General features: G+C 43.8%; 2 protein-coding genes across 5 annotated transcripts; both read left to right on the forward strand.

Annotated features, from left to right (window-relative positions):
- The first annotated feature begins 4,495 nt into the window (after positions 1-4,495).
- Positions 4,496-6,169, forward strand: LOC137544849 (piggyBac transposable element-derived protein 4-like). The gene has a single exon (XM_068265941.1). It carries the CDS (start codon positions 4,496-4,498, stop codon positions 6,167-6,169), a length of 1,674 nt encoding a protein of 557 aa, XP_068122042.1.
- Positions 6,170-6,735: 566 nt separating this feature from the next.
- Positions 6,736-119,727, forward strand: TMEM106C (transmembrane protein 106C). 4 transcript variants are annotated; one of them, XM_068267328.1, is made up of 8 exons: positions 6,736-6,894; positions 96,625-96,844; positions 98,714-98,777; positions 103,271-103,430; positions 107,487-107,627; positions 110,501-110,550; positions 114,985-115,038; positions 119,036-119,727. In XM_068267328.1, the coding sequence occupies exons 2-8, from the start codon at positions 96,646-96,648 to the stop codon at positions 119,145-119,147; spliced, it is 780 nt and encodes a 259-aa protein (XP_068123429.1). In that variant the 5' UTR covers positions 6,736-6,894; positions 96,625-96,645; the 3' UTR covers positions 119,148-119,727. The 4 variants fall into 4 exon arrangements, with proteins under 4 accessions (XP_068123429.1, XP_068123430.1, XP_068123427.1 ...); XM_068267329.1 differs by having other exon boundaries at positions 96,630-96,844; XM_068267326.1 differs by lacking the exon at positions 6,736-6,894 and adding an exon at positions 80,248-80,387.
- The last annotated feature ends 8,239 nt before the right edge of the window (positions 119,728-127,966 follow it).

A 127,966-nucleotide genomic window follows, 5' to 3' on the forward strand; every position in this document is an offset into this window, starting at 1 on the left:
GTATAGTGAGGGCTGCTGGTGAGTGGTGGCTGCTGGCACAGTGATTGCTGCTAGTATAGTGGCAGCTGCTGGCAATCTGAGAGCTGCTGGTCAGTGGCTGCTGCTGGCACAGGGGCTGCTGCTATTGGTAGTGGTATAGTGGTGGCTGCTGGTTAGTGGTTGCTGCTGGCACAGGGGCTGCTTCTCTCAATGCCAGGAATACCGGGACGCTCCCTTTCAGTGCAGCTTTAGTAGTAGTAGTAGTCCTCTTCTAACTACAATGGGATGGAACGAAGGGGGAGGTCGAGCGGGGCAGCAGAGCAGCGTGGAGGGAGACAGAGTGATGACACAGCGACACATACCCGTGTCATAGACATGCATGTGTAATGGCACATGAGTTGGGAACCACTGTCCTAGGTGATATTTTCAGACTTAGTTATCAATAAAATGCCTTTTAAAGGGACACTTAAGTAAAAAAAAAAAAAAAAAAGAGTTTTACTCACCTGGGGCTTCCAATAGCCCCCTGCAGCTGTCCGGTGCCCTTGCCATCTCCCTCCGATCCTCCTGGCCCCGCCGGCAGCCACTTCCTGTTTCGGTGACAGGAGCTGACAGGGTGGGGACGCGAGTGATTCTTCGCGTTCCTGGCCACAATAGCGCCATCTATGCTGATATAGCATATATCATATACCATATAGCAGCATAGAGGGTGCTAATGTGTCTGGGAACGCAAATAATCACTCGCGTCCCCAGCCTGTCAGCTCCTGTCACCGAAACAGGAAGTGGCTGCCTGCGGGGGCCAGGAGGATCGGAGGGAGACGGCGAGGGCACCGGACAGCTGCAGGGGGCTATTGGAAGCCCTAGGTGAGTAAAACTCATTTTTTTTGTTTGACTTAAGTGTCCCTTTAAGTCACCAGCAAGCAAGAAAATGCTCAAAATAGTTTTGATAGTACCCTTTTGTCTAATTTTTGGTACTTTTTCAATTGTAAAGTGAATTGAAACGTTATTTTAAATAGAAGATGAAAAATGATCTCCTAGGGGAAAATTCTGGAGAAGAAGTAAATTGCATAATGCCCATGGGCCCATATGCAGTTAACTTTTTCTTCTGAGTTTTCTTCTAAGTGATATTTTTAAACACCCCCCCCCCCCCCAGCGGTATTTGCTTTGCTGGCTCGTCCAGCGAAAAATTTCTGAAAGTGGTACGGACAAGCCAGGCTCGTCCATGTTGCCAAAGAGATTCCTAGCTGCTCTACCCCACCGGCTCCACTTTTTCCACTTCAGTGGGATTCCCTAGGAGGGCTGGATGCCTGTCGGCACATTGTGGGTAGCGATCTGTGCTACCGACAGTGTGCAAACCAAGCATCCCTGCAGCGATCCCTGTTCCTAGTGGCCGCACACTTCCTCCCTCCCTCCCTGTTCCTCCCAGTTGTGGGGCTTCCCTCCCTCCAAATTTACACTTCCCCCCTTTCCCTCCCGAACTCCGCTCTCCCAGTCCCCAGCGCTTGGAGTAAAGAAGATTTACTCACCCTAGCCTCTATCCTGCGGCAGCCGCACACCCTCCTCCATCGCGTACAGCTCCAGTCTGTGTACAGTACCGGGGCGTGGCTTGATGACACACCATGGCTACCCATGCTGCGGCTACTATACCTGGCTACTTAAACCTGACTACTTATACTGGCATCTAAACCTGACTACCTAGGCTGCGGCTACTATACCTGGCTACCTATGCTGCGGCTACTATACCTGGCTACCTATGCTGCGGCTACTATACCTGGCTACCTGTGCTGCGGCATCTAAACCTGACTATCTAACTACTAAATACTGCATCTCAAATAATGTTTTTGAGCTGCATTTGGGGAGTGCAATTTTACACTCTCCCCTGGGAACAGTTTAGCCTAGAAACTGCCCTGATTGGAAGCTTAGCTTCCAATGCGCACCCTGCATCACACACATGGGGGAGACTTGATGGGGTCTTATACTCAACATTGGCATGCTGATCCCTTGTCGCATACCTCTGATAGCTTCCCCAGTGCCTTCTTCCATGTCCCTTGACGAATTTGCTTCTCCCTCGGCAATGACATGTCCCCCGGCGATCAGTGTTGATGACACCAAGGTCACGCAGCATCATAAACATCTCACGGCAATCACTTTTTTTAAAGCAATACAATACAATAACTTGTATTTAATTCAACATTAAAAAAATGTATTACAAAAAATATGCTTAAAAATTATTTGAAATTAATTAAACCACTTTTTACACAGAAATCCTTGTCAATAAAATGCCTTTTAAAGCACTAGAAAGCAAGAACATACTCAAAATAATTTTGATAGATCCGTCTCGCCTACTGTTCATTACCTTATCAGTTGAAAAGTGCTGGAAAGTTATTTTTAAATAGAAGATCAAAAATTATCTCCAAGGAGAAAACTGGGGAGAAAATGGGGATTGCATATGGACCATGGTCTTGAAATCCCTGCCCCCAAAGTGAAATTGGACCAGGGTGATTTTTTTTTTCTTTCCAAACCATATGTGCAAAGGATGCTGGGAGATTGAAGTCATAATTTCACGCCCCATGTCCATGTGATCTAATCCAGGAAGGCAGTCATGATAAGTTCTGTCTCTCCTCACACACTGTGAAAAGACAAATAATTTGATCCAGGCAGGCAGAGAGCAGGGGAGGGAACCAGGCTGGAAAGGATGACACAATGCTGAGAGTGTACTTTAGAAAGAAGGAAGTGCTACTACAGATATAAATGTGAGTCTGTTCTATCCACTACAATATACCAGATGTAAATGTTATGTGCTCATCTAATCTGTACCCATTGCATAGACTTCATATATGTATTGCCATTCAAACCTTTTTTGGCCGGAGGTGCTAGAAAATACTCAAAATAATTGTGACAGTACTTTTTCACCTACTTTTTGGTACCTTTTCAATTGCAGAGTGATGAAAAGTTATTTTAGAAAATGAAAATTATTTTCCTAGGAGAAATCTTAGGAGAAAAAGTGAATTGGATCAGACCCATTATTGAGTAAAAATAAATAATATTGCTAATTCTACAAAGATATTCTAAAATGGCCTGCACATATTTATTGATACACATAGAAAAAAAAAAAAAAATTGGATTACAGTAATTTGTCAAACAGTTTTCTCTAAAGCACACTTGAATTGAACATTAAAAGTCAAAATAAACATATACATGTCATACTTACCTCCCGTGTAGTCTACTCTTCAATATCTTTCTTCTCTCCTGCGTCCTGTTTGTCCATTGTGATAAATGGAATTCTTAGTTTTCCATTTTAAAAATGGCCATTACAGAATAACAGTTTCCTGGTCAGCACGCCGTTAAACTGATATATTGCCCACTTGAGCCATAGGGAAACATGGACATTACCTTGCACATTAGTTGTCCTTTCTGTTATAACTGAAAGCGACTTATACAAAAATCTTTCCAGAACTGGAAGAAATTATTGTTAGAAGAAATTACTAAGCTTCTGTGAGGATCTGACTGCAAGGTAAGTATGTAATATTCATTTGCAGGTACATCATGTGTTTATTTTAAATAATTTTACTCAGTTCATTTCCCCTTTAATTAGCATCACACGTGTCTCAAATCACATAATCTGTTATGCAGCCTATTAGCTACGCTCGTCCATACAAAACATGCTGGGAACGGTATGGACGAGCCCCACTCGTCATGCTGCAAAATCACTCACCAGAGCGATCGCGGGTGCCTCCGGGAGCTCCTGCCGCTGCTGTAGCCTCTCTGTGTCCCCCTCTCCTTGCTGAGCATGCTGGCCGGAAATGAGTGATGTCCATCACTCTCCAGCGTGATCGCGGGTCCCTCCGTGTCCCCCTGTCTTTGCTGCACTTCTCGGGAGGCAAGATGGAGGATGTGCAGTCCTCCCCAGCGCAATCCCGGGTGCCTCCTTGAGTTCCTGCTGCTGCTCCCGGCGATCGTGGGTCCCTCCGTGTCCCCCTCTCATTCCTGCACGTGCTGGGAGGCAAGATGGATTATGTGCCTCCCCAGCGCAATCGCGGGCACCTCTGCTGCTACTGCCGGATCTCTATGTCCCCCTCTCCTCTGGAAGGCAAGATGGTGCTGTGCAGGCAAAGTGTAATGACATATATCATGTGCCCCCTACTGACCGACACATGAATTACATCATTACACACAGAGCAACTCACAACCAATCACTGCAGTATATTTCAAAGGTGTTTGTATTAGATTCAATACAAACACCTGTATACAATCCAATACATTATTAAAAGGCTTAGCAGTTATTTTTTCTTTCTCTTTTCAGAGTCCCAGAGTCCAGTGCTAGTTGTTTACAGCTCAGCTCCTGTGATTTCTGTGCTTTGATTGCTTATTTGCTACTTTCTGCCTTAGATTTATTCAGAGTTGCGGTATAGTCATTTTAACGACTGCTGTCATTTCTGATTATCTTTTCTGCAGTTTTGGTTTTTTTTGTCGCTGACCCTTGGTTGACCTTTGATTGACTAGTATCCTGCTTACCGTCATGGCCTCGAGCTCAAGGAGGCATCTCTCTAACAAAACGCTGCTGGAAGTCTTTGAAGACAGCGACAGTGACAGTGATGTGGAGTATCTGGCTGAGTCGACAGACAGCGATGTCCCAGGAGATCTCTCATCTGAATCCAAGACCAGCAGCGACCGCGAGAGTGATGACGAGAGGTGGGTAGGTGGTGCACATACTTGGTGTGAGCTGGAGAGTGTAACACAGGCCCCGCCCCCTGGGTTCCCTTTCACTGGGGTACCTGGGCAGAAGATCGACTGTGACCACAGCACGCTGGCCTACCTGGAACTGTTTCTGAGCGATGAGGTCATCTGGATGATCGTAGAGGATGCCAATCGCTATGCAGCACAGCAGCCGGGTGCTCCTCAAAGCAGGTTCTCCAGGAGCAGGAAGTGGGAACCTGTCACCAGCGACGATATCTGGGTATTCCTGGGCCTCATTATCCTCCAGGTAGTGGTGGGGAAGCCGCTGCAGAAGTGGTACTGGACCACTAACAAGATCCTCGCCACACCGTTCTTTGGTACTGTGATGCCAGAGTACTGCTACAGCCTCATCATGAAGTACCTGCACTTCGGGAACAATGAGGATTTTGATGAGGTCACCCATCCTGCTCCCAAGCTGAAGAAAATATGGGACATCTACCAGCTCATTGTTGGCAATTTCCGGAGTGCCTACATACCAGAAAGAGACATCTCCGTGGATGAGAGTCTCATGGCATACAAGGGTAGACTCAGCTGGGTGCAGTTCATTGCATCGAAAAGGATGCGCTTTGGAGTGAAGTCTTTCATGCTCTGTGAGTCCCAGTCCGGATACATCTGGAACTCTGTTGTGTACACAGGTAAAGGCACCAAATTTGCACCGCACTATAGTGAGTTTGGGTGTGCTACCTCCTCTGTGCTTACGCTTATCGAGCCATTACTGGATCAGGGGTACTGTCTTACTACGGACAGTTTTTATACCTCCCCAGAACTGTACAAGCACCTGATCCAGCACAAGACTGATGCATATGGCACGGTGAGGCCTAACCGATGCCATATGCCACCGGCCTTATCTGCCAGGAAGCTGAAGAAAGGAGAGGTTGTTGCCTGGCAGAAGGGGAAAAACAAGGCTCTGCGGTGGAAGGAAAAACGAGACGTGTGCATCCTCAGCACTGTGCACAATGCTGAAACTGTGCGCACCACTACCAGAGGTAAACAGGAGGTGGACAAGCCCAAAGCAGTCGTGAACTACAACCACACCATGGAAGGTGTGGACAGGGCTGATGCGGCCATGACTTTTTACCTGGCTGACCGCAAACAGCAGCGGAAATATTATAAAAAGATTTTCCGCCACCTACTGGAACAGTGCCTGTGGAACGCGTTTGTACTTTACAAAAAACACAGTGAAAGGCCTATACCACACCATGACTTTGTGTGGCAAATGTGTGAAGCCATTTGCGCAAAGCATCCCCCACCGGAGTCAGCTAGACCGGGGCGCAGAGCGTCCTATGTCGTGAACTTTCTGGACGCCACTTTGTGGAATATTTGCCAGCGACCGCACACAAGGAACAACCCACAAGAAGGTGTGTGGTCTGCTGCTCCAAAAAAGGCCCTGATGGGAAAAAAATCTAAAAGGAGACCTGTACTTATTGCCCGGACTGTGATGTGGCACTTTGTGTAATCCCTTCTTTCAAGGGGTATCACACAAAGCAGGTGTTTTGGGGTAAACCCCTATACTGTATTTTTTTTTCTGCCTCCATATATTTATTTCTGCATTTTCTGCATATTTCTGCATTTATTAAAAATGCAAGATATTTCTGTTTGTGATTAATAAATTTTATTTTATTTTTTGACAAGAATTTGTGTTTGACACTTTTATTATACTCATAATGTATACTGAACTGTTGCTTGGCTCATTTTGGTAAGTTACAGGAAAAAGGTTATGAAAATTAATTGAACCACTTTTTGCACAGAAATCCTGTGGAAATTTAACGCCAGGGAGGTTAATAGAAAATTGAGAAATATAGTGATTCTGCTTTATTTGTATGATTGTGTGTACCACACTGAATATAAAAACAGAAAAAAAGGAAAGAAGAGGGTTATCAAGGAAGATCAGAAAGAAAAATAAAGGTAAGCATGTTGCAAGCAAAGTCTGTTATACCATCTCCAAGCAGTTTCATGTTCCTATGACAACAGTTGCAAACCTTATCAAGGTGTCTATGCTCCATTGAACTATAGCCAAACTGTGGATGTAAACGCAAAAGGAAAGGTGTTGGGTCAGCTCATGTTCCAGTACAATGAAGGTATATACCGTATGTACAGGCAGAAAGAAGCACTAGGAATACTGAGGGGCACTTGTACTTCAATCTATTCTGGGATGTGAAGCCGCACTGACAATGATTTCAGGTAATGAGGAACACTACTAGATAAATGTGAGCAAGCGTAAAGAATCATGTTGTTATTCTCTAATGGAGTGGAAGTTATTTATACTGTCATCTACGTTGAATGTCCATTTCATTAATTTGCGGCATATATGTTATATGTAGTCATTAGGACATTAAAGCTACTTATGGATAGAAAATTGGTAAGTGTGGGATAATTACATGTTATCAGGAGTTACCAGGTTCATACTGCTACAGTGCACAGCTTTACTATCTGAATATATTCACCAACCCCCACATTTCATGCATCTTAGGAATAAATGAGGGAACGGTAGGCTAGAGGAAACATTGAGTAGTAAAGTAACTATGTAACAATAAAGAAAAATGTACAGTAACTTAAAGAGGACCTTTACCAAGGATTGAACTTCATTCCATTCAGTAGCTGATACCCTCTTTCCACGGGAAATCTTTACCTTTTCTCAAATAGATCATCAGGAGGAGTCTGTCACTCTGTACGGCTGATATTGTGGCGCAACCCATCTCACAGTGTGGTGTGATGTCATGACCATGGTCCTGACAGTTTGCTGTCTTTGAACCTTGTTGCATTGTGGGATAAAATGTTTTTTTCCAACTGCCACGCAAGCAATATCTGCCTCTTTGCATAGAACTCTCAGTAACGAATATTCCACACAGATCACCTGGCAGAACTAAAGATATCGCCACCTGTGATAATTTTCAGAATGTAAATCAGGGAAAGGAAAGATTTTACATTGGACAAACACTGACTAAATCATCTATAAATTAACCTCCTGAGCGTTACGCCGCTCAGGAGGTTTTGTTACTTTTTGGCCAATTTTTTTTCTAAATGTCCCAAATGTGTGTAAATCCTCTAGCTAGCACTAGGCTAGCTAGAAGAAGTCTCCGACACCCTTTGATCGCCGCCGCTCCCCCATTTATACGTTACTCAGTCTGGATCCAGCGATCGGCGCAGCCTCCCCGGACAATTCTGGTCTTCTCTATGGCAGTGCTGTCCAACTGGCGGCCCGCGGGCCGCGTCCGGCCCGCCAGGCCACCTGCTGCGGCCCGCTCGTCTTCCTGGGATGCAGGCATGGCTTGCGCTATGGGCGCCATGCCTGCTCCCTCGTATTGTGGCCTCCTGTGTCCCCGCTGGCCTCTCCTATGTCCCCGCTGCCGCCCCACAGCTCAGACCTCAGATCGCGGCGACTGAGGTAAACAGAGTGCGCATGGTACCCGCACGGAGTACGTCACATGCGGAAGTGAATCATTAGTCACTCCCGCATGTGACGTTCTGCCGCGCGGGTGTCATGCGCGCGCTCTGGTTGCTTCAGTCGCCGCGATCTGTGAGGTCTGAGCTGTGGGGCAGCAGCAGCGGCAGCGGGGACATAGGAGAGGCCAGCGGGGACACAGGAGAGAGAGGTAACGGGCTCGCTCACTGGTGGGGGCACCTGTCACTAGCTGGGGGGGCACCTGTCTATCTAGCTGGGGGGGCACCTGTCACTATCTAACTGGGGGGGCACCTGTCACTATCTAACTGGGGGGGCACCTGTCACTATCTAGCTGGGGGGGCACCTGTCACTATCTAACTGGGGGGCACCTGTCACTATCTAACTGGGGGGGCACCTGTCACTATCTAACTGGGGGGGCACCTGTCACTATCTAACTGGGGGGGCACCTGTCACTATCTAGCTGGGGGGGCACCTGTCACTATCTAGCTGGGGGGGCACCTGTCACTATCTAGCTGGGGGGGCACCTGTCACTACCTCATCCGGCCACAGCATCACCGCCAGCCCGGCCACAGCAGCACCGCAAGGCATTTCAGCCCACACATCATCCCCAATCCGGCCCAAAACACTATTGCCAGGCCAGCCAGGCACAGCAGCCAGTAGAGTAGAGGAGAATTTAGAAGCCAGGTGATAGGTGTCTACCATATTTAAGGGGCATTCTGCTTATTTATGTGAAATGCTGTCTATTTATGTGCCTCATGACTGCTGAATTTGTCTTGTTGGGGGCCTCATGATTTGTTGGGGGCATCACGATTGCTGAATTTGTCTTGTTGGGGGCCTCAAGATTGCTGAATGTGTCTTGTTGGGGGCCTCATGATTTTTTGGGAGCCTCATGATTGCTAAATTTGTCTTGTTGGGGGCATCATGATTGCTGAATGTGTCTTGTTGGGGGCCTCATGATTGCTGAATTTGTCTTGTTGGGGGCCTCATGATTTGTTGGGGGCCTCATGATTGCTGAATTTGTCTTGTTGGGGGTCACATGATTGCGAACTGCGAGACTATGGAAAAGCTGAATCGTCATCATGAAACAATAGCGTTAAACATACTTTTTTAGCTTTTTAAAACGGAAAATAAAACTGGGAGGTTCTAAAAAAAAACCAAATTTTTCAGGAGTAGATGGATGAAATTGTTTATCTTCACAGTTTATTTTCAACTTGGATTTTCCATAATGTTCATGTATGAGTTAAAACCACCTTTGTATGTAGTTTAAATTGCTGTTGCCACTTTGCGATAGATAAGTGACTTTTGGGTTGCAGTTTGGACACTCGGCCTCCAAAAGGTTCACCACCACTGTCCTAATCTAATGTCCCACATTGCTAAATTCATGTAAATTTGTCTCCACCCGTGGCCACACCCGCATTCTGGTCCATGGCCACACCCATTTTTCGGCGCGGCGCGTAGCTCTACGCACAACAGAACCCTCGTGGTTTTTGGCGCGCTACGCGCCACACAACTTCACCAACATCTTAAATTGCATTTTGTGGAAAGTGCTGCCAATCTAATTGTCCTTTAATTGCATTTTTCCGGGGGGGGGGGGGGGGGGGGGGTCTGCGACTCTAGCAAGAACCTTCGGCCCTCCACCATGGGGTCTGAAAAAAAACTGGCCCTCCATGCCCATGTAGTTGGACAGCACTGCTCTATGGGGAGGATTGTTCATGATGTCAAGCGCAAACCCGATCCTCCCCATAGAGAGACCGGAGCTGTGCAGGGAGGCTGCGCGATCGCTGGATCCAGGGTGTTAATGTATAAACGGGGTGATCGCGGAGGATCGGCAGGGATCCAGGGGTGCCCAACACTCTTACTAGCTAGCCTAGTGCTAGCTAGAGGATTTACACACATTTGGGACATTTATTTATTTAAGGGGGACTCCTGGGGCCACAGAGCGGTATACACAGTGTCGGGCATACCGCTAAGGACGTTAATTTTATAAAAAAAATAAGCAATTTTTTTTATTAATGTTATTTCCAATACAGTTCCTCTTGAAAGTGTACCTGAAGGCAAATTTTTAGTGAAAAGTAGATACTTACCTCAGTAAAGGGGAGCCTCTGGATAATCTAGGGGCTTCTCCTGTCCCTCTAAACCTCGCCGTTCCAGCACTAGGACCCTCTGAACCTATTCAACAAGGACTTGCTGAATAGGTTTGCGAGACGACCCGCACCTGCACAGTAGCTTGGAGCCACTTGTGCATGGCTTTTTCCTCCGTGCAACAGTGAGTTGTTCGGCCCTACTGCGCAGGCACGGGCTGTCAGTGCGACTGCCCAAAGTGGCCACACTCGTTCACAGATAGGAAAGAGACTGTGAAGAAGAAGAGGGTCCCAGTGACTAGCGGTGGGGTGAAGAAGGATTGGAGAAATCTCTGGAGGATCTAGAGGCTTCCCTCTACTGATGTAAGTATCCACATTTTTTGTTTTCTAAAATCACAGGCTGTAATTAATAGCAGAGATAATAAATCAATCAATCTACTGTAAACGTTTAAATATAAAACAAACCCATGGGATATCTAAAAATCCTAAATTATATAACACTATAAACAAAATATAACAAAATATATTTTGTTTATAGTGTCACGTTATGGGATGTAGTGACTCAGGTTTGTTCCATTGTGTTTTCTCTTTTTACCATTAGTTCAAATTGATCTGCCTTCCATTTGTTGGCCTCTGTGAGGAATTTAGGATTATATTCTCCCTGTGGAACCCATTTGAAGATCTGGGACTGAATATGCCTCTCCCATAATCTATTTGTAATAGTCTATTTTCCGTGTTGGTTCCTTCCATAAATTATTATTATTATTATTATTGATTTATAAAGCGCCAACATATGCCAATTTTCTTCCTTTTTTGAGGGGGACTATTGTCTAATTGTTCAGAAGAAGTTGTAAAATGTATAATATCTGATGATCTTGGAAATATGTTTGAATTCCAATACAGTACCTAATTTTAACCACAAGATGTCATTTTTACTATTTCTCATATCTTTTCTCAGATTAGTTACATCTTTGCCCACTAGAGGCCTCTATAGCACCCATTCCGTCTTCTTTTTGGCACATGCGTAAGTGTGTTTGCAATAGACACGTAGCTTTAGACGTAATAGATGCATAAGTGACAGCGATGTCGCCATGATGACGGCGAATCACGTGACGCGTATGATGCGGCCGCGTCAATACGTAGATATTGTATAAACTGCTCCAGCACACCACTATGGCGTCCCTGATGTAGCTTCGGCGCAACTAGTAGGATTAGCACGGTCTCCTCCTCCTGGGCTCCACCACACTTCATATTCCGGGTAAGCTCCGTCCATTTGGCCTCCTCCTTAGTATGGTTAGTTTATATCCAATTTTCTTCGCCATTTTTCCACTCTTTTGATCTCAGCTGACCTCCAGCTCCCATTCTTTGCTTCTACTTTTCTTTGTTTTCACATGCATTCTTCTTGAGACACCTTCAATTCACATTTCTCAATTTTCAGGGAATATATCCCTCATATCTCCTTCTTTATTTTCATTCACATTGGATTCAATGGAATATGCACTTTAACATACCGTATTTTTCGGACTATAAGACTCTCCGGACTATAAGACGCACCTAGGTTTAGAGAGCAGAAATGAAGGAAGAAAAAAAAACTAAACCTTGTGCGTCTATGGTGTAGAAGTGTCTTATGGACCTTTTTCCACAAAACTGTCTAAGCTACACTGCCCAGTTACACTAATCACTGTTGCACCCACCAGCTAAATTCACTTTGCACTCCCAACTACACTCACAGTTGCACCAGCTACACAAAGGGCACTCGCAGCTACACTAACTATGCTCACTACGCTCCAAGCTACACTCCAAGCTACACTCCCTAGACTCAGCTACATTACACTCCATAGACTCAGCAGCACTATACTCACTAGAATCAGCTACACTACACTCACTAGACTCAGATACACTACACTCAGAGTCACATACACTACACTCAATAGACTCACATACACTACACTCACTAGACTCAGATACACTACTACACTCACTAGACTCAGATACACTACACTCACTAGACTCAGATACACTACTACACTCACTAGACTCACATACACTACACTCACTAGACTCACATACACTACACTCACTAGACTCACATACACTACACTCACTAGACTCACATACACTACGCTCACTAGACTCACACTACACTCACTAGACTCACATACACTACACTCGACTCACATACACTACACTCACTAGACTCACATACACTACACTCACTAGACTCACATACACTACACTCACTAGACTCACATACACTACACTCACTAGACTTACATACACTACACTCACTAGATTCACATACACTACACTCACTAGACTTACATACACTACACTACACTCACTAGACTCACATACACTACACTCACTAGACTCACATACACTACACTCACTAGACTCACACTACACTACACTCACTAGACTCACATACACTACACTCACTAGACTTACATACACTACACTCACTAGACTTACATACACTACACTACACTCACTAGACTCACATACACTACACTCACTAGACTCACATACACTACACTCACTAGACTCACATACACTACACTCACTAGACTCACACTACACTACACTCACTAGACTCACATACACTACACTTATTTCAGAGGCTCTCACCCATCTAGCAGTGTGCTTCAGCCATCCAACACGTGCGCATTCAGAGTCCTGCCGAGTGTTTGAAGTGTTGCTTCCGGGTTAGGTGACGAGTCACGCGCTGTCCTCCCATTCTGTAGTGGGCCCGGTGTGACAAGCATACAACGCGAAAACATCGCGGAAGTCTGACCGCGACCACCGACAGTCCAGCCTTTGCAGCAGCAGCAGTGTGAAAACATCGCAGAAGTCCGACCGCGACCACCGACAGTCCAGTCATTGCAGCAGCAGCGTGAAAACATCGCGGAAGTCCAGTGTGTACTTGCGTCATCACATGACCCGGCGATGATCACAGCGGCTTTTCCTATGCCGCCTAGAGACATTGTGTATCTCGCTGCTGCGGGGCACGCTGGGGGGGGGGAGGGGATTATAGATCAAAGCGAGTGCATCTTTATAATAACAATGCCAGGTGTATTGCGCTGCTGCGGAGCACGCTGGGGGGGGGGGGGGTTATAGATCAGCACAGGGGGGATTATAGATCAAAGAAAGCACTGTGGATAATTACAGTGGCTTTTCCTATGCCACTTAGAAATGTAGATAAAGCTGCTGCTGCTTCCACCCAACTGCGGACCACATAAGGAAACAAGCATTTGGACTATAAGACGCAGTCACTTTTTCTACCCACTTTTGGGGGAGAAAAAGTGCGTCTTATAGTCCGAAAAATACGGTATGTTTAATAATTGTGTATGCACTGTCACTTTAACCTTTCTGGCGGTAAGCCCGAGCTCAGCTGCACAGGAGGATTTCTCAGGCTCTGCTGGGCCGATTTGCACTTGGAAACTTTTGGTCCCAGAGCCTTCTGTCATGCTGCCTCTACGTTTTGGAACTCCCTACCTCAACAGATCAGGACAGCTCCATCCCTGGCCGTGTTTAAATCTAGACTGAAAACCCACCTGTTCAGTTTGGCATTTGCAGAATTATAACTTTTGTTGTGTGAATACTTCATCCTACTACCAATTACTGAATCTGAGAGAGCCTAAGTGCTTTGAGTCCTATGGGAGAAAAGCGCTATAGAAATGTTATTGTATTGTATTGTATTGTATATTACACGCAGCTAGCACTTTGCTAGCTGCATGTACTGCTCAATCGCCGCCGCTCCGCGCCAATTCGCCGCTACCCGCTGCGCCGTGCCGCACCCCCCCTTCCCCCCCCAGACCCCATGCGCAGCCTGGCCAATCAGTGCCAGGCAGCGCTGAGGGGTGGATCGGGACTCCCTTTGACGTCACGACGTCGATGACGTCGGTGACGTCAATCCACCCGTCGCCATGGCGACGGGGGAAGCCCTAATGGAAATCCCATTCAGAACGGGATTTCCTGATGGGCCTAATCGCCGGAGGCGATCGGAGGGGGTGGGGGGATGCCGCAGCTCAGTGGCTGTCATGTAGCTAGCGCTAGGCTAGCTACATGATTTAAAATTTTAAAAAAAATAGTGCTGCGCTGCCCCCTGGTGGTTTTAATTGACCGCCAGGAGGGTTAATATAGATGTACCTTATATGGTTGCCCATACTATGTGGAACATTTTTATATTTGTAGCTTGATTGATTCAGTGCCGCACCGACTATTATTATATGCGTACATGCATATGCTTATGGATGTCTGCTGGATTTAGGTGCAGCACCAAACATTAATTGAATCAATGACAAGCAATCTTTAAAACTTTACACTGGTTTCATTGACTCAATGTTGCACCATTTGTCTATAGAGCGTACATACATATAGATATGTGTGTCTGCGAGATTTGCGGTGCAGCATCAGATTGACTTGAGTCATTGTGAGCCATCAATAGTTTGGGAGTAGGTCTATGTGTTTAACAGATATATATATTGTGTTGCACTATTGGACCAGTGTCACACCACTTGCTTATAAACTTGCACACATGCACATTGGTTTGCATGCCTGCAATGACAAATTTTACACTCGGTGCTTATTATAAATACTTTTGTATTTGGGATTGTTGGAGCCGGGGGGGGGGGGGGGCAAGTCTCATTGTTGTGGTTTTAATTGTTTTTAGTCAGTGGTTGTTGGTTAATAAAGAATTTTTTACGAACTTATTCAGTGTCACAAACTGCATTATTCGTATTATAGTCAAGGGGAGGTTGCTTTGCTTCTTGCTTAATAGTGTATGTTATTACATGTGATCGGCGATCAGAATATGGCGTCAGTGGTGCAGTGCCACCTGGTGGTGGGAGATGGGTGTTTCCATCCTAGCTCAGTTGAAATGTGCTGGTGACTTGAGGTTGGTTCAAAGGACACCACCTAGCAAAGATACTCTGGCGGATCTCTTTATCAGGAAAATGTATAAACATATATTTAGGTGTCGGCCATGGAGGGTATTATTTACGTTTTTATTTTTTTGAATTGTGCAGGTGGGGGGGGGGGGGGGGGGAGTTGTAATTGATATGACATTTGCAGAAGTGCAAGAGAATGATGCTGGATTCACAGTGCTCAGATGAGTGTTAACTGCAATACAAACCCTGCATGCAGGGCAGGATTTACCGTAAGGCACTGTAGGCACGTGCCTACAGGTGCCTGATCATGGAAAGGTGGCTCACTCCCCTCCCCTAGTGCCTCCCTCTTTCCCTATGCAGAGTCCCGAGCAGAGCATTAATGAGAGGGTGCAGGTCCAGCTCTCAGAATTCCACTGACGAGATCTCCCTTCAGTCTTAATACTTAATACTGAGGGTACCTCTGGCTACCTAATGCTAAGTGACACCTGTAACTACCTATGCTGGGCAAGGGAAGTAAGAAAGAAGTCACAGCTGGGGCAGCCAACACACTTGCAGTGAAGTTTTGCGGGGGTTTGTAAGTTCACGGAGGGCATCTGTGCCTATAGGCTCCTGTGATGTAAATCCCGGCCTGCCTGCATGCAGAGAATTTGAATAGCGTGATCAGTTACAATGCAGGTCTGTGAACAGCCCCATAGAATTGTATGGGCGGTGAGTTGCAAAACAGAATCCAAATATAGTGAGCTAATTGAAAGATTAATAAATTAGCAACTGTTTTGCAGTCTTGTTTATGTCTTTTTTTATGAATATTTTTTTTCTAAATACAACAATTAGTTGAGCACATGACCAAAAAAAAAAAAGATAAGTTTTACTATTAAAAGCAGTAAATGGGAATAACATAACAGAATTTAATGAAAATATACAGGTCACAGTAAAAGAAACAAAAAAGTGAAATTCTTTTATTTTTAGAGATTTACAAAATGCTGAGCTCAACTTAAAATACTCATAATCCAACAGTAGCATAAATGTATTATTATTATTTAGTATTTACATAGCGCCGACATCTTCTGCAGCGCTGTACAGAGTATATTGTCCTGTCACTTAACTGTCCCTCAGAGGGGCTCACAATCTAATCCCTACCGTAGTCATATGTCTATGTATATGCATTGTGTAGTGTATGTATCGTAGTCTAGGGCCAATTTAGGGGGAAACCAATTTACGTATTATAAAATATTTTTAATAATAATACTTATTTGTAAAATAGTAGATCAACAATATTCTTTTTTTCAAAAAAAAAAAATTGTATACAGCAGAAAAAAATAAAACTGTAACATTCAGTTGCAACTAGGGTTGCCGCGGTATACCAGTATGACGATATACCGCGGTTTGATTGTGCATGGCAATCATACCATGCACAATCTCGTTTTACCGGTTTTCGGAAGGCGGGGCTACCGGGGGCAGAGCATTGTAGCGGTGGGGATGTGACGTAGCGGCGAGCGAACGAACAGCGGTGAGGAAAAGCAAATACTCACTTGCCGGCAGCCGAGTCATCCTGCACGATGTACTAGCTTCATTGTACTTCCTGTTCTTGTCCTATTTCCCTGAAACAGCGCCCCCTGGGTGCTATTACAAGGAGATGATGCAAGAACAGGAAGTAGAATGAAGCTAGTACAGCATGCAAGATCACCCAGCTGCCGGCAAGTGAGTATTTGTTTTGTACCCCCTGCTGCTACACCCCCCCTGGCTCTCTATACTGCAGGCAGCTATCCTGGCTACACTTGTCCCTGGCTCTATATACTGTGGGCACCAATGCTGGCTAAACCTATCCCTGGCTCTCTATACTGCGGGCACCAATCCTGGCTAAACCTATCCCTGGCTCTCTCTACTGCGGGCACCAATCCTGCTACACCTATCCCTGGCTCTCTATACTGCAGACACCAATCCTGGCTAAACCTATCCCTGGCTCTCTATACTTCGGGCACCAATCCTGGCTACACCTATCCCTGGCTACCTATGCTGCAGACACCTATCCTGGCTAAACCTATCCCTGGCTCTCTCTACTGCGGGCACCAATCCTGGCTACACCTATCCCTGGCTCTCTATACTGCGGACACCAATCCTGGCTACACCTATCCCTGGCTCTCTATACTGTGGGCACCAACCCTGGCTAAACCTATCCCTGGCTCTCTATACTTCGGGCACCAATCCTGGCTACACCTATCCCTGGCTACCTATGCTGCAGGCACCTATCCTGGCTAAACCTATCCCTGGCTCTCTATACTGTAGGCAACAATCCTGGCTACACCTATCCCTGGCTCTCTACTGCGGGCACCAATCCTGGCTACAACTATCCCTGGCTACCTATGCTGCAGACACCTATCCTGGCTAAACCTATCGCTGGCTCTCTATACTGTAGGCACCAATCCTGGCTACAACTATCCCTGGCTCTCTACTGCGGGCACCAATCCTGGCTACACCTATCCCTGGCTCTCTATACTGTGGGCACCAACCCTGGCTAAACCTATCTCTGGCTCTCTATACTTCGGGCACCAATCCTAGCTACACCTATCCCTGGCTACCTATGCTGCAGGCACCTATCCTGGCTAAACCTATCCCTGGCTCTCTATACTGTAGGCAACAATCCTGGCTACACCTATCCCTGGCTCTCTACTGTGGGCACCAACCCTGGCTAAACCTATCCCTGGCTCTCTATACTTCGGGCACCAATCCTAGCTACACCTATCCCTGGCTACCTATGCTGCAGGCACCTATCCTGGCTAAACCTATTGCTGGCTCTCTAAACTGTAGGCACCAAACCTGGCTACAACTATCCCTGGCTCTCTACTGCGGGCACCAATCCTGGCTACACCTATCCCTGGCTCTCTACTGCGGGCACCAATCCTGGCTACACCTATCCCTGGCTACCTATGCTGCGGCCACCTAATTTTGGCTACACCTATCTCTGGCTCTCTAAACTGTGGGCGCCAATCCTGGCTACACCTATCCCTGGCTACCTATGCTTCGGTTACCTAATTCTGGCTACACCTATTCCTGGCTACCTATGCTGCGGCTACCTAATTCTGGCTACACCTATCCCTGGCTACCTATGCTGCAGGCACCTATCCTGGCTTCACCTATCCCTGGCTCTCTCTACTGCAGGCACCAATCCTGGCAACAGCTATCCCTGTCTCTCTCTACTGTGGGCACCTATCCTGTCTAAACCTATCCCTGGCTCTCTCTACTGCGGGCACCAATCCTGGCTACACCTATCCCTGGCTACCTATGCTCCGGCCATCTAATTCTGGCTACACCTATCCCTGGCTACCTATGCTGCGGCTACCTAATTCTGGCTACACCTATCCCTGGCTACCTATGGTGCGGGCAACTACTACTGGGGGGGGGGGGAGTGGGGAGGCCCGGGTCCAAATAATTGTTTAATACCGTACACCGTAATACCGTCATACCGCGGTATTTTTTTTTTATGGTTATCATACCGTGGAATTTCATGCCGTTGCAACCCTAGTTGCAACAGAGCTGGATGACAAATCATGCGAACGTCGTATAACAATGATCTGGATCAATAATATTCTTAATGAAAATTGCAAAAATGCACAAAGGTTTCCTAGTACATAACATAACTTACCACTGATCGGGAACCAATCCTGGCTACACCTATCCCTGGCTACCTATGCTGCAGGCAACTATCCTGGCTAAACCTATCCCTGGCTCTCTATACTGTAGGCAACAATCCTGGCTACACCTATCCCAGGCTCTCTACTGTGGGCACCAACCCTGGCTAAACCTATCCCTGGCTCTCTATACTTTGGGCACCAATCCTGGCTACACCTATCCCTGGCTACCTATGCTGCAGGCACCTATCCTGGCTAAACCTATCGCTGGCTCTCTAAACTGTAGGCACCAATCCTGGCTACAACTATCCCTGGCTCTCTACTGCGGGCACCAATCCTGGCTACACCTATCCCTGGCTACCTATGCTGTGGCCACCTAATTTTGGCTACACCTATCTCTGGCTCTCTAAACTGTGGGCGCCAATCCTGGCTACACCTATCCCTGGCTACCTATGCTTCGGTTACCTAATTCTGGCTACACCTATTCCTGGCTACCTATGCTGCGGCTACCTAATTCTGGCTACACCTATCCCTGGCTACCTATGCTGCAGGCACCTATCCTGGCTTCACCTATCCCTGGCTCTCTCTACTGCAGGCACCAATCCTGGCAACAGCTATCCCTGTCTCTCTCTACTGTGGGCACCTATCCTGGCTAAACCTATCCCTGGCTCTCTCTACTGCGGGCACCAATCCTGGCTACACCTATCCCTGGCTACCTATGCTCCGGCCATCTAATTCTGGCTACACTTATCCCTGGCTGCCTATGCTGCGGCTACCTAATTCTGGCTACACCTATCCCTGGCTACCTATGGTGCGGGCAACTACTACTGGGGGGGGGGGGTCCAAATAATTGTTTAATACCGTACACCGTAATACCGTCATACCGCGGTATTTTTTTTTTTTATGGTTATCATACCGTGGAATTTCATGCCGTTGCAACCCTAGTTGCAACAGAGCTGGATGACAAATCATGCGAACGTCATATAACAATGATCTGGATCAATAATATTCTTAATGAAAAGTGCAAAAATGCACAAAGGTTTCCTAGTACATTACATAACTTATCACTGATCCTAGACACTGATTACATCATTGGACTCCCACCAACTATCACTGATTGTACATTTATCATAGCCTTACAAAAGGTGGCCATACACCATACAATTCTTTCTATCTTTTTACTTTTTAGGACTTTTAAATGCAATCAGTTTTCTTTTTCGAATGTACTGAAAAATTAAACCAATATATCATAAACAATTCATTTTGGTTGCCCCAAGGCATTAAACAGGGTGGTTGTGGAGTTTGCCATTTAAGCACCGTCCATTCAAATTAATGGAAGTACTTTTTAAACAATGGTACTGGCTTTTCCCATCGTTCACATAAATGCCCCACTCGATCCCAAATATCTTGTGGCATCCAGGATGAGCTAAGTTTGGCGCTTCTGTGTCCCCCTATGGTGCTCAAAATGTGATGCAAAGACTAAACAATGGGAAACAATGCCAAACGCTTTCCTGCTCGCTCACAGAAAAGCGTTTAACATTGGCTAAACTAGATGCCAGCAGAAGCCTGTATGAACCGGCCCTAAAAATCAGAATTTTCCAACACAATAGATAAATATCGAAAGATTCTCTAAAATCCTAGTTTCTTCTCACTGATCTGACCATGGAGTACTGGTAACACAATGCAGCAAAGGAAGACCAGATTATATTGTCATTAAAATCTGGCAGTTGTCTACGATAATCAGTGGAATAGGCATTTTTTTTTTCACTTCCGGCTTCTTGTTTATGTTACAGCCAGAACCCGAAGTCTGGCCACTTCGGGTTCTGGCCGGTCAAAGCTAGAAATGGCCATGTCCCTGCAGCCAATGTGCGAAATGGATTAAAATTCAGTTGTTCATCTCCCCTGGCTCTGGCTCCTCCCCCTCGAGTTCTGGCAGCTGGGGAGACCAGCATCCTCCGCCTCCCCCCCCCCCCTCGAGTCGTTCGTCGCAGCAGGAAAGTTGGGTTTCCTGCTGTTCGGTGCTGGCAGATGCAATGTCTGCAGCGTTCCCGCTCTGCTTACCTGCTGCGATGAACGACTCTGGGGGGGGACACAAGTGTCCCTGGCTGCCAGAACTCGGGAGAGGAGCCAGCGCCGAGGGGAAGATGAACGACGCCGGCCTGAATTTTAAACCATTTCGCACATTGGCTGCAGGGACACGGCCACTTCTAGCTTTGACCGGCCAGAACCCGAAGTGGCCAGATTTTGGGTTCTGTCCGTAACATATACAGTACACCCATTCAAAATACTTTTTAATGTTTTTTAACTATTGTGTATGCATTTAACCTCCTTAGCTGTAATCACAAGTACAGCTTGGGGTGGAAAAAACATGCCAGGAGCAGGAAACCCCAAGCTGAACTCGTGGTAGCCACCAGGAGCTCTATGCAGAGCAATGCAAGCATTGGACATTTTTCACTCACCACCCGGGGCATCCCGACATCGGCCGCCATTCTTCCTCCTCTTCTCCGAGGCTCTGCTTCCCTCTGGTGAGATCGCCGTCTGTCATCATGACGACAGCCGGCAATCTTACTATAGGGTTCCAGCGCCACCCAGAGGACGGAGGGAAAACTGCAGTGCTAGATTCCAGAGAGGTGAGTGAGTGCTGAACTGCTACAGATCTTCCTAGCAGCATGAGTTTTTCCTGGTTCAATTCTAAAAACATAAAAAAGAATTGTACCACTTTTAGCCTAAAATCTGGAAAGAGTCATACTGCCAAGGGGGTTAATACGCATTTAACCACGTGAGGACTGCAGGGCTAAACCCCCCTAGTGACCAGGCCATTTTTAGCTAAATTGGCCACTGCAGCTTTAAGGCCAAGCTGCTGGGCCGCACAACTCAGCACACAAGTGATCCCCCCCCCCCTTTTCTCCCCACCAACAGAGCTCTCTGTTGGTGGGGTCTGATCGCTCCCCCCATGTTTATTTTTTTTTTAATAAATATTATTGTTATGAGATTTTAGGGAAAAAAAACTGTTTCTTTAAATGTATTCCCTCCCTCCCTCCCCACAGCCGGCCAATTATGGCGATCGGCTGTCATAGGCTTCTGCCTATGAGAGCCGATCGCTCTCTTGTCCCCCATGGGGACAGCCGTGTCACACGGCTGTCCCCAGTGCAGCGCTGCTGCTCATCGCAGCGCTGCACAGTGTAAATAGACAGCGTAATCGCCGTCTAACAGTCTCCCAAGCGGCAATAGCCGCTCGGAGACTGAAGGCGGGGCGGAGCTCCGCCCTCCGAGCATGAGATGCGCGCGCACCATGCGCGCGATCTCATGCTAAACAGAGCCCCAGGACTTTACGCCAATTGGCGTTAGGCGGTCCTGGGGCTGCCGCCGCGGCCACGCCTACTGGCGTGACACGGGCGGCAGGAGGTTAACAAGCTTTGAACAAACATTCGTTAGCAGTGTCAAACACCAACAAATTGTTATGGGCAAATGCTTTTAAAATAATGTATTTTTTATGGGTGGCTGATTACAGGAGGTTACGAAGCAGTAACCGCACGTCTCCCAAACCATCAATCTAATTGGGCCCTTAACTTAAGTTGTTGTCACTGGGAACAAACAGGATATTCAGTAGCCGATGTCTTCCTTTCATATATTAGCCTTTTTATTTAGTTGTAATAAATGGAAAAATTGTAATGAAAAACACAGAAACAGAGACAACATGAAAAAGTCTGTTGAAAAAAGAAGAAATAATAACAAACCTCTTGAAATATAAAAATAGGAGTAGATAAAGTAGTATGCATTATACTAAAAAGCACTGTACACAAATACATAAAAGATGAGCATATCAAAGTGGACCTTATTATTCTAAAGTCAAAGCTCATGAAGAGGAAATAAATGATCAAACAGAAATAGAATAGGCCAAAGATAAAAAGGTAATCTGTTGCCATAAATGAGTTTACCGTGCCAATTGATAATATTGTAACAATCAGTTGACTGTCACAGTCGGGACTCTACACAGAGGTTTGGTAGGCATTGTTTCTCCCAGACAGCAGTCCACCAAACACCCCAGGAGTGCCATAATTCCCTGTACTCCAGTGAACATTTTACTGTTGGCAGGTGATGTAGCTGCTGCATTGTTTTTTGCAGTTGGAACTTTTCTTGTGGGAGGTGTTACTTGTGGGAGGGGTTTCACCACAATATCAGCCATACAGTGCCCCCTGATGGTCTGTTTGTGAAAAGGAATAGATTTCTCATGTAAAAGGGGGTATCAGCTACTGATTGGGATAAAGTTCAATTTTTGGTTGGAGTTTCTCTTTAAGTCTGACTATTAGCTCCCCCATATGTTTTATATCTAAGAACGCTGGGTCACTGGTTCAAATGCCAGCCAGGGCACTATCTGCATAGATTTTGTATGTTCTCCTCGTGTCTGCATAAGTTTCTTCTGGGTACTCTTATTTCCTACCACATCCCAAAAACATACAAAAAATCAATCTGATGTTCCTTTAAAAGTTAGGTGTTGACTATGATGGGCATGTGATTACGGAAGGGATTAGATTGTGAGTCCCTCTAAGCAGGGCCAGATCTAGACTTTTTTGCTGCCTGAGGCAAGCTTGTGAGAATGCACCCCCCTCCCCAATTTTGAATGATCCCATAGCCCCTGACAATTTACTCTGCTTCATTTAATGTTCTCACATCACATGCTGCAGCTCAACATAATAGCACACTGGCTGGCTGTGAGTTTGTGACAAACTAACTGCTCACCCTAAGCAACTCCATTCTTCCTCAGTCAGGACAGCAGTGCCACCTCCTGCCTTCGGCTGTGCAAGTCAAATGAAACACTGCTGCTCTCCTGCCTCCCCACTCCTCACTCACTGTCAGACTCCTCACACAGCACAACAAGCTGCTTTTCCCCAATGATGACATCTTCACATTGCTCTCCTCTCACTTCTACTTCTACTCTGACTGTATGCTGTTAGTGTAAACACAGTACAAACATGCTGCCCCTGTAATCTCTGCGCCTGATGCAAATGTTTCACCTTGCTTCATGAGAGAACCGGCCCTGCCTCTAAGAGACAGTTAGTCACAACACTGCCGTATATACTCGAGTATAGGCCGAGTTTTTGGTAAAAAAAAGTGTCCTAAAAGTGGGGGTCTCGGCCTATACTCGAGTCACTTACCCCCCACCATGAACAAATGTAAAATTAATTGTCCCCCGTCTCCAACAGAGCAGTGCGGCCGCCGCAGATTTGCATACACAAGTGACAGCTTTGTGCTGTCTCCCGCTGTGTGCCGTGTCCCCCGCCAGAGCAACGTGGCTGCCGCGGATATACATACAGCACAAAGCTTGTGCTGTCTCCCGCTGTGTGCTTTCTCCCCCGTTCCAGCAGAGTGGTGCGCGTGGCATATTTACCAGTGACGATGCTCGGGTCAGCAACCTTCCGAGTGTCCCTGCCGGCATATGTCTTCTTACGCTCTCCACTAGAGGGCATCATTGAGATGAGACTCCGACTGACCAATTAAAGATGTTTCGTGGTGAGCAGCGTGGATTGGAGAGCGTAAGAAGACATATGCCGGCGGGGACACTCGGAAGGTGCCAGACTCGTGCATCGTCACTGGTAAATATGCCACGTGCACCACTCTGCCGGAACGGGGGACAGAGCACATAGCGGGAGACAGCACAAGCTTTGTGCTGTATGTAAATCCATGGGGGACAAGGCACACAGCGGGAGACAGCACAAGCTTTGTGCTGTATGTAAATCCGCGGGGGACAAGGCACACAGTGGGAGACAGCACAAAGCTGTCAGTTTTATATGCAAATCCACTGCATGGATCAGTAGATATTCCGCACTGCTCTGGTGAGGGACACAGGGAACAGCACACATAAGGAGACAGCACAAAGCTATAGCTTTGTATGCAAATCCACAACACACTGCTATCACTTTGAAAGCAGCCCACAGCCATCACTACAGGTCCTCCTCAAGTCAAACCACTGTATGCACAAGATACCTATGCTGCAGTGCAAACAGCAGGCCTGCAATTGTTGGGCCTTCAGGGTGTGTTGTTGCCTTCAGCCCTTATGATGTTGATGTTTGCTTATTGTAACAATCTGTTGGCTCTGATAGTTACTCTGCACAAAAGCTGTGTGTGTTTGGAAAGTGTTCTATTGTGAGGCAATAGAGGATAGTTAACTACCTGCTGATGCTGCTTTAAACCACACTGATCTGCAAAAGCATTAACCTCTTGCTGATTTGGGATAGGTTCATCTTTTGCCACCAATGCAACCCCTGACCTCGGCTTATACTTGAGTCAATCTTTTTTTTTTTTTTTTTTTATGTAAAAGTTGTGGGGTCGGTTTATACTCGAGTATATATGGTATATGTACTCTATAAGGCTCTGTGAAAGATGTCAGCACTATACAAATACTAAATAAAACAAACAATAAGATATTTTCCAAAATATATTTTATTGGAGACTTCTGGGATCTCCATAAGGCCTGGAACCCACTAGGAGCAATTTTCTGAGTGCTTTGTGATTTGAAAAGCTCTTGCTAATGTAATGCTATGGGTGTGATCCCACTAGAGCAATGTGATTTAATAAAAATCCCCCATAGCATTACATTAGCAAGAGCTTTTTCACTAGTGCTTAGAAAAGGCAGCTAGTGAGTTTTTGAGTCCTAACTGTGCTTTTGATCAATTAGTTGCTGTAAAGAGATAGTTCCAAGCTTATAGGTGAGAAATTAGGTGAAGGAAAACCTACCAATAATGTAAATTGTTTACATTCCACAGTAGTTTCTCAGAGATCCGGTATCAGGGTCACCAGCATTATCCATAACTGTCTGATGCATGGACATTCTCAAAAGGTATGGAATAGGGTTCCCCTAAATCCTAGACTTCTCCTGCAACTAGCTGGTACTCTATAGCTGAATTCCATTAACATAACTTTATAAAGATATTACTTATCAGTAGCAATTTAGCTGATATCTTCTGGCACCAGCATTACATTGATAACATTATAAAGAAAACAATGTTCTTATTTGTCACTCATCATTAAGCAATCCAGCGTGTCGGACCGCTAAAGAAAATCATGGGGCTGCTGTACACTTATTAAGGGGCCCATACACTCAGCCGATTTTCTGGCCGACCGATCGATCCCGATCGATCGATCGATTTATCGTTTGCAAATTGGTGGGCCAATCGACCGATCGATGGACCGATTTCGAACGATTTCGATGGATTTCCATTGAACTGACAGGGTGGAAAATTTAGGTCGATCTGATGAGATTGCTTATCAGTTTGCATTGGCCTTAATGGAAATCTGATGGCAAAAAAATGCCATCAGATCGAATTTCAATAGATTTTAAACTGAAATCTATTGGAATTCTATCCTGGTAAAAAATGTTCTAAAAACGCATCAGATAGATCATCAGATGCATTTCTTATCTATCTGCTGCCAATCTGACGAGTGTATGGGCACCTTTAGAGTCTCGACCAAGACCTTGCAGCATATGGGATTAGTACTGCCTCCATTCTCTTTAAAGGGGAGCTGTCAGCCATACTATCTCAGGAAAAAAAACACTTATAAGGAGATAAATACTTGCTCTACTTACATGACATGTGTATTGTACTGTCCACATTTTGATTTTAGTGATATTTCTACTGTAAAAAAAGAGAAAATCCTTCTTAGAATTTTCTATTTTGTCTGTGTCTATCTTGAAACCAATCCTGACATCATTCCCTCCCTTACTCTGTCTGTGTATCATTGCCTCACAGTCTTCAGACGCTCCGACCCAGGTCTGCAGTTAAAAGTGCATTGAGAAATATTGGCCAATCAGAGAGGAACAGAGGTGTGGGAGTGGAAACCAGGAGGGAAAGTGGCTTCAGCCAATCAGGCTGCATTAGTTAAGTCTGAGGGGAAAGTAAAGAAGAAAAAAGAAAACCCAGCATGCCCTGCAACTTCCCATGTGCGGTAGATGTACCAAATAAGAGCCAAGGAAACTGGGGAATTATGTTTTATGGAGAAGAAAAATAAGATTGATTTTTAACTTTTAGATTGCCTGGTTAGCATCCTTATTACTTGTTTACCAGATAAAAATAAAGAATTGATTTTTGATTTTATGCCCGACAGTTTTTCTTTAATGAAGTCCTTACTTTCCAGTGCCCACTGTTCCCTCTGTAGGCGAGCAGAAAATACACCCGATTGTCTAACCAGTGACTATGGCTATTCTATTCTTTTTTTTTTTTTTTTTTGTAACCAGTCACTTTAAATATTTATACGAAAGAGTTAAAAAATGTATGTTTATTTGAAATAAAACCTGTTAATAAAATATTTTAATTGTCTTATCAGGAATCTCATTCCTGCTGACGAGTACCAATAAATCCCTGAGGAATCCCATTCAAAAAATCAATAGGAAACCTCGGTGGTAAATTCAAAGTTGCATCTGGTGGGATTCCCTGAACTCTTAGCATTGTTGGAAATGCAGGAGAGAATGGGGAGCCCTGGCATAAAGCATCTTTAAATCTACCACCGGAGCTTACTATTGCTCCTTCAATCTGACCTTCTCAAGAAGAATTCACTTTAGGCCAACCAAGAGACCTATGGGCATTCCTAGTCAGGGATTTGAATATTTTTTTCCAGGGCTCCCTGCACCATTGTTTTAAACCTCACCCCATCTGAAAAAATTGCGATCAACAACCTCAGAAATAACACCAACCTAGTAATTAAACCAGCAGACAAGGGAGGGGGCATAGTCATACTCAATAAGGAGGACTATATCAAGGAATCGCTTCGTTTACTCAGGGACACCACTAGCTATACCACACTTGCACAAGACCCCACCATTATATATAATATGGCGCTTAAAGCATTTATCAATGAGGCCCTTATGGAAGGTCTCATCACCAAGAACGAAAGAAACTTTATACTCATTGAACACCCTACTGTCCCCTACTTTTATCATTTGCCCAAAATACACAAATGTTTACAACACCCTCCAGGAAGACCAATAATCTCGGGAATAAATTCCTTAACCAGCAACTTATCCAAATTTATAGATCATCACCTACAAAAACATGTTCACAAATTGGACTCCTACACCAGAGACTCGCAACATTTAATTGAAATACTTAAAGACCATGAATGGAAGTCCAATTACACCTGGCTGACGTGTGACGTCACAGCACTTTACACGAACATCTCACATGAATTCGGTATCGAAGCCATACAATTTTACCTACAAAAAGATCCAGATATGCCACAAAAACAAAAAAACTTTTTATTACAGTGTGTTGAGTTTATACTCACACACAATTATTTTACATTCATGGAAACTATATACCAACAAATAGGAGGCACAGCTATGGGTAGCAGCTTTGCACCCAGCTATGCTAACTTGGCCATGGGCCTGCTAGAAACCCTTTATATTCATCACAACAATCCATTCCGGGAACACATTATACTATATAAGCGATACATAGATGACTTAGTGTTTATATGGCAAGGGGACACATCTCTCATTCCACTCTTTGTCAACTACCTTAACTCTAACAGAGCCAAACTCTCTTTCACATCCCAACATAGTAATATATCATTAGAATTCCTTGATCTTGTTCTATTCCACAACAACTACCAAATTAAAACCAAAACGCATTTCAAACAGGTGGACTCTAACAGCTATATCCACTTTAGCAGTTTTCATTATAAGCCATGGACCACCAACACCCCGTATAACCAATTCAAACGTATACATAAGAACTGTACAGACATCAAAGATTACAAAACACAATCTAGCATCCTGGTCAACAAGTTTAGGGAAAAGAAATACCCTAAAAAACTGATACAAAATGCGAGACACAAGGCCATGGAACCCCCAAAACTGAAAACCACCCAAGACCCTACACATGAACGCAATTCAGACACTATATTACGATTCATTACCAAATACAATACTCAACACACAGCCATAAAAGACATTCTTACACACAGATGGGAAATCCTGCAGCAGGATCCGTATCTACGTGACCATATTCCCAATAAACCTATCATGACGTACAGGAGAGCGCCCAACCTCCGAAATTTGCTAGCCCCCAGTAAACTCAAATCTGAAAATAAGGGTGGAACATCACCGGCAGGATCCTTCACCTGCCTCAAAAAACGGTGCCTCGCCTGTAGTTTCATCACCGTCACAGATCACATCATATCTCATAGTGATGACACAGTATATCCCATACACAAACATATTGACTGCGATACTAGGTTCGTAATCTATGTGGCCACTTGCCCCTGCAAAGTCCAATACGTAGGACGCACCAGTCAGTTATTGAGGGATAGAATTGGCCAACATAAACGGAACATCCTAAAGGGACTTGCTACTCATAGCCTGTCCAGACACTTCGATCAGGCCCACAATAGAAACGTCACAGATGTGTCGTTTGTAGCATTGGAATCCATAAACCCCACGAAACCAAACGCAATACAAACACTTAAAAACAGAGAAATATTCTGGATTCAGACATTAAAAACACTTGTACCCAGGGGGTTGAACGAACAGCTAGAGAAAACTTTCTGAATACATAGGTCCAGTGCCCCATACCTCACTGTCCTTTTCCCCCCCTCCAGAAACCGAGATGGGGAGAATGTCAGGACATGTTACCGTGTCTAGCATCATAACTTTTTCCCCACCTTGTCACACACTGAACGAGCAAAATGTAACACATACAGCCCCAAGAATTGTTCGGATCAACATTGACCATAACTAAACTCACTTACAGTCGCTCTCTTTTAATTTAATTTTATTTGTTTTATTTTAATTTAATTTTATTTGAATTATAATAACTTTCTAAAAAAAATTTTTAATCTTTTAATTGATCCCTTTTATTTTATTTTATATATATATATATATATTTTTTTTTTTTTTTTATTTTTTATTTTTTTTTTTTCGTTTTATTCCAATTTCCCCTAACTGAATGTTCCCCACTTTTCACGAATATCAAAAGTGAAGACCCACTCAGGATGTGTTTAATGTATCACCGTGCCTTAGGGGCTCTGAGCCCTCCACGACGAACTACCCCATTTGGAAAGGGATCAATGACTCCCGTATATACGTGCTTAAGTGAACTAGGTGTACATATAATGTTTGCACATATAGTATGTATATCCCTGTATGTTTATACAAATGCACGATTTTCTGTATGTACATATCTTTGCATTCTGTATTCCGTTTGCTTATTTCATATGGCAATAGGAGAAATGTTATTCACCTTCCCCCCCAATCCTTCTCCCCCCTCCCACCACATAACACCGGCAGCCCCTCCCCCCCCTCCATCCACCTTTCCCCCCCCCTTTTTTCTTTCCCCCCCCCTCCCGCTTTTCCTTTCCCCCCCAAATTTCTCCACCCCAAAACCTCCTCTGCACCCCCCTCCCCTCCCCTCCCCCCCCCTCCCCCCCCCCCCTCCCAGCGCTGAGGCCATGTATTTTTGTGCGTGACCCTTGGAGTAATAAGGCACCTCCCCTTTGCTCCCCCCCCTCCACTATGGGCACACCATTCGTACTATTACCTTACCCACCAATTCACACACTAATGCACGATATGACCCATGTATTATGTCACCGTCACACAGTACTCAATATTAGGGGAGTGACCCACTTCAGATATCCCTTACCCTACCACACCCTTTCCATATTCCTAGAAACATAAATGAGTATAGGACTCGGAACCCCCTTTTTTCGGAATCCTTTTTTGAGTCATCTCATTTATACATTACACATGTCTGCCTATTTAGGACACTGTTGAATTCACCATAAGCCTTTTTACGTATGTGTTAAGTTACGTGTTCAGCTTGAATACTGATACGGATACTAGCCCTTAGTAAAGATGGCGGCTTAGCCTTCTTGCCCTTTTCCTACGCACTTCCGCTCTACACGGGACTACGAGCGGCGTGCGCGGCGTATAGTTGCATAGTTAGGTAGCCACGCCTCCCCCCACGTAGTGCACCCAATCCCCTTCATCCCTTACGTCACAATGCGGAGGTCCCGTACGTCACAATGCGGAAGTCCATTTAGATACGAGTGTGGCGCCAACACACAGCAAAGGCGCCACACTCGTCCACACTAGGATACTGGTGAGTTATGCATACATGCCCTCCTTTTTTTCGTCTTCACTCTGTCTGGTCCTTGACCCCCCCCCCCCCCTCCGTTCTTTCCTCTGATAACCTGACATAGTCCACCCGCTGTCCTCTTACCCTTCCGCACAATTTTGCTTGAGATAAAGATATCTGATGTTCAGAAACCTGATGTTCTTGCTTCAGCTTTATGTTCATGTAAGGATGCAGGATACTGATTATATTGTTTGGAAACTGCATTTTTGCCCTGTGGGGATATTGATTTGGGATGGCTAGTTTTTATTGCACATATATATGTTCAAGGTGTTTACAACAAAAAAGTATATACAAGGTCCAACCATACTAAAAGGTTGGGCAAGAAAAGTATACATTTGTAGTTAAGTGTACTATACACAAATCAAGGGATGAACATGAGGACTATTATTTATGAATGCAATTAGCTCACGTTACAGTATATGTGGGTTGCTATGTGCCTATACAACATGGGGGATATGTATAACCCACAGATATAGCTTGGTGGGTATATAGGACCCACAAGCATAGTTGGAAGTTTCTAATTGACAGCGCAGTTAGTTGCACACTTCCCAACTTCGACAATGTTTGACGATATTTTGGATTTGTGAATTTTTGGGTTGTTTTTACATATGGTCTTCTTTTTCTCTCCTCTTCCCTGTTGTTCTTGTTTTATATATTTCAGTTGCTCCTACTGTAGAAGTTTTTTGCCTGAGGAAGCGGGCTTGGGACCCGTGAAACGCGTTGCAAACTGTACATTTTATTGGGAGTATTATTAAATATGTTTTATTTATACACAAAATTGCACTAGTGTGTGTTGTTGTTGGACGAGGAGGTTCACCCCTACCGCCCACAATTTTATTGATTTTAATTGGCAATCTTTTTACTCTATTGGCGCCTCTGTATAACACATTACGATTGATCCACCTGGTGGATGGGCTTTTTGCCCTCTTTTTCCTGCCTACGGAGAGCGACTTTTTTTAACCTGAGCGAGGACAGGTCTAATCTCCTCGTCCGCTATTTAAGTGGTTGCCTGGATCCGGCAACCCAGACTTGTGAGTATAATTCTTATCATTTTTTATGCCAACTGTATCACAGTAATACACTATCGGGGGCTCTCGATTGTCTTTTCTTCTTCCCTTACTACATATTCACGTGGACGAGTCCGACGTGTAATCGATTGCAGACCCCACCCTATCATCTTAAAAGAAATTCACCACGTTTAGGAGAATGAATTTCATTGATCAACGGAACACGCATAGAACAGACCTTCTCGCGATTCTCAAGAAGCACCCAACATCGGGTCCACCAATTAATGCACAGGATAATTCTATGATGGACAATGAAACCCCTATTGACCTAAAACCCATTTTTCAAAAATTAGAAAATGCACTAAAGGACGAATTTTTCAACCAAGCTGACATTTCGATGCAGGAAACATATATAGAGGAGAAAATTTCTCCCGACGGTATTAGAGTTAAGACTTTGTCAGCATTCCCCAAAGACACAGCTTTCACAGAAGATTGGTATGAATACCTGGAAACCTGTTCTGAGGGCATGATGACCCGGATCATCAAAAAACGGACATCCCTCATAGAGGAACTACAGCCCATAATAGCGGACTGTAAAAACTTACTGGCCCCTCATACCAATAGTGTTAAATATCAAGCCCTCATGTCCTGCCTAATCACTAGGGTCAGAAAGTTTGAACACGACACTACGGACAACAAACTCAGCAAACTTAATAGGGACAGATTGGCTTATGCCGAACACAGGGAAAGAGAACGCAGACCGAAACCTCCTCCCCCACACCCATTACAGTCAGAACCATTGGGGAACCCTAAAGAGGGACACGGGCCAAGACCGGCCCTTGGAAATATACCAAAATTAATGAATCTACACATACCCCCACCACCTTTCCTATATCCCAATTATCCACCTCCACCATTCATACCCAATAAGGGGAACCTGAACATCAGTGGAAACACACCCAACCATCAGGTCCCCAGCAAAGATGACGCGCCTATACAGACCACCGGCACACCGGATAATCAGGACCCCATATTACCACAAACAACTCCGGCCATAACACCAAAGATCTATCAGAACATTACACCCACAACAAGTGGAGCAATTCCACCTCACTCACATAAATTCATTTTTTCCAAACTACCACCACCAAAGAAACCGATAGCTTCCTTCTTTAAAAACATGAATAATAAATCACGGAAAACAAAGAATGCTCCCCCTAAGGCCTCTAACCAAACCCTCAATGATTCAAAACAAATAACTGTCACACAGCCCATAATAGGTCCCCTAAATTCGCCCCGGTACAACTTCACTAAAGGCCCACCCCCACCCACCTTGTTCAGACATACATACAACCCACCAATGTATCGGCCTGTTTTCACCAATTCCAACCATACAGACACGACTCAGACTTCCATATCTGACGTTCCCACAACTATCTCCACCACGGATGGTGGATGCGGGAATGGGGAAATCAAACAAAGGAACTCACATACCGTCACAGTGGAGATACATGCTGCAAACAACCCTGAAGGCCCAATAACAGACTCTCGAGACCCTCTACCACATCACAACCAACTCATAGATAAGGATAACCTCACACAATACAGCACTTACAATACTCAAGAATATACGACCTCCCCACCTCACACAGATACCCTTAACAATATATCATCGGATGAGGATCCGTTATTATTGACCAACCCTGCACCAGACACCCCAAGTGAACATTCGGAGTCTTTTTTAGATCTCCCATCCACATTCACGAATCACCCACCAGATCCCTTACACAAACAACTTCCCAGCCCACAAGCATCACGCACCCTTTTACAACCGAAAAGCATCCGAAAATGTCCCCTCAAAGACATCGAAAGCGAGGTTCAAGGGGAAAAGGAAAAGGGAAAAAGAAACAAAATTTAACCATACCCAATGGTGGGGAGATAAAATCCATCTTTAATCTTTCTGATTACATACTCAAAGAAAATGAAATCAAACTACTGAGTAAAGGCCTATCCTTTTGTCCCACAAACACAGCCCAGTTAAGTGAACTATTCACAGACCTAAATACGTTCATACGTAAACTGACTCTAAAGAGACATTTTGCTCTGAAAAAAATAGAGAAGACAGCCAAAATGATTTACACTCAGGAGCCCGATACACCAATCATCACGATCAATGATCAGGAAATCATTTTAGAAAAATGCATTACTACTTCCCTTAAAGCACGGTCTCGCTTTTATCCCACTGCATCAAAAGGAAACTTCATAGAAACATTTTACGCACTTACTTTGGAAGACTTGCAAAAATTATGTCAGGAACACACATTTTATCCATCCAACCTCACCCCATCTGAAAAAATTGCGATCAACAACCTCAGAAATAACACCAACCTAGTAATTAAACCAGCAGACAAGGGAGGGGGCATAGTCATACTCAATAAGGAGGACTATATCAAGGAATCGCTTCGTTTACTCAGGGACACCACTAGCTATACCACACTTGCACAAGACCCCACCATTATATATAATATGGCGCTTAAAGCATTTATCAATGAGGCCCTTATGGAAGGTCTCATCACCAAGAACGAAAGAAACTTTATACTCATTGAACACCCTACTGTCCCCTACTTTTATCATTTGCCCAAAATACACAAATGTTTACAACACCCTCCAGGAAGACCAATAATCTCGGGAATAAATTCCTTAACCAGCAACTTATCCAAATTTATAGATCATCACCTACAAAAACATGTTCACAAATTGGACTCCTACACCAGAGACTCGCAACATTTAATTGAAATACTTAAAGACCATGAATGGAAGTCCAATTACACCTGGCTGACGTGTGACGTCACAGCACTTTACACGAACATCTCACATGAATTCGGTATCGAAGCCATACAATTTTACCTACAAAAAGATCCAGATATGCCACAAAAACAAAAAAACTTTTTATTACAGTGTGTTGAGTTTATACTCACACACAATTATTTTACATTCATGGAAACTATATACCAACAAATAGGAGGCACAGCTATGGGTAGCAGCTTTGCACCCAGCTATGCTAACTTGGCCATGGGCCTGCTAGAAACCCTTTATATTCATCACAACAATCCATTCCGGGAACACATTATACTATATAAGCGATACATAGATGACTTAGTGTTTATATGGCAAGGGGACACATCTCTCATTCCACTCTTTGTCAACTACCTTAACTCTAACAGAGCCAAACTCTCTTTCACATCCCAACATAGTAATATATCATTAGAATTCCTTGATCTTGTTCTATTCCACAACAACTACCAAATTAAAACCAAAACGCATTTCAAACAGGTGGACTCTAACAGCTATATCCACTTTAGCAGTTTTCATTATAAGCCATGGACCACCAACACCCCGTATAACCAATTCAAACGTATACATAAGAACTGTACAGACATCAAAGATTACAAAACACAATCTAGCATCCTGGTCAACAAGTTTAGGGAAAAGAAATACCCTAAAAAACTGATACAAAATGCGAGACACAAGGCCATGGAACCCCCAAAACTGAAAACCACCCAAGACCCTACACATGAACGCAATTCAGACACTATATTACGATTCATTACCAAATACAATACTCAACACACAGCCATAAAAGACATTCTTACACACAGATGGGAAATCCTGCAGCAGGATCCGTATCTACGTGACCATATTCCCAATAAACCTATCATGACGTACAGGAGAGCGCCCAACCTCCGAAATTTGCTAGCCCCCAGTAAACTCAAATCTGAAAATAAGGGTGGAACATCACCGGCAGGATCCTTCACCTGCCTCAAAAAACGGTGCCTCGCCTGTAGTTTCATCACCGTCACAGATCACATCATATCTCATAGTGATGACACAGTATATCCCATACACAAACATATTGACTGCGATACTAGGTTCGTAATCTATGTGGCCACTTGCCCCTGCAAAGTCCAATACGTAGGACGCACCAGTCAGTTATTGAGGGATAGAATTGGCCAACATAAACGGAACATCCTAAAGGGACTTGCTACTCATAGCCTGTCCAGACACTTCGATCAGGCCCACAATAGAAACGTCACAGATGTGTCGTTTGTAGCATTGGAATCCATAAACCCCACGAAACCAAACGCAATACAAACACTTAAAAACAGAGAAATATTCTGGATTCAGACATTAAAAACACTTGTACCCAGGGGGTTGAACGAACAGCTAGAGAAAACTTTCTGAATACATAGGTCCAGTGCCCCATACCTCACTGTCCTTTTTCCCCCCCTCCAGAAACCGAGATGGGGAGAATGTCAGGACATGTTACCGTGTCTAGCATCATAACTTTTTCCCCACCTTGTCACACACTGAACGAGCAAAATGTAACACATACAGCCCCAAGAATTGTTCGGATCAACATTGACCATAACTAAACTCACTTACAGTCGCTCTCTTTTAATTTAATTTTATTTGTTTTATTTTAATTTAATTTTATTTGAATTATAATAACTTTCTAAAAAAAATTTTTAATCTTTTAATTGATCCCTTTTATTTTATTTTATATATATATATATATATTTTTTTTTTTTTTTTTCGTTTTATTCCAATTTCCCCTAACTGAATGTTCCCCACTTTTCACGAATATCAAAAGTGAAGACCCACTCAGGATGTGTTTAATGTATCACCGTGCCTTAGGGGCTCTGAGCCCTCCACGACGAACTACCCCATTTGGAAAGGGATCAATGACTCCCGTATATACGTGCTTAAGTGAACTAGGTGTACATATAATGTTTGCACATATAGTATGTATATCCCTGTATGTTTATACAAATGCACGATTTTCTGTATGTACATATCTTTGCATTCTGTATTCCGTTTGCTTATTTCATATGGCAATAGGAGAAATGTTATTCACCTTCCCCCCCAATCCTTCTCCCCCCTCCCACCACATAACACCGGCAGCCCCTCCCCCCCCTCCATCCACCTTTTCCCCCCCCCTTTTTTCTTTCCCCCCCCCCCTCCCGCTTTTCCTTTCCCCCCCAAATTTCTCCACCCCAAAACCTCCTCTGCACCCCCCTCCCCTCCCCCCCCCCTTCCCCCCCCCCCTCCCAGCGCTGAGGCCATGTATTTTTGTGCGTGACCCTTGGAGTAATAAGGCACCTCCCCTTTGCTCCCCCCCCTCCACTATGGGCACACCATTCGTACTATTACCTTACCCACCAATTCACACACTAATGCACGATATGACCCATGTATTATGTCACCGTCACACAGTACTCAATATTAGGGGAGTGACCCACTTCAGATATCCCTTACCCTACCACACCCTTTCCATATTCCTAGAAACATAAATGAGTATAGGACTCGGAACCCCCTTTTTTCGGAATCCTTTTTTGAGTCATCTCATTTATACATTACACATGTCTGCCTATTTAGGACACTGTTGAATTCACCATAAGCCTTTTTACGTATGTGTTAAGTTACGTGTTCAGCTTGAATACTGATACGGATACTAGCCCTTAGTAAAGATGGCGGCTTAGCCTTCTTGCCCTTTTCCTACGCACTTCCGCTCTACACGGGACTACGAGCGGCGTGCGCGGCGTATAGTTGCATAGTTAGGTAGCCACGCCTCCCCCCACGTAGTGTACCCAATCCCCTTCATCCCTTACGTCACAATGCGGAGGTCCCGTACGTCACAATGCGGAAGTCCATTTAGATACGAGTGTGGCGCCAACACACAGCAAAGGCGCCACACTCGTCCACACTAGGATACTGGTGAGTTATGCATACATGCCCTCCTTTTTTTCGTCTTCACTCTGTCTGGTCCTTGACCCCCCCCCCCCCCCCCCTCCGTTCTTTCCTCTGATAACCTGACATAGTCCACCCGCTGTCCTCTTACCCTTCCGCACAATTTTGCTTGAGATAAAGATATCTGATGTTCAGAAACCTGATGTTCTTGCTTCAGCTTTATGTTCATGTAAGGATACAGGATACTGATTATATTGTTTGGAAACTGCATTTTTGCCCTGTGGGGATATTGATTTGGGATGGCTAGTTTTTATTGCACATATATATGTTCAAGGTGTTTACAACAAAAAAGTATATACAAGGTCCAACCATACTAAAAGGTTGGGCAAGAAAAGTATACATTTGTAGTTAAGTGTACTATACACAAATCAAGGGATGAACATGAGGACTATTATTTATGAATGCAATTAGCTCACGTTACAGTATATGTGGGTTGCTATGTGCCTATACAACATGGGGGATATGTATAACCCACAGATATAGCTTGGTGGGTATATAGGACCCACAAGCATAGTTGGAAGTTTCTAATTGACAGCGCAGTTAGTTGCACACTTCCCAACTTCGACAATGTTTGACGATATTTTGGATTTGTGAATTTTTGGGTTGTTTTTACATATGGTCTTCTTTTTCTCTCCTCTTCCCTGTTGTTCTTGTTTTATATATTTCAGTTGCTCCTACTGTAGAAGTTTTTTGCCTGAGGAAGCGGGCTTGGGACCCGTGAAACGCGTTGCAAACTGTACATTTTATTGGGAGTATTATTAAATATGTTTTATTTATACACAAAATTGCACTAGTGTGTGTTGTTGTTGGACGAGGAGGTTCACCCCTACCGCCCACAATTTTATTGATTTTAATTGGCAATCTTTTTACTCTATTGGCGCCTCTGTATAACACATTACGATTGATCCACCTGGTGGATGGGCTTTTTGCCCTCTTTTTCCTGCCTACGGAGAGCGACTTTTTTTAACCTGAGCGAGGACAGGTCTAATCTCCTCGTCCGCTATTTAAGTGGTTGCCTGGATCCGGCAACCCAGACTTGTGAGTATAATTCTTATCATTTTTTATGCCAACTGTATCACAGTAATACACTATCGGGGGCTCTCGATTGTCTTTTCTTCTTCCCTTACTTCTCAAGAAGAATTCACTTTAGGCCAACCAAGAGACCTATGGGCATTCCTAGTCAGGGATTTGAATATTTTTTTCCAGGGCTCCCTGCACCATTGTTTTAAAGTTCAGTGGTGCTGGGGTGGGGATGGCTCTGTTATCAAGATTTTGAGGGAAACAAGGAAGAATAACAGAAGAAAAAAATAGGAGAACAACAGACGACTACATGAAAAGAAGTTTTAAGTTTACAGATGAAAAGAAGGCAGCAGAAATACATGAAAAAAGAGGAAGCCACAAGATACAAATATACTTGAAATGCCTGGGCACTAGGTACTTAGCAGATATATGGAAATCGAGTAGTTGGGGAGAGCCAAAGGTCATACACGTATCAGAAACAGAGGTACTAGAGTCGTTAACAGGCCGAGGTCTAAACCGAGTATCAGATGACTGCAATACAGAAAGGATAAGGCAGAGACAGAGTCGTAAACAGGCCAAGGTCAAAACCGAGTATCCAGGGCCGGATTTACAGCTCAGGAGCCTATAGGCACATAAGCTCTGGCGCCTTAAACTCCGCCCCTTAACACAGACCACACCCTCTAATGCCACGCCCCTTTTTCTTATTTACTAAAACCACACAATGTAATGTAGATATCCAGATAGGTAGGTGGGAGAGCCCTGCACGTAGGTATAGAGGGCACAGAAAGAAGTCAGTGGGGGTAGGTAGGTGGGAAAATACAATAGGTAGGTATAGACAGCACAGAGAGAAGTCAGTGGGGATAGTTAGGTGCAGGGGTGTAACTAGAAATCACTGGGCCTCCCTGCGAAAATTTGGAAGGGCCCCCCCAATAGGTGCCAAATAATCATAATGGGGCAGCGTTTCACTATAAAATAATTGTAATGGGCAGCGTTTCACCATAAAATAATCATAATGCCACAATGTTTCACCATAAAATAATCGTAATGTGTGCAGCATTTCCCCAGAAAATAATTGCAATGTGTGCAGCATTTCAGCAGAAAATAATTGTACAGTAGGCAACATTTCACCTGCAAAAAGAAAAATTTACTCATCTGGCAGAAGTCTCCTCTCCTGGCCGGCCTCTGGTGCACCGCTCCCCAGACGATCCTTCTGCTCAAATCTCCCGCGCTGAAAGGAATAGCAGGGCTACAGGAAGATGGCGCCCGAAGCCCTGTACTAGAGACACAAATAGTCTCCAGTTCAGGGCTTCGGACGCCATCTTCCCGCAGCCCTGTTCTGCTTCCCGGAGGACTCCCGCAGGCTGAGGTGAGCTGCGGGTAGCTGGGAAAGAACTGGTGCGGCGTCTATTAGACGCCGCGGCCAGTTAAACACTTTAGGGGTCCCACAAACGGGTGGCAGCGCTCCCCCTGCACATGACGCTTCTGCTGCTGGTAAAGAGATCACATGCAGAGAGCAGTCAGTGGAAGGGTTAAAGCAGACCTGAACACAGAACTTCCGCTCTGCTCTAAAAGATACACAACAGCATCAGGGCAGTGATGTTGGAGTCGGAGTCAAGGAGTCGGAGCAATTTTGGGTTCCCGGAGTCAGATTTGGAGTCGGAGGTTTCCTAAACTGAAGAGTTGGGAGTCAGAGTCTGAATATTTTTGCACTAAATCCACAGCCCTGAACAGCATAATAACCTTTAAAGATTTGTTACAGCTGATACAAATCCTGCAATAAATCTGCATTGTGTCTACTTCCTTCTTTCATGGAAGCAGACTTTGGCTTTAACATCATGTGCTTTCAAATGAATCAAACAGATAATGCTACCCCCAGTACTACTTACCCAGGGCTTCCTCCAGCCCCTCACAGCCGCTATGTCCCTCGCTGCAGCTCCGCGCTTCGCCGCTGGCTGCCGGTCCCTGACAGTGCCTCGCCAGTGTCCTCTACTGCGCCACGGTCAATCACCTCTACATGGTCCGGAGCGTACTGCACAGGCGCAAAACTACTGAGCCTGTGCGGTACACCCTGGGCCATGTGGAGGTGAAAGACAGCGGCGCTCGCACAGATGCAGTAGAGGATGAGCTGGAGGTCTGGGACCGGGGGGCAGCGGCGGAGAGCGGAGCTGCGGCGAGGGACATATGGGCTGCCAGGGGCTGGAGGATACACTGGGTAGTAGTATTGGAGGTAGCGTTATCTGTTTTATAATGACTCCTTTAACTACTGTGGCAGTCAGGTGACACAGGGGAGAATTGTGATTGGACACATAGCAGAAATTAGACAGGCTAATACATAGCGTGCACATTCATGTTTACCTTCCTTCTGTCCTGTGCACAGTTCACGCAGGCAGCTCTTCCAGGAGTTGGAGGGGGCGGAGCCACAGAAACTTCAAGTCCCTCTTCACCCAAATATGCCGCGCGGCTCCAGGCAGCGGCTGCGGGGAACTGGAGAGGGCAGAAGGCGATGGCAGAGGAGACCAGAATGGGATACGGAGGAGCGGCGACCCGGCCGCTCAAGTGTCCCCCTCGGCGGTAACAGGGATGGTGCTATCTCCTCCATGCGTTCCAGGCAGCTAACGTCACTCCTGAGCAACGCCCCCTGCGTCCTCTCCATGGTTACACACAGCGTGACATGGAGAGGATGCAGGGGGCGCTGCTTAGGAGTGAGATCAGCGCTGGCCGCTGGGTCTGGAACGCAGGAAACATTAAACATGCACCGCTCACGGAAGGATGGAGCCGCTGCCTGCTGCGCTGCCACATTTTTTAAACAGATGCAGGGAGGGAGGGAGGAATCCAAAGTGGTACTTTGCGTGGTCAGTGATCCGCCCGCCCCTCACAAATGGCTCCGCCCCTAGGCACGTGCCTACATTGCCTAATGGTAAATCCGGCCCTGCGAGTATCTGATGTCTGTAGTGCAGGAAGGATGAGACTAATCAAAGTGAGGGGCACACTGGGTCATACACAAGATAACAATCAGGAGAATATACAATATACAATATACAAGACTGATCTAACTAGAGTATTATTATTATTATTATTTATTGTATTTATATAGCGCCAACATATTATGCAGCGCTGCACAATAGATAAAAGGGTTAACATACAAGGTAGGACATACAGGAAACTCACAACAAAACAAGATCATGCAAATGATTTGATAATACAGTGTCATAGGTAAAAATAGAGCCTGTTCTAGTCCACAAGAGGGGTGATTGTCAGTAAAATTGCATAATCAAGCTGGAAACACTAAGGGAGATGGCCCTGCCAGAGGCTTACAATCTAAAGGGTGGGGGTGGAGACAATAGGTGTATCTGTTGAGAGGGTGTCTAACAGAACATATTATGGTGCTGGTGTAGGGGGGTATGTGAGCATGAAAGGGTGAGTCTTTAGAGCTTGTGTGAAGGTATTAAAAGTGGGGGCGAGTCTGGTGGCTGGAGCGAGCGAGTTCCAGAGAGCAGCTTATTGCGGGTGGACCTGGCATTCCAGAGACCACAGGAAACACGGAGCGAATGCCTAGGGGTAGGATGGATCGGAATAAGGTTATGCCAAGGGGGTGTGTGGGTAGAGTTTGGGGGGGGGGGAGGGAGGTGCATGGGGGATGAGGGCCAAAAGGGAGTCTAAGGGCAGAAGGGGAGAGGGTGCGGGGAAACAGAAGGGGGACAAGGAGTAGAAGGAGGTGGAGGTAGAGCATGTGGTGATGGGGGAGAGCGAGATGGGGAGGGAGATGGCTAGGAAATGGTGGAGGGGTAAGGGAGTGAACAGGAGGGAACATTTTGTACTGATGGGATAAGGTAGGATGGGGTGTGGAGAGTGGAAGCATAGACAGGGGGACAGCAGTTAGACCAAAATGAGGTAAATGTCACCAATGATGTGGCTGAAGGGGTTCAGCAAAGTTGCATCAGTAATCAATCTGGTAGGGAGAAGTCCACAGGAGATCAGCAGTGAAGTTGGCAGAACATCAATGATGGCAAAAAGAAAAAAAAATACAGCTGTGTGTGATTGGTAGATGGGTAGATGGGGTGTACATATATATCGGCAGTGTCTGCATAAATATATATCGCAGTGAAAACTAGCTGACTTAGGCACAATAGCAAAGCAAGGTCCAGCGCTCAGCATACTGATAGCTATAACGGACACTGGACAACTGACACGTCAGGACTTAAAGAGGAACTCCAGTGAAAATAATGTAATAAAATAAGTGCTTCATTTTTACAATAATTATGTATAAATGATTTAGTCAGTGTTTGCTCATTGTAAAATCTTTCCTCTCCCCGATTTACATTCTGACATTTATTACATGGTGACATTTTTCCTGTGGGCAGGTTATGTAAGCTGCTCCTAGCTGTTTTGGCTGTTGGAGACAGCTGTAAACAGCTATTTCCTGTCTGTGAACCTTGTTACATTGTAACAAACTGCCAAAAGTACCGCGGTCCCAGAGCTTCTTGTGGGAGGGGTTTCAGCACAAAATCAGTCATACAGCGCCCCCTGATGGTCTGTTTGTGAAAAGCAATATATTTCTCATGTAAAAGGGGGTATCAGCTACTGATTGGGAAAAAGTTCAATTCTTGGTTGGAGTTTCTCTTTAAGTACTAAGGTGAAGTAGCAAACCACACCCCCTGGAACTTCCAGCCATTCAGCAACGCTCCTGCATCAGCCAGTGTCAGCTCACTCTACAACAGCTGAAACACCTCACACCCGCCTCCTCAGCCTATAAAGGCTGCCTAGGGACACGGCCGGAACCACTGCGCCAACTCACGCCCACAGGGGAGCCAGGGATGCTGCCAGAGTAGGATGCAGTAAGCGGCTTCCGCCGCTGCCCGGAACCGCTAGAGGAGCCCCTGGCAGCAGCGTCGGGCAAGTTTGTAACAATACCGTATAAGAATAATAGAGGGTATTAAAAAGAATATTGACAAATACAGATGTAAACAGGAATATACAGATGAGGCCAAAATTATTAGCCCCCTTATGAAATGTTTCTTACAGAATTTGTTTCCTTGTACTTGGCAATAATGCAACATACAGCACATCTTGACATTGTAACTCGCTTGGAAATGGCAGTGGAGCCTTTCCCCTTATCAAGAGCCTCTACTATACGCTTTCTGAGCTCCAGACTGGTTTTCTTCGCCTTTGGCTTGGTGAGTAACAGTAGTCCGTCTCATGTGTTCAAGTGCCCTGTAGCTTGGAGTCATTTTATGCTGATTAAATGTTGTTAGGAAGCCTATTGACTGAAGGTATTGTTAAAGCGGTATCGTCACCATAAAAATCAAATTTCAACAGCAACTGGTCTGAGTGTATTAAGTGATAAAGATGCTAATCTTGCATTCAAAACTTTCAAAACTTTTTCTGCTGTTATGATTTGGAGTTATCACATACTTAAGGAGCACTGGCCCTTTAGTAGTCCGTGCCAAAGAATTGCATGCTGGGGGTTCTTTTTATCTATAATGTATTCCTCCTCTTTCCTTTATTTCCCTGCCAGCTGCTTATCTGAAACCTAATCCCCTACTCACTTGTGTTTACAAGCAAGGCTGAGGCGACTCAGCGATTGGAGGAGACAAGAAAAAAAGTAAAGGGCAGAAATGACATCACGAGTTAGCCTTAACTGTGGGCAAAAGACATGGTTCCCGCCAGGAACAGAATTCTCGTCATTTACTATATAACATTCACTGAAATCAAAATGTGTACAGTATAATACATGTGTTATGTAAGTAGATCAAGTATTTATCTACTTATATATGTGTTTTTTCCCTGGCATAGTATGGCTGATCCGACTGCTTTAAGGAGCCAATTGACTGCACAGGTGTGGCTTCAAAGCTGATTGATTAATTACTGTAGGTGTGTTTTGAATGCAAACATTCACACGGGGATAATCATTTTGACCACCTTATTTTTTACTATAATTGATATAAAGCAAGCCTAAAAATGTATTTTATGTTACAAAATGTAGCAAAAGCTACTAAATAGCACTGGTGAATGTTTAATTATATTTCGTTTCATCAATGCTGCAAACATTAGGAAGAAGTTTAGGAAAATGTTCAATAACTCCTGAGCGCTAATAATTTTGGCCTCAACTGTACACATATTTTGAATTATTATTCAATTAAAAAAAATCTTATTGACATGCTTTACCTATTTTCTTTACTTATTATTATAAGGGGCTAAAAGATTCTGCCATAAGTCCCCCTCAAATTCTACCTCCATATGCTTGGCGTAGTTACCGCTATGCCTGATCTACTGGAGGTAGAGATAAGCCCCTTGTCTTTCACATGGATAAGGGGGCTTTGCAAGAGAAGATTTCTGCCATCATCTTGCCAAGCCCCCCAATGTCATATAATATGCAGGCTGGTATTGTTCAGACAACGAAGCCCGCACTGTCAGGCTCAGCTGTTGTAGCAATAAATACCAGTTTACATGGGGGACAATGGGTCAAAAATGCTTGGTGAGGGCTATGTTTATTTGTGAATTTTAATTAAAAATGTTTTTTAAAAAAAATATGAAAAAATATAAAAATGACATTGGCCTGACATTGGCATGCGGTAATGCCGAAAACAGCTGACTTTACCGAGCACTTAGCAAAATGTCAATTCATAAACCCTGTTACCGCATGAAAAGCTACAATTACCGAGGAGTGAAGTAAATTACCGCCTTGTGCAGTGAACACCTCCAGCACATGTCAGTAAATGCCAATTTATAAAGATTAGAGCAGGCCAGTAATGGCACGGAGATTACAGACTGCTATGAAGAGGTAATAAGCCAGCGATAAGTACAGGGATGAATGGAGACTCAGCAGAAGCAGTGAGACACAGGCAGCAGCAGAGCGATCGGAACAAAGAAGGCTTCCCTGAATACCCTAGGCTGTGTTTTAAACCTCTTGGGTACCTGTTTTTCAGATGTATATTTGCTGGAGATGAACATCAAGCCTGGCATGTGTAAAGTTTCTTGAAGTTCTTCTGCGCTGTGGCAATTAGAGTGTTTAGAAAGACTAGACAGATTCAGAGCAGATTCAGGGCAAGGAGAGGCAGTAAAACTAAACATGCACATCTAAACTGAAGTTGGGATGCCTCTTTTAGTGTAATGCTGTCTCTGCACAAAGAACAGCCAAATGTAACAAATCAGTCAGCTAATCATTAATGTAACAACTCGGCCAGCTACATTCCTCATGTTACCACAGCTGGGCTTCGGGAAAATACCGCATTTCTATCGCAGCTGTGAAAATGTTTATGAATTAGCAAACAGAAGTCTAAAATACCGAATGCGGTATTTTCCCTCCCAGATTTTTTTTTCACCGCAAAGCCTTTTATGAATCGAAGCAATATGGCAATGAGTTATGTGTGGTGGTGAAGACAGCCCAGCAAAAGCAAAGAAATCTCTCCAGAAGAATCAGAATAAGATTTATTCGCCAAGTATGACAGTCGGTGCACGCAGAATTATACAGTACACACGACATTAATAAAAGTACAATTAACAGAAATTATGGCCAGATAATTAGGCATAATTGTAGAGATGAAACCGGCACCATCAGTGTATATATAAGCTCTTTTATTGGTACAAAACAGCTATAATAACGACGTTTCAGGGCAGCCGCCCCTTTATCAAGCTAAGCTGTTTGCCATCAAATTTACAAATGACATACAAACTCTTTATATACCCAACATGGCAGACTTGTAACCAATCACAGCAAATTTCTACCATCCACCAATCCTGCAGTCCGTCCTCAGAGCGGACCTAATGGGAAACTACACTGGTCACATTTCATAGGAGCATTTGAATATGTATCCTCCCCCTCCTCCTACACTTACCTATTGCTGCGGGGCAGGGGCACACCTGGATGTCAAGATACGTATGGCCGCGTCACCCAGCCGGCCGCCTACCTGGCGGACAAGATGGGGAACTAACATGTTACGTGGGTTAGTTCCCCAGCAATAGGTAAGTGTAGGAGGAGGTGGAGGATACATATTCAAATGCTCCTATGAAATGTGACCAGTGTAGTTTCCCATTAGGTCTGCTCTGAGGACGGACTGCAGGATTGGTGGATGGTAGAAATTTGCTGTGATTGGTTACAAGTCTGCCATGTTGGGTATATAAAGAGTTTGTATGTCATTTGACAATTTGATGGCAAACAGCTTAGCATGATAAAGGGGCGGCTGCCCTGAAACGTCGTTATGATAGCTGTTTTGTGACAATAAAAGAGCTTATATATACATTGATGGTGCTGGTTTCATCTCTACAATTCTACAAGTGAGCCAGTGTGCAGCTGGCTTAACCGAGGTACGTTAGAGATGCTTTTTGAGGAGTGCTCCACTACTACTGCTACTTGGAATAATTAGGCATAATGAAATACAGAAAAGGTACAGACATGTCAAAATCATCAACACAAAGCATGCCTGAGAGGGGGGTATGAAGTGCTAGGGGATTTTGCCAGAGCGGGGAAGGACAGCTTGGGGGAAGAATGTATTCTTCTGGAGGATTTGGTGGAGATGGTTCTGTAGTGGCGTCCCGAGTAAGGATGATGAAAGATAGTTAAAGCAGTGGTGGGTGGGGTCATTCAATATCCTGTTGGCCTAAGTCCTCAGTCTGGAGGTGTGTAGAAAGCCCAGTGGCAGTAGGAGGATCTCAAAGATCATCTCTGCAGCGTTGATTACTCTTTGAAGCTGGTTAAAGCCACTGTTGTAATGCTGAAGTCGATAAGTTTAATGTGCCGGGCGAGTTAGAAACTGTACAGACTTTGGAAGTGTGCCATTTCTAACTAATTTGTGTTGCATGCAGGGCGACAGTAGACTAATATGCTGAAATTGAATCGGAACCCAAATCTCTGAAGTTTTTCAGTTAGCCAATCAAAATACATCAGTTTTCAATCATTTTTGATTTCCCACATATTTCTCTTGGTAATCACAAAATAGAAAACATTTATTTGCTGCTAAAAGTCATATACCATAACTCATAACTCTGTGCATCACAGATAAGAATAAAGTCCGCAGTCTGAACAGAAAGTGGAAAACAGTTTTAAAGCTGCTATATAGGTCTTAGTATACTTGTTGCTAAAACAGCGTAACATGTTTTCCAAACATTCCTGCTGTTTCTGTCAAAACAAATGTGAACTCAACAGTAGAATCTAATTTAGAAGAAAGTAGGCAACGCTCAAGGACCATGTAGAACGAGCACTTAGCCTTTCCATCTCAGGAGGTGAAAGTCTAGTTAAGAGTTTCATACAACTATCTTAGAGAATGGAAAAAAACAGAAGCCAGCCTAATGAAAAGAAATCCATAGAACACTTCTATTTCATGGAATTCAGCTAGTGCGTCTGTTCCCAAACCCACTGATGAGCTCTCAAGTCTTTAAATAATGGCCACAGAAACATCTAAATGGGAGCATGTGAATGGTAGCCTTGACGACAGACAATATTCTTCAGTGGATTGGACATAGTTTTCAGGACATTTCAAATGTTTTCAGCCTTGAACGATTTTGATACGTTTGTACAGACAAAGTAGGTTATTTAGTAATGAAAAAAATTAAACTTGTTTTTCTTCCCAGCCTGCATGTTTAGCGTACAAGAGGGCAAGAAAGCGTCAGCCGTAGGTTGTCTTAGTAACAAATGGATTTCTGTGCAGCCTTCTCCTCTTCTCATTTTTGTGATACATGCTTACACCTGGTCCATCTCTCGCTATCTATATAAAATATGCATGATGAAAATGGCAACACAAAAATTTGTTTTTTATTTTTACCTTTGGTTATGTTCATTTATTTATTTTTTGGTACAATGCTTAATTGCTAATGCATATTGGCTTGGTGGTCCTAAAGGTTTAAGCGTGGGGCCATTAAAAGTATAAATAAAGGATGTTCAGCTACAGTAAGTAGTTACGTTTTTCAAAATCTTTGGATCTTTACTTACCTAATGGCTAAACGAAGTGATAACCAATTTAAGGTGCATAAATACGTGCATGTCTTTAGTGACATGTGGCATGATAGAATAAACATATACACATATGGCAGTAGCCGTACTAATAAATTATCTGAAGTCATTTCTGTTTTCCAGCACAGCAGAATTAAAAAAAAAACAAAAAAACTTGAGTTGCTATCTATGCAAATGAGCTTCTCTGAGCTTGTTGACAACTTGTTGAATTCAATCTGTTTAAATAAAATCTAAAAGGCTGATATATGTCAGGCAGAGGGGAGACAATGAGGTTTTGCTGCAGGAAAGTTCAAAGGGTACTTCTGCTTCTTTTTTTAGCTTAAAAGTGTGGATTCTAAACTATACCTGTGACAGTCTGAGGCAATCTAACAAATTAAGCTATAAAACGAAAAATAAAAATATGAGACTCTATACTACTAATGTTCTAGTTATCAGCCATACTACACATACAGTCAGGGCCGGATTATCAACCAGGCAACAAAAGCAGTCGCTTGGGGCCCCATTCAGAGTCAAAGGGGCCCCATCAGCACATAAACCAGCCCTCGCCATCCTGTCAGCGGTGGCTGGATGGTATAATGGTTAAAGGGACTCTGGGCAGTGCAGTAACTATGGAAAGATGCATATCATTTTAAAGCTCTCTTTCTCCTCTTTCCAATGATATATAAACGGCCATCCTATGCCTTTTAGTTTTCGCTTTTTTCGCGATCGAAATCGCGGCCGCAGGACGACTGTTCTCCAAAGTCGGCAGCTTGATTCAGCACAATGCAATGAAATATAGGGAACCCAGGGGGATATAATTACAAACATCATGCTGGTAGGTGTGAGGATGTAATTAATTAGTTGTGGGTATGCTTAAAGGCATACCCACAGGCACTGCTCGGAGTCCCTTTAAGGTCTCTGCCTCTGACACAGGAGACCAGGGTTCGAATCTTGGCTCTGCCTGTTCAGTAAGCCAGCACCTATTCAGTAGGAGACCTTAGGCAAGTCTCTCTAACACTGCTACTGCCTATAGGGCAAGTCCTAGTGGCTGCAGCTCTGGCGCTTTGAGTCCGCCAGGAGAAAAGCGAGATATAAATGTTATTTGTCTTGTCTTGTCAAATGATGCCGTGCGCTGCTGAGTGTCTTCAGAGCCAGGCTCTCCTCCTAGGTCCCCCTCCTGCTACTGTGCGCTCTGCCGCTGCCCACTCTGCCCTCCCTTCCCACAGAGAACCACAGCTTCAGCAAGAATGATAGCAGCAAATGGCAAACGCTCACTCACCTATCCATGATCCAAGCGATAGAGATCCCGTCATCTGAAACCCATCTGTCTCTTCTACAGTGCAGCCGCTCGCTCTGAACTTCCTGATTCTCAGATCAGGTAGGAAGTAGTAATAGTAGTAGTAACAGAGCGGCATCACTCTAGAGGAGACAGATGGGCTCCGGATGACGGGACCTCTATTGCTTGGATCGCAATAGGTGAATGTGAGTCATCTAGTGCTATCATTCTCCCCCGCTGTGGCTGCCTTCTCTGCTGGACTATCGTACTCACTGGGATTGAGGCTGCATGGTGGCTGTGTAGTTTGGGAGGAAATCGGTTGTTCGGTGGTGGGGGTGGTTATGTAATTCTGTCTGGGGAACGGCTTCCGGGTTGGCGGTGTCCAGAGCTTTCTGCTATTGCCAGGCTGGAGATGCAGGGGGAAAGTGCTGCTGCTGTGATATCTGGTGCCCTCTTCACAGGGGTGCCCCAGCCCTTGAGTGCAAATGTCCCAGCCATTCATCCCTCACTCTGCATTTTGCCGCTGCTATTCCCTGCATTGAGCACCCAGAGAGGAAAGCGGGCTGTTGCCCATAGCAACCAGTAGCTCGGCTGCCCCGGTGTGTGTGGCATGTTGCTGTGCAGCTGCATCTTCTGATTCTATTACGACATGATGGGGGGCCCAAATCAGTTACTTTGCTTAGGGCCCCATTTAGCCTTAATCCGGCTCTGCATACAATAGCAAGAAGTATGTGAACCTTTTGGAGAACATGTGCATCTTATAAGCCGAAAAATATGGTAAATGTGTTTTTCTTTTCCTTAAATGGTGCAGTTACATGCTAAAAGGTGTCCTTACACACTGTCAATATGGCAAAACTGTATCTTAATATAAAAGCAGTGAGTAGAGAATAACTTCACAAACTTCATCCACTTGTATCCAACACGTTTCAGATCATGCGGTCCTTAAAGAGTCTTTACTCTAAAATTCTTACAATAAAAAGCATACCATTCTATTCATTATGCTCTCCTGGGCCCCTCTATGCTGTTTCTGCCACTCCCTGCTGCACTCCTGGCTTGTAATTGCCAGTTTTAGGCAGTGTTTACAAACAAAAGAAATGGCTGCTAACCAGAGTGTGATAGGCTGAGAGGAGCTCAGTCTGTGACTCACACAGAGCCTGCAGAGAGCGTGGAGAGGGTGTGTGTAGCTTCTATCCTATCACAAGTAGAGCAGCGCATTCCTGCCTGAGTGCCTGAGCCCGACAAAGCCGTCAGAGGAAAGAAGATTAGATTATATAACAGAGATAATACAGCCACTGTGCAACTAGGAAAGGCTGTAGTAAGACAGACCACATTAGAATAATTATAGATTGCTTATTTATACACTGCACCCAATAGAAGTATAGCTACTGTATTTATTATGGTGCCCATACACGATACAATAAAAACGTTAGATTTTCCTGTTTATTCGATCTAAATGATCGAATTGAATGAAAGTTGAAAATACTTTTTTTTTCGATCAAGAAATTCGAACGATTATCCCAATTTTTCGGGAAAAATGATCGGACATGCTGGAAAAATCTTTATATTCGATCTAACAGAATAATCGAACTAAATTATCTAATTGAAAAATTGTACCATGTATGGCCACCTTTACTCTTTTAAATAAGGTGTGCATCCCCATGTGTTTGCATTAACTCTGTATGTGCTCCTATTAAACCAGGAGGCAACTACACTGCAGCATGTCTGAGAAGCTCTGTAAGATGAAACAAAGAAAATGTTTTTCTTTGTAGGTTATTATGCTGTTGCTTATCCTTTAGAGCAGAGAGGAAGTTTTCGGTTTACGTCTACTCTAAGTAGGTGCAGTGGTGATTTCATCCAGCAGGGAATGTATCAGCCAACGTTTACACATGTAGAAAAAATAATTCAGTTGAAATATATTATTTGCTTACCTGAGCAGAGCCAGACTTGCTAGGATTAAGACTTGGTGTTAGAGCACGCATACATTTTCCTCAGGTAAGCATTTTTTGTGGTTGTATCCTTTGGAGGCAGGTGGAAGATGGCTTGCTCTGGTGGTATGAGCCCTGGAGTGAGTTGTTTGCACCTGTCCTCCCCCCCCCCCCCCCCCCCCTCTGGAGTGTTGTGTGTGAGCCAGCCCTGAGCTCTAAAGCTTGGGGTGACCCATGCTTCACTCCTTTTTTCATGTGGAGCCCCCAAGTTAATGCGCATGTAGCAGAACGCAATGGACGTTAAGGTAAGTGCCTGTTTTTAATTTTGGGAGGTTGGAGCGGACGGCTCCCCCCGGCGCTGGCTACGCTTGGGGGAGGGGTCGCCTGCGCCACCCAGCCTCCCCCTCCGGGGTACTGCTGTGGTTCCCAGGCGGTGAGAGTGCCTGGGACCCCGTGGTCCCCCGGTTGTATGGGGGCATTGGGAAGCCTCCCTGTGGCGCTCCTGGATAGTGCTTATGTGGCATGAACTAATTCCCGCAGGGCGACCGCTTCGCGGTATTCGTTTTTTGACCCTGCATAGTTTGGCGTGCGAAAGCAAATGCATATTTGCATGAGCATTGCCTCATGAATAGCCAATTGAGCCAGATTTGCAGAGCCAGACTTGCTAGGGTTAAGACTTGGTGTTAGAGCACGCATACATTTTCCTCAGGTAAGCATGTAATATATTATTTACCTTTTATATCCATATTGCTGAGTGTAAACAAGTGTAAAAAGTGTAACAAGTATAAAAATAATGATCTCCCTAGTCAATAAGGCTACTTTTCACAGTGGGGCATTGCAGTGCATTTTGTTGGACAATATAACCGCATTGCTAGTGTAATGCCATTGTTTTTTATGGTTAGTTCACAATGACATGTTAGAAGTGTAGGTATACAATATTTTTTATTGTACTTTTTAAGAAATCCAATAATTTTTCAGGAAACCCAAAGGCACCCAAAATTCTCCTCTCTTCATTTGTCTCATTGGTTCACAATTCATTGGTCTGCACAAAGCATGAAGTAAACATTTAAATTGAATACAGGGATTGCAATTTTAGAAGCTGGGAAAAAAAATCACTACTACCTCAATAATGGCTGGTTTACACTGTGAGCGATTGTGATGCACTTGCCGATTAAGAGTGTTAATGCAGAGCTCAAGAAAGAACCTATTACAATGGTCAACTGGAGGAGCAAAGAACTAGCGTTGAAGCATTTGAAGATAATCTGTGGAGCTGGGGACTTCTGGAATCCATCTTGGATATTAAACCTGCAGCCACAAACTTAAAGAGGAACTGTAACGACAAAACGTCCCCTGGGGGGTACTCACCTCGGGTGGGGGAAGCCTCCGGATCCTAATGAGGCTTCCCACGCCGTCCTCCATCCGTCAGGGGTCTCGCTGCAGCCCTCCGTGCAGCGGTGACGTAATATTTACCTTCCTGGCTCCTGCGCAGGCGCTCTGACGGCTGTCGGCTCCGAAGTAGGCGGAAATACCCGATCGCCGTCGGGTCTGCTCTACTGCGAAAGGCGCAAGTTTCCGGCGCCTGCGCAGTAGAGCGGACCCGACGGAGATCGGGTATTTCCGTCTATTTCCGTGCCGAAAGCCGCCACAGCGCCCCCGCTGGAGCCAGCAAAGGTAAATATTGAATCTACAGTCGGCTCTGTCGCCGGCTGTTCGGAGGGCTGCAGCGAGACCCCCGTGGGAAGCCTCATTAGGATCCGGAGGCTTCCCCCACCCGAGGTGAGTACCCCCCAGGGGAGGTTTTTGTTGTTACAGAGTCTCTTTAATTCTGTGCACTGCTCCTACAGATGGACCAGACTGCCCTCCGCATTGCCTTTACTAGCCCGCGCAATCAGGATCTATCAAGGGATGTCGTCCTTAAACTGCACTTTGAGGAATCAGGCCTGCAACCCACTACAAAACGCTATTGCTAATCGCAATCGCTAGCGTTTTGTATGAGCGTTTTCAGGAGCGATTTTCAAAAGTGTATTCTATTTGCCAGCAGTTGTTTAGCGATTAGCTTTTTAATTCTGATTGGTCCTTTCAATTATTTTTAATTTTGTTACAGTTTGCAGTAACTCCAAAACGCTAGCAAAATCGCTCTGTGCAGGTTTTGATGAGCGATTACACCAGCGTTTATATACTTTACATTGCAGAAACGCTAACACTTATCGCTAACGCTAAACACCAAAAATGGTGCATGTCCTGCATTTAGATGGTCTGTTTGTATTAAGGCATCTTAATGACGTATTTATGCTTGAAAAAAATATCTGTTTTCCCTTTTGATGTTGCATGTATATAAGCTGTCTGTACCACCAGCTTGCAAACTAACAGGATGTAAACCTGACGAAGGCTGCAAGGCCGAAAGCTTGTTTATTCTTATTCATTTGTAGTTAGCCAATAAATAGTATCATCCTGATTTAAAACGTCCTGCGTTTGGTAATCGCAATCACTCCAGAGGCATTTGGCCCATCCATTAACATTAGCTGAGCGTTTAGGAAAATCGCTCGCAGTTTGAATCACTCCCTAAACGCTCATAAAATCGTTCTAGTGGGTTCCAACCCTCGCTGGATCTTGTCTTAGCAGACACTTGCAGTCTTAACCCCCTGCCTGGTGCGGCGAGCACGGTCCAGATATTTGCTAATCATGCCCCTCTACGGTCTTGAAGAGGAGATCATCCAACAGGTATCACTGGGGCTTTCCATTTATGCTGTGATTCAGCACAACAGCAGGGCTTATTCCTGCAAGTCCCTGGATGAAGCTAAAAGAGCGCTGGTCAATGCCGGCATACCGCTCAAAGTCCATGCTGCACCTGCACTTCCTCAAAAAAAAACCTCAGGGCTAGTTCACAGTGCTCAGCTGCGTTGAAAAATAAATTTGTTTGTCAACTTCCTACCCATACAATTCTATGGGCCTGTTCACAGTCCTGCGTTACAACTGATGTTTAGTGAATTGGGCCCAGTGTGACTTTTCCCCTTTTTTTAAAGAAAGCGCAATGCAACATGCAGATTTTAATTTTTTCTCTTTTTTTGTCATTAGTCTATGTCTCAAGTGTCCTAACAGAGTAAATTAGTAAAAAAAGAAAAAAAGAAAAAAGAAAAACAAGCAATGATATAAAACTTAATTTTAAAATATTTAAACTTTAATTCAGCCGTTTAACATTTAAATAAGGATTGCAGTATTTTTACTCTTCTCAATGTTTTATGAAAAATACCTTCATTTAATTTCAATTTGTACAAAAAGAATATTGATAGACCTTGATCTTATTAATTTAGCTGTCCTATGTGTTCTGGGCATAGAGTGCCCTCTAGTGGCACAAAACAAAATGAAATGCATAAAAACCCATCATTATAAAAAATAAAATATTTTTCTTTAGTAGCCATATTTTTAGCCATTAAATTCTCTTTTATGGTGCCAAAAGTACCATATTTTTTTAACTTATAATGAAAAGTTACTAACTCGAATGATCTGACAAACAAGCAGTGTATTTTGCGTCTCATGAATTCTAAGTGGCATAATTCTCACCCTTAAAGGGCAACTGAAGTGAGAAGACTATGGAGGTTGCCATGTTTATTTCCTTTTAAACAATACCAGTTGCCTGGCAACCCTGCTGGTATATATATGGCTGCAGAAGTATCTAAATAACACAAGAAATAAGCATGCAGCTAATCTGTCAGATCTGACAATAATGTCAGAAACAATTGATCTGTTGCATGCTTGTTCAGGGTCTATGGCTAAAAGTATTAGAGGCAGAGGATCAGCAGGGTTGCCAGGCAACTGGTATTGCTTAAACGGAAATAAAACATGGCAGCCTTCATATACCTCTCTCTTCAGTTGTCCTTTAAAGAGAACCCGAGGTGGCTTCCTAAGAATGCAATCCGCACACAGAGGCTGGGTCTGCCTATACTGCCCAGCCTCTGTTGCTATCTCAATCCCCCCTAAGTTCCCCCTGCGCTCTGCCATGCCCCATAAATCACAGCCGCGCTGTCGACACGCAGCGTGTCACAGCGGGCTGTGTTTACCTCTGTAGTGTCACTCTGCGTGCTCCCCCGCCTCCTGCATAGCTCCGGTCCCCGCCGGCGTCCCTTCCCTCCCCGCTGATTGGAGGGAAGGGATGCGGGCGGGGACCGGAGCTATGCAGGAGGCGGGGAGCACCGAGAGTGACACTTACAGAGGTAAACACAGCCCGCTGTGTGTCGACAGCGCGGCTGTGATTTATGTGGCATAGCAGAGTGCAGGGGGAACTTAGGGGGGATTGAGATAGTAACAGAGGCTGGGCAGTATAGGCAGACCCAGCCTCTGTATGCGGATTTCATTCTTAGGAAGCCACCTCGGGTTCTCTTTAACAGTGATTAAAAAAAATTAAAAAAATATGCATAGGCCCACCCCCCGGACGAGTGATGTACTACAGGAAGTACATCACTGGGATTACCGTCTTTCCTCGCATGCATGCTATGTTGCACCGCAATGATGTCATGCACACTGCCTGCTTCGCCCACTAACTTGCACTGCTGCATATTTCGCGTGGAAGGCACAGATCACGCGGTAACGCACGGCAGCCTCTGTGTTGGCATTGCGGCAATTTGGAAACTTTTGGCATGCCGCATTGCATCACAAAAAGTGTGACGGTCTCTATAGAGTTGCATTTCCCTTGCAGCGGGGAAGCAGTGGGGAAAAGGGGCCTAACATGAATATTGTTTTGTAACTATTTAAAATATTAGGGGTGATCTAAAACTCTGTGGCCCAAAATAGAAAAAAAATGCTTTTATTAAAGGACAGCCGAGGTGAAAATAAACAAATTAAATAAACAATTGTATCTATCTTCCTTCTCCTAAAATGACTTTTTAAGATATTCCACAGTTTTATTTTATACTTAAATCTACTTTTTAAGTTTTTACTGTCTATTTGTTTTAGCTCAATGACACATTCATTGAAGTATGCCACAGCTAAAATCTATGAACTATTGACCCTTTTTAACTCTTTCCTGCTCTCAGAAGCCATTTTCTGCTAGGAAAGTGTTTTACAGTTGTAATTTCTTATCAGTGAGGGTCACACTGTAGTCTAACCAAGTCCTCACCCTGTCCAGGAACTGCCACTTACATACCTGATGTTTAACTCTTTCAGGCAGAGAAAGTAAAAAAGGAACACAGCATATTTATTTGTGTGCTAGGCACTGTACATACACTTGCCTATCTCATCATGTCACATGTCACCTTGGGTATCCTTTAATTGTGAATCTACCACATTTTTAATTGTCTAACATTTGTGATTTATTGTATACTGTATAATGATGCAGATGCTTTTATGTTCAATCATTGTTATTGAATTATAACGATACACAAAACATACAGCATCATGAAATCTTACTGGAAACAGATCACATTTTCTCAAACCTGTAAATACAGAGGTATAAACCGCTGGTACAGAATATGGATAAGAATGTAGCAACAGCAACTACACTGAAGACATTATGAATATTAGTAAGCCAATCCAGGGAAAAGGGGTATGGCATAGCTCAGTTTATTACATCTTTGAGAAGAGGCTGACTTCGCCCATTCATAGGACCCTGGAAGGCTGGGCGAAGCCAAACTCCTTAGATCAGGGGTCCCCAAACGTTTTGGGTCGAGGGCTGGTTCAACATACTTCAGACTGCTGGGGGGCCGGAGTATACATAAAATGATGTAGAAGTCTTTGCGGGCCAGACAGTGAAGCATAACCAGGTGACAACCTGCAGTCCAATTGGACAGCAGTGTCACCTGATGTGGAATTTGATAGGAAACCAGCGAATTACTGCTTTCTAGCTTCCATGTGGATGGGTGGTGCCAGCACTTGTATTCTATATGCGTACCACCAATATTTAAAGATGTAGCTGACCGCATCTATAAGTAATACATTTTGTGTGTGGGGGGCCGGTAAAAAAGCCTCAGGGGGCCACATTCAGCCCGCGGGCCTTAGTTTGAGGACCACTATCTTAGATAGTGTACAGTAGTGTAAGAGCCTAAGCAGTCCAACCACCAGCGTGGTCAGAGGTTACTAAAATTACACATCTGCGGGGGGAGGGGATATGTAGGGAAGGTAGATTGTATGATAGCGTTGTGGATTATGAGTAGAATCACTACATATATTCCATCCATAGGATTGTGTTGGAACATGTGACCTGTATAGTTTAAATAGAGATAGAAACAAAGGTAAGAAAAGATATAGAAACAGAGGAAAAATGAGAGAGGTAGAGACAATGGGGGGGACGAGGAGTGACCCATATTAAGGTCAATAGCGATGGATTTCTGATAATGTAAGATAGGAGGCCATCATGCATCCTTAACCCAGGTACTATAGTCTGGACCATACCGATATTCTATAAGAGGCGACCAAATTTTATTAAATCTGATCATTCTATTTTCCAATCTAGCTCTTAATTTTTTTGAACAACAAGATACGTCCAAGATTACTTTTAATTTGGTCGAATGACAGGGTTCTAGAGTTCCAGGCTGCCGCAATAGTGAGTTTTTGTTGCTATATATAGTTGACAAGGGAGTTTTGAGTATGGGATAGGCCTGAGTAGGAAGGACTTAGAGTATGGGCAGGGGTCCTAGGAACACTAACGTGTAGTAAAGATGATATCCAAGTACAGACCCTCATCCACAATTTGCGGACTATTTTGCAGGACCACCATATATGGCCGTTTGTGCCCGGAGAGGAGCAACCTCTAAGGCAATTTGGCGTCTTAGTTTTATTACATTTTGCCAGCCTAGATGGTACTAGATACCAACGGTATAGTACTTCAGACGCTTTTCTTTTTCCCTGAAGCTATGGATGTTTGGACTGTGCCTCCTGTTATGTATTACCTCCTATGTTTCTAATCTTCTGTTTCCACCAAAGCTTCCACAGTATATTCAGCTTATCACATTTCTCCAATGGAAATGAGCTTCCATTAACGAAAACATACCCCTTTTAGTCCTAAACATATAGAAAAATAAAAGTGCTCTAAGACCAATATGTCCAATAGTTAATTGCCCCGTGTAGGACAGGTCTCACCTGAATTCAAATAGCTGTCGGTGAGATATAGCCTGTATGTGCTTGTGTCCCTTTAAAAGCCAGGGACCAGGCTCTAGGGATGTCCACACGGTGAGTGCCTTTGGGAGGTGCAGCCAGTATCCATGTCCGGATGGCGTCCTCGCGTCCTAGATGGTGCATGGGTGAAAACAGCACTTGCTCCACAGCAGGACTGTCATCTCTCCCCAGCCAGGGCAGCAACGCGATAGAGGAGTCCGCGTGACAAGGTGCCGCTGCCTGCCGAGTGCAGGGAAACCGTGTTGGGCTGTTGCTAGGACAACGCTGCAGCGGCTGTTAAGAGGTGGCAAGATACGTAGGTGGTATAAGGGTATTTATTTGGCTTAAAGACAACGCCTTTCCCCGGAGATACGTCCTCCGTTTCTTCAGGTCCTCCGATCCATCCAGATATGACCTGAAGAAACAGAGGACGTACCTCCGGGAAACGCGTTGTCTAAAAAGGACCTCAGTCGCGAAAATCTTAAAATTTAAAATACACGTTAACATATACAAATAAGAAGTACGTTTCTTCCGGAATTAAATGAGCCATAAATTACTTTTCTCCTGTGTTGCTGTCACTTACAGTAAGTAGTAGAAATCTGACATTACTGACAGATTTTGGACTAGCCCATCTTCCCATAGGGGGTTCTTAGGGTATTCTTTATTTTTAAAAGCACTTAGAGAATGGCAGTTGCTCCATCCAACTGCTAAAAAAAAGTGCACGTTGAGCAGGGAGGCTGTCCAGCATCTTTGTATAAATCTTTTTCAGGGAATGTCTTTTTAAAGGACTTACGAGGCCTGTTTTGTAAAAAAAATAAATAAAAAAAGTTAGATACCTGTGCCTGTTTGTAAGGCACGGAGGACGCCGTCCGCTCCCTCCGTGCCGTTCCGCCGGGTCCCCGCTGTTCAATATCCCCCCGAACATCCCCCGACCGCACGGCCCGGGCTCTCCAGCCTTCACAAAGATGGCCGCCGGAGCTGGCCCCGGCTGCGCAGTCCGCATAGCCACGAGTGCGGCTGCGCAGCTCTAAGGCCAACCCTACTAAGCTACTGTTACGTGGATCGGGGGGTTGGCCTTAGAGCTGCGCAGCCGCACTCGCGGCTATGCGGACTGTGCAGCCGCGGTCAGCTCCGGCGGCCATCTTTGTGAAGGCTGGAGAGCCCGACCCAGGCCGTGCGGTCGGGGGATGTTCGGGGGAATATTGAACAGCGGGGTCCCGGCGGAACGGCACGGAGGGCACGGACGGCGTCCTCCGTGCCTTACAAACAGGCACAGGTATCTAACTTTTTTTTTTTTTTTACAAAACAGGCCTCGTAAGTCGTAAGTCCTTTAAAGAATAAAGGCCATGCTGAGAATGCCCTATGAAGAGATGGACTAACCCAAAACCTGTCGGTAATGTCAGATTTCTACTATCTACTGTAAGTGACAGCAACATAGGAGAGAAGTAATTTATGGCTCATTTTACTCTGGAAGAAATGTACTTCTTATTTGTATGTTTTAAACTTTAAGATTTTCGCGACAGTTCCTCTTTAAGCCCAATAAATACCCTTATTCCACCCACGTATCTTTCAACCTCTTTACAGCTGCCGCAGCGTTGCCTAGCAACCACCCAACGGTGTTTCCCTGCATTCAGCAGGCGGCGGGACCTTGTCACATCGAGACTGGCTGCATCTCCCAAAGGCACTCACCGTGTGGACATCCCTAGAGCCTGGTTCCTCGCTTTAAAAGGGACACAAGTGCATACAGACTATGGGCCATATTCTATTGCTGAACTCGCCAGCGCTAAGCACTGGCGAGTTCTTAACTTAGGCGATGGGGGCATCGCCTAATCTAATAAAACTTTAGACCCCCCCAGGCGGAAAAGAACTCGCTTGGGCGATATAATCGCCCAGCGAGTTCTTAACACCGAATCCAATTACCCTTATCATGTCTCCGGGAAGCGATGCTTCCCGGCAGACATGAGCGTTAGCTTAGACCTGCAAAAGGCAGGTCTAAACTAGCTAACGCACGTCGTCGCCGCTGCATCTGGGGGTCTCCTTTATTAAGGAGACCCCCAGAGCTCCCCGTCGGGTCGCCGCAAAGTTTAGAAGCCCCTGCGCAGCTCTGCACCGGCACCCCTGCATACATACCGCCGCAGATCACCCGCCGCCTCTCGCCGCAAAATCCGTCGCGTAATTACAGTGTATCTAACACTATAATTACTGTCGGCATAGAAGGAGCCCGGGCAAAGCATCTTGGAATCTGCAGCCTGGGCTCCCCATTGGTCCGCTGTCTAAACCAATAAAATGGCTCAGACAGCGGACCAATGGGGAGCCCAGGCTGCAGATTCAAAGATGCTTTGCCCGGGCTCCTTCTATGCCGACAGTAATTACAGTGTTAGATACACTGTAATTACGCGACGGATTTTGCGGCGAGAGGCGGCGGGTGATCTGCGGCGGTATGTATGCAGGGGTGCCGGTGCAGAGCTGCGCGGGGCTTCTAAACTGTGCGGCGACCCGACGGAGAGCTCTGGGGGTCTCCTTATTAAGGGAGACCCCCAGATGCAGCGGCGGAAGATGGCGGCGGGCGAGTGCGCATGTGTGGGGAGTGAGGCCGTGGTGCTGATGGACAGCACCACAGCATAAACCTCACTCCCCATCGCTCGGTAAAAGGGAGCATCGCTCAGGCTTTCGCCTGAGTAATGCTCCCTAACGATCGGCCATCGCGTGAAGGATATGGGCAATAGGATTTGCCGGTAATCCTCGCGCGATGGCAAGGTGATAAGTAGCTCGCATCTGCAAGCTACTTATCACCTTGAATAAGATATGGCCCTATATCTCACTGACAGCCGTATAAATTCAGGAGAGACCTGTCCTGGACAGGGCAATTATTTGTTGTATTTGTTGCAAATATTGGTCTTAGAGCGCTCTTCTTTTTCCATAATTTTATGTAGTGGATTCCAAGAGCCGCCTAATCAGGTTCCCTGATTGCACCACCAGGGGATCCATCCAGATTCCTATCCACAGACTCATTTTTTTTCCTAGGCATCACATTCAAGCCCATAAATTCACTTTTTTCTCCTGAGTTTTCGCCTGAGTTTTCTCCTAGGTGATATTTTCACACCTTGTCATAAAATGCCTTTCCAACCACAAGCAAGAAAAAAAATGCTCAAAATAATTTTGATAGTATTTTTTCACCAGCTTTTAGGTACATTCTCAATTGTAAAATGCTTAAAGGTTATTTTGAAAAGAATATGAAAGCTATCTCTGAGAAGACAACTCAGGAGAAAAAGTAGCATATGGTCCTTTGTCTTCTTCCCTCAGCAGGGATGGGCTTTCCAGTACAGAAGTACTCGAATTTGTTATGCTAATGTAGGTTAATTAATGCACCTGTGCCTGTGGGATGGGGGAGTTAACTTTTCCAGAAGTCCGGGGATCCTATGCGTCTTACCATTGTAATACGCGCCCTATGGAACGCGTTCCACCATTCACTACCGCACCTTCATGCCTACCCTTCCGGCGGAAGGAGGAAGTGCGAAGTGCGGTATTAAGTGATACAACGCGTCCCATTGGACGCATATTACAGCGGTGACATGCATAGGATCCCCGGACTTCTGGGTAAGTTAATCCGACCTATCCTGCAGACACAGGTGCATTAATTAACCTACATTAGCATTCCGAATTCGAGTATTTCTGTACTCGAAAGCCCATCGCAGTCCCTTAGTTTCCAACAAAGTGGATAGTCATTACCTCTGATATTGGATTGAGAAGCTGAAGCCACCCACTCAGTGGAAGATGGAGGTACTGGACATCAGAGAGCCTCACAAGGTATGTGTAAGACAGGCCCATATTTACCTCACAGGAGCCTATAGGCACAGATGTCCTGGCATCCTAGACTTCACCCTTTATGAAATTACAATCTTCTACCGAACCACACCATAAATGTGTTGGCTGTCCCAGCTGTCACCTCTCCCTTGCCCATTATAGATAGCTACATGTGCCCCTTAGCATAAGAAGCCAGGGGAACTCACAGTGTTAAGTAGCTAGAGGTGCCACTGACTGAAGGGAGATCTTGTCAGTGGAATGCCGAGAGCAGGGTGAGTAGAGTAACCTCTCATTTACACTCTACTTAGGAATCTGCATAGGGAAGGAGGGAGGGAGGTGCTCAGAGAGGGGCGTGAGCAGCCTTTCCATCATCAGGTGCCTGTAGTCATATACCTATAGTGCCTTATGGTAAATCCGGCCCAGGTGTAAGGGTAGTAAAATTTGCAATTACAGGCAGCACAGATAGTAGCTATGCAGCCTTACTGTTCTCTATGAAAACCAGTACTTCAAATCATGTTAAAGAAGAACTCCAGCCTAAACAAACATAATTGGCTCGATTCACAAAGCGGTGCTAACCCAGTTAGAGACTTTAGGCGTGATAACCATTGCACCACGCTAGTGAAAAGCCAGTTTAGGTGTGATAAGTTTAGGCATGATAAGTTTAGGTGTGATAAGTTTAGGCATGATAAGTTTAGATAACTTTAGATCGCACGCAAAGTCCCGCACGCAAAGCAGCGCCATTAAACTCTATGCGAAGTGCACCAGACTTTGCTAGCGCAAAACTTTTGTTCAGCTGTGCACTGCGGTGCTAACCCAGTAGGTGCTTAAACTTATCATGCCTAAACTTATCACACCTAAACTTATCATGCCTAAACTTATCACACCTAAACTTATCATGCCTAAACTGAGTTTAGGCATGATAAAGGGCTTTTCACCAGCGTGCTAACTGTTAGCACCGCTTTGTGAATCAGGCCCACTGTCATTAAGTTACATTAGTTATGTTAATTAAAATAGATAGGTAATATAATCTTACCCATACTGTTTTAAAAGAACAGGCAAATGTTTGATTTCATGATGGCAACCATCTTTTTGGTTAAAGGGGGTGTCAGTAAGCATGAGACACAGTTCCAACTGTCCTGTGTCCTGAGCACCTCTCCCAGTTGCTAGGCAACATGAATAACAACATAGGAAATCCCATCATGCTCTGCACTGCATCAGGGAAAAAAAGCCCAGGCTTTTTTTCTTTGATGGGTGGAGCTTAGCTAAAAATGCAGCTAAAAATGATGCTTTGGTAAGAAAAACAAAGTTCTGATGCTGTGAAACTGTTAAAGAAACACCAAGGGCCTGATTCACAAAGCGGTGCTAACAGTTAGCACGCTGGTAAAAAGCCCTTTATCACGCCTAAACTCAGTTTAGGCATGATAAGTTTAGGTGTGATAAGTTTAGGTGTGATACGTTTAGGCATGATAAGTTTAGGTGTGATAAGTTTAGGCGTGATAAGTTTAAGCACCAACTGCGTTAGCACCGCAGTACACAGCTGATCAAAAGTTTTGCGCTAGCAAAGTCTGCCGCACTTCGCATAGAGTTTAATGGCGCTGCTTTGCGTGCGGGACTTTGCACGCTATCTACACTTCTCTAAACTTAGCATGCCTAAACTTATCACACCTAAACTTATCACACCTAAACTTATCACGCCTAAACTGGCTTTTCACCAGCATGGTGCAATGGTTATCATGCCTAAAGTCTCTAACTGGGTTAGCACCGCTTTGTGAATCGAGCCCCAAGCCTTTTCAGTTCTACTGAGTAGATTTTTAGTCCGGAGGTTCACTTTAAGGTAAGCCTTGGAGTGCATAGAACATGTAAACTAAAGGTTGAAAGTTGCAACACACAGCTCTATTTTTACACTCTATCACACCTTTGTTTCCCCTGGAATGCCACAACTTCCCAAGCAAAAACTGACCATTTCTATGTCTGTATTAGTAGATTGGTAAAAACCTACTCCTGCACAAGCACTGAGCATAACATTGTGTGGTGAGGGGTGTTTAATGCCAGTCAAAGAAAATATGATATTTAGAAAGTTCTTGAAGTACTGAGAGGGTTTAAAGTAAACCTGTAATGACAAAAAAAGACCCTGGGGGTACTTACCTCGGGAGGGGGAAGCCTCTGGATCCTAATGAGGCTTCCCCCGTCCTCCTCAGTCCCTCCGCTTTAAGCCCCCAAACACCGGGGAGGTAAATACTTATCTACCACAATCCAGTGCAGGCGCAGTATCGGCTTTCCATTCAAGCTCAGGTGTAAATAGCCAAGCCTGATCTGGTATGCTCTACTGTGCAGGCGACTTGCGTCTGCTAAGTATAGTGGACCCGAAAGGGCTTCAACTATTTCTGCCGCAGCGTATTGAAAAGTCACGGTAAAAGCCTCATTAGGATTCTGAGGCTTCCTCCTCGGAGGTAAGTACCCCATAGGGGCTGTTTTTTGTTACAGGTGTACTTTAAAAGACCACTGTCGTGAAAAAAAATTATAACATTTGAAATACATGTGTAGAGAAGTACATTTCTCCTAGAGTAAAATACTGTTGCTTAAGTAAGAAATAAAAATCTGACTGACCTGACAGGTCCTGGACTAGTTCATCTTCTCCTGTGGGATTCTCAGTATCTCCTTTATTCGATACAAAAGCAGCCCCTAGAAAGGATCGACACAAAGATGCTGGCAGGCCTTCCTACTTGCTGCACCATATTTTGGCAATTAGACTGCGCACCTGCCATTCAATAAATGCTTTTTAAATAAAGAGAAGACCCCGAGAATCCTCCAAGAGTAGATGGACCAGTACAAAATATGTCAGATATTTACTACAATACCTACTATAAAGGTACTCATATATCTAGCAATGTATGGACAGATAGACCAAGAGACAGATCTCTCTCTGACAGAAATCTGTTTGCTGCCCATACACCACAGCCCCATTCCTGATCGATTTCAGCATGAAGTCTCTCAGGAATTGGTCTTGCTACTCCACCAATTCCATCCGCCTGGCCGCCTCCCAAATGTTAATGTCCACCCCCATTGTAAATCTCATCTGTACAGCTGTAGTCACTCTGGTCTCCTCCGCTGTCTCCTCGAGCGGCGCGTATACCGCATAGTGCATGTGAGGACACACACACACATACCTGCAGGCATGGGGGAGACACCAGAGGAGACCAGAAGTCGTAGCAGGTGGACAGGTGTGATTTACAATGCGAAGGGGGGGGGGCCACATTTACATTTGGGGACAGCAGCCGGGGTACTGTCATGTTCGTCACGATAGGGCACATGGTTATTACTGTGTACCCAATTGACTACGTCGAACCAAGATTTTCCAGCTTGCTCAATTGATACATTTGACCAATGTCAGCCAGAAATCAGTCGAAAAATCGATCAGGCATGCGTGTTGCGACTCCGATTTTCATCCAATTCCATAAAAATATCAAATCAGATCATCAATCAGGATCAATATCGGTAATGTATGACCAGCTTAAGTGACAGCAACATAGAAGAAAAAGTAATTTATAGTGTTTTTTATACAGTACAGACCAAAAGTTTAGACACACCTTCTCATTCAAAGAGTTTTCTTTATTTTCATGACTATGAACATTGTAGATTCACACTGAAGGCATCCAAACTATGAAGTAACAAATGTGGAAGTATAGTACATAACCAAAAAGTGTGAAACAACTGAAAATCTGTCATATTCTAGGTTCTTCAAAGTAGCCACCTTTTGCTTTGATTACTGCTTTGCACACTCTTGGCATTCTATTGATGAGCTTCAAGAGTTAGTCACCTGAAATGGTTTTCACTTCACAGGTGTGCCCTGTCAGGTTTAATAAGTGGGATTTCTTGCCTTATAAATGGGGTTGGGACCATCAGTTGCGTTGTGGAGAAGTCAGGTGGATACACAGGTGATAGTCCTACTGAATAAACTGTATTATGGCAAGAATAAAGCAGCTAAGTAAAGAAAATGAGTGGCCATCATTACTTTAAGAAATGAAGGTCAGTTAGTCCAAAAAATTGGGAAAACTTTGAAAGTGTCCCCAAGTGCAGTCTCAAAAACCATCAAACACTACAAAGAAACTGGCCCAGGAAAGGAAGACCAAGAGTCACTTCTGCTGCGGAGGATAAGTGCAGCCGAGTCATCATCCTCAGAAATCGCAGGTTAACAGCAGCTCAGATTAGAAACCAGGTCAATGCCACACAGAGTTCTAGCAGCAGGCACATCTCTAGAACAACTGTTAAGAGGAGATTGTGTGAATCATGCCTTCATGGTAGAATATATGCTAGGAAACCACTGCTAAGGACAGGCAACAAGCAGAAGAGACTTATTTGGGCTAAAGAACACAAGGAATGGACATTAGACCAGTGGAAATCTGTGCTTTGGTCTGATGAGTCCAAATTTGAGATCTTTGGTTCCAACCACCGTGTCTTTGTGCGTCGCAGTAAATGTGAACGGATGGTCTCTACATTCATGGTTCCCACCGTGAAGCATGGAGGAGGAGGTGAGTGGTGCTATGCTGGTGACACTGTTGGGGATTTATTCAAAATTGAAGGCATACTGAACAAGCATGGCTACCACAGCATCTTGCAGCGGCATGCTATTCCATCCGGTTTGCGTTTAGTTGGACCATCATTTATTTTTCAACAGGTTAATGACCCCAAACACACCTCAAGGCTGTGTAAGGGCTATTTGACCAGGAAGGAGAGTGATGGGGTGCTGCGCCAGATGACCTGGCCTCCAGTCACCAGACCTAAACCCAATCGAGATGGTTTGGGGCAAGCTGGACCACAGAGTGAAGGTAAAGGGGCCAACAAGTGATAAGCATCTCTGGGAACTCCTTCAAGACTGTTGGAAAACCATTTCAGGTGACTACCTCTTGAAGCTCATCAAGAAAATGCCAAGAGTGTGCAAAGCAGTAATCAAAGCAAAAGGTGGCTACTTTGAAGAACCTAGAATATGACATACAGGGAGTGCAGAATTATTAGGCAAGTGGTAATTTTGAGGAATAATTTTATTATTGAACAACAACCATGTTCTCAATGAACCCCAAAAACTCATGAATATCAAAGCTGAATATTTTTGAAAGTAGTTTTTAGTTTTAGCTATTTTAGGAGGATATCTGTGTGTGCAGGTGACTATTACTGTGCATAATTATTAGGCAACTTAACAAAAAACAAATATATACCCATTTCAATTATTTATTTTTACCAGTGAAACCACATCTCAACATTCACAAATATACATTTCTGACATTCAAAAACAAAACAAAAACAAATCAGTGACCAATATAGCCACCTTTCTTTGCAAGGACATTCAAAAGCCTGCCATCCATGGATTCTGTCAGTGTTTTGATCTGTTCACCATCAACATTGCGTGCAGCAGCAACCACAGCTTCCCAGACACTGTTCAGAGAGGTGTACTGTTTTCCCTCCTTGTAAATCTCACATTTTATGATGGACCACAGGTTCAGATCAGGTGAACAAGGAGGCCATGTCATTAGTTTTTCTTCTTTTATACCCTTTCTTGCCAGCCACGCTGTGGAGTACTTGGACGCGTGTGATGGAGCATTGTCCTGCATGAAAATCCTGTTTTTCTTGAAGGATGCAGACTTCTTCCTGTACCACTGCTTGAAGAAGGTGTCTTCCAGAAACTGGCAGTAGGACTGGGAGTTGAGCTTGACTCCATCCTCAACCCGAAAAGGCCCCACAAGCTCATCTTTGATGATACCAGCCCAAACCAGTACTCCACCTCCACTTTGCTGGCGTCTGAGTCGGACTGGAGCTCTCTGCCCTTTACCAATCCAGCCACGGGCCCATCCATCTGGCTCATCAAGACTCACGCTCATTTCATCAGTCCATAAAACCTTAGAAAAATCAGTCTTGAGATATTTCTTGGCCCAGTCTTGACGTTTCAGCTTGTGTGTCTTGTTCAGTGGTGGTCGTCTTTCAGCCTTTCTTACCTTGGCCATATCTCTGAGTATTGCACACCTTGTGCTTTTGGGCACTCCAGTGATGTTGCAGCTCTGAAATATGGCCAAACTGGTGGCAAGTGGCATCTTGGCAGCTGCACGCTTGACTTTTCTCAGTTCATGGGCAGTTATTTTGCGCCTTGGTTTTTCCACACGCTTCTTGCGACCCTGTTGACTATTTTGAATGAAACGTTTGATTATTCGATGATCACACTTCAGAAGCTTTGCAATTTTAAGAGTGCTGCATCCCTTTGCAAGATATCTCACTATTTTTGACTTTTCTGAGCCTGTCTAGTCCTTATTTTGACCCATCTTGCCAAAGGAAAGGAAGTTACCTAATAATTATGCACACCTGATATAGGGTGTTGATGTCATTAGACCACACCCCTTCTCATTACAGAGATGCACATCACCTAATATGCTTAATTGGTAGTAGGCTTTCGAGCCTATACAGCTTAGAGTAAGACAACATGCATAAAGAGGATGATGTGGTCAAAATACTCATTTGCCTAATAATTCTGCACTCCCTGTATTTTCAGTTGTTTCACACTTTTTGGTTATGTACTATACTTCCACATGTGTTAATTCATAGTTTGGATGCCTTCAGTGTGAATCTACAATGTTCACAGTCATGAAAATAAAGAAAACTCTTTAAATGAGAAGGTGTGTCCAAACTTTTGGTCTGTACTGTATGTATACATACATATGTACAGTATTTTACATTTTACAATTTTTTTGATATAGTGATGTAACATTTTAAAATGTGTTCGGATCCATTGGTGCTGGCTTTTATGGACACTATTAAAACTTGTGCTAAAAAATAAAGAAAATCCTAGCACACTATATAGACCTCCCTCCATTCAATGTGATATGGCAAATACTGTACTTTTTTTTCCTTTAATTTGTAATGTAAGACTGTGTTTTCAGAGAAATAGTTGTGATTGAAGTTGGGTGTATTCAAGTGTTTTGCTTCCTGTGTGTGTCAGGCAGGTCAGGGCTGTGGAACAGACTATAAAACAACAACCACCTATCTTTACTCTCTTATTCTCTTTTATCTTTTCTCTTCTTCTGTTGTGGGCGGATTATTAGTGGATACAGGCAAGACCTCGGTGCTGATAGACGTACCTGGAATGTTACTATTCTCGATTGTGAATAAGAAGCTTTAAGCTGGCAAGGCCAGCGCTCTCTCACTTTTGTGAGTCTTGGAATTTGTCACAGATTTATTCAAAATGATTTTGTCACTGTAATCACCAATTTTGTACCGATACTGTATTTACTCTGTAGTACATATATTGTTGTATACCATTGTCTGTATTATTTTGTACCCCATGTTTGTTTCTTACTTTGTACAGTGCCAATTAATATATTGGCGCTTTATAAACCATTAATAATAATAAGCAAATGTATTGAGGTATATTCTGTGACTGTATGTTTGGCAAGACCTTGTGTCCCACTCTTATGGCAAGTCTGTGGATGTTACAGTCCCCTTTACATATGCTCAATGGAGGACATGCACAGCCAGGACCCCTTCAGGGCAGTACAGGAGGTACTGTAGTATGGGGCCCCCAAGACAGTCCATCACTCCTGCAGCATGAGCTGGGTGCTGAAACGCCATTGATGCCAGCTGCAGTATGTTCCATCTCCCTCTGCCGTGTGACAGGAAGACACACAGCAATGCAGGGGGGAGGACTACAATGCATTGTGGTTCCTCCCTATCATGTTGTGGCCTCGACTTCTTGTGAGTCTATGATGTCAGGAGGAGGAGGCCTGCTACACCAAGAAGTCCCACTCCCCACACCTGCTGGCCACTACAATACACCTATCACTACCTACCAGCTACTACAAGCTACCTATCAGATTGTGATTTGACATGTGGAGGCACAGGGAGTAAGGGGAGGGGCCAAGTAGGTTAGTCCTTCCGGTCGCTTACAGGTCGCATGTAAACATACTCACTGTGGCCATCTTGTGTCCAAATAGTAAACTACACCCTAATGCATTTTACACATACAAATAAATTGTTTTACATAATAAATTAACTCATTACCTCCCACACTCCCCAATTATTATTTTTTTTGTAATTTAAAAAAAAATATATATATATATATACAATAAAAAAAAAAACCATAAATATACCCTAGGGACTGAACTTTTTAAATATTTATGTCAAGAGGGTATAACACTGTAACTTTATAAACTACGGGCTTGTAATTAGGGATGGACGCAAAACTGAAAAAAATGCACCTTTATTTCCAAATAAAATATTGGGGCCAAACATTGTGATAGGGACATAATTTAAACGGTTTTATAATCCGGAATAATGGGCAAATAAATTTCATGGGTTTTAATTACAGTAGCATGCATTATTTAAAAACTATAATGGCCGAAAACTGAAAATAATAATTTTTTCCCACATTTTTTCCTATTTTCCCCATTAAAACACATTTAGAATAAAATAATTCTTGGCATAATGTCCCACCTAAAGAAAGCCTAATTGGTAGCGGAAAAAACAAGATATAGTTCATTTCATTGCGATAAGTAATAATAAAGTTATAGACGAATGAATGGACGGAGCGCTGAAAGGTGAAAATTGCTCTGGTGGTCAGGGGGTAAAACCCCTCAGTGATGAAGTGGTTAAAAAATGTATCCCTAAAGTCCTATACACATCTAAATTTTAGTTACCCAAAATAATACAGTGGGATGCGAAAGTTTGGGCAACATTGTTAATGGTCGTGATTTTCCTTTATAAATTGTTGGTTGTTACGATAAAAAATGTAAGTTAAATATATCATATAGGAGACACATAAAGTGATATTTGAGAAGTGAAATGAAGTTTATTCGAATTTACAGAAGGTGCACAATAATTGTTTAAATAAAATTAGTCAGGTGCATAAATTTGGGCACTGTTGTCATTTTATTGATTCCAAAACATTTAGAACTAATTATTGGAACTCTAATTGGCTTGGTAAGCTCAGTGACCCCTGACCCACATATTCAGGTGAATCCAGCTAAAAGTATTAGAGACACAGGATCAGGACAACAGTCAGGCAACTGATATTACTTTAAAAGGAAAAATCCATATTGTTCTCAGTTTAGGTTCCCTTTAAAGAGAATCTGTACTCTAATATTCTTACAATAAAAAGCATACCATTCTATTCCTTATGTTCTCCTGTGCCCCTCTGTGCTGTTTCTGCCACTCCCTGCTGCAATCCTGGTTTGTAATTAACAGTTTTAGGCAGTGTTTACAAACAAAAGACTGGCTTCTAACCAGAGTATCATAGGCTGAGAACTAGCTTACTGTGTGACTCATGCAGAGCTTGGAGGGTGTGTGTAAAGCTTCTGCCAATGACAAGCAGTGCTGCACATTCCACACATTCCAGCCTCAGCCCGACAGACACCACAGAGGAAAGGAGATACGATTTATTACAGAGACAGTGCAAGTAGGAAAGGCTGCAGTAAGACAGACCACATTAGAACAGGCATAGGAACTTATAGGATAGAAAAAATAAGGCTCAAAATTTTGTTACAGAGTCTCTTTAAGGGGGGTCAGCTGTAAGTTTTCCTCCTCTTTTAATTTTCTCTGAAGAGTAGCAACATGGGGGTCTCAAAACAACTCTCAAATGACCTAAAGACAAAACTTGTTCACCATCATGGTTTAGGGGAAGAATACAGAAAGCTGCCTCAGAGATTTCAGCTGTCTGTTTCCACAGTTAGGAACATATTGAGGAAATAGAAGACCACATGCTCAGTTCAAGTTAAGGCTCAAAGTGGCAGACCAAGAAAAATCTCGGATAGACAGAAGTGACGAATGGTGAGAACAATCAGAGTCAACACACAGACCAGCACCAAAGACCTACATCATCATCTTGCTGCAGATGGAGTCACTGTGCATCGTTCAACCATTCGGCACACCTTACACAAGGAGACGCTGTATGCGAGAGTGATGCAGAAGAAGCCTACAACACAAACAGAGCCGCTTAATGTATGCTAAAGCACATTTGGACAAGCCAGCTTCATTTTGGAATAAGATGCTGTGGACTGATAAGTTATTTGGGCATAAGAAGGGGCGTTATGCATGGAGGAAAAAGAACACAGCATTCCAAGAAAAACACCTGCTACCTACAGTAAAATATGGTGGTGGGGCTGTGTGGCCAGTGCAGGGACTGGGAATCTTGTCAAAGTTGATGGACACATAGATTCCACTCAGTATCAGCAGATTCTGGAGCAGGCGCGGAGCAACTGGGGTCGGGGTAGGACAAGTGCCCCGGGGCGCCTGGTCCCCAAGGGCGCCCAGCTGAGCTCCGGAGTTTTTTTTTTTTTGCGGGGGGAGCAGGAGCAGCGCAGAGAAGAGGGAGAGCTGTGCGGACGGTGGGGAAGGGGGGGCCATCTCCCCCCTCCTTCCCTCACCTTAGGTGCTTTCCCTCCCTCGCTGTCCCCTCCAATGTCCGGGTGGCTGGCACTGGCAGCGGCGGGCAGAACTCACCTCCGTCTCGCTCCAGCGCCGGCCGGAAGTTCGGGTGCGCAGCCGCTGCTCTGGTCTGGACCAGACCAGAGTAGCGGCAGATCCAGCCGGCGCTGCGAGAGACTGAGGTAAGTTCCTCCCGCCGCTGCCAGCCACCCGGACATTGGAGGGGACAGCGAGGGAGGGAGAGCAGCTCTTCCTCTTCTTTGCGCTGCTCCCCTCCTGCTGGGGAGGGGGACACATGACCTGGCTACCTACTCTGGGCACATATACCCCTGGCTACCTACTCTGGGCACATATACTCCTGGCTACCTACTCTGGGCACATATACCCCTGCCTACATATATTGGGCACATATACCCCTAACTACATATACTGGGCATATACCCCTGGCTACCTACTCTGGGCACATATACCCCTGGCTACCTACTCTGGGCACATATACCCCTGGCTACCTACTCTGGGCACATATACCCCTGCCTACATATATTGGGCACATATACCCCTAACTACATATACTGGGCATATACCCCTGGCTACCTACTCTGGGCACATATACCCCTGGCTACCTACTCTGGGCACATATACCCCTGGCTACCTACTCTGGGCACATATACCCCTGGCTACCTACTCTGGGCACATATACCCCTGCCTACATATACTGGGCACATATACCCCTAACTACATATACTGGGCATATACCCCTGGCTACCTACTCTGGGCACATATACCCCTGGCTACCTACTCTGGGCACATATACCCCTGGCTACCTACTCTGGGCACATATACCCCTGCCTACATATATAGGGCACATATACCCCTAACTACATATACTGGGCATATACCCCTGGCTACCTACTCTGGGCACATATACACCTGCCTACATATATTGGGCACATATACCCCTAACTACATATACTGGGCATATACTCCTGGCTACCTACTCTGGGCACATATATCCCTGGCTACCTACTCTGGGCACATATACCCCTGCCTACATATACTGGGCACATATACCCCTAACTACATATACTGGGCACATATACCCCTGGCTACATATACTGGGCATATATACCCCTGGCTACATATACTGGGCACATATACCCCTGGCTACATATACTGGGCACATATACCCCTGGCTACATATACTGGGCACATATTATACCCCTGGCTACATATACTGGGCACATTTAACCCTGACTACATATACTGGGCACATATACCCCTGGCTATATATACTGGGCACATATACCCCTGACTATATATACCGGGCACATATACCCCTGGCTACATATACTGGGCACATATACCTCTGGCTACATATACTGGGGACACATACCCCTGCCTACATATACTGGGCACATATACCCCTGGCTACCTGTTCTGTGGACATCTCTACCCCTGGCTACCTGTTCTGGGGACATCTATACTGCTGGCCACCTATTCTGGGGACACCTATAGACCTGGGGCTACCTATTTTTGGGGAAGCACTGCTGTCAGATTGAGTGTATTTTGGGGAACTGCTGCCAGGTGAGAGGTGTCTACCATATTAAGGGGGCATTCTGCCTATTTATGTGAAATGCTGTCTATTTATGTGCCTCATGACTGCTGAATTTGTCTTGTTGGGGGCTTCATGGTTACTGAATTTGTCTTGTTGGGGTCCTCATGATTTGTTGGGGGCCTCAAGATCGCTGAATTTGTCTTGTTAGGGGCCTCATGATTGCTGAATTTGTCTTGTTAGGGGCCTCATGATTGCTGAATTTGTCTTGCTGGGGGCCTCAGGATTGCTAAATTTGTCTTGTTGGGAGCCTCATGATTGCTGAGTTGGTCATGTTGGGGGCCTCATGTTTGCTCATGATTGCGGAATTTGTCTTGATCGGGGGGGCTCATGATTGCTGAATTTGTCTTGGAACATGCTGGAAGGTACATACTGAGGGAGGGTGGGTGAGTGTGAGCCTGCTAACCTCCATGTACATTTGAAGGGGCGTGACCAAATGTGGAGCACCCATAACCACGCCCACATTTGGTCACGACCCTTCACCTTAGGGGGCGCATTAATAGTCTTTGTCCCCGGGCGCTGAAAACCCTAGCTACGCCTCTGTTCTGGAGACCAATGTCCAGGACTCAGTGACAAAGCTGAAGCTGCGTTGGGGCTGAATCTTTCAACAAGACAATGACCCTAAACGCTGCTCCAAATCCACTAAGTCATTCATGCAGAGGAACAAGTACAACATTCTGGAATGGCCATCTCAGTCCCCAGAACTGAATATAATTGAAAATCTGTGGTGTGAGTTAAAGAGAAATTAGAGTCTGTAATTTCTGCAAAAGCAGGATCTACTAATTATTGATTTCACTTCTTTTTTGTGGTGCCCAAATTTATGCGCCTGCCTAATTTTGTTTAAAACAATTATTGCGCACTTTCTGTTAATCTAATAAACTTAATTTCACTTCTCAAATATCACTGTGTGTGTCTCCTATATGATATATTTAACTGATTTTTTTATCGCAACAACCAACGATTTATACAGGAAAATCATGATCAACAAGGTTGCCCAAACTTCCGCATCCCCTAGTATATCATGAACATTTCAGGTGAATGTTTTTTTTTTTATGCAATAGTAAACCAGACATGTAGCTCAATTCCCTGCAAATAAGGCAGTTCTATTCAGTGGAAGATGAGCAGGAACATAAGGAATAGTTGACACTGACCTCCATTCGCAATGAGTTACCGCATTCGGTGACCAAATGTCGGAAAGTTACTGATTATGTTTACAGTCACAATGAATTCTGCCTGAATTTACTGTTTGTAGAAAAAGTGTGGTAAAAAAGTGGTGTAAGTGCAGTAATATGTTGGTAAAGAATTGTTATTTAAAACAAAGTTTAACTTACATGGGGCTTCTACCAGCCCCCTGCAGCCGCCCTGTGCCCGCGCCGGGACAAATCAATCCTCCGGTCCCCTGCAGCAAGCCAGTTTCGTTTCCGGCAACTGGCCATTCGGTTTTCACTGTACCTGTGCGGCCCTGTCCGCTCGCATTCTCGATCACAATCCCATCGCCGGGAGCATCCTGAGCATGTGCAGTACAAGATTTTCTCTTTCTGCGCATGCAAAGGGCGGTTCCGGCAACAGGAGCGTAATCGAGGATGCAATGGCTACCGACTGGCCAGTCGCCGGAAACGAAACGGCTCGCTGTGGAGGACCGGAGTGTAGGTTTGTCCAGGCGCAGGACGTCTGCAGGAGGTTGGTAAAAGTCCCAGGTAAGTTAAACTTTTTTTTCAATCACTTAAAGGGAAGGTCCGAGCAAATTTAAAAAAAAAAATCTACTTACCCAGGGCTTCCTCCAGCGCCTGGCAGCCAGCCTGTGCCCCCACCGTAGCTCCACTTTCAGCTGGTGGCCCGGGGTCCCCTCCGGTGCAGATGCCGACCTCGCCAGGTCGGCATCTACTGCACCTGTGCGAGAGCCATTCTCGGCGCAAAACTCTGCAGACCACATGAGCATGACCGCAAGCAGCTCTCGCATAGGCGCAGTAAATGCTGACCTGGCAAGGTCAGCATCTGCACCGCAGGGGACCCCGGGCCACCGGCTGAAAGCAGAGCTGTGGCGAGGGCACAGGATGGCTGCCAGGGGCTGGAGGAAGCCGCGGGTAAGTAGATTTATTTCTTTATATCCAGCTTGCATCTTTCCTTTAAGGTTCCCTTTAAATTCTGGAATTTTTTTTTAATTCATAATGAAAAAAAGAGTGCATTGTCTTATCGCTAATTAGCGACTTTGGCGCTAGTCTGCTTTAGGGGACACAGCAGGGAACCTCAAAGAAATTCAGCTAGGTTTCCAATAGATTGTAGTAAACTACGCCCACACTATTTGGCCATTCACAATGTTTTGCACTGTAAGAGGATGCTGTGATTCTGCTCCCTATGAGGTTTCCTGCTGGGTCCCATTAGAGTAGCACCGCAATTTTTTTATATCACCTGTAAGTACCTGGCACTACTTTACACTTCACCTTCAATTGCATGTAGTCAAGAGCCCTTCGAGATGTGTTTGCTGGACTTGTGGATTTTTTCCACAGAAAACAATATTTTACAAACTGCATTTTTAATGATGTTTGAAGTACACAAAAGGCTAGAGGTTTTTGAAGCGATTGTAGGCATGTTTAGAGAGGTTTTCTAAACATGCCTAGTGTTTTTGGAGTGTTTTTTTTGTGTAGCAGATTTCATATATTGTTATAGCACAGCTGTTACTGAACAGCTTCTGAAACAAAAACGCCTGGAAAACCGCTCTGAAATAGCGTTTTTCAGAGTGGTTTCCACTTTCCTAAACTTTAACATTGAGGCAGAAACACCTCAGAAATCTACAAAATGCTGCAGCCCCTGAGTTTGCGTTTCTGGAAAAAAACGAACCACTCTGGTGTGCACCAGCCCATTGAACTACATTAGCCAAGCGGTTTTCAAACAGCTAGCGTTTTTAAAAACGCTGCAGAACCGCTCTGGTGTGCACCAACTGATTAAAGTTTCAGGACGTAGATTTCAAGTGCTAATTAGCCCCCTTTTGTGTTCTAGGACGTAGAATCTACGTCCTGCATTAATTCCCGCTGTCTGCCACCGCCGCATGTGCACAGTCACATGAATGGTCAAGTGAATGATTGTTGCCGTTAGCTAGCAACAATCATTACAAAAGTTAGAAGAAAAAAAAGTTGTAAAGTTGCTGGATAGTGTAATAGAGTGGCTGGATAGTGTAATGGTTAAGAGCTCTGCCTCTGACACAGAAGACCTGGGTTCGAATCTCGGCTCTACCTGTTCAGCAAGCCAGCACCTATTCAGTAGGAGACCTTAGGCAAGACTCCCTAACACTGCTACTGCCTATAGAGCCCTAGTGGCCGTAGCTCTGGCGCTTTGAGTCCGCCAGGAGAAAAGCGCGATATAAATGTTCTGTGTTTGTTGTTTGTTTGTAGAAGTAAAAAAAAATAAAATTAAAGTGACATGGGCCCAATAAAATAAAAAGTATTTTTTTTTTATTCCCCATCAATTTGTAACCCAAACCTAACCTATTAACCCCTACAATACCTAAACCTGTTTATAAACATTTAATGACTGTTGCCAATAGCGATCGGATGCAATCGTTAGGGCGAAAGTTTCAGACCCCAATACTCTACAGATGTAACGCTGTGCCATTGCCTAGTGATGCATCTGTACAGCTCTATGCCCCCTGAACTGTCGCCCTAGCAAATGCATTCGATCGCCACAGACTGGGGATAACGGTCCACCACATGCTCAGCTAGAAGTAAAATGTGGCATATAAGGTATTATTTTAATCGGGAAGGGCCAAATAATTTATTTCTAAATGTTTTATAACTGTGAGACGTGTGGTGTGAAAATTAGGAAGGGTGAAAAATGAAAAAAATGTTTGTTTTCTGCATTTACGCCTAATTTTTCCCCATAAATGGACTATCAAACAAAATAGTTTTGGGAAAAAAAATATTACCCAAAGAATTGTACTGGCCTAGATTGTACTGAAAAAAAACAAGACATGTATCACTAAGATGGCATAGGTAATTAAAAAGTTACTGCTGTATCAGAACGACACAGCTAAAGTGTCAAAAATGTCAGGAACTTTAAAGAAAATCTGTAATGAAAAACTCCCCTGGGGGGTACTCACCTCGGGTGGGGGAAGCCTCCAGATCCTATTGAGGCTTCCCCAGTCCTCCTCGGTCCCAATGTGGCGAAGAAAATCCTCCCGGAGCGGTGGCGATGTAAATATGTACCTTTTGGCTCCAGCGCAGGCGCAGTATCCGCTCTTCCCACGGAGATAGGCGAAAATAGCCAATCTCCGTCGGTCCGCTCTACTGCGCAGACGCAAGTCTCCTGCGCATTAGAGCAGACCCGACGGAGATCGGCTATTTTCGCCTATCTCTGTCAGAAGAGCCGCAACAGCGCCCCCGCTGGAGCCCCGAAATGGTAAATATTGCACAGGCTGTCGGATTTGTCGCCTGTGTGTTCCAGGGGCTGCAGCGAGACCGCCGTGGGACACGGGAGGACGGGGGAAGCCTCGATACGGTCCAGAGGCTTCCCCCTACTGAGATGAGTACCCCCCAGGGGAACTTTTTTTCAGTACAGGTTTTCTTTAAGGTGTAAAAACCATAGAACAAGAACAAGTTAACAACTTTTTTTCACTATTGCCACCATGTTACTGCGCTATTTTACCAATCTTTACTCGCACTCACATATTTTGTGTTGTCTGTAATTTTGCTTACAAATCTCTTTGCCGCACATGGTATTGTGAACAGAGGCTATTGTGGGACACCTGTTCACTATCAGAAATTAAGTTTTTGCGAGATAAACATATATAGAAGCTGAAGGCATATATTACCATACTTTCCAATTTTTTGAGATAAAAAGAGGGACAATTAATTAGTTACACACACCATAAAGATTCTTTAGGAAAAATGTTGCTTTATAATTCAAACCACACTGAGCCTTTCTATCCTGGTTAATTGTCCTTCATAGTAAGTTTTGAAAATAAGAAATATATCAGTACAATAAATATGATGTACAATAAAGGATCAGTAAATTAGACCTAAAAGGACACATAAGGAAGAAAGAGGGACAGGGTTCCCAAAGAGGAACTGTCCCTACAAAAGTTGTTAAATAATAAAAAATAGTTGGGAAATATGCATACTACAAAGGTGACTGAACAGCTGTGCTATGTACCAAAGCTAAATGAAGTTATATATCACAAGAAACGACCACTATTCATTACTCTTGTAACTAAATCCGGTGAGTTGGAGCAACACCCTCACTTTGGTGTTCTGCTGCTTTGCGAGCTGCTACTAGCACTGGCAGGCACGCACAAGACGTCCCGGAAGTTGTGATAACAGAGTTAACGATAGCGAGAATAAACAGCTATAGGGGATTCTCCCAGCATCTATAGCAGGGACTCCACACTACATACATAGAGAAGCTATGGCTATCGCCAGCCTTATGAGAGAAATATGGGAAGGAACATCACAGATCAGCAATGGCTTTTATACAGCGTCATTGCACTGTCTACCCTGGTCCTGACTAAGCCAGCCACTAGTAAACAAAGAAGAACGCTTCCTCTTCCGGTCACGAGGTGACGCATAGGCCAGGTGGGCGGGGCTTGGAGCCTGGGATTCCTTCTGGTTAGAGCTTGTGTGTGTATATCCAGAGATCTGCGGTATCTGCTGAAGCGGGTCCCCGGCACCTGCCTACCCCTGACTTGCCGGTGAGTCAGTGAATCCGCTCTGTATATCACTTCTGTGTACAACGTGCTGGGCCACCTGCACCAGGGAGAAATGGTTAGCATAGGCTGTGATGTATGTACTAGGCAGGAGAGGTTAGGGTGAGTTATTAGGCAGAAGAGGTAAGGGCTAGATATCAGCCAGGAAGGGTTAGGATAGAACACTAGGTAGAGGAAGTAAGGGATAGGCATCAACTAGCTACCACAAGATTACAGTGAGGTACTTGGTAGGGGCAGTTAGGGTTAGATATCAGCTAGTTAAGATTAGGGTGAGGAACTAGACAGATAAGGTTATGGATAGCTATCAGCTAGGTAAAGTTATGGTGTAAGTACTAGTCATAGGAGGTTAGGGATAGATAATGCTATGATGTAAAGCTACGTATGCACTGAAAGATTATGGGAATCAGCTGATGAAGAATCGTTCCACAATCTATCAATTTTAAGATATTCAAGTGAACGTGCAACAAGCACAGTAGACTTTGTGGCCCATCATTTGATAACTGTTCATAGCTCTGCACACACTGCCATATGAATGATTATCTGCCGATGTGATCTGTCGTGATCTTGGTTCAAAACACAAGAATCATCATGAATCTTTTGTTTCACCCGCTTGATTCTTTATTAACTGCCAGATATGTCATTCAGCATTCAATTTGGGCGATTTTTACCCCCCATGTGTACTACAGAGTAAGGTTAGGATGGGGTACTAGGCATAGGAGGTTAGGGATAGAAATCGGCTAGCTATGTAGATTAGGGTGAGGCACTAGGTAGGGGAGGTTAGGGCTAGATAGGTATAGTTAGGTTGATGTACAAGGCAGAGGAGATGAGGGATAGATATTAGCTAGGTAAAGTGAGTGTGATGCATTGGGAAGGTTGGGGTTAGGCTAGCTCAGGCATGGGCAAACTTGGCCCTTGAGCTGTTGAGGAACTACAAGTCCCACAATGCATTGCAGGAGTCTGACAGCCACAGTCATGACTCATAAAGGCAAATGCATTGTGGGATTTGTAGTTCCTTAACAGCTGGAGGGCCAAGTTTGCCCATACCTGGGCTGGCTCGACACTAGCAACATTGGAGGTGATGCTGTATTGTTGTTGCCACACATTGGACCCCAATTTTTGCACAGCATTATTACCATGCAGCACTTTTGGGACAGCATCCGTAGAATGTTAAACCTATTGAACATCAAAGGTGTGCACACTGCCCTTAAATCTCTGACCTCCTCTGCCTAGTACTTACAGGGAACCCGAAGGAGAGGGATATGGAGGCTGCCCTATTTATTTCCTTTTAAACAATACCAGTTTCCTGGCATCCTGGTGATCTATTTGACAGTAGTATTTAAATCACAAACCTGAAACAAGCATGCAGCTAATCCAGTCAGATTTGACCAATATGTCAAACACCTGATCTGCTACATGCTTGTGACGGGTCTATGGCTAAAAGTATTAGAGACAGAGGATCAGCAGGACAGCCAGGCAACTGGCATTGCTTAAAAGGAAATACATATGGCAGCTTCCATATAGCTCTTGCTTCATTGAGGCTTGTAAAATTGGCCAATCAAAATTGAAGGTGTGTAACTAGTCATAGTTAGTCAATCACTGAACAGTTTTACCACCTCCACGTAGTATGAGGGTCAACAGAGTTTGAATATTGTAAACCCACAAACTACATTGAGTTGAAAAAATTGTTCAGTGATTTGCCAATCATAATTGAAAGTGTGTGCCAGGCTTAGAGACACCGAAGTGTCAGAAAAATTATCTTTTTATTTAAAAAATGTGTTTAACATGCTAGCCCTACCTAAACCGCCAAATCCCCGCCGCTGAAATCTAACTTAATCCCCCCTCTCTCTCCCCCGCAAAATTCATGACTTTCTTGGTCGTGGATTTTGCTGCTATAGGAGGCAGAGCTATGAGCCACAGCTCTGCCTCCATTCCCGTCTATCAGAGGCGGATCTCCTCCTCTCCCCCGCCCTTCTTAGTGAAGGAAGACTGAGAGGGGCGGGGGAGAGGCAGCGATCTGGGCTGATAGACGCACTGAGAGGCAGAGCTGCGACTCATAGCTCTGCCTCTCACGGAAGCGCTCCCCGGATTGCCCCCCGGGGAGTTAGGGGGATTTAGTGAGATTACATCGGCAGGGATACGGTGGTTTAGGTAGGGCTAGCATATTAAACACATTTTTTTTAAATAAAAAGATGATTTTCTTGAGACTTCAGAGTCTCTTTAAGGTACTAGATGGGGAGGGGAGGGATAGGCCAGGCACAAGATTAGGACTGGGCATCTGCAAGAGCATGGTTTCTCAACATTATGTACCCCTTCATGAAGGATGATGCTTGATGAGTACTCCCTATTTTAGAGAACATCTCAGGTACCCCTTGACACAGGTATTTGATAGGAGTACCTAATATGGCATACATTTGAAATCGGCGCCGGTAGACTTGGGCGCAGGATACAGCCGGTATATGGCTGATCCTGCTGCTGCACAAGTCTCGGCCGTGTTAATTACTATTCCATCTCCAGACCGCCATGGATAGTGGGGGAATGATATAATTCTGCTTCCAGCGGTTGCTGAAGGCCGAATTATTGTGTTTTAAAAGCAACTTCATCTCAGTCTTCTGACGGCGCCGACGTTACTCACTGAGCGCCTCTATAGCTGTAATTCCTATTACAGTCTATGGTGGCGCCGGCTGCGCCCCAAATCTTCCTGTGCTGAAAAGCACTGCTCCGCCCAATATGTGTGTATACATGCTTTAGATAATAATTTTAAAAAAAAATTGCTTATTTATACAAAATCCTTTTTTAAATCCTGAAACAAAAAAAAAAATAGGAATCTGAATGTTGACAAGCTGGTCCCCAAGCTGATTTACATAGACAGCTCCCCTTTTAACTTTAACTGTACTAGAAAACAGAAAGGAACATTAGACAATTTCTTAATAGGGCTAGTACATTTACCTATGTTTCTTATCACGTCACATAATGCTTCAGATATGCTTGAGGCCTGTTTTGCACTATGCCGGTACGGTGATCGCACAGAGACTTGTTGCACAGCTATACCTGAGTACAGTGTACTGTTCAATGGCGAAAGATGCCAGGCTGTACACAGTAACACAGCTTCCTGCAGGGGCCTAGACCTCCAGTGTGTCGGACCTCTAACATCATGAAACACCTGCTAATTTACTAATCTTTTAGCAACTTTCACTGGGTTTCAGTATGACCCAGGCAGGAGTTTTTTTTTTTTTTTTTTTTTAACTTTCTTTTTTTTGTTTGTTTTGTTTTCATCACATAATAGCAAAGCATTGTTAAAAGAAAATGCAGTTCATGTTATTTGAATAAATGATGATATCCTTGCTGTAGATGCTTGGAGACTTATAGAAATGACTTGCGTTATAAGTCTAGCCACTTATTTTTTTTTCTTTTTAGCCATGGACAGTTTGATTAAATCTGCTGGACATCTACTGTGCCAAATTATCCAATCGATTGTTTTTTTTTTATTCATTTTGGACTGGGAGGGGGCACGGTACAGGATCGGTGGGAGATCACTGACCTCATAGCGTTGCACTGCTCTGGGCAGTACAAGATTTGTGCTTCAAATGATGCATAATAGATTTTTGCTGAAATCTATCAAAATTAAAGTGAACCCGAGGTGAAAATAAACTGATGAGATAAGCAATTGTATTCTCTCTCTATCTCTCCATTACTAGATATACAATGGTTTTATGTTGTTTATAACCATTTTCTGAAGTTTTATAGTCTCTGCTCAATGGCAGTCTAATAAGAGTCCCAGAATGAAAATACATGAACTATTGACCTTATTTATCTATCCCCTACCCTCAGAAGTTTTCTTCTGCAGGAAATTGCTGTTATGGCTGTAATTCCTGGTCAGTTAGGGTTGCACTATAATCCAACAAGGATCCCTCAAGAGAGAAACACTTGCATGCCTGACTGTTAACTCTTTCAGGCAGGAAAAGGAAAAAAAGACACGCCTTTATTAACTTGTTTGACACTGTACATACACACGTTTATCTCCTCATGTCACTCTGGGTACAATTTTAAGTTGGTGATGTAAGAATCTGTCACTACCCAATGCAATCTTGGCATCTCAGGCTGTATTTAACACCTATGTTCTTGTATAGTGAAGATCGTAAAACTTGATGAATGGGTGTGAGAGCTAGAAGGGTGATGTAAAGAGGATGATACTTTAGTGGCCCCGAGTACAGAAGGTATAGAACAAGGGACAGCTCGTGTGATCCTGCAAGCGTGGATGAAATTGTTTTACAAGAGCTCTATTAAAGGATGCAAAGGCCAGAAAAATTGCGCTCAGACTATAGGCAACAGAAACAATAAATGTTCATAGGTTATCAAAGATTCAACCAGTTCATAGTTAAAACATTATTATCTGCACTAGAACAAAAGTCCCAGGTTCATGGACAAATTAGATTAAGGAGATGACTCCACCCTCCTGCTATTAAAGGTTACCCGAGGCTTAATCTAGTGCCCCCCCCCCCCCAAAAAAAAACCAGGTACGTTGCTGGGGTTCTGATCCACTCAAGCGTGCCTTCTGCCACCCAGGCTGCACGTCTCCTCAATCGCACCCCCGTGGCCGGGAGCATTCTGTTCATGCGCAGTTCATAAAGACTTAGTGCTCGTTTCCATGCAGCACGGAGCTCTGTGGTTCTGCGCGTCGCTCCCAGCGAGGGGGTGGGCTTGCGATCTCATTCATTATACTGAATGGGGTTGTGGGCTGAAGCTCCCTGAAATGCAGGCAACCATGCGCTGAGATTCGGTAGTGAATCGCAGCGCATAAATGGAAACGTCAGACGGTGCAGTCTACGCACTCCTTGATGTTCCATAAGTGTGCCTGAAAGCACGCTATATAGAAACAAGCCCTCAAACTGCACAGCATGCTTCCAGCCATGGGGGTGCGATCACAAAGGCGTGGGCAAATGTGGGCTGTCCTCGCTTGTCAAATCATAGTGAGGATAGCAAAAAATTATTGAAATGGCAGTCATACAGTTGCAGCCATTTGCGGCACCAGCAGTGAAAACTTTTAAGAATACAGATCGCTCTAGATTTTTTTTGCCAAATGTTAATGCAGTTTGCTCTGTTACTGCATTTACTCTTATTTTTAGTAATCCATACTGTGTTCTGATATGACCCAGGTGAGGGTTGCTAACATTTGACACCTAGCAGTGCATTCAATATTTTTAAGAGGATCAAATCCATGTTTGTTGGATCACTGATGCTCTACACTACTCTTCAGTCCTTGTGAATCGGGGCCAGTTCTTTACCTGGTGATGCTGTGCTCCTCTTTTCTACAGACATTTTGGGATGAAGGCACCGCAGCAGTCATCAGTGCCATTTCTCAGGCTAGAACAGGGGAAGAAGAAAGTTTTATGCTCTATTTGGCAAACCAATCATACATGTACTGAGTTTGTAGTTAGGATTTTTGTAACTGTGCCCAGCGTTTGGTTTTAGCTGAATGTAATGAACCATGGAACATGTTTACTTTGATAGATCAGGCGTGATGAGATTAGTTGGCAGTGCTTACAATGTTGTTTACTTTTTACTCATTGCATTCGTCAGGTGCTTGTGTTTACACATCATTGTACTGCCTAATTATAGTTTTATTCTAAAACTTTGTAAAACCACTACATTATCAGGTGCTGCTTTATAAGCAGAATTGCCTTTCTCCTGTTATACTTTGCTGCTGTTTAACCCATTCGCGTTCCGTCGTTTTCACGTGAGAAATGTTCACCTCCCATTCATTAGCCTTTATCACAATGCACTGATCTATATCTTGTTTTTTCCGCCACCAATTAGGCTTTCTTTGGGGGGTACATTTTGCTAACAGCCACTTTACTGTAAATGCATTTTAACAGGAAGAATAAGAAAAAAATGGAAAAATTCATTATTTCTCAGTTTTCAGCCATTATAGTTTTAAAATAATACATGCCTTCATAATTAAAACTCACGTATTGTATTTGCCCATATGTCCTGGTTATTACACCGTTAAAATTATGTCCCTATCACAATGTATGGCGACAATATTTTATTTGGAAATAAAGGTGCATTTTTTCCATTTTGCATCTATCACTATTTACAAGTTTAAAATAAAAAAAATATAGAAATATTTCATCTTTACATTGATATTTAAAAAGTTTAGACCCTTAGGTAAATATTTACATTTTTTTTTTTTTTATTGTAATGGTTTTTTTTTTTTTTTTTATAGTAAACATTTTATTTGGGTAGTTTTGGGAGGGTGGGAGGTAAACAATAGATTTATAATGTAAATGTGTGTTAATTTTTTTTTTCTTTTTCTTACAGGTGTAGTATTACTTTTTGGCCACAAGATGGCGGCCATGAGTTTTACATGACGTCACTCTAAGCGTAGCACACGCTTAGAGTGACGCATCGGGAAGGGAACAGCCAGAAAAAGCACAGCTTCCGAGAGAAGCTGTCGCTTCTTCAGCGGGGGAGAGGAATCAGTGATCGGGCACCATAGCCCGATACATTGATTCCGTGGCTACCGAATCCGCGGCCGAGAGTGCACGTGCACGCGTGCGATCGGCCGCGGTAGAAACTACGTCCAGGAACCAAAATAGGTTAAAGGGAACCCGAGGTGAGAGGCATATGGTGGCTGCCATATTTTTTTCCCAGTAAACCATGCCAGTTGCCTGCAGCCCTGTTGATCTTCTGGCATAAGTAGTGCCTGAGTCCAAACCCTAGAATAAGCATATGTTAAACAATTAAAACCTGAGTCAGCTGAGACAGAGTACCTGATCAGTGATGGTCTTCCGAGTAGCTACGAGTTTGTAACTACTCAGAATTGAAATGGTAATCAAGTTTGATTACACCAGGAGTGACCATGGGAGACCCATAAGTCCGCGGGATCCTCTGCATTTGATTCGTGTCACAGGCGAAGTAGAGTTGGCTGCGTTCCATGATCACTACCACGCTTCCTCCTTCCAGCATAGTGAGTTGTGGAACGTGGCAAACACTTCACCCGCTGATGCGGCTCGATTGATGAGATCCGACAGGACGGATCTCCGCACCGCCGATTCCCTGCTCGCTCCCCGCGAGGGGACAATGGCAGGGAATCGAGCGGAAGATAAGCGGGGACGAGCGGGCACGAGCGGGGAATCGAATGTGGCGAGCGGGCACGCGGAAGAGGCGATCCGGCGGCTAATCGAGCCGCCGGATCGCTGCAACGTCTCATAGTGTAGACGGGGCTTTAGACACAGGATCAGGTCTGCCAGGAAACTGGTATTGTTTTAAAAGGGGGGAAAAAAGGCAGCCTCCTTATCACTCACACCTCTGGTTCCCTTTAAAGTGGACCTGAACTCAGAACTCCTCTCTGCTCTAACAGATACACAACAGCATAATAACCTTTAAACAAAAACATTTGTTACAGCTGATACACATCCTAAAATAAATCTGCACAGTTTCTACTTCCTGATTCATGGAAGCAGACATATTGTTTACAGCCTGTGCTTTCTAATGGGCTTAACTGCCATAGGCAGTCATGTGACATGGGGGAGATCAAATTACAACTTGTGATTAGACACAAATGAGGAGGCATAACACAGGCTAAACTCTCTAAATACATACAGGATGAGAGGCGCATTATCTGTGGCTACAAGCACTAAAAGGCACTGCTATTTGGCCTGAGGAAGTTGGTATGCACCCACGAAACGCGTTGCCAGTGCAATAAAATTCTATTAATACGTGAATTTGTCTTCATTGAGGTAAGCCACCTCACTTTTTTTTTCATTATTTGTTTTTAGCGCATTTTATCTTCTCTGGGCGCCTCTTTCCCCTTTATCACATACAGGATGCATTTCCCTATGTTTTCCATCTGTCCTGTGCAAGAGTTCAGGTCCACTTTAAAAAGGAGCTACAGGGTGTTGTTTTTTTTTTTTTTTTGTTTGGTGGGGTTAAAAACAACATGTGAATAGAGCAGCTGGGCTGTAGAAGGAAGTACTTGACTTAAAAGAAAACTGTACTTGGGAAAGATCGACCTATTGAGCCCCAGAGGCAAGTTCTGAGCGTGGTAAAAGTACAAATTTGGAAAGCTAGGAGGCAAAATTGTACAGCAGTTATGTAGATTTCACAGTACAACCCCTGTATAGTGCACCACACCACTTGGACTAGTTCATCTCCTCATAGGGTATTTTTAGTACTGGTATTTTCTTTATTCTTCACAAAATAGTCCCTGGAAGGGATCTATACAAAGATACAGGCAATGCTGAACTAAAATCAGTTTGTCTTAGTAAATATCAGCTGCACAATTCCCAGTTTTAGATAATGTAGTAAAAAACCGAAATGTCTGAAAGTTGCGTAGATACTTCAGTGAAGTGACTTTTCCCTGTTCTTGTTATTAGTTCTCTGCTTCTATAACGACAGTATTTTTGTGTCATTTGTGGAGCTGCTGTGAAGGTCGCAGTACAAATGAAGCTTGGTTCTTATTGTTTGACCGGCGGCAGCTGCCAAGTTGTGCTGTATTGTTGTATTATGCTGGACTATATAAATGTGCTGACTGTGCTTGCCCTAACGAGTCACGCTAGATGGCCTCGTTTTTGTAATCTAAGCATAAAACATATACTGTATACTCTGCCTTTTCCAGATCTGTGCTTATCAAGATAAATCTACTTTGTGGTCTTATTACATATACAGATTTTCTGAAATAATGAAGCTAACCCTACCACGCTAAAGTAAAGGCTGTCCATAGCTGTGGAGTTGGGTTGCAGCCTGTCTGTCATCTAAGGGCTGGTTCATGTAGATGCTTTGCGGGCGTCAAACGCATCGTTTTAAAAGTTATGTTTTTAGGGTTTGAGCACTGCCCCATGCAAGTGAATGGGAGCATTTAGTACAAGCTTTTGCAGGCTTTCATGAAAGCCTGTCAGTAGATCCCAGCATCTCGTATCAAAAGCAACGTGCAGCTTCTAGACGTTGTTTGCTGTTGCGTTTGAATGCCAACGAAGGCCAACAAAAGCCCGTAAAATCCCAGCCCTTTCCCTTGACTTCTTGCAAATTCCCCGAAAATGCGATGGACTGAAAGCCATTAAAGGCCTTCAAAAGACATTAAAAGCTTAGCTGTTCAACGCTGATATTTTTTAAATGAAAAAAAAAAGACGGCGATTTGAAAGAGACGCTGAGCAGAAGCTCAAAAAAAGCCCATGTGAACCAGCCCTAATGCGTTGTGGAGCCAGCTGAGGTGAATACTGTTGGTTCCTGCCACACATCACTATATTTAATTCTTTTGAGGCAGTTGGCATTACAGTAGTAAAACAGTATGGTATATTTTAGCTACGCTACACCCAGCGAGAATGCAGGTTCCACCTGTACTGACTCACCTTATCCTGCACGCTGCTGTAACCAGGATTATCCTGTGACTTGTGTTTCTTACAACCACATCCATAGCTCTTTGCAGCCTTGTAAAAAAAAAATGAAATGCCACACAAGCTAAATTATTATTTTGCAGCACGCTGTGGCGTTTATTATGGAGCAATGAATGCTTTCTTTAGACTTGGATGAAGTTATCCCTTTCCCTGTCATTATCCACCAGTTGTTAGCATAGTTGTTGACAGCTCGATGTGAATCTGAGGTAAAAACGTCATTCCCGTTACGGAATTCATGGCTCAGTGGCAGAGATAATCACCTGTCAGAGATCACCAGCATCCTTGAGTGCTTTAGTGCAGGCTAATGTAGAAAGATGCCCTGTAATAGTCATATGCCGTATATTTGATCACCAATGGTAAAATGCATTCTCATATTTAATGCTAGTAGACTTGTACACTGAGAGCATTGGTCCTCAAACTAAGGCCCACGTGCCGAATGCGGCCCTCTGAGGCATTTTCACTGGCCCCCACTCTCAAAATCTATTACTTATAGATGTGGTGCATGACATCTTTAAATATTGCCAGCCTGCATATAGAATAGCAGTGCTGGCACCACCCATTCCCACAGCAAGTGCAGATAGTATGCCCTGCAAGGCAGCAAGTGCAGATAGTATGCCCTGCAAGGCAGCAAGTGCAGATAGTATGCCCTAGTGATGAGCGAAAATGCCAATATTGCGCTGCATTAATTTTCATGGAAATAATGTTGAATTCAATTTTTGAGTGAAAATTCCAGCGAAAAATTTACTTTTTGCGCGTTTTGTAAATTTTCACAACAAAAATATGAAATTTTTTTTGTGTTTTTGCCGTAAAAATTTTAACTTTTTTTTTCAGTAAAAATATCTAGTAATGTTTCACACATAAGAGGATGAGAGAAAACACTGCATTCTACTAAAAGAGAAATCCACAGTGACAATTGCTGCACACTATACCACAGCATGCCACAGACTGAGAGGAGCAAAAAATGAACTGTAAACTTCCCCTCCCCCCCCCCCCCCCCCCAAATGTCCACGAACTGCTAACTCACTGCACCCCCACCCCATCCCATCCCATGTCCCTCATTCCCCCTGCTTTGGCAATGCCTTTATTGAAGCTTGGTCATGCCAATAAAGCTATATTTGATTTGATGTTCTCTACATCATTTCATGTATACTCCGGCCCCCCCAGCAGTATGAAGTATGTTGACCCGGCCCTTGACTGAAAAAGTTTGGGGACCCCTGACTTAGAGGATGAGTAAAGTCAGGATATCTGGTTCTTCTGAATTGTACATTGCTGAGTCATCCATAGGGGACAGAACACTATCCTTAGGACTGGTTCACACCGGAGGTGATTGCGAAGTGCTTGCCAGCCCCTGCAGACCGGCAGAACACCAGTGTAGTTTCACCCTATGAAGTTGTTCCCACGGAAAATCAGACATTTTTCAGAGCGTTTCAGCTTGAATGAATGTACAAAAAACGCACATTCCTTCAAAAATCGCATTGCATAATAGCAATTGCTTAGTAACTGTGTTTTGTGGTGTGGACTTCACCAGGTTCACAATTCAGGGCCCAAGTGCTGCACAAGCACGTTGCTAGGGCACAGCCAACTGTCGCATACAGTTGCTATAGGGGGCTGTAGTATCTCTCATAGTGCCTGGGCCACTTCACCCTGGGTGCATTCTGTTTTGTTTTTGAAAGGGCTTGCTATTTTCCAAACGCAAGTACAGTAAAGTTACAATTGGAATAGTGGGAATGCAATCATACTGAATGTGGTTCGTTTTTCTTTTTTGTTTGGTGGTTTTTTGCATTTGTAGTTCTGTGTTTCTCTTGTGTTTCGATTTGTATTAGCGTTTATATTTGCGTTTTGCAATTTTTGGAGTAAAAGAGCCCCCCATATGCCCAACACTAGAGACGCTACAAAGAAAGTTCTGATTGTGAAGGTGGAAGTGTCGGGAGTGTGCAGCGCATCGGCGGGACAGGTAAGTTAAAGAGGATCTCCAGTGAAAATAATGTAATTTTAAAAAGTGCTTAATTTTTACAATACAGTAGAATCCCTTTTATAATAAACTCAGAGGGACAAGGAAAAGTAGAAGTTTACTATATCAGAATTGATCATACATTGATTATTTATACAGACACATTTGCTGGGACCCGAGGACTAAGTTTACTATATCCAGAGATTTACTATATCAGATTAGGTTTACTATAACAAGATTTTACTGTAATTATTTAGGGCTGGTGCACACCGACCAGCTTTTTTGCCGTTTTTTGGTTATGCTAGGGTAATGTATTTCAATGGGGGTGTGCACACCAGAGCGGGAGGCGTTTTGCAGAAACGCATACTCCCGGGCTGAGGCATTTTTTGGATTGCGGAGGCGTTTCTGCCTCCAATGTTAAGTATAGGAAAAACGCAAAACACTCTGAAAAACGGCAGATCAGAGCGGTTTGCCAGGCGGTTTTGTTACAGAAGCTGTTCAGTAACAGCTTTACTGTAACAATATATGAAATATGGTACACTGAAATCCACAGCAGCAATTAGCAAAACACCTCATAAAAATAAAAAAAAGCGGTTCAAAATCTGCTAGCATTTTGCGGATCTGCTAGCGGGTTTTGGTGCGCCCCAGGCCTTAGTCAGTGTTTGCCCATTGTAAAATCTTTCCTCTCCCTGATTTACATTCTGACATTTATCACATGGTGACACTTTTACTGCTGGCAGGTGATGCCAGTGGAAGGAGATGCTGCTTTTTGGCAGTTGGAAACCGCTGTTATTTCCCACAATGCAACAAGGTTCCCACAGGGTAATGTCAGCACCATGGTCCTCACAGTTTCCTGAGGGAGGGGTTTCACCACAATATCAGCCATTCAGAGTCCCCTGATGATCCCTTTGTGAAAAGGAAAAGATTTCTCATGGGAAAGGGATTATCAGCTACTGAATGGGATAAAGTTCAATTCTTGGTTACAGTTTCTCTTTAACTCTTTCTGCCCTGGCTCTCCTCTCACACACTCACAGGTGCAATTTCACTTCTTGTGGAACTGCGCTCGCTCATCCCTATTGAAAAGTACTCACACTGGTTGGGTGAGACTGCTGGTTAATTGAGTTCCGGATAACCAGGACTCTACTGTAGTCACCAAAATTAGTAGGGCTGAAACCCAGAACCTTGCTCAGGGTTTATCAGAATCCGGGAGCTAGTTATTTAAACCTCATACTCCCACTAGGTTCAGAACTTATTTCTTTTGGTGACGGTTTGAATGCTGTACAAACGCATGGTAAGCCTCTAGGCTTGTGATGCGCTCTGTTGCTATGCAGAAGGGAGTAGGGAACATGGGTAAACAATGACCTCGGATATAAAACAATCATCTTTTGAATCTGTTTACCCCTATGCAAGTTCTGGCTATATAGATTGAAAAACTGTCTAATGTAATATTTTTCTGTATCTGAGAACTATCTTCCTCTTTTTGTGTTTGTCTGAGTTGTGGAGGCAGCATGTGGGATGATGACCTTTTAAGATTGGTATATGGTAGAGAGCCTTGCAAATACAGGGGATGGAGCTGATGACTTTTATTGTGATTTTAGTATGAGCATTCCTTTCTCCTGCAGAGCGTCCTATCTCTGGCAGCATTCCTCCCTACCTGCTACACCAGCCCACCCTGCCTTTTTTTGGTTTTTTTTTTTGTGTCTTGAAATCTTGAGGCCTGCATGCACCAACGTCAATAGCAACTCCTTGAAGCTCTAAGGCCTGGTGCACACCAGAGGAGTTTTTCTGAGCGTTTTGAGTTTTTAAATCTGCTGCTAATGTTCTCCTATGTGTCTGTGCACACTGGAGCAATGAGGTTATGTAAAAAAAAACCCATAGCATTACATTGGGAAGAGCTTTTAGAGGTTTCAAAAGCTCTTCCCAATGTAATGCTATGGGTTTTTTTACAAAACCTCATTGCAGTGTGCACAGACACATAGAATAACATCAGCAGCAGATTTAAAAACTCAAAACGCTCAGAAAAACTCCTCTGGTGTGCACCAGGCCGAAGGCCTAGTGCACACCAAAAACCGCTATCAGATCCGCAAAATGCTAGCAGATTTTGAAACGCTTTTTCTTATTTTTCTGTAGCGTTTCAGCTAGCGTTTTGCAGGTTTGTGTAGCGGTTTTGGTATAGTAGATTTCATGTATTGTTACAGTAAAGCTGTTACTGAACAGCTACTGTAACAAAAACGCCTGGCAAACCGCTCTGAAGTGCCGTTTTTCAGAGCGGTTTGCGGTTTTCCTATACTTAACATTGAGGCAGAAACGCATCCGCAATCCAAAATCTGCAGCAGCCCGGGAGTATGCGTTTCTGCAAAACGCCTCCCGCTCTGGTGTGCACCAGCCCATTGAAATATATTACCCTAGCGGATCCGCACCCGCAAGCAGATCGCAAACCGCAGCGGAAACGCTCCGGTGTGCACTAGGCCTATGTGTTTGTTTTTATGTCAACATTGCCTGTGATGCGCATTGATACTTATAATAAAGGATATGATTTTTACGCAAATATTTGCAGTAATGTATTTTGTTTTGTGTATTTTATAAGAGGCATTTTAAAAAGCCATCTATATTTTTGCTTATTTAAAATGCAGCTGAAATATTTCCTAAAAGTTAAAGCAGCCCTGTCGCTGATGATAAACATCTGCATGACTATGTGGCTCTGTCATATCAGAATATATGGTAACGTTGATGCTGTCCCAAGCAGCCATATGCCGTATTCTAAGGCATCTTCACAGCACCTCTTGCTTCTTACAAATCCTCCAGACTTCTCCCCATCGCTCTGTGGGGGTCCTGAACTTCGGGGGAATGGGGAGAACTCCTCTTTCCATGCAAAGCATGCAGCAATATTGGTTTGCATTGTATCTATATTTTCCCTAAAGCCTTGTACACAGGCTAGACAGAACTCTGCTCAGGCTGACGATCAGTCATCTGCTCATGAATTTAGCTTAAAGAGACTCTGTAACCTCAAAAACCTCCCCTGGGGGGTACTCACCTCGGGTGGGGGAAGCCTCCGGATCCTAATGAGGCTTCCCACGCCGTCCTCTGTCCCACGGGGGTCTCGCTGCAGCCCTCCGAACAGCCGGCGACAGACCCGACTGTAGATTCAATATTTACCTTTGCTGGCTCCAGCGGGGCAGGCGCCGGAAACTTGCGCCTGCGCAGTAGAGCAGACCCGACGGCGATCGGGTATTTCCGCCTACTTCGGAGCCGACAGCCGTCAGAGCGCCTGTGCAGGAGCCGGGAAGGTAAATATTGACGTCACCACTGCATGGAGGGCTGCAGCGAGACCCCTGAGGGACGGAGGACGGCGTGGGAAGCCTCATTAGGATCCGGAGGCTTCCCCCACCCGAGGGGAGTACCCCCCAGGGGACGTTTTGTCGTTACAGTTCCTCTTTAAAGCAAAAACAAGAGAGAAAAAGATTTTTACTTGCATCATGCATTGTGCGGACTTGTGAACCAATGAGACAAATGGAGAGAGGAGAATTTCGGGTGCTTTTAACACCAATCATGATACTGTTGCTATAGGTGACTAGGAATGAGCAGTGATGGTCAATGAGCACTGATGCAGGATTATGCAAATGTTGTATGCAAATTCATGCAGCTTGACATTAGACCACTTGAATTCCGCCGTGATGGGATTCAATTGGTTGATGTTCAAACTGCCAAGTTTGCCAACAAAATTTACAAATTCCTGCATCAACTCTGAGGCTGGATGCACACATAACAGAGTGTGAATGGTCGTCATGTGCATGTTTTTTGTATGCATTTTAGTGCGTTTGCGTTTTTTCCCGCATATGCGTTTTTCTAGCGTTTTGTGTGCGTTTTTATGTTTGAGGTTTGCATATACAAAACGCATATGCATTTTGTATGCGGTTTTATATTGCGTTTTATGCAAATCACTAGGATGACAACAGGAAGTGGGAATACATCACAAAAACTTTTCTTTTAAAAAAATGCATAAAAAACACAGAACGCAACGCATCACGTTCCCATTGACTTTCATGATGTGCATTTTTGATGCGCTTTTGAATATTATGCAACAAAACCAGCGTTTTTAAAAACACCTGCATACAAAATGCATATGCGTTTATTCATGCAGCCCATAGACTTTAATTAGTGGCAAAAACGCAGCCTTTTATGCAACGCTTGCGTTTCTGCTAACTGCATCTAGCCTGAATTATTTGCATCGCAGTGACCATCACTGCTCATTCCTTATCGTCTGCCCTTTCTCGCCTCCTCCTCCTCACCATCCATAGGAAAGTCTAGCTGTTGCCCCTTACCGCCCCATTCCTCTGATAGGGTAAGGAGTTTGTACAACAAACAGAAAAATGGCACTAGAGCCCACTAATTTAAATATTTTGGGGGCATTTCCACATTACAAATTGCACAGGAAATTCCAATGCATTCATGTGTGGTTTTCCAACCAATTACATTAGATTGGGGAAGCAGCCAAAATGAAACATGCAGTGTGTTTACATACAAGAATGCACTACTGTGGTCGTCTTATAGCAAATTGCATGTCTGTGATTCTTAAAATGCATTTGGTGTAAAAGGCCCCCAAGGCTCATGGAATTCTACATTTTTGAAGTTATATACTGCAATCTAACTTGGAAACTCTGAAATTGTGGTTTCCATTAAAATCTGTATACTGTTATCACAAAACTTCCTATGATGGTATTAATGCTTTAGCAGTGACACAGGCTGCATATTTGTAAACCTTAGATTGGTGCATCTCATGTAGCATAGTGCATATGTTACCCATTCATCTCAGTTGTCAGGCTTCCTTTTCAGCTTGGATGGTTCTTATGTATTGATGTGTTTTTATGTCTGTTTTCAGAACAGATGCTGAACGAAGACGATGGGGTCCATAGCGTCTGCATATACCAGCCGTGTGGCTTCCTCGAAGCAGGCTAATAACACAAATGTTGAAGAGGATGACGATCTGTTGGCTGGAAGAGACAGAGAGGAAGATATTGCACAGTTTCCCTATGTTGAGTTTACTGGACGAGACAGTATTACCTGTCCATCCTGCCAGGGCACCGGGTGCATCCCAACAGGTGATCAATGCAGTAACTATGTCCAGTCAGGGTTTACGCCAAGCACAAATCATGTCATTGGGCTATGTAGGTCCTCAGCGCAGAGCTTGTTTTATTATTATATCAGCTGATAGAAAGTAAGCTAGTTTTAAAGAATGGGAGAAAAGTATTTTTACTTACCTAGGGCTTCTTTCAACTCCCTTTAGTCTTTGAGCTCCCCCGATGTCCTTCCAGTCTGATCCGCTGTGTAGTGTGCCATCTACCTGTGGGGTGCAGGGCACTGTGAATGCACTATCCTGAGCCATGTACTGTGGCAGGATGTGCTGCCAGGTCCTGCAACTTGGCTCAATCGAGGACTACTGTGTATGCGCGGTCCGCATATTTATGGGGCTGACAGCCCTATAGCAGATGGGACTAGGAGGACATTAAGGGAGCTGACAGACTACAGTGTGCTGGGGGAAGCTCCAGGTAAGTAAAAATCCTTTGTACCCTAGACGACTCAAACTTGAGGATTTTCACTTACCTGGGGCGTCCTCCAGCATCCTGTAGTCCGTGTTTGTATTCGTCCGGTCCTGTCTGTTTTCCTGCAGTCAGCTGCATGGGCAGTTGGAGACTACGGCATATGCGCAACCCTGACCATGTGCCTCTTTTGTCACACTTCTACAGTCCTCTGACTTCAGCTGGACTTCATTGGTTGTGATGAGGCAAAAGAATACCCCTAATATGGTAACTACCTCCACCCAGAATCAGAAGCTGGGATGAGCAAACCTTTGCTTCTAGCAGCTGATCACTCTAAAGGTGGCCACACACGATGCAATTAAAATGATCCGATTTTACGGCAATTCGATAAAAACGATCGCATCTCCAGAAAAAAATCAAAAGCTTTTTTTTTTTTTTTTTTCATTCGACTGAAAAATCCGATCGGATTTCCCATTTTTTTCGATTTTTATCTATCCGGAATGCCAGATATTTTTCTTCAATTTCTCTAAAGATTGTATGGTGTGTGTTAGATTGTCAATTTATTAATATACACACCCAAGCAATTTTCACAGCGTTTCTAATCATTTTTATCATAATTGGGGGGAAAACTGAACATAGGTGTGTGGTACATTGGTCATATTTTTGAAATGTTACAATCCGTCAGAAAAATTGATTGCAATTCTTAAATTGAACAGATATTTAAAAAATTGTATGGTGTGTGGCCACCTTAACTGACAACTGTTCAAATTATTCAGTGATTTGCTAGCCCCAACTTTCTCCTCCTGTGTATAGATAATTAGTGTGTTCTGAAAGCTATGCTCATAGGTTTTCATTGGTTGTGTGCTTGTTCCAGGTCAGCGACCAAAGACCTAAAGACGCGTGTTTAGCAGTAGCAGCCTTTGTCTTCCTTGTACACAGTATGGTCTCATTCACACCACAGAATGTGTGCACAAACACGATTTCGTGAATGCGTTCACAACGCATGGAATGTGCATTGTGGTATGTTGATGCGTGGACAGCGGTGGCCAGGACACAATAGAACCTGTTGTGTAATAGAATGTTCCTGGACACATTACATCACAATGCCCGGAGGAAACCCATGCAGACTCGGGGAGAACATACAAACTCCTTGCAGATGTTGACACCTGGCTGGGATTCGAACCGGGGACCCAGCGCTGCAAGGCGAGAGCGCTAACCATAACGCCACCGTGCTGCACACTGTGTGCAGTGCGTCAAAACTAACAGTGTAAACAAGCCCTAGATTTCCTCTTATACAGCAATGGAGCTGATGAAGAGCCACACAAAGTAAACCTCACAGTTAATAAATGGTACATTTTCTCTACTGTTGGCATTCAGATTTTATTGCACCTGTGTAATATTGTCTTTTTTTTTTTTTTTACTCTCTTTTAGAACAAGTGAATGAGTTAGTTGCATTAATACCATACAGTGACCAGAGACTGCAACCACAGAGAACGTAAGTTTACTCCTTGTGTTATAGAAAGCAAGGTGTACATAACTCTCTCATTCTGCCAGATGTTATGAGTGGAGACTTGGTAGAAGAAACAAAGTGCATACACAGTCATTAACCACTTGAGGACTGCGGTTTTAAACCTCTCTAAAGACCAGGCCATTTTCATAAATTGGGCCACTGCAGCTTTAAGGGCTCGCTGCAGGGCCACACAACTCAGCACACAAGTGATTCCTCCCCCCCCCCCTTCCTTTTCTCCCCACCAATAGAGCTCTCTGTTGGTGTTTTTTAATAAAAATGCGTTTTTGTTTTTGTTTTCTGAATTTTCCTCCCCTTCTGCAGAGTAGTGCAATGGAGCAGTTGACTATTTCCCTGCTCCAAAGTTGCCTAGGATCTCCTGTAATCTTGACAGACACATGATCTATCCTGCATACCTCTGGCTCTGAATGCATGTCACGTGATGGGGAGGAGGGAGGGAAGTATAGAGCGTGCAGGTACCAGGAAGAACAGAAGAGAAACAACGCAGAGCTGTAGCAGATAAACATTACACTGCTTTGCTACTCTGCTCTGCGGGAAGAAGATGGCATAGGAAAGGTGTAGATTCAAGTAGAGTGACTCGTGTTAATTGCCTCGCTGGGAGATTGTGTGAGCTGTTGCTGCACCCTGGCTCAAACTATTTCCACCAGAAACACTGTCCTTCTCTACTTGGAAAGGCAGTGAATTTTTTTTCTTTTACTGCATACAGTGATGCTCATTTAAAGCTCTCGAGGGCCACATAAAATGGCGAAGAGGGCCCCATTTGGCCCGCCACACCTGTGCTCTAGAGCATAACTGAGAGAAAATCACATTCAAAATAACTTTTATTTATTGACCCAAATCACTGTTGTGTGACAGAGCTCAGCAAAAGCCTTCGCCTTGGAGAGTCCTAAGTTCTCTCTAATGCTCCAGATTCTTCTGTCTTCCACCCTAATTTCCTTCATACACAGCTCTGATCAAAAGGTAATTTGTAAACAAGCTGAGGGGAAATGAGAAAACGCAGATATGAATCTAGTTATTGTGACATACTTCATAGAGGGATCTGGGTCAGACAGCACTGGACACCACTATAAAGGTACAACTGTTTTCAAGCTAAAATTGCAGAAGTTTGCAGAGAACTTGGGCCAAAGTTCGGGTTAAGAAATGTGTACTCACCAAAAAAGAGGGAAGCCTGTAGAGCCTTCCTGTGTCCTGCTCGCTGGGACCTCCAGAACATTGGGGCCGCTTTACTCTCCTGGCCCGAGCCGCGCTGCACCCACGGATGCAGATCAGGTGTTGTTTCTGACAAGAATCTGACCAGATTAGCTGCATGTTTATTTGTTGAGTGATTCAGACACTACTTCAGTCAAAGAGATCAGCAGGACTGCCAGGCCAGAGGCCACTGGTAAGGAAATAAATATGGCAGCCTCCAGTCTGGCCACATTTGAAGCTGTAGTGTCCTGCTTTTAGTGCAAGCTTTCCTTTATGCTGTACATACTGAGTGCTGTGATATGGTTTTCCATACATTATACATACACAGTAGCATGTATACATTCTTGTTAGCGGTGCATCCACTATTTCAGCTACACCATTTACATCACATGTAGTGTGCAAGCAGTGCCACAGAGATGCACTACAAAGGCAGTTTAGTGGCACAGTATCATTTACTGTAGTGAACAAGCGGAGTGTAAACCGCATACAACAAACTAACAGGAAATCTCTCTTTGTGTTTTCAGGCTTTATGATTTGCATTTTACATTGCTGTCATGTGATGGAAGCCTATCACTTTAAACAAATCTTGGTGATATTACTGTGTCCTGTGCCTATATGACTCAAACAGTTAGAAAAGATTCCAGCATTTAGAAATGTGTAACGTGGCATCTGGCTGCTTCCTTCTTTCTCCTTTCTCTTCCTCCTAAGCCCAGTACACTCCCTATTCTGCCTGTCCTGGCTAAACAATTAGTGTGTACAGCTGTCCCATGACATCGTTTAGCCAGCACCTTGTCGTCTTTTGTTCCCTCAAACTGCTTGTTTGCTGCACATTGTCCCTCCTTCCCACATTGTCCCTTCCTCACGATAATCCGCTGTAGCTGAGTTGTACAGCACTCGTTCTCTGAAATGTTGCCCTAATGATTGACAAACGGGGCTAACATTAAAGGTTCTCCGAGGTGACATGATGATATAGACATGTATGTACAGTGCCTAGCACACAAATAACTAGGCTGCATTCCTTTTTTTCTTTCTCTGCCAGAAATAGACAGGAACTGCCACGTACATACCTGATGTTTGAGTCAGGACTGGGTCAGACTACAGTGTAACCCTCACTGATAAGAAATCACAACAATAAAACACTTCCCTAGCAGAAAATGGCTTCTTAAAGCAGGAAATCGATAAAAAGGGCCAATAGTTCATAGATTTTAGCTCTGGTATACTTCAATGAATGTGTCATTGAGCAAAAACAATAAAATAGTAAAAACTTAAAGTAGATTTAAATATAAAATAAAACTGTGCAATATCTTTTTATTTTTAGGAGGAGGATGGATATTGTTTTTCATTAGTTTATTTTCATCTTGGGTGTCCTTTTAATTCATAATTTGAGCATGTGTACAAGGCTCTACAGACCATCTTTCACTATGTACAAGCAGTAGTCTTAAAGGACAAATGAAGTGAGAAGAATATGGCGGCTGCCATATTTATTTCTTTTTAAACAATGCCAGTTGCCTGGTAGTGCTGCTGATCTATTTGGCTGCAGCAATGTCTGAATCACATGAGAAACAAGCAAGCAGCTAACCTTGTCAGTTCTGACAATGTCAGAAACACCTGATCTACTGCATGCTTGTTCAGGGTCTATGGATAAAAGTATTAGGGCCCTTTTCCACTAGCAATCGCAATCACAAACGTCAGCGATTGCGATTTTTCATGAAGTTTGTTATGTGATTGCGATTTTTCATTTGCATTGCATCATTACTCTTAAAGTCGCTCCAGAAAGCGATTGCGATTTACAAATCGAATCCCTATAGTGGAAAATACTTCTCATGATTTCTATGATAAAGTAGCAACACTAGCAATTTAACCACTTGCCGACCGCGCACTCATACCGCGCGTCGGCAAAGTGGCAGCTGCAGGACCAGCGATGCAGTATTGCGTCGCCAGCTGCAGGCTGATTAATCAGGAAGCAGCCGCTCGTGCGAGCGGCTGCTTTCTGTCAATTCACGGCGGGGGGCTCTGTGAATAGCCTGCGGGCCGCCGATGGCGGCTCGCAGGCTAAATGTAAACACAAGCGGAAATAATCCGCTTTGTTTACATTGTATGGCGCTGCTGCGCAGCAGCGCCGTAAGGCAGATCGGCGATCCCCGGCCAATCAGCGGCCGGGGATCGCCGCCATGTGACAGGGGACAGCCTGTCACTGGCTGCACAGGACGGATAGCGCCCTGTGCAGCCCGGAACACCAGGGGGGCCAGGTAAGAGAGGGAGGGGGGGATTTCGCCGCGGAGGGGGGCTTTGAGGTGCCCCCCCCCCGCAACACCGGCAGGCAAGAGCGATCAGACCCCCCCAGCACATCATCCCCATAGTTGGGGGAAAAAGGGGGGCGATCTGATCGCTCTGGATGCACCCTGATCTGTGCTGGGGGCTGTAGAGTCCACCCAGCACAGATCACAAATAACAGCGCTGGTCCTTAAGGGGGGGTAAAGGGTGGGTCCTCAAGTAGTTAAAAAGCACTAGCGATTTGCGATTTTGCCATTCAGCTGTGTAGTGGGAAAAGGCCCTTAGAGGCAGAGGATCAGCAGGAAAGCCAGGCAACTAGTATTGCTTAAAAGGAAATATGGCAGCTTCGATACCCCTCTCGCTTCAGTTGGCCTTTAACAGTGTGCTGTACTATACAGGTATATGAGTATTGGAAGCTGCTGTCCCTGATATGGCTGGCTAGTACACCTCTCTACCCATCAGTGAACAGAATCTGCTTGATTTGCTGTTGTGAAATAGACCCAAAAATATAATGTTCACCTTAAAGTAAAATGAGAGGTATATTGGGTTAGCCATATATTTATATTTCTTTTTAAACAATACCAGTTGCTTGGCTGCCATGGCTATCATCATTCTGTCATCAGTAGTGTCTGAATCACAGACCAGACCAAGCATGCTGCTAATCTCTTTTAGAAACGTCTAAACTGCATGCTTGTTCAGGGTCTATGGCTAAAAGTATCAGAGGCGGAAAATCAGCAGGGCTGCCAGGCAACTGGTAATGTTTAAAATTAAATGGATGGAAAGCTTCCGTATCCCACTCACTTCAGGTTCCCTATAAGGAATGGTTCAGATGGCTTGTTTGCATGCGTTATCCAACTGCTTATTTAATAACCTACCCGCAATCTCCTCTGAGATTCAAGGGGATGCCTTGGTAAGCTGCCATCTACCATCCAATACTAAATTAAGTATCGTATGTGAACTTACTTTTTACTGTGTATTTTCTGTACATGTTGCAACAGGAAACTTTATGTGGTCCTTTCGGTACTGATGTGCCTCCTAATATGTGGCCTGGTGGTTTTCTTTCTGTTTCCTCGCACTGTTCTGGTGGAGGATGGTGGCATCAGGAAGGTACAAGTGTGGTTCGACAAGAAAAGCGACGTTGTCAACCTTGCTATGACGGTAAATAGCCTTTCTGCACTGCATTGTTTTTCCCAATTTAACTTATTAACTTAACTGGTTTTGCCCATGTGCAGCAGAACTTGGGACCACTTCTGCCAGCAGGCATGAAGAATTGTACGGCTGTGATTGTGATATCTTCCTACTTTAGCACATGATTGTGACCATAAAATCAGAGCCTTAAAAGAAACCAGAGACCGCAAAAAAAAAAAAAATTACATACCTGGGGCCTCCTCCAGCCCCCTTTAGTATGATTGGTCCCTCACTGTCTTTCCATGCCGCCAGGATCTTACGACAGTCGGGGCGTACTGCACATGTGCAGCCCGGCCCCATTGCATTCCTGTTACCAGAAGAGTTCTGCACCTGCGCACAGAACTCTCCTGGCAGCGGGACCGTGCACGGCCGCACTGCGCCTGCACCGACTGGCAAAATTATTGGGCTCCTAGCGGAATATCCAGGAGGCATGTGAAGACGCTGAGGGATCAGCCTGAAGAAGGGTTGGAGGAAGCCCCAGGTATGTATAATTTTTTTTTTTTTTTTTTTTTAATTCTTGCTGTCTCAGGTACACTTTGAATGATAGCCGAGGTAAAAAGCTGCATATACAGCTTTGTTTGTTTTGACAGGTTTTTAAAATGTGATGCTTAGTTCCCTTTTAAAGAGAAACTCTGACCAAGAATTGAACTTTATCCCAATCAGTAGCTGATACCCCCTTTTACATGAGAAATCTATTCTTTTTCACAAACAGACCATCAGGGGGCGCTGTATGACTGATATTGTGGTTAACAACCCCCCCCCCCCTCTCTCCCCACACACACATGAAACTCTAAGGACCGTGGTACTCCTTGCAGTTTCCTGTCTGTGAACCTTGTTGCATTGTGGGAAATAGCTGTTTACAGCTGTTTCCAACTGCCAAAAAAGCAAGCAGCAGCTACATCACCTGCCAACAGTAAAAATGTCACCATGTAATAAATGTCAGAATGTAAATCAGGGATTTAAAAGATTTTCCAATGGCCAAACGCTGACTAAATCATTTATACATAATTATTGTAAAAATGAAGCACTTTTTTTTTTTTTTTATTATTACATTATTTTCACTGTAGTTCCTCACGCATACTACAGAAAATGTAGCAGAGGCGATCATTCTATGATATCTTGGCCAAGAATCAAAGTTTTTACAACCTGATTATGTGCATCTCCCTGAGTTCAGGTACACATGAGCAATATTAGCTGCGGTAGAATTTGTTCATTCATGGTTTTTGTTTTTTTTGTGTTCTGTGTTATCGGTTAACATGCATATGTTGATGCTTCATAACCGCAAAAAACAAAATATATGATGTATTTTTTGGACTATAAGACTCACTTTTTCTCTCCCAAAAGTGGGGAAAAAAGTTACTGCGTCTTATACTCCAAATGCAGGTAGTTCCTGCCAATACAAACCTCCAACCCGCTGCAATGTCGGGAACTCCCTGTACTGTGCCCATGCAGAGGAGGACACAAAGCGCTATAGAAAAGGACATAGGCGGACACATGGGGGACACAGGAGAACACAAGAGGTACAAGGGGGACACTAGAGGTACAAAGGGGGCATAATCTACAACATGCCCCTTTACCATGGATACATCAAGCTTAGTATATATTTTTTTTACAGGAAACTCCAGGATCGGTCCATCATGAGACGACATAGGCTCCTCCCAGGAACAGGAAACCTCCACTTAGGGCCTGTTTCCACTACACGCAGATTGGATGCAGAATGGATGCAAGAAAACTGACACCAATGAATGCCTATGGGAAAATCTGCATCAGAAAAATCGCGTTTAGTGGAAACAGGCCCATAGGCATACATTTCAACTGACACCTCCAAATGCCAGTTGACGTTTCCCTGGTCCTCTAAACCTAGGTGGGTCTTATGGTCAGGAGTCTCTTCTAGTCCAAAATACGTTCATTTCACAGAAACGTCTTTCAGTGATTTATGGGGGTTTAGAAAGTTTAAGTTTCCTTTATGTATTTAGCGGTGTGAAGTAGTCTGCGGTGTCGTCGCAGGGTTGTAGCATGCTGCCCAAAGGATTCATCAAAACAAACTCTTTACTCCCGTCCCAGCATGGGTATAATTCCTTTTGCTAAAAACAGATTATTTTTTCTTCTTTAAACTAAAACAAACTCTGGCTTTAAATAGTTGTTTTCGTGGAACTAAAGTAAGGAGATGCCAATGTTTCATTGCTGATTTCGAACTTGTGCAGGATTGTGACACAGGAAGGGGAAGTAAGAGTTTCTATCACACCAGCATTTGTTTATTTCTTTAAAGGGGAACTGAAGTAAGAGGTATACAGAGGCTGCCATGTTTATTTCCTTTTAATCAATACCAGTTGCCTGGCAGCCCTGCTGGTCTATTTCTCTGCAGCAGTATCTGAATAACACCAGAAACAAGCATGCAGCTAGTCTTGTCAGATCTGACTTTAAAGTCTGAAACACCTGATCTGCTGTATGCTTGTTCAGGGGCTATGGCTAATTGTATTAGAGGCAGAGGATCAGCAGGGCTGCCAGGCAACTGGTATTGCTTAAAAGGAAATAAACATGGCAGCCTCCATATACCTCTCTCTTCAGTTCCCCTTTAAAGTGAACTTATGTCCACTTTATTCTCTAGCTTGGGACATGCATCCACTAAATAACCTAATGACGCACTGCCTGTACATATACTGTATACTTCCCCACCTCTTGTTTCCACTTTAGATTGTAAGCTCGCAAGGGCAGGGCTCTCACCCTTTTGTGTCATGGAATGTTATTAATTCAATTGCTTGCACACTGTTAGAAATTTATACATTTTAGTCATCATGTTAAATTTGCTATTGTAATCAGCAGTTCTGTATTTTGTATCTGTTCATATTTGATATACCGTATATCATTGTCTGTATCATTATGTATCCCTTGTTTTTCTTACATTGTATAGCGCCACGGAATATGTTGGCGCTTTATAAATAAATAATAAGACCTCAGCTGAATACGATGAACATTGTACTCACCCCATTCCTCCATCACTGTGCTGCATAATTGTCTCCTTATCTATTCATGTGATATTGGAGACATGAATAAAGCCTTGTACACAGTCGTGAAGATTTCTCTTCCTTAGATCTCCTGCAGCTTCATTTTTTTTTTCTCAAATCACTTTGTTCAGCTCTAAAGAGGAACTGTAGTGAAAATGACATATTGCTTATTTTTTACAATATTCATGTATAGATTATTTAGTCAGTGTTTGCCCATTGTAAAATCATTGTACAATCTTTCATCTCCCTGATTTACATTCTGAAATTTATCACTAGTGGTAACATAGTGTATAGCTGTAGTTCTGTCAGGTAATCTGTACGTAATGTTCATTACTGAGAGTTGTAAGCACAGAGGGAGGTGCTGCTTGTTCGGCAGTTGGAAAAAGCCATTATTTACCACAATGCAACGAGGTTCACAGACAGCAAACTGTCAGGACCATGGTCATGACATCACACTGTGGGAGGGGTTTGACCGCAATATCCGCCATACAGACCCCACTGATGATCTATTTAAGAAAAGGTGAAGTGTTCTCAAGGGAAAGGGGGTATCGGCTACTGATTGGGGTGAAGTTCAATCTTTGGTCACAGTTCCTCTTTGAAGTTACCCAGCAGAATTCACATCTGAATTTGGGACAGTTTGATCATTTTTTTTCTGGATCCTTTATCAGAACTGACTACTGCATCACTTTAATGCAGATGACCTTACTGCAATAGCTGAGACATTCCCCTGGAACAAGTGTGAAGATGACAGAACACCTGATCTCTGTACTTGTCATGTGAGCTATTCCAGAGGATCGGCATTTATAGCCAGCACACTCGCATCTTATTGGAGAGAGTTACATTGACTAATTCCATACATCTGTCATAGTAGGATTGCTTCAAAGCTCACCTTGTACTTTGTGCCTCATTAGGTTTTTCAGATAGGAAGAAATGATCATGTGCGCAGGGTTGCGTGCTGTTAGGACTGTAAAATGTTGCAATGTCATTTAGCTTTTTTACATATATATTTTTTTTATTACAGAGCACATTAAAAATAACCAATTCCAACTTCTACTCCATTTCCGTGGATAGCCTGATCAGCCAAGTGCAATACATGAACACAGTTATCGGAACTCAGCAGCAGACCAATGTGTCTGTCATCTTACCACTCAGTGAGAAAAAGGTAACGTACAAGAAATAAAAGGGGATACATGGCAGAGACTGCAAGCCAGATAACTGGAGATTAAGGTGTTGGGGGCCCTGGGGCGCCTATTAGTCTCATAGCAATCAGTGTGTGACGGCTGGGGTGGGAGGGATGGAGGGCGTGCTCTGGTGTCTTAGCCTAGGGTGCTAAAGGACCTTGTCCAGGCTCTGCTGTACATACATCAGTATTATTCAGAATGTCCAAAGCAATATACACAGCGCTTAGTGTTCACTTGGGCACCTGCAGCATCACCACAGTGCTCAAAAATGACAGCTCATAGTGACCATCACCAAAGGGAAAAATGCCAAAAGGTCACTTCCCATCACTATAGCACAAAGGTTTATTTCAAACATGTAAAAAGAAGCACATGTACAATAACTTACTTGGGGGGTCCTTGCAATAGGGACTCTTAGGGCTGGTGCACACCGAGCGGCTTTTTGGGCGTTTTCAGATCCGCTTGCGGCTGCGGATCTGCTTGGTCAATGTATCTCAATGGGGTGGTGCACACCAGAGCGGCAGGCGTTTTGCAGAAACGAAAAATGCCTGGGTGAGGCATTTTTTGGATTGCGGATGCGTTTCTGCCTCAATGTTAAGTATAGGAAAAACGCAAACCGCTCTGAAAAACGGCACTTCAGAGCGGTTTTGCAGGCGTTTTTGTTACAGAAGCTGTTCAGTAACAGCTTTACTGTAACAATATATGAAATCTACTATACTGAAAACCGCAGCAGCAATCCGCAAAACGCTAGCAAAACGCCTCATAAAAATAAAAAAAAGGGTTTAAAAATCTGCTAGCGTTTTGCGGATCTGCTAGCGGGTTTTGGTGTGCACCAGCCCTCAGTAGATAAAACCATGTAGTGTCACAAAGTACACAAAATCCAGAAACGGTCTCATACAAATGCCCAGTCTCCAGTTCTGACCGGTTTCGGCCTTTCGCCGTCCTCGGGGATGCCCGAGGACCCCTCAAATAAGCTATTGTATATGTGCTTCTTTTTATGTGTTTGAAATAAACCTTTGTGCTATAGTGATGGGAAGTGACCTTTTGGCATTTCTCCCTTGATGATGGTCACTATAAGCTGTCCTTTTTGAGCACTGTGGTGACGCTGCAGGTGCCCAAGTAAACACTAAGTGCTGTGGATATTGCTGTTGTCTATTGAGACCAACTGTGGATGTGGTAGCTCCGGAGCAGCTGGTGAATTATATACTCTCTTGTCCATCATCATCTAACGCATGATACATTTCTAGATCCTACAGCCTGGGCATTGTGCAGGGTGGAGCGATATCAGGAACACAGCGGGGCCTGATTCAATTCACTTTTTCTACTAAGTTTTTTTTTTCTTAAGAGATAATTCTTCATCTTCTGTTTAAAATTACTTTTCTTTTTCTATTTTCTTATTTGCTGGTGGCTTAAAGAGACTCTGAAGTCTTGTAAAAATACAGTTTTTATTGTAAAAATGTGTTTAACACGTTACTGTCCTACTTAAACCACCGCATCCCCGCCGCTGTGCACGAACTAAATCCCCCCCCAAACTCCCCGGGGGGCAATCTGGGCAGCCCTTCCATGAGAGGCAGAGCTATGAGCCGCAGCTCTGCCTCTCAGCGCGTCTGTCAGCCCGAATCGCCGCCTCTCCCTCGCCCCTCTGTCTTGCTTCACTGAGAGGGGCGGGGGAGAGGCGGAGATCTGCCGCTGACAGACGCGTGTGAGGCAGGGCTGCAGCCCATAGCTCTGCCTCACACAGAAGAGTAGAGGGCAGCAAAATCCACGACCAAGAAAGACGTGGATTTTGCAGGGGAGAGGGAGGGCGAGTTTGGGGGGGGGGGGGGGGGGGGAATTTAGTTAATGCACAGCGGCGAGGATGCGGCAGTTTAGGTTGGACAGTAATGTTAAACGCATTTTTAAAATGAGACGATTTATAGGAGACTTCAGTGTCTCTAAGTCAATTTTTTTAAAATAAGAAAATATCACTTAAGAGAAAAAAGGAATTGGTTTGGTCCCAGCAGATCTAGCAGGACAAGAAATCTCCATCTCTGCTTGAGCACAGTATACATGTAAGTTACGCATTCATCTGTGGTTATGCAGATAAAGACATAACACCGTGACTAGGAGATGGAGTGGGCTAGGTGGGGCATCTTATGACTTGCACTTTTTCTTCTGAGGTGTGGTTTAGCCTCAGAAGAAACACAGCGGTCACACAAAATGGCCGTCAGGCATGTGCCACCTAGCACCCGCCATCTCCAAGCCACAGTGGTATGTCCTTTTATTTTAGGTAAATATGTAGCTTACATGTATATTTTCACCAATAAGCTCTTCAAGCAGTGCCTGATTTCTTGCTCTTTCTGCCGAAAATTGAATCTGCTGAAGTTGTAAACATAGCATGCAGTTACCGTATTGTGGCAGAGGCTTGAGAATAAAACGTCGCCACTCGTGACCCCTTAATAGTATTGCCGACCTGAACCATTTGCTTTCACAGCATATCTATGTCTACACAGAGAGCAAGTCAGTTGAGTGCTTTCATAAGGCATTATTGTTTAGAATAGCTTTTTCTATAAGGTGACAAGATAGTTGTCCAAGCTTCGGCTTTGTAGAAACATTCATACCGCGTGTGCTGCTTCCAGCAGTTAGAAAGGCAGCCTTCTACATCTGTTCCTGGCATCTTTGTGCTTTCTGTATGACCTGAGGTGGGCGGGTAGATTTTGTGGTATCATGGATTACGTTTATTTGCATTGGTGACTGCTGCAACCACCTATTTCTGTGCCAATTACTATGTGAATTGAAGAAGTTTGCCAAAAACAATACATCTTCCATTTTTACAAAAGTACAGATTGGCTGGCTACACTAATTGTCTCTGTTTCAGGTGAACTTCACAGTGAGCTTGGAGTTGGGTGGAATCCTTTCTTATTTATAGTAAGTATGTTCGATAAGAAAGATGTATCAGAAACTAGGAGACCGATGTTTGTGGAAAAGACTTGTTGGAAATCTTGTAATTAAAGCACACTTGTGCTCATAGTGAGAAAGGGAAGCTGTTAGTAAGGTTCTGTCCTGGGTAACTGGACCACCGCAGCAGCACTGTTTCCTGTCTAAGATCAGGTCCTATTGAGACCCAGAGACTCTCCATAATCTTCTGTATTACTGTGTTTGGAAGTCCTACTTGCTTTGGGATAATCCATTAAAAATGGCTAAAAGATGGGAGGTTGGGAGCTGATCAGTAACACTTGATTGTCCTTGCATTAGTCAATATTAGGGCAGCAAGAGGAACAAGTGTTTATGAAAATGATGAAGGTGGTTGACTAGCCAGTCCATATTTTTTTCTCTGCTGTTCCCTGATGTGGTTCCTTAATCTTTCTTTATGTTGCCTAAACCTTCCTAAATCCTTAAAGCGGTAGGATTAGCCATACTATGCCAGGGAAAAAAACACATATATGTATATAAATACTTAATCTACTTACATAACACATGTATTGTACTGTTCATGTTTTGATTTCAGTTTATTTTATAAAGTAAATGAAGAGAATTCTGTTCCTGGTGGGAACCATGTCTTTTACCCACAGTTTAAGCTAAATCCTGATGTCAATGTCCTTTCTGCCCTTTACTTTTTCTTTTCTCCAATCGTTGAGTCACCTCAGCCTTGCTTGTAAACACAAGTGAGCAGGGGATTGTGTTTCAGATAAGCAGCTAGGCAGGGAAATAAATGGAAGAGGAGGAATATATTATAGATAAAAAGAACCCCCAGCATGCAACTGTTTGGCACTGACTACTAAAGGGCCAGTGCTCCTTAAGTATGTGATGACTCCAAATGATAACAGCAGAAAAAGTTTTGAATGCAGGATTAGCATCTTTTTGACTTAATACACTCAGACCAGTTGCTGTTGAAATTTGATTTTTATGGTGACAATCCCGCTTTAACTTATCTTAGGATAAGAGGAAGGTGGGAGAGACCTCTATCTTCAAACAGCAGTAGGAATCCACTTTTTTTCAGTCAGCTGTGATTGGGGATCAGTTTATGTGCTCTTCCAACTACTGCTTGTGAGGAAATTTGATCTCCAAAATATTTTTGTCCTTTGATTTATTAAGGACCACTAAAAATTGTAAAATGTAAAATACAAGTAAACACATACAAATAAGAGGTACATTTCTCCCAGATTAAAATGAGCCGTAAATTACTTTTCTCCCATCTTGCTGTCACAGTAGGTAGTAAAAATCTGACGGAACCGACAGGTTTTAGGCTAGTCCAGTGATCTGCAAACTTGGCTCTCCAGCTGTTGTGGGACTACAAGTCCCACAATACATTGCAGGAGTCTGACAGCCAGAGTCATGATTCATAAAGGCAAATGCATTGTGGGACTTGTAGTTCTGTAACAGCTGGAGAGCCAAGTTTGCAGATCACTGGGCTAGTCCATCTCTTCATGGGGGAGTCTCAGCATGGCCTTTATACTTTATAAAGACACTCCTTGAAAATAATTTATATAAAGATGCTGGCCAGCCTCCTTGCTCTCTGCAGATCCACACAACGAAAAGGGCCAGCACCGCTCAAAATGTATGCAAAGCTCTTTATTTAAAGCGCATAAATGGCAGCAGGACAGACCGCTGTTTTGGGACTATGGCCTTTTTCAAACTGCATCAGCCACATGAATCAAGTGACACCACACACCCTTAAATATATTTGAATACATTTTGAGCGGTGCCGGACCTTTTCATTGTGTGGATCTGCTGCTGCCAGGAGGCACTGGGGTTTGGGCCTTGGCAAGCTCCACCAGCTGGCTTTCCGGTGCTGCCCTCCATTCGTTTGTCCTTGCTCGCTACACACTTTTTTAGCAGTTGGATGGAGCAACTGATATTCACTAAATTCTTTTGAAAATAAAGAAAACTCTGAGAATCTCCCATGAGGAGATGGGCTAGTCCAAAAGCTGTCGGTTCTGTCAGATCTCTACTACTTACTGTAAGTGACAGCAACAAGGAAAAAAGTAATTTATGTCTCATTTTACTCTGGAAGAAATGTACTTCTTATTTGTATATGTTTACATGTATTTTAAATTTTACAATTTTCACGATAGTGGTCCTTTAAGGTTTAAGCGGGACAGAAGGTTGTTTGGGGATGAAAGTTGGCAAAATAGGCTGCAGACATTACCAGGGCAAGAGCAACAGCAGAATTGGAGAATGGGCTACTTGTAAGCACACACTTGGCAGACCGCTGATCAAGCCGAAGTGGACGCTTCGGCTTGAAAAAAGGGATGAGACCAAAAACAGCGGGCTGTCGCCATATTGCCACTTGTTTTTATTGATTCAATAAAAGAGCTTTATACTTTTGGGAGTGCTAGTCTCCATCTTGTCTGCAAGATTTGGTAGTGCACAGTCAGGATGGGGTCACCTCATGGAATAAGAAGTTCTGCACCACAGTTTTTACTTCGTTCTTATCTTATCTGAGTTAATGATTTCCGTTGATAACCCTGGCAGTCTATATAATACAAGACCATGCACTTTGGGTTTGCAAGAGAAAGCAATATTTTCACTCATAATAATTGACTGTAGGTCCAGCTTAAAGCGGACCTAAACCTAGAACTTCCTTTCCGCCCCAAAAAGATACGCAACAGCATAATAACCTTCAAAGAAAAACATTTCTTTGTTACAGCTGATACAAATCCTGCAATAAATCTGTAGTTTGTCTACTTCCTGCTTTCATGGAATCTGACATACTGTTAGCATCCAGTGTTTATCAATTCCATCTCTGCCAGGCAGTCAGCTGACACAGCTGAGGGATCAAATTACAACTTGTGTTTAGACACAGATGAGGGAGAACCAGACAGGCTAAACTCCCTAAAAAATAAAGCATGCATTTCTCTGTTTTCCTTCTGTCCTGTGCAAGACTTCAGATCCACTTTAAAGTGAACCCGAGGTGAGAGTGATATGCAGGCTGCCATATGTATTTCCTTTTCAACAATACTAGTTGCCTGGCAGCCCTGCTGATTTATTTGGCTGCAGTAGTGTCTGAATTAGGGCCCGGTTCACATTGCGTTTTTGAGCCAAAAGGATCTGGTGAGCGGACCAGGTCTCCGCTTCACCGGATCCCGATGGGTCTGTCCGCAGCCCGGTTCACATAGTGAAAATGGATCTGATCAATGATTGATCGGATCCGTTTTCACTCAGCAATACATACCTAATCTTCCGAAGCAGCCGGCAGTAGAGGCTTCCTCTTCTTCCGGTGTGACTACACAGCGCGTCATGTGACTAGTCACACGACGCGAAAGAAGACGGAAGCCTCTACCACCGGCTGCTACAGAAGATTTAGGTATGTATAAACCCTCCCTAGCCCACTCGCCTGGCTGCTGCACCCTCCCTCACACTCCCGTTGCTCGGGTTCACGTCAGCCCATGCCACCATCCCCCGTGGAACGGTCCATTTCTTCACTAGTGTGAAGGAACATTCTGTTTTACATTGCCCCAAGGCTGCTTTTTTGTCCGGATCCGTTCCGTTAAGCAGAACGGTCCAGAAAATTAGGGCCTGCAGCAATTTTTAGGTCCAGGGACGTACGGAAAGTATCCAGACCAACGGACGCATGTGAATGGATCCATAGGTTAACATTGGATCCTTTCACATCCGTTCCGATTGTACAGTATACATTCTGGTTCCGATCCAGAAAAAAACGCTAATGTAAACCGGGCCTTACACCAGAGCCAAGCATGTGGCTAATCTTGTCAGATCTGACAATGTCAAACGCCTGATCTGCCGCATGCTTGTTCAGGGACTATGGCTAAAAGTATTAGAGGCAGAGGATCAGTAGGACAGCCAGGCAACTGGTATTACTTAAAGTAAACCGTAGACCTCGATATACAAAGATTTTTTTACTTAGCCGGGGCTTTCTCCAGCCCCATAAGCACGGATGCGTTCCTCGCCGTCCTCCTGCAGGCCTTTGTTTGTCCGCAATCAGCCCTTGTAACTGGCTCAGTTGAATCGGTCGGGGTCTTCTGTGCATGCATGGGTGGTCCACGCATGTGCAGAAGACCCCGATCGACGTGACTGAGCCAGTTACCAGACAAACCGAGGCCCACGGGAGGACGGCGAGGGACGCATCAGTGCTTATGAGGGTGGAGGAAGCCCCGGGTAAGTAAAAAATCTTTGTATATCAAGGGCTCTGGTACACTTTAAAAAAATAAAAATAAAAATATGGCAGCCTCCATATCACTCCCGCCTCGGGTTCACTTTACATTGGATTATACTCCCAAGGCTAAAAGTTTAGTAACTTATGTAATGTTACATAAAAGAACATTAGATAAAAGTCTGTATATGTATAGTGTATTAAAAACCTTGATTTGACGGTCACACGCTTTCTCTTTCTCCCTCCAGTAATTTCTGCACGTTGCCTACAGTTAAGGTCCACAATATTGTTGTCTTTGTCCGGTAAGGATACAGTTTTATTTCTTTTATATATGGTAATCTTTATGCATGTATAAATGAGATGCATCAACCGTTCTGTGAAATAAATGTATGAAAGGATTCATGTATCACCAGATGGTGTTTGAGGACTCGGAGGCTGAGTGCTTACATAGCTCATAAAAGCAAAGTATGTTCTGTTCACCCGTTTCTTTGTACACATAAGAGGCACAATAAATACTCGTTGAAATAAATGTATGAAAGGCAAAAAAGGAGCTAAAGCCTTGAGGCCATGAATACAGCATTTTCCTCTCACCTTAAAGTGGTGTGACTGGCAGCTGGTACTTAACATGCTAACTCCCCTCCAGAGATGTTGGATGTTGTTTTCTGTTCATGTTTGTTGAGCAAATCAAAGGACCTTGAGCAATGATACTATAATGTAGAAGCTTCATATAGGCAGGTTTCCGATGTGCTGAGCTTTTGGAACACAGAAGCAATGAGGCCTGGGACACACTAAAAATCACAAACCACAATCACTAGCGCTTTGTGTCAGCGTTTTGGTAACAATTTGAGCTGCGTTTTCTGGCGATTAAGCCAACTATGTATTGGAGCCCAAAAGCTCACAAAATGCTGCATGTCCTGCATCTTTTTCCAAAATCGCAAGCTCTCTAGTGTGCTCAACACCATAGACTTACAGTACACTAGCAGAGCGTTTATGAAAGCTTTTGGGGGGGTGGGGGGGGTTGTCGGAGCTTTAAAACCACGCCCAAAATCGCTCTAGTGTGTCCCAGGCTTGAGGGAGCTTCATCAGCATAGGTGCAAATAAACAACTGACTTTTTCCCATCTTCGCTATAATTGATCAGACGTAATCGATTGCAAACGCTAACAAATGAAAGTGCCTTGACCAATCTGATCAGATTAGTGGAATAGATCAGAAAAATAGATCAATCCCACTAATCTGATCGGTTAGCATATTTTTGTTTGTTACTGCACACGATCAATAGTTTCTGATCGATTATAGCAGCGATTGGATCGTTAGTGGCCACCTTAAAAGCAGCAGTTGTCCAGGGAAACCATTCCGGTTTCGTCACATGAAATAAGGATTCTGATTGGTTGCTTTGGGCTTGTCTTTAGCTTCACGTTTCTTCCAATTCTTCATAAATCGGTCCAGGTGAAGAGCAAATAAAGAGCATCACAGCAATAATGCTTCTTTGAGGACTTTTACTGCACTTGATGTACAGTAAATACTATAGATCTGTGGGAAAAAAATACTGAATAGCTGTCAGTCATTACACATGGATTCAAAGGAAGTACTGTATACTTTTGCTGCTTTCTCCTGCCTTTTTAATCAGTGAAATCAGTGCTATTAATGTTGGTTTTAAAGTTCACCCTGTTTGCAGAATTCCCATTAATGAATACATATAAACTGTGGGTTATTTGTATCCCCTTCCCCATCAGAAGTGGAAAATCATAGCACAAAAAGCTCTTTTCCTGCACTTTTACAGCAGGAGCTCTTTTTTCCTGCACGTTTACTGCAGGAGCTCCTTTACAGCACATTTACTGCAGGAGCTCCTTTACAGCACATTTACTGCAGGAGCTCCTTTACAGCACATTTACTGCAGGAGCTCCTTTACAGCACATTTACTACAGGAGCTCCTTCACAGCACATTTACTACATGAGCTCCTTTACAGCACATTTACTACAGGAGCTCCTTCACAGCACATTTACTACAGGAGCTCCTTCACAGCACATTTACTACAGGAGCTCCTTCACAGCACATTTACTACAGGAGCTCCTTTACAGCACATTTACTACAGGAGCTCCTTTACAGCACATTTACTACAGGAGCTCCTTCACAGCACATTTACTACAGGAGCTCCTTTACAGCACATTTACTACAGGAGCTCCCTTTACAGCACATTTACTGCAGGAGCTCCCTTTACAGCACATTTACTGCAGGAGCTCCTTTACAGCACATTTACTGAAGGAGCTCCTTTCTTTCACATTCACTGCAGGAGCCCCTTTCCTGCACACTTGCTGCAGTAGCCCCTTTCCTGCACATTCACTGCAGGAGCCCCTTTTCTGCACACTCTCTGCAGGAGCCCCTTTCCTGCACACTCTCTGCAGGAGCCCCTTTCCTGCACACTTGCTGCAGTAGCCCCTTTCCTGCACATTCACTGCAGGAGCCCCTTTCCTGCACACTCCTTTTTAACCATAATTTGTAATACCTTTTGACATATAAAGTCAGGCCAGGTTCAGTAATTTTTCATGGGCAAAAAACAAAACCTATTTAAAGGAAAGGTTCACGTCTGGTATAAAAAAAAAAAAAAAAAAATCCAAATCCATTTACCTAGGGCTTCCTCCCACCCGTGGCCAGGTCAGGTGCGCCACAGGAGAAGACCGGGAGCCTCCGGAGCAGCGCCGAGGGCAAGCCCTGCCTACCACGGGCTGGAGGAAGCCCCAAGTAAGTGGATTTGGATTTTTATTATTTTTATACCAGACCGCGGATATTCCCTTTAAGTGATCTTAGGGTTAGAAAATGTATTGCAATAACATATTTAACTTGGTGGATTCTTCTATGCAATACTTCATGGAATTATTATTTTAATGATTTAATACTAACATTTTTGCAGTGCTTTACAGAGTACACTGGATCATGTATATCTGTCCCTCAAATGATCACATTCTAACATTCCGACCATGCTCTTAAGCTAAAGCCTGGCACACACTTCCAAGTAGGATTGCCCAATCACTGACCAATTTTACCACCTCCATGTAGTATGAGGGTTTACCTACACAATCTGCTCACAGCATTCAATATCTGTTCACCCTAATTCTACATGGAGGTGGTGAAATTAGTTAGTGATTGGCCAATCATAATTGAAAGTAAATATAAGACTTAAGTACATGTGTAAGTGTACTGTTGGCTGCAAAGATCAGGGCTAGATCTCTCGGGCAACAGTTCGGGGCCGAGTGCTATTGGCTAGTGATGTACAGTATCTGTTAATATGGAAGGGGGAGGAGGGACGATGAACAGCACATAATGGAGAGGCTTCTGAAAGGCATGGTGAGAAGAACAATGCCCTAAGGCAGTGGTCCTCAAACTACGGCCCACGGGCCAAATGTGACCCCCTGAGGCTTTTACACTGGCCCCCCAAACACAAAATGTATAACGTATAGATGTGGCCCACTGCATCTTTAAATGTTGACGACCCGCATATAGAATAGCAGTGCTGGCACCACCCATCCACATACTGTAGAAGCCAGTGAGCAGTCATTCGCTGGCTTCCAATCCAATTCTGCATCAGGTGACACTGCTGTCTAGTCTGTCACCTGAGTACGCTTCACTGTCTGGTGCACAAAGACGTTCTTCGGGCGCGCATGACTGAATGGTTGCTGCTGGGAGTTCTCAGGGCATGATCGGGGGCATCTATTCAATGTAATGTTTTCCAACATTTTATGTATGTTCCGGCCCCCCATTAGTCTGAAGTATGATGACCCGGCCCTTGACCAAAAAAGTTTGGGGACCCCTGCCGTAAGGGGTCGATTGGTGTGCCTAAAGATAGTGCCATGCCGGATTCTCAGCTTAAACAGCTGACTCGACTAAGTTTAATCTATCATATGTACCAAGCTGAAGTCTAAAATCCCTACCATAGTGTAGCATCACATTGAGAGAAGCCCGTCAACCTAGCAGTTTGTTTTTGGGAAGTGGAAGAAAACGAGTGCGCAAAGGAAACCTACGCACACATGGGAACTTCATACAATCTCTGTACACAATAGTATCTTCTACAGTAACCATATATGGGACTATAGCATACATTCCATTTTGGAAGAATTAAGCTTACCCAGGAAGCATCTCAAAATGCTGATTAGTTCTCATGCATAGAAGCTTGACTAATCTTAAATTGAGCTTTTGTGTATTTAGTCATTTGTTCTTATTTGAAAACTTTTTTTTTTTCCTCCTCTGGAGCATCATGTATGTGACAGTTGTTTGAGAACTAACTTGTTAATTTTTCTTACAGAACATCCGTCAAATTTTCCTACATTGGGCACACATCACAGAGTTCTCTGGAAACGTATCAGTATATAGATTGTGGAGCGAATTCGACACTGATCGACCATCACGCTCTGTAAATGTCACAAGCGAAGCGATGACACCATCAGCACCGTGTACCTCTCACTGTGACCGACCCCCATAGAAAGCATCATACCACTGCAGCAGCACGGAGTGACTGTTTACATTAAAACATACTGGAATCTGCACTGGTGCTTTTTTATTTTAACTGTACAGTGTTTATTAAATCACTTATTAACTTGGTAGATTCATTGCAGAAGACTGTTGGAAATAATTTTATATAGGAAGACACTTGTGTGAATGGCATTATGTTTAGTTGCACTGATTGGCTCTTTCTCCTATTGTTCTTTTTATTGAATTGTAAGTAAAGGCAAGAAATGCACACTATTTTAAAACAAATTTCCAGAGTGGAATCTTTTTGTTCTGTTTTTTTCTCTTTTTTATAGTCAAGCATTTAATTGCTTGACAACATCCTGATTTAAGGATCTAATTGACTTCGGCGAAGTGGAATGGAATTCCGTGTTTGATTTTCCAACTCTTACTATAATTATTTTGCAGTTGGAGAATATGCATATGTATTGTATATTGTGTGGATAATAAGCTGATCTTGGATTTTCCTATAAAAATACCCTTTCCAGAGCCAGGTCTGTTTTTATTTGTGTCAACTGTACAGCCGCGCAGGTAATGTTTACACTACTTTACTGTTGATAGTTTTGGAACGACTGCTTTAGAATCAAGCTATGTGGCTCCCAGCAAACCAGCATGTTATGTGTTATGGAGAGGAGGGGCAAGAGGCAGCATGCGCAAGAGGCAGCATGCTGTAGGAACTCCATTTTGAAGTCTTCAGAGGAAACAATAGACATTGGTAGAAAAAAAGAAACGATAGACATTCAGAAAAGGCGACCTGACAGGGAGGATTACCACAAAGGCATTGAGGGACAGCTGGACACACTTTGGATCTCTGTCCAAAAGGGAGGTACTTAAAGGGAATACTGAAACCTGCAGTATATCTGGTCCCTTGCTGTAGTTCAGATCCTCTCCAGGTTGCCACTGTTTGCTCCACAAGTTCCCAGGCCGGAACTCATGCACGATGTAGTCCACACACCACATTTGCGCGGTTCACAAAGACTTAACTGCGCATGCACAGAATACTCCCAGCTACAGAAGAGCAATCAAGAAGGCATGTGGATGCCCCATGCATGCACAATAGTCGGATTTTTTGGAGAGGACAAACTCTGATCAGTTAGCAGTCTATTTTCACGAGGCTTCTTTCAGACGGGCAGCTAACAGGTGATGAATTCACATCCTGTCAGCTGCTCTCCTGCACCAGTTGGGTGCTTGCTAGCATTCGGTATTGGCGCTGATCAGGCATCCTCCCTATAGAGTCACATCTCAGCACGGAAGCAGCCATGTTCAGACCTGACATGTCTCAGTCCTCTGCCGCTGGGTAATGTCACTGCGTGTCAAGTGCTGACACGTGTGGTGTTACAACTGCTGTCGTTCGGCTGCATTATAATTGCACACTTGGAACAAGAACTCATTTTACCCATGTTCCGCTGACTCCAGAGATATCCATAGGTTGGAGTTTTGGATGGCCACACAGTTGGGAGAGCGGTGTGGAATCCATACTTCATGTTGCAGTAAAAATACTGTTAATCCTACAAAGAGAGTAGAACCCGTTTTCTTTGAGCTTCTAGGTCTGCACACATGCCTCAGCTACAAACCAAAGGAGCCCTCAAGATACATAATACAACAAAACATCCATCACTTCTAACTGGCTACAGCTATAAAATGAACTGTAGCGCAGTGTTCTACAGCAGGAGCGAAGGGAAAGGTATTCGGCTTGATAGCCCAGCCAGAAACTTCAAACTCTACCACCTTTGTCTAAGTTCCAAAGAAGAAAGTTTCAGTAGCAGTTCAGTGGTAGAATTTCTATAAAGTGTGAACAAAGCAGAAAGCACCTGGGACATGACATATAGAGCGAAATCCTATCCTTTAGAAGCTAATGACTTTTCTTTTGGTCTCCCTACTCTACTTGTTATTATACTGGATATGGAAATCTTGGCATAGTTATGTACACATGTCTAGTTATGTAAAAAAAAAAATGTCTAGGGGTACTTGAGCTATTTAAATAATAAACCTCAATTATGTTAGAGGTTATTTGAGTCATTTTCAATATATATGCTGCTGTTTAACGCCAAAACACTACTTTACCCAACTGACCTTATTTAAAGTGACATGGAGTGAGAGGGATAGAGAGGCTGCCATAATCCTTTCCTTTTAAACAATAACAGTTTCCTGGCACCCTGCTGATCTTTCTTGCTTGGTCAGGGCATTGCAGGTGGCACAGCTATTACACTGGGTGAGTCCGGCGCCCAAATTTAAAGTTATAGCCGAGTTGCTCACGGGCACCTGGGAGGGTCTTTAAGGCTAGGGGTTTAGTAAGGTTATTCACCCACCTAGGGGTGGGGGCGGTAAGGCTAAGTGCCCACCAGGGGGGTTTTGGTTTTGGGCACCACCTTGGGGGTTATCAGTTAGTGTTAGGCATCAATAAGGATGGTTCTATGTGAGAATAGGGTTAGGTTAGGACAGTAAAATATTGGTGAATTTACCAATAGTCTGTTATAGTTAATAAAAATATTGGTAAAATTACCGATATTCTATTAGTGTTTTGTGCCCATTTTTACTCGCGGCACTATTATAGGCACCCACTGCTGCTGACTCTGCCAGGCATACCAAGGTTTACCTCTTTCGATGATGCAAAAATAAAAAAGATGAAGAAGGACTTTTCAACTTAAATATAAGGTGAGCACAACAGCCAAGCATTTAGGGCATTCTACAAAATGTCAGCATTACCATCGTTTATAAAAGGTTCATGACCGGTTTAACTTGGGACCAAACCCAAGGGAAAAAAACTAAACAAAAACATTGTACCACCTTGTATACTTGACTACAAGTCTAGAAATTTAAGTTTGACTAGCTAAAAAAAAAGTATAGGGGCTGACTTGTAGATGTCAGATCTAAATTTCTGGCTCATAGCTGAGGGGGTGGGGGGTGCACCTCGTTCTCAACCTATGCAGAGCGAACTGCAGCGGCCAGCATGCTTTATAGCGCTATATATAATCCGAACATTTGTATAGCGCTTTTCTCCTGTCGGACTCAAAGCGCGCAAGAGCGGCAGCCACTGGGACGCGCTCAAGAGGCCACCCTATAATTTTCTTGAAAAAGCACTACTTTGCATAGCTTAGTTTTGATATGAGGAGGTTTAAGAGGCTTCCGTTGCAGTGAGACACTGACATTTTTACCAACCAATGGCTGCAACACTGAGCACACTAAGTAATGTTTTGTACTATTAGTGACATTCCCATTTGCACCAATTCATCCAGTGTTAACGGACACTTTCTTGATAAAGGAAACCGATATGAAAGTCCTGGCCACAACAATTAACAAGGAAAGGGCAGGAAATATTCTGGGCTGCAGTGCTTACTAAGGAGGGGGAGTGGATAATTGATGTACTTGGGGACCAGGAGAGGTTAGTGGCTGCAACACTTCATGTAGGGCAGTCATTCACCCCTCCTGGTCCCCAACCGCAGCCATTAACTTTGCTTGGTAGACTTATACTTGAGTCAATACAAAATTCCAGTTTAAGAGTGTAAAATATTGGAGTTGACTTATACATGAAGTCGACTTATATGGCTGCCTCCATATCCCTCTCACTTCTGGTGTCCTTTATGGAGATGAGAGGGATATAGAGGCTGACATTTATTTAATTTTAAACCATACAAGTTGTTTGCCTGGCAGGGCCTGCTGATCCTATGGCGCTAATACTTTTAGCCATTAACCCCGAACAAGCATGCAGATCAGATATATCTGACAAGGTTAGCTGCATGCTTGTTTCAGGTGTGCAATTCAGACACTACTGATTCCAGAATGATCAGCAGGACTGCCAGGTACCTGGTATCGTTTAAAAGGTAATAAATATGGCAACCTCCATATACCTCTCGCTTCAGGTGCGCTTTAAGTGGGAAATTGGGCATTAGTCTAATCTGTGAAATTCTTCCCGCAGAACACTCTGGGATACCAGGTATTATCTGTACTGGCTTTAAAGAGATACTGAAGCGACAAAAAAATTATGATATAATGATTTGTATGTGTAGTACAGCTAAGAAATAAAACATTAGGAGCAGAGGCATAAGTCTAATATTATTTCCAGTACAGGAAGAGTTAAGAAACTCAAGTTGTTATCTATGCAAAAGAGCCACTGAGCTCCAGGACTTTCAAAGTCGCAGAGAGCTCTGTCTTCTGAAGCTTGTTATCCCAACTGTCAGTCACTGTATTTTCTTTTCTCCCCAGAGGACAGGTCAAAAGTTCACTAGCCTGCTCTGTAAAATCATTCAGGGCCCTTTTCCACTAGCGCGTTTGCGCTGGCTGAATCGGAAAGTAGCAAACCGCTAGCGATTTTACAATCGCTACGGTTTGCTTTTTAACATAGGAATCGCGGTAGGTCATTTCCACTACCGCGATTCGTTTTTTACAGGAACACGAACGCTCGGCGGAACGATTATTGCCGCGATTTTGCTATGCAGTGCATAGCATAGCAAAATCGCGGCCGCAAACGACGGGAAATCGCCGCAAATTTTTGTACTTTTGCGATTCAGCAATCGCTAGCGTTCAGCGTGAACGCTAGCGACTGCTAGTGGAAAAGGGCCCTCAGAATGATGAGTAGTGTGTAAACTGCAAATATTAGAGAATGATGTAACGTTATAAAAAACACTATATAACTGAAAATAAAAATATGAGAACATTTTCTTTGCTACTAATGTTCTAGTAATTGTCCATACTACACAACCAATTCATATCATAATTTTTTTTCCGCTTCAGTGTCTCTTTAAAATGGTTAGTAAACAAACATTCTACAGCAATGTACCTGATTGCAGTAAAGATGTCACCACCTGTGATGAATTTCAGAATGTGAATATGGATAAGGAAAGATTTTACATTTGGAAAACACTGACTAAATAATTTATAGATATTGTAAAAAAAAAAGATTTATTCATTACATTATTTTCAGTAGAGTTCCTCTTTAACAACCCCTTGTAGTGCTGGAATATATTCTGCCAAGTCCCCAAGCTCTCACTACAAGGAAAGTTCAAGAATATTAACCAGATGGATCAGAGGACAGAGGCCGTATTGCTTGCTTGGCTTCCTAAAGCAACAGAAGTAGTGCTTTCAAATATATTAATATTCTAATGCAAATTATGCTGGATTTCTAAAGACCTTTTTCTCCTACTGCGAAATCCGCAGTGTTTTCCCGCATGCGATTCAAGCAGGGAGTAGCTGCCTATTCCCTCAACAGGCTTGCCGTCTAAATTGCATGTGATTCGGATGGCATGCTGCAGTTTACCGCAGTACGTATGCAAATCTCTGTAGCCAAGCATGGCACAGCTAAAGCGATTCGGGTGGAACTTTGCATAGGCACGGGTGCTATGTCTGATTCAGAAACGGACCTGGCACCCAGCAGAAATAAGGCCTCATGGGCAGTTTCACACTATGTACATTGTGTTGCCATTAGGATTGCAACAGTGCCGAAAAAACACATCAGGTGTTAGTCATATGATGTGGCCATACAGAGGAGCATACAGTACAATGAAAGTATGCTTCACTGCTACTGTAAACGCACACATTGCATGGTAAACTCACTGCATCCTGTGCATTGCTTTGACGGGACCCGCTACTAAAGAATGTTTCTTGCAAAGTGTGTGTACTGCATTGCACACTGCATGGTATTATAAAACACACGTTATTTCAAACCCTGATCAATGTCTATTAAATGTGAACGTATTCTTACACGTTATCCAGATACTTACTGCAGTTAGGACAGTGTAATTTTCAAAAGGCAGACGGGGACAGGCCCATGCAGTTGTATGGACAGTGAATTTACTTGCAGAATTATTCCGTAAGTAATCGGGGATAGTGTGAATGTAACCTTAATTATCAACTTTAAAGCACACCTGATTTGACAGCAATATGGTGGCTGTCATATTTATTTCCTTTTAAACAATGCACATTGCCCGGCTGTTCTGCTGAGCTTCTGTATTTGATACTGTTAGCCATAGACCCCGAAGAAGCATGCAGATCAGATGTTTCTGACTGAAATCTAACTGGATTTGCCCCATGCTTGTTTCAGGTGTGTGATTCCGACACTACTGATGCATGAAAGATCACCAGGACTGCCAGGCAACTGGTATTGTTGAAAAGGAAATCAATATGGCAGGCACTATATCCCTCTCAGTTCAAGTGTACTTTAACATTTATATTTCAGCCCAATATGAATCATTTCTGATGTGAAGTAACATTTCTCAAAAAATTAAAAAGCTGAGCACTGTATATGATTTTTTTTTTATTTGCATTTGCAGTAATTTCTTAAAGAATTATGCCTGTTACAAACGATGCGATTTTCTGTCAGATTGTCGGTCAAATTGATTATTTCCGACAGGTCCAATCTAATTTCTGATTGTTTTTCTGATCAATTTTGTATATAAGTGATCAGAAAAACAATCGGAAATCTGATCATACCTCTCGGAAATAATTGATTCGACCATCAATCTGATGGAAAATTGCATCAAGTTTTCTAAGTCTGACATCTGTTCAATAGATATAAAAAGAGGTTTGACCTCATAACAGCTCATAAATATAAGTTGTAATAAATGACAAGGTAAAATGAGTATATTTTGAAATCTAATGAGACATTGACTCTCCAAGCTATTATTTAAAGAAATGACCCTTAGTACAAATAGAAATATTGTCACATACAGTCAGTGCACTAATATGGCCATAATTCTGTTAGGGTACGTTTCCACTACTGCGGCGCGGTTTCTGCAGGAAAATCGTGGCAACGAATCCGCATGCGGTTGCGGTTTCGTTGCCATTTCTATGCGTATTTTCACGCGGAATCGCTCGCGGTTTTCACAACGCGATTTTAACCCTGTCAATGCCGACAAGGATTGACATAGGTTTTTAAACAAAAACGCACGGGTAAACTGCAAGACTACAACGCTTGCGGTTTTCCTATTTATTTATATTACCAACGAATCGCGCGCGGGTGTGTGGCGTGCGAATTCTGATGGTTCTGCCATGCAGATTTTTTTCTGCACGACAAACCGCACAGAATCCCACACAGATGGAAACAGTCCCATTATTTGTAATAGGTTATGCGAATCTGCATGCAATTAACACATGCAGATTTGCTGTAGTGCAAACATACCCTTAAAGGAATACCCAGGTGAAAGTAAACTTATATGATAAACATGTGTATGTACAGTGCCAAGCATATAGATATCTAGGCTGTGTTCTTTTTTTTTATTTTCTCTCTCACTGAGGTATGCAAGTAACAGTTTCTCTCCAGTCAAACTACAGCGTAACCCTTCATGATAAGGAATTACAGCCACAAAGCACTTTTCTTACAGAGAACAGCTTGAGAGGAGGGAAGAGATAAAAGGGTCAATAGTTCACAGAATTTAGCTCTACTTAAAGGCTGTGTCATTTAGCAGACAATGAAAAATTAAAAACATAAAAAGTAGATTTAAACATAAAATAAAACTGGGGATATCTCAAAAAGTCGCATTTTAAGGAGTAGAAGGATAGATATGGTACAATTGTTTATCTCATCAGTTTATTTTCACCACAGTTTCCCTTAAAGAAAATAAAACATTTGACACAATGGAACTAATAAATCTGAGTATAAATAACCTTAAAAAAGATATCATGTCTAGTACTCTTCAAAGCTATTAACGTGTTATGGAAACAACAAAATCACACAGTTCTTCTCCTTAAAAATTGTAAAATTTATTAACTTTACAAACCATCTTTATAAACGTTGCTTGGCGAGAGTTGTCCTTTAAACTAATGGTTTAAAAAAGCACTCGAGACCAAACATTACAATTTTTACACACCCTGTAAAAGTTGTGCTGAGCTTGGTCTTCATTTTTCTATAATTTTTATCTTTAATATTGAATCCAAATCTCAAAACTATAGAGATGAGGTGTCACATGAAATCCCATTAAAATAAAAAGCCTGATGATATGTTTTTAATTAAAACTTTTATTTGTGTTGTTTCCTTCTGTCATGAAATATCCCAGATAAGATTAACATCATTCAACAAAGATTACATCATAGGACGGAATTTAATACAAATAAAAAAAAATCCAACAAAAAAAAAGTGTTTTACTTTTTTTTAATAGAAAAAGCTTCTATCTTTATTGCGGAAGAGAAGGAAGGGTGGAGAAATGAGAAAATAAGATACAGTAAGACAATTATTTCACAAGAAAGATTAGTGTTGATGTTGGACATGTACACTAGCCTACCATGCGGAAAATCAGTATTGCAAAATAAAAAAAAATATCTATTTTACATATACAAAATAGTACATATTTCTTTATCAGTTCTGGTTTTGCTTTCCCCCCACCCCCTCTGGGCCCAAAAAAATTGTCAACCTTTTTGTCCCTCGTAACTTTGCAAAGTGAAATTCAAAGTTGCTAAGTTTTCTAGGGAAAAGGATACAGGGGTCAAAAATTCACAAACATAATTTGGAAGAAAATTAAACAAAAAAAAATACTTTTGAATGGCTTTCACCTGAATAAGATAAATCATCCACTTGCCTACTACAAATACTGATTTTATTGACTCTAGCTGCTAAACTTTGGCATTGTCCAAGTTCCACCACAAAACAGCAACGCTTAAAGTTACCATTCTCACAGCTACTGATTCATCTTGATCCTTGGTCTTTGATCCATCTCTTTAGTCTTCGACTAAATGGAGAACCCAGAAGAATAAGGCAAACACCTTATCTTGACATAACGACCCACGATCTCTCCATCCA

Source organism: Hyperolius riggenbachi, chromosome 2 (genome assembly GCF_040937935.1).
Source record: "Hyperolius riggenbachi isolate aHypRig1 chromosome 2, aHypRig1.pri, whole genome shotgun sequence".
Taxonomy (NCBI): Eukaryota; Metazoa; Chordata; class Amphibia; order Anura; family Hyperoliidae; genus Hyperolius; species Hyperolius riggenbachi.

What these genes read in the sequence shown, in the direction of transcription:
- LOC137544849 (XM_068265941.1), top strand. Translation starts at nt 4,496, where the DNA reads ATGGCCTCGAGCTCAAGGAGGCATCTCTCTAACAAAACGCTGCTGGAA.
- TMEM106C (XM_068267328.1), top strand. Translation starts at nt 96,646, where the DNA reads ATGGGGTCCATAGCGTCTGCATATACCAGCCGTGTGGCTTCCTCGAAG. An exon ending in CACCGGGTGCATCCCAACAG is followed by an intron (nt 96,845 to 98,713) that starts GTGATCAATGCA and finishes ACTCTCTTTTAG; the next exon opens with AACAAGTGAATGAGTTAGTT. An exon ending in AGACTGCAACCACAGAGAAC is followed by an intron (nt 98,778 to 103,270) that starts GTAAGTTTACTC and finishes ATGTTGCAACAG; the next exon opens with GAAACTTTATGTGGTCCTTT.